The sequence below is a fragment of the Thamnophis elegans genome, chromosome 1 (genome assembly GCF_009769535.1).
Source record: "Thamnophis elegans isolate rThaEle1 chromosome 1, rThaEle1.pri, whole genome shotgun sequence".
NCBI lineage: Eukaryota > Metazoa > Chordata > Lepidosauria > Squamata > Colubridae > Thamnophis > Thamnophis elegans.
The window spans coordinates 155099154-155243332 of NC_045541.1; the positions used below are offsets into that span (position 1 = coordinate 155099154).

Genomic DNA, 144179 nt, shown 5'->3' on the forward strand with positions numbered 1-144179 from the left:
AGTAATTATTTAAACGCAAGAAAGGAAAACATGCTTATAACTGATTGAATTCCACGGTTTTTTTCAATAAAAATATTAAAAGGCCCCCTTCTCCAGTATTGAAAACGCCTCCGATTCCCCCTCCCCCCCAAAAAGCGTGTTGCAGTTTTTCGGTTGCAAATTAAGGGAAGGGAGTAAAAAAATAATAATTGAAACACAAAGAGCATTTTTTTTTAATCCGCCCGCGTCATTTTTTTTCTCGGCGGCTTTGGAACAGCAACACGCGAGCGTCTCGCGAGGGACGCGCAGGGCAGCCGTTTGCGGTTGTCATAGTAACCGCCCGCGCCGTCTGGCTCGGGGTGGGGATGATGGCGCCTCCTCCTCCTCACTCGTCCCGCTGTTCCGAGTCTGCGGCGGCGGCGCTGAAGCATCTGCATGGCGTGGGTGAGCTCTCTCCGCGGTTGTTTTGGCAGAGCTGTGAGGCTCCCGTGTTTGGATTGGAAGCTTGCGCGTGGAGAGTGGCTCGTGGCCATTTTGAAAGTGGGAATGAGAGGGACTCCAACGTGGGAAGGGAGTTGGTGGTGCTCCCGCGGGGAGCGAGCGAGAGAAAGAAAGAATCGCTGCTTCCTCGGACTGGGAGAAGGGAATGATTCGCCAGCTCACCTTTTCAGCATGTCTTAATGTTGCCCCCCCCTCCCCTTCTCCTGCCTTCCTGTGAAATATAAACGCACAGCAATAAGGCACATTACGTTCTCTCTATTATCTCTGTCCCCACCCCCTTCCAAGGATTAAACCTGGATCAGTTATAGCCTTGGACTGCGTCCTCTTACACATATCTTCCATGAATTTAACTTGCCCCTCACTCCTGGGATGGGCATTTTATACGGAAACACGAGGTATTCTTGATTGCAGGGCTTGCCAATGTTGGGTGAGAAAATATACTGAGATATTTGCAGTAAAAAAAATCTGCAGATTGTGCATGTGATTTATTTTTCAAAAAGATGTGTGGAATTTTAACATATTCATGTAGCATGGAGTCTTGTGTATGTTGTCAGTTTCTTTTGAATAATTTTACTCCCTGAAAATAAGCAATATCCTGTAGGAAGTTAAAACCTACTCCCATCCTAGAAAAATGAAATATCCTGGGAAATATTGAAAAAGGTAGAATATTATATTTCCCTGGATCAGAACTGGAGAAACATGTTTTTAGGCAGGAAAGAGATTCACTCTTAATAGCCCCCACCTTTGTCAGTGGGTCATTCTACATAACAAAGGTAGGATTAGCCTTCCACAGAAACTCCACAAGGCACGTGTGAAAATTACATCAGCCAGCAAGGCAACCAAACTTGGACTGCATGGCCCCATTGGAGTCTGACAACTAATCAGAATACAAGAGTCATGTTGCTCAGTGGTCCAAAGTTCTCTTTTCTGATGAGAGAAACTTTTGCATCTCATTTGGAAACCAAGGACCCAGAGTATGGAGGAAGAATGGAGAGGCCAAACAAGCACAGTAATCCCATGGTCATTGAACCAGTTTTCGATGCTTTTGGCAAAAGTTGATCTCATCAGAAAAGAGGACTTTGGACCACTGAGCAACAGGACTTTGGACCACTGTGCTTCATTAAGTCCAGGGTCAACGCAGCCGTCTACCAGGAGATTTTGGAGCATTTCATGCTTCCTTCCGCAGATGAGCTTTATGGGTATTCTCACTTCATTTTCCAGCTGCCCACACTGCCAAAAACACCAAAACCTGGTTCAATGACTGGGATTACTGATTGGCCAGCAAACTCGTCTGACCTGAACCCCATAGAGAATCTATGGGGCATTGCCAAGAGAAAGATGAGAGACATGAGACCGAACAATGCAGAAGAGCTGAGGGCCACTATTGAAGCATCCTGGTCTTCCATAACACCTCAGAGCCAAGGTGGCGAGCCAAGGTGGCGCAGTGGTTAAATGCAGCACTGCAGGCTACTGCTAGATCAGCAGTTCAGCGGTTCAAATCTCACCGGCTCAGGGTTGACTCAGCCTTCCATCCTTCCGAGGTGGGTAAAATGAGGACCTAGATTGTTGGGGGCAATATGCTGACTCTCTGTAAACCGCTTAGAGAGGCCTGAAAGGCCTATGAAGCGGTATATAAGTCTACTGCTATTGCTATTGCTATTGCTCAGCAGTGCCACAGGCTGATAGCTTCCATGCCACGCTGCATTGAGGCAGTAATTGCTGCAAAAGGGCCCCAAACCAAGTACTGAGTACATATGCATTCTTATACTTTTCAGAGATCCGATATTGCTCTAGGTACAATCCTTGTTTTATTGATTGCATGTAATATTCTAATTTTCTGAGATGGTGGATTTGGGGTTTTCATGAGCTGTATGTCATAATCATCACAATTATGACAAATCACAGCTTGAACTATCTTGCTTTGGATGTAGTGAGTCTTATCTCATATATTAGTTTCACCTTTTAAGTTGCATTACTGAAATAAATGAACTTTTACACAATATTCTAATTTTTCGAGTTTCACCTGTAGAATAATGGAAAAGAAAAATAAGAAACATAACTAATCACAGGTTTTCATGCATTAGAAACCATGTTATGGTAATAAGCAATAAAGCATCAGCATTTCTCTGCCCTCATGAGAAGAGTATCATCCAATGATTCTATTAAAGGTGAACTTTCTGAGAGGAATTGTTTGCATTTTGCTAAACAAATTGCAAATTTGTTTAAACAAATAGCAGTTCAAAACATATAAATGCGAATAGATTAATAGATACCACTTAAGTGGGAAGGTAATAGTACAGGACACTGTTACTTTTGGTGTATCGCCATTTTGGCCACGTGACCATGACCATGGATAATGTCTTGGGACAACTCTAGCTCCCTCATCCAAGAAATGGAGATGAGCACTGTTCCTTAGTGCTAATCTCTGTTGAGACACAACTTTACAGTGAAACCTTTATTTTTATCTTAAAGAAATTGGTCATAGTAGTTCAGTTCTTGACATCTAGGATGTTTTCAGCTTATAGACTTCTAATATTGTAGACAGGCTGCATGACTATTGCTACCTCATTTTTTTCAAGCAGTAAGGAGTGGGCATGAGTTGCTGTATTCAAAAGACAATTAGTGTCTCTTTGAAAGAGGGAGTGGTGTCTGCTGTCTTGACAATAATAGTGGTATTCCCCCCTCTCAATCCAAAAGTAATAAGCAAATTGAACAAATCTCCATCTTTATTTTTTTAGGGAAAGATTGGGAAAAAGAGGCTGGATTTAGGCTGCAGATGATAGCAATAGCCCTTATTTATATACTGCTTCACAGTGCTTTCCAGCCTTCTCTAAGCAGTTTACAGAGCACACTGCCCCCAACCATCTGGGTCCTCATTTTACCAACCTCGTAAGGATGAAAGGCTGAGTCAACTTTCAGCCTGGTGAGATTCCAACTGCCAAATTGCTGGTGATCAGCAGACTTAGCCTGCAGTACTGCACTCTAACCACTGCACCACCTTGTGGCTCTTATGATTCAAACTTGAAGAAATAGAATATCCCTGGCAGATAGGATTCAGAACCAGATATGAAACTTGAAACTTAGCAAAGCATTTTGGATAAAAATATGGTGGATTATGCAAAATATCTTTAAAAGGAGGATAAAGTTTACTCCCCAGTTATTCTTGTTAGGTATAACTACTGATTGTACATTATAGAGACTAATTTGATTCTGAACTTAACAACGGCAGCAAGACTGTTGGTGGCGCAGTACTGGAAGAAGGAAGATTTGCCTACTATTCAAGAATGGACGTTAAAAGTAACAAACTTAGCAGAGATGGTTAAAGTATCAGCATATCTCAAGGATTATTCAGACAAGAAATATAAACTGGAATGGAGAAGATGGATTGATTATATTCAAAATAAATATGGGACTAAGAAACTCCAGATAGCTTATGACCGAATGAGCAAGGAATGATACAACTTGTTTAAAGTTAGCTTTACAAAGGGGAGTTAAAGCACGAGTGAGGGATGATACTAAAGTCTGTTAGTTTATTTTAGAATATGGTTGTTAAATGTTTATACCTTGTATTTGCTCTGGGAGGTTGGGGGGGGGAGGTGGGTTCGGGTGGGGGAGGGGAGGTATATATTTGTAAAAGTTTTTAAAAAACTTTTAATTAAAAAAAAAAGAAACTTGAAATTTACTTCAGAACAAATGGAGGGAATGTGGTCCTGGTCCTTTCAGTTCTCTTTCAGCAACACCCTATACAACTGACCAAGGCATCCTTCTGAATGATTCACAAGAGCCCTTCCTGAATCAGATACTTAAAAGGGGAAATTGGTTAAGTCCTTGGCCATACCAGTGTCAAGCGCTGCATGACTCGGCCCTCTCTCCCATGTGCGAAAGTTGTATTTCATGGTTTCTCAATATGTCAGTAAAAACTCTGTGAGAAGTGTATTCCAGGGTGATGGTGATGGTGGTGGTGGTGGTGGTTGTGTGTTAATGGTTTACTACATAGTTGGGAAAGAAAGAAGATTAGAAACTTGTTTCTATAAATAGGACTAGTTCTCGAATCACTAAAATTCTTCAGTATTACATATTCAGAATTCCTTTTTTCTTATCGATTTATCAAAATATATTTGAAAGTATAAAATTTGACAATATTATTTAACATATATATAGCACCATTTGTAATAATTGAATTACTTGCCCCATGCACTTATGAGTGCGCTGGCTTGGTCTCCTCTGTCCTTACACAGTAGGTCCCATCAATGATTATTTGGCTGAGAACTCCCAAAATTTGCTCTGCAACTAAAACGTGAAACTAATAACAGGGAAGTTGAGTTCTAAGTTGCAAAGCATTATTTTACTTAATGTGATTTGAAAACTGAAAAGTGTTTTGAAGTCAAATTTCCTTGTTTTTCCCTTTTGTTTAGAAAAACAGCTTCAGAATACAAGACTCCTATTCAACAAAGAAACTGTCCAGCACCTTGAAGATGCTGTCAAAGCCATTAAAAAATTGGTAATATCAAAATCTTTTAAAAGTATTGTTTTTAGATATTTAAAAAGTACATGTGATTACAAAATTTGGGTTAGACTAAATTGTCTTGCGTTGAATCTGTGGATGAATATTTATGTACTGGATGTACTGTTATTAGAGTACAGTGTTGCTGTAAAGAGAAGATCTGTGCTAGGATAATGATGGGCTTAAAAAAAACCTTGTACACAATGTACCTTACAACTCATTCTCTCTCCTATGCCCTCTGTTCAACTTGCTTTTCCAGGCGGTGCTGGATTCAAATCTGATTTCAAAATCTTAACATTTTATTAAGGTTGCTGAGAATATTTAGTCATGCCATTATCTCCCACAGTTGGGGGGGTGGGGGGGGAGGAAAGAATACAGGTAATCCTTGATGTTTGACCATAATTGAGCCCAGAATATTATACTCATCACTCAATGGTAGTCATTAAACAGGTCACCATGTGGCCGGACCTGATTTTATGACCTTTTATGTGGCAATCATTAAGCAAATGCTGTGGTCATTAATCGAATGGCATGGTCATTAAGCACATGCATTTTAGCCAGTGGACCTTTTTTTAAAATGGAAACTGGAAATAAATGCCAGTTTCTGAGGAAAAAAGCCAAAAATCATGGTAATATGACTGTAGGATACTAGATAGTTGTAAGTGTGGACCAGTTGCCAAGTGCTCAAAATGTGATAATGTGACCTTGGGGAGGGGCAGCCATTGGAATTTCAAAACTGGGTCATAAATCGTTCTGGAGAAATCCACTGTAACTTCAAATTGCCTTGCCCATTTACTGAAATTTATTACAGATCTAAGCAATGATTTTTTTATACAAACTTTATCACTAAGGAAAGAAAAGTCAGATACAGCCATCAGATTTTTTTCCTTTGTCATATATCTGTCAATTTTTAGGAAAAGGAAAGAAAAGATACAATTGAATTGTTGGAAGAAGAGACCATAAAAAACTGTAATCTCCGTATCAAAGTCAAGACTTTCCCAGCAATTGTTATGAAAGAATTTGAAGGTATTTTTAAGATAATCCATTTTTTTCTTAAAATAGTGAAGTATAGTATAGAATGCAACATATGGTTAATACGATTTGCTAATTATGATAATTTATTTTAAGAACTATGCAGTTTGACAGACAGCTTTACCCTACTTGTTTTGATTAATATTTGGATTTGGATCATAGAAATTGAGCTATAAGAGGAAACTAAGAAAGAATATATAAATAGTTTTACCAATATTATTTATACCTGATTTAGAAAAAAATGTGAAACCAATACATATCTGGGGTTTACATACTATTTAATCCCAGATTCCCACTAACATTATCTCCAAACTGATCTGAAAAAAAAAGGATTTAAATTTTAATAACCTACTGTTCAAGGCATTCTATAGGATGAGTCCTGTAGAAGACCAGAGAAAGTTTGTGATGGAGAGCCAAGAGTGAATTATGTTTGGCCTTAATGCATTTAAATATTACCAAGATTTTCCAAGTATTCAAAGTATAGGAATAAATCTATGGATCCTTTGCTTTGCTTCAATCATTGGCCAAAGAGGTATTAGAATAAGTGAAGTGAATATGGAAAAATAACTTTGCTTTACAAGAGCATCAAGAAATTCATGGAACACGAAACTTTGTTCATCATACTGCATATATTGCATATATTGAAGCTCCATATGTGGAATTAATAGATCATTCAATATTATCTGGCAAATAATAAAAACAGCCATGCTTTTATATTTCAGCTTTCAAGACATCAGTATTTTGAAGGACTTGTTTCTGTGGAAACAGATCTATGCAGTATAACCGAAATATCTAGATAGAATGAAGACTCAATCCAAGTATCACTTCAGTGTGGCTAGCCTTTAGCTTTATCTAGGCCTTGTTTCCTTTTGTTTACTATAATTTCTAGATGATTCATTTGGCACTTCAGGTTATCACAGATCTGGTAATTTATAGAAAATTGAAAATGGATTTAATATTTTATTTCTTTCTGTTTTAAAATCCCTTATTTTAGAACTTGTGGCTGCTGCCCAACGATTTCATGTTAACAAGTTAAGAGAAGTAGAAGCTTCTATGAATGAAACTATTGCTGCAGTACAAGAGGTGTACACAAAGCAAATGTTCTCTGAAGAACAAAATGAAACACTGTGGTAGGCACTATGTGGTAAAAATGAACAACTGTAATATTCAATTCCTTGTCCTAAGGCCCATATATTTTCTACTGTTATTTTACTTATCTAAAAGAATCTGTACAAAATAACAAAACATCTAACTGAAAGCTTCAACAATTGGTTTCAGTGTTTATGAAATATCTGCATTTGAGAGACTACTCTTATTTCTGCTAAATTTAATAAGGAAGTATCTGTAATCCACTGTTGGGAAAAGTTACTTTTAATATTTTTGGTGTCTCATTTGCATAGCAAAATTGTGCGAGCGCGCACAATTTTGGCATGCCTTTAGAAAAAGGTTAGTCATCACTGACCTAGAAACTACCATACATTGATCACACTTGTTGATGACCTTTATAGATAGGCCAGGATCAGAGGGGTGCAATCTTCAAGTCCTTGATTTCTCAATAGTTTTAATACTATTTACCATGGTATCCTTCTGGAATGCCTTGGCGAGATTGTAGTAGTGGGCGCTGTTTTGTAGTGGTGCTACTTCTTCCAGAGGGCATGGTTTTCAGTACGTGGTATTATCAGGGTACCAGATGATGATAACCCAGCAAAGAAGTGATTCAGTAGAAAGCTGAACCAGTACTCTGAGGCTTTTAGGATCTGGATGAGAAAGAACAGACTCAAAATGAATCCCTGCAAGAAAAGTGGCTTTGGGTTTATGATTCCAAGAAATACGATCTTTGACTATGAATGGATTGGTATTTCTATGTTCAGAGTTGATTTGCACTTGACGTGGTGGGTATCCTACTCAATCAAACAGAGTGATCTGTTTGCAGTCAATCAGATCTTAAACATCTCTTACTTGGATTTTTATAATGTGTTCCACATAGGGCTCTCCTTAGAAAGCATTTGGAAGGTACAATTGGTACAAAGTGTGATAGTCAAACAATAGTGAGTATCCCAGTTCAGTATAAACAGATGAATTCACAATTTTGGGAATGTATTGATTACTATTTGGCTTCCAGATCGTTGTCACCTTGAAGGCCTTTCTTGGTTCAGGACTAGATTATCCAAGGGTGTGCTTTCTCCAAATTAATTTTCCCATTGAATCAGATCAAATAAAGTCAGTACTGTCTAAAATTGTTACCCCCACCCCCCTATTTTGTAATTCTGTCTGATCTCCTTCCGTACTGAGTTCAGAAGAATAATTGAGCCTTGGTTGTTTTATCTAGCACACCAGAAGGGCACGTTGTGAATGAAGGTTGAAACTGAAGGACACTTCAGTTTATATGTTTTCTGTACATTATTTTGATATTGCCAATGTTATTTATATACTAAGGTTTATATTTTGATGGTTGCAATTTTGTTTATATTATGGGCGACTTTATTATTTTTAAGGGGGAAGTTTTTTATTTTGTGCTAATCTTGATTGTTAGCTATCCAGAGCCTTTGGTAATGGCTGACATACTAACTAGGTAACTAGTTAGTTAATTGGATGGACGAATGGATGAATGTTGGCTTATGTTGTTCACTGTCATTTTTAAGATTTCTTCATAATTTTCTTTTGGCAGTAAAGAGCAAGATCAAACATGGGCCAAATATAATGAAATTGTGCAATTATTAAACCAACAAATGGCTAGAAAGCATTCCATGAACATTAAAATAAATGAACTTCGTAATATGACAAAAAAAGAGGAAGATGAAATGGCCATGGAAAGGATTGCCATTGAAAACCTAAAGCAAGTAATGGCTACAGAAGCCCTTCAGTTTAAAGAAAAGAAAGCCATGTTACAGCTAGAGGTACAGTTTTAGGAATTGAACCTTAGCACTGCATTAATGAAAGTATCAGTCTTGGAGCCATCCATCCAGTGGGTTTTCAGAAAAATTCTCCATGGTTTAAAATTAAACTAAAATTAAAATTATCTATATAGTGCAATACATTGGAATTGAGTGTGAAGCCTTATACATGAAAAACATGTGCTCAATCATGTAAATGTAAAACATTTCTGTTCATTATAATTTAGAGATTTTCCTATCTTAAATCTAGGCTGCCTCTATATAATTTGCTAAAATATATCCATGAACATAAATCCCAACATTTCTGAAACCATTCTTATCTGTTTTAATATCTAACAATGCTGGAGGGTTCCATAGAAAGTGTTAAATAATGTACAACAGTTTTAATTATATGAAAGTTGGTTTTGACTGTAGATTGAAGAACTTAAGGAAAAACTTCAGATGAGAAAAAATGAGGCTGCGGAAAAAAAGAAAGAATTTGATGAGTTGCTTAAAATACTATGTCGTTTACAAAAGAAAGTTTCAGATCTTAATCGGGTAAGTTGAATTGTGCCTTTGGTAATGTGCCATTTCAAAGTCATATCCACTGAGCGTTGTCTTTTTCCGATATAAAATGAATTGAAACTATATAAATACAGGGATTGAACATTTTATTTACATACATATTTATTAAATTTGTAAGGTTACCCATCTATCAAAGAAACACTACAAAGAAATCAGTAATGGCCAGTGGTAGGATTCAAATAATTTAACAATCGGTTCTCTGCCCTAATGACCAGCTGGGTAGGCATGGCTCGGTGGTCATGTGACTGAATGCGCGTGGCAACTTGACGTCACTCACATCAATGGGCAGTTCGCCTTAGCTGTTGCAATGTAATAAGGGTTAACCGGAGAGGCAGTTTTTGTAAGCAGGGCAATAAAGATTAGGCTAGAAACAACACCAGAATGCTCCTTCCTGCCTTCCTTACAGGATTAGCCCTGTAAAATGGAAAAAACCAAAATGAGATTTCTTCCAACAACCGGTTCTCTGAACTGCTTGGAAAGTTACTAACCGGTTCTCCCGAATAGATGCGAACTGGCTGAATCCCACCACTGGTAATGGCTAACCTTTTTGTTCTCACGTGTTGAAATCATGTGTGTGTGTGCGTGCCCACACCTACAATGCAATGCGCCCACCCTCTGTGCATGCACACGTGAACTACTCAGCCTCCTGCGCGGCCTCCTCAGCCTCCTGCACCATGCCGTGGGGGCGGGGGACAGGACAGTTTCACCCTGCCCAGGCTCCAAAGGTTTTCCTCAAGCCACCGGGAGGGCGAATGGCCTCTGGAGGCCCTCCTGAAGTCAGAATCAGACCCATTTCCAGACTTCTGGAACTTCTTGAAATCTTGTTTTTCGCCCTCCCTGGGCTCCAGAGGCTTTCCTCAAGCCTCTGGGAAGGCGAAAACATTTTCCCCTGGGCTCCAGAGGCCGACAACAGGCCCGTTTCTGGACTTCCAGAACTTCAAGGAGGCTCGATTTTCGCCCTCCCCAGGCTACAGAGACTTTCCTTGAGCCTCTGGGAGGGCAAAAACAGTCTCCCCCGGGTTCCAGGGGCCCTCCCTGAAGCCTCCTGGCACAAAAAACAGAGTTTGAAAGGTGCGCCACACACTCCTGTGCCTCCCCTCCATGCATGTGTGCACGACACCCCCTCAGAGATCCGAAAATCAGCTGGCCAGCAGGAGGTCTGTGCCCACAGTGGAACTGACCTGGGCGACCACTTGAGAGGGCTCCAAGTGCCACTTGTGGCACACGTGCCATAGGTTTGCCACCACGGCACTAGACATTGATCAAAAGTAAGACACAATAACCATAAAACACTTCTCCAAAAAAACAGATCAATTAAACCAGATTGCCAATTAAAAAATCTCAAAAAAAATGTCTCATACTATACATCCATGCCAGAGCTTTAGAAATTAGTAGTAGCCTTCTACAAAGCTGGTAGCATTGGAGTCATCTGTATCTCATATCATTGTGGAGAAAAAGTTGCTACTTTGCAATGCCCACAGTTAGGAGCAAAATAAAATAAAAGAATACAATAAAATAATTAACAATTTATATAACACCTACCACATAAATGTGACTCAGGGTAGCTTACAATGATTAAAAATATATATTTTTTGGACATTAACACAAAGTGGGGCCTGAAAACAGTATTTGCAGTCACATGAATTTAAGGGTTTCTAGAAGTTGAGCAAAGTCAGGGCCATCCATACCTCAAATGGTATAGTGTCCCAGAGGGCAGGTGCAGATATGGAAAAGTCATGCTTCCTGGACCCTACTAGATGAGAGTCTGATTGACAGGATAAAAACCTGCCTCTTCTTCTACCCAACCTAATAGGAATTGTTAGGTAAGCTCCCCGTTGGGAGAGCGAATGCGTTCAGAGAAGCGTTGTGAGAGAGATGTTGGAGAACACACAAACCAGCATACAGAGACACTGCAGTTTAAAAAGGCTTTTACTTTCATGCAAATAGTGGTATCAGAGTCCATCAAACAGTCCAAGTCATACATGGTTAAGACTGTCAGTCATCAACGTCTTTCAGTTAAGGGATAAGCCAAATAACATAGTCCATAATCATACAAACAGTCCAGTAAGTTTGCTAGCAGTTGCAAAACTTACAATAGCTCACACTGATCATTATACCGCACTTCTAACAGCCAGCTTCCAAACACTCAGATCAGATCAGCATCTAACAGTGATTCTGGCTCCATATTATGGCCGATTGAGCAGTCGGAGCAGTGGAGTTGTGATCTTGGTTTGAGGGGTAGTGAGATCTTGCCCCTGTCATGGTCAGACCACTTCCCACTGAGGCTTGACTTTCGGAGACTAATCCCCCGCTGTAGGGAGGAGGAACTGATTAGGTGGTTCCACCCCAGGCGTCTTATGGATCCTCAGGGTTTCCAGACGGCGCTTGGCGTTATGCCTGATACTCTCGCCCACAGTCCGGTGGAGACCTTAGTTGCTACTTGGAACTCGGTAGCGTCTGAGGCTCTCCACCGGATTGCGCCTTTACGGCCGATCCGCAGCAGTGGATCCAGGAGGGCTCCTTGGTTTACCGAGGACCTCCGGGAGATGAAGCGCCAAAAGAGACGCCTAGAGCGCCGGACTGGACTGACTTTCAACCTGTTGCTCCTGATAAAGTGGACAAGGCCATGGGAGCGGTGAGTACTGCCACTTGTGTACTGGACCCGTGTCCCTCCTGGCTGGTCGCGAACAGCAAGGAGGTGACGCGGAGCTGGATCCAGGCGATGGTGAGTGCTTCTCTTCGGGAGGGCTTCTTCCCACCAGCATTGAAGATAGCGGTGGTGAGACCCCTCCTGAAGAAGCCATCGTTGGACCCAGCTAGTTTGAACAACTACCGGCCAGTCTCCAACTTCCCTTTCATTGGGAAGGTTGTTGAGAAAGTGGTAGCCTCTCAACTCCGACGGTCCTTGGAGGAAGCCGATTATCTGGACGCCTTTCAGTCGGGATTCAGGCCTGGCTACAGCATGGAAACTGCTTTGGTCGCACTGACTGATGATCTCTGGAGAGCCAGGGATGGAGGTCGCTCCTCCATCCTAGTGCTCCTTGACCTCTCAGCGGCCTTCGATACCATCGACCATGGTATCCTTCTGCGACGGTTACGAGAGGTGGGAGTGGGCGGCACCGTTTTTCGGTGGTTCTCCTCCTACCTCGGACAGGTCGCAGTCGGTGTTAGTTGGGGGAGAGAGGTCGACCCCTAGGCCCCTGAAATATGGGGTTCCTCAGGGTTCGGTCCTACCCCCCTTCTGTTCAATATCTACATGAAGCCACTGGGTGAGATCATTTGACGGCACGGGATAAAATACCATCAATATGCGGACGATACTCAGTTGTATCTGTCCACCCCGTTCCAACTCAGTGAAGCGGTTGACATGATGTGCCGGTGCCTGGAGGCTGTCAGGGTCTGGATGGGAGTTAACAAACTTGTACTCAATCCAGACAAGACCGAGTGGCTGTTGTGTTTCCCTCCCAAGAATTTGGCCAGTATTCCATCACTCAGGCTGGGGGGTGAAAATTTACGCCCCTCAGGGGCGCGCAACTTGGGAGTCCTCCTGGACCCACAGCTGACCTTAGAACATCACCTGTCGGCTGTGACCAGGGGGGCATTTGCCCAGGTTCGCCTGGTGCACCAGTTGCGCCCCTACCTGAACCGGGAGGCACTCGCGACAGTCACTCACGCCCTCGTGACCTCAAGACTGGACTACTGCAATGCGCTCTACATGGGGCAGCCTTTGAAGAGTATTCGGAGACTACAACTCGTCCAGAATCCAGCCGCACGAGTGATTGTGGGTGCACCTCGGTACACCCACGTTACACCTATTCTCCGCGAGCTGCACTGGCTACCGATCGGTCTCCGGATACGCTTCAAAGTGCTAGTCGTAACTTATAAAGCCCTTCATGGTATTGGACCTGGGTACTTGAGAGACCGCCTGCTGCCAATTACCTCCCATAGACCCGTTAGATCGCACAGGGTCGGCCTCCTCCGGGTTCCGTCTACCAGCCAATGCCATCTGGCTACCACCCGGGGGAGGGCCTTCTCTGTAGCAGCTCTGGCCCTTTGGAACGAGCTCCCCATGGAGATTTCGACCCTCACCTCTCTCCAGGCCTTCCGGAAAGCCGTCAAAACCTGGCTGTGCCGGCAGGCCTGGGGTTGATGAGTTCCCCTCCCCTCTCGACTTGTATGGCTGTATGACTCTTGTGTATTTTAATTACGTGTATTGTGTTTGTATCCCCTTTTCCCCTTTTGAGTTGTTTGCCGCGCTGAGTCCCTCCCGGAGAAGGGCGGCATACAAATAAACTAAATGTTAATCTTAATCAATCACATTTACAGCATGATTTTAAAGAAACAGGTACAGCATTGTTATATGATTTATATATTGCCAACCCAACCGTTAGATTATATTCCTAACAGGAATGTTAGAAATGCTGTGAACAAGGCAGTCCTTCAAATAACCTGGCCCAATGCCACGTAGGACTTTATAGGTAATAACTAGCAACTTGAATTGTAGCTGGCAGCAAACTGAGTCCCAGTGCAGCTTGCAAAACAAATGTGTAACATGAGGATAATGAGACAAATCCATAACTTCTGGACCAAACGAAGATTCTGGATATTATTGAAGATCAATCTCATATAGAGTGCATTGCAGTAATCTATTCAGGGGTATCAAAAACTGATTAACTATAGTCACTACCCCAATCTAAGAAGGGGTGGAATTGGTGTACTATATGGAGTTGTGCAAAAGCCCCTTTTCCATAGCTACCACCTGCTCTTTATGTGATTTGACGAGACCCTCAAAATTTTATGCTGGTTTAGGCTGGGATATTGGAATGGGATGGAGAATTACCGGATTCAAGAGGCCCTAACACCCAAAGCCACTTAGTCTTGGAAGGGGTAAGAGGAAATCTGTTTATCCCAATCCAAATTCCCAAACTTTCAGGCCCTGAGATAGAATCTCCATAGCGGCAGTGTTCTTGCAGTGTCCCCCACAGCACCTGCACACCTGCCCAAACTCCATAGTAACTGACCCTGGCAACTTCCTGTGACAGCCATGTACTTTCCAGCTCCTTGCTTGAAACCCCTCCCCCCATTAAATAACCTGGAAGTCCTGGAATCATGACAGCAACTGGGATTGCCATACTTACTGTTGCTAATTGATGCAGTCACATGAAAAAATATACACTGCTTAGCAATGGAAATTCTAACCAATTGTAACCAACGACTCTCTGGACTTCAGTGCTTTAATACGTTAATAGGAGCAATATGAACTTTTACTAATTAGCAGTATCAGTATAAAATGAGTTTTTTATATAGTTACCATTCATACTATTGTTTTATTTGTATTTTTCATAGATTTTTACTAATTTGAAAAAGGAGTTAGAAGAACTATTAAAAACCATCAAAAATCTAATACAAGAGCATGAGAGGAAAAAGCTTGAGAAAGAGGAGCTTATTAAAAAAAGGTAAGCCAGATGTATTTTTCTGTTGCCATTGCACTTGAGTCTTTTATCTCTTGTCGCTAATATATATATACTGATATATAAATATATCTTGTTGAAAGCAGGCCTTCATATCTTCTAGAAGATATAAAATATTATAGCAAATAGTAATTAGAATATGATTTACATTCAAATTAATTTATTAGCTTAATTTGAAAAATGTTGACTCAGAAGTTGTGTTTTATGAAGCATTACTTATCATATATGAACTGGGATGCAATAACTTCTTCAACAAACCAAATTTTAAGGCAAATCATGATTTAGTACAATGCAACACATGTTGCTGAAAAAGCTTTTCAACATTTTCTTACTTAATCCTTTTATACAGCACATGCCAGCATAAGTTCTCCTTCCATACAATTGGATTTTGCTATTCACATATTACGTATTAACATGTACCCTCTTTCTCCAAAAATAAGACTTCCCCAGATAATAAGCCCAACTGGGATTTTGAGTGCATGCGCTAAAATAAGCCTTCCCCTGAAAATAAGTCCTTCCTGAAAATAATGCAACACAGTAGCAGCCATGAGGTGACCACACTCGCCACCTCCTGCACCTCAAAAATAATAAGACTTCCCAGAAAATAAGGCCAAACGCTTATTTTGGGGGGTCAAACACAGTAATGATTAACATCAAAATGAGTTTAGTAATCCTAGACACATGAGTGCACTTTACCTTCGATTGATTTTGGAAAGTTATCTAATACACATGTATTGCTTGCCAGCTTCCCCATTAACAAAAAAGAAAAATCAATAATGGTACTTATGGAAAAGATCTTGGAATAATAGTTGATTGCAAAGTTAATATTAACCAGCAGAGAGAGATGGGTGCAAGAAAGACAAATTTTAGGCAGCACCAGAGGGGTTCCTCCCGGTTCAGTCCGGTATGCCAGAAGAGGCAGTGAAAATCTGGCGGACTGGATCGGACCAGTAGTAATGTTCTCCTGTCAGAAGTTTCGTCAGAAGCCTTTTTTTAAAGCCTTTTTTTCCTGCTCGTTCAGGCAGGGTTCTATGTTTTTGAAGTTTTGGGGTTTGTGCAATATGGGCTTTGTGTTTGGATGATTTCCTGCTTGCGTGGATGGAGCCAAACTTTTTTGTTATTATTTTTATTAACAAACATGTAAAATACACAAACACAAAACTTAGACGTACGCCACATTTACACAATACAATATGAACAGGAGCTTCCTGTTCTTTCTAATAGCAATTATCAATTGATACCGCTCACCTTATATTATTTCCACTTCTATTGTATTTCATTTGGATTTCACCATTCTTAACCGTCTTATTTTACTCATAACTATTATTTGTTATATTCCTTCATTGATTATTATTTCTTTTCTCCATCCACCTATACAATTTATCCCACATCTAGTAGAATTCTGATTCTTCTTTACCCTGGATTTCTTTAGTTAGTTTGTCCATTTCAGCACAATCCATAACCTTTCTTACTATTTCATCTTCGTTTGGAATTAATTTGTTTTTCCATTTCTGGGCAAAGGCAATCCTTGCCGCCATAATTATACGTAGTATTAAATACTGGATTTCATCATTTTTGCATCTTAAACCTTTTATTCCCTGGTCCTTCCGAATTTCATTTAATAAAATTTCCAAAGTTAATATAAACAGCAAAGGAGAGAGGGGGCATCCCTGTTTGACTCCTTTTTTTTTCAATCTTCTCTGTTAGAACTCCATTCATCAGAACTTTGGCTTTCTGAGTGTTATAAAATCCTTGTATCATTTTTATAATTTTTTTCTTCGAAATTCATCTCGTCCAATAGTGTTATTATAAATTTCCAGATTACGTTGTCAAACGCTTTTTGTGCATCAAGGAAAACCAGGACCATTTGTTTTTCTGGATGCGCCTCGTAATAATCTATTATGTCTAGGATGACCCTTGTATTATTTTTATGTGTCTGTGAGGTAAAAATCCGTTTTGGTCCAGGTGTATTCGTTCATTTAAAACCTGTTTAATTCTTCCTGCCATAATTGCTGCAAATATTTTATAAACAGAGTTTAGTAATGAAATTGGCCTGTAATTTTGAATTTCTTTTAGGTTGGTTTCTTCTTTTGGGATTAGCGATATTATTGCTTCTGTCCATGATTCAGGTATCTTGGCTTTTCCTAAAACTTGGTTAAACATTTCCAGTCCTAGCTCTTCCAATATTATTTTATTATATTTGTATAGCTCCACTGGTATTCTGTCTGGTCCTGGGGTTTTATTATTTTTCTGGTTTTTCAGGACTAATTCCACTTCGGCTAACGTTATTGGCCTGTTTATCGCCTCCCTTTGTTCTTTTGAGCTGGGTGTTATCTTTTCTGTGTTTAAATAATGTTTTATTTTGATTTCCTCCTTACGCTCTTGCGCATATAGTTTTGCAAAATATTTATGAATAATATGCTTCTTCCGCTTTTTATTGAATTCTTCCGTCATCATCTTTTAATTGATATATCATCCTTTTTTCTCTTTCATTCTTCAATCTGTATGCCAGCCATCATCCAGGTTTGTTGGCTTGTTCAATGTAATTTTGTCTGGCTGGTTTAATTTTCTGTGCTAATTCCTTTTGAGTTATTAAGTTGATCTTATGTTTTATCATCTCTCTTTTTTCTTTTTTAATTTTATTCTTTGGGTCTTTCTGTAGTTCGTCTTCGACTTCCATAAGTTCTTTTTGCATACATTCTTGTTGCTCTTTTTGTTTTCTAGTTCTTCTCACCATGTAGGCAATCGTAAGGCCTCTTGTGTATGCTTTCATAGTGTCCCAGAGATTTTGAATTGAGGTGTCTTCTTTTTTATTTATTCTAAAAAATAGTTTTAATTCTTTCTCCAGCATTTGAGTGTATTCTATTTCATTTACAATATTTGAATTCATCATCCATCTTTTTCTTCTTCTTTGACCTTTCCATCTTAATTTTATTGGATTATGATCTGCCCACTCATTTGCTTCTATTTCAATTTTGTCTAATTGATTACATAGACCAGATGAAATCCAAGCCATGTCAATTCTTGATAGGGACTGGTGGGGGCTCAAATAAAAGGTATATTGCTTTCTTGTTTTGTGCCTTTCTCTCCAAATATCATGTAGTTTATATTCCATTGCCATCTCAAAAAAGGATTTATTTTATTTTTCTTTTTGCTTTCATCGTCCATTTTTTATCCACTATTGCATTATAATCCCCAATTAAGCAAATATTTTCATATTCTAATTAGTTTATTTTGTTGTGTAATTTCCTATAGAATTCCTCTTGTTTCTGATTTGGTGCATATATGACTATTAATAATATCAGTTTTTCTGTTGTCTCTAATTCAATAATTAGCATCCTGCCTCCTTCATCAGAGTAGACTTCTTTGGAGTTTATTTTTTCCTTTATATAGGTTGCTGTCTCTCTTTTTTTTTAATCTGCCAGTGATGTATATAATTTCCCTAGTTTTTTGTTTTCCAATTCCTATGTTCCCTTTTAATATGCACTTCCTGTATACAGGTTATATCTACCTTCAGTTTCTTAAGTTTCTTAAACATCTGCGCTCTTTTTTGGTGCGTTCAGTCCATTCAAGTTTATCAAAATAATTATTATTTCCTAGTCCATCTTTAGATGGCGTGTTTTTTGTGGCTTCTGGTTTGTATCTTGCTTTTCCCTCTCGTGCCTTCCTTTTCTGCTCTCTTTCTTGCCTCTGTTCTTCTTTCCTGTTTCTTTACTTGTCTTCTGATGTTTCTTCCTCTTGACTTCTACTTTCTAGGTCCTCTTTATTTCCTTGTTCTTCTTCCTCTGTGCAGTATTTTTCATAAAATTCCTGCGCTTCTTCTATATTCTCTATCTTATATCTTTTTCCTTGCCAAGATACCAGTACCCCCTCTGGTACCAACCATCTGTACGTTATTCTGTTTTTATTTAACTGATTTGTTAAAAATTGGTAGTATCTAGGTTGTTCACGAATTCTCCGTGGAATCTGTTTAAGTGTGGTCAACTCTTTTCCCTGAAATGTAATCGTCCCTTCTCTGGGTTTTTTGTACACTTCATCTCTAGTTGTTTTTTTGGCAAATTTTACATGCACTTCCCTCGGGAGCCTATGTCTTCTGGCATAATTAGTATGCACACGGTAAGCTTCATCGATGTCCCCTCTCAACTCTTGTTCTTTTCTCTGTAGAATTTCGGTGAAGATTTCGATCATTTTTCCTTGCAGGTCTTCCTCCTTCTCTTCCGGTATGTTTTGGAATCTTAGATAGAATGCAGCTCTTTCATTTTCAAGTCGGATTATTGATAACTCTAATTCTTTATTAACTTGTCTATATTCCAGGTCCATTTTTTCCATCTTCTGATCTGTTTGTTCTATTTTTGTTTCCATGTTCTGGATTTTCTGTTCATTGATTGTTAAGGCATTCTGTATTTTTTCAATTTTGTCATCCACGTTTTCGATATTTCATTTCAATTCTCCCATTTCATTTTTCATTTCTTCATGATTCCTCCTTGTCTCTTTATGATTTGTAGCCGTCACTTCTTGGCTTTTTGTCAATGTCTCGTGTATCATCTGGAGCATCAATTGCATACTCTGCATTGTTAGTGCTGGTCCCGTTGTTCCTGCCATCATTCCACCTTTCTCCAGTCCCAATGTGCTCTCAATTGATCTTTGATTTGAGGAGGGGAGTGTTGCAGAAATCATATTGGGTGTAGTTTTTTTCACTAACTTTACTGAATTGCCATTTTTATCCCCTTATTTATCCTTGCCCACAATTGCATATAAATTTTACTTCTACTTTATCAGCAATATCAATGGTATCAATAATTATACATCTCAATATTTAACAATAATTAACCTTCCTTAATATCACGTTTCAATATCTAAACATTCCTATGTATTATTCTATTCTGTTTTTGATCCTTAATTATTATATATCATAGAGTTATATATCATACTGTTATACAAATAGATGTCTCTCAATTGTATCAGTTATGCAGGTATTTAATTCTAGTAATTAGTTTCTCTCTATGTATATATATCAGCTTATGTCACCGTTGGTTTTCTTGCATCAGACTTCATGGTTCAAATTTATAATCCACTAGATGTCACCCTCTCCTCAGTATCACTGTTAGTGTCAATCAGTTAATACAACAAGTCCAACGGCAAAGGAAAATAAAGGGGGGTGGGTAAAGACGCCCTTTAATCGTTCCAAAACAGTTCTCTCTCTACTGTCTCTGGTACCGTTACAAGTTCCGAGGAGAATAAATACCATATACTTGTAAGTTCAACTATTCTTTGGGAAAAACAAAACAGTAGAAGGAAGAGCAAGAAGGAGAAAGTCAACAACCAACTCGACTGTTAAACAATCCTTTCTGTGCTTTCCAAGTCTTCTCAGTAGTTACTATGTTCTACTCCTGTTGTCCATGCCGGGTTTTCGTTCTCACTGTGACCACTTTCCTTCAAGTTATTCAGGCTGTCAATTCCAACTCAGTGTCTATGCTCTCACTGCTTTTCAGCAAAAATCTGAACTGCAAAAACAGAATCCTTCCCAGAGCCTCTTTCTTTCCAGCTCACCCTCTCTGCCAATTTTGCGTTATCCTCCTCTTCTTTGGGTTGTCAATAATAGTAACAGATGTCTCAATTTCAACTGCTTTCTCCCTCTGCTTCCTTCTTATGCAGTCGCCATCGCTCCGGTCCTGACCAAGTGGCAGGATAAATCCTCGTCCATTTAGTGGGTTTCTCCTACCCGCTGGGGGATTTGCCTTGTCACTCCAGCGTCTTCAGAGTTTCCCCCTTAAACTGCTGGTCCCTTCAGGATCCACAGCGCTCAGAAATGAGCCCAAACGAAGAAGTTAGAGTTAGAGGTTAGGAGAACTCCCGTTCCTCAGCTCCAAGCATGATGACATCACCACAGGAAGTGGAGCTTTCTATAGGCTCATTATCTCTATCTGGTAGGAATGTTGAATGAGCCTCTGGCAGGTTTCTTTGTTAGCAGCTTGATTTTTTCTTTTCTGGGAGCCTTATGAGCTTTTATTTGGGGGGGGGATTGCTTCCCACAGTGGGAAGGGAGAAAGAAGGAACGAAAGAAAGATAGTACAGCAATTTAGGGCTAGAAGGCTACTCTAAGGTCATCTAGGCCAACCCCCTGCTGCAACAGGGGTCTGGATTATTTTGGTGCCTCTAACAGAGAGGAAAATTGCCGGAAAGGAGAAGGAGTTCACTAGGACAAAGCTGCCCTGCAGAGGAAGGCAGAGACATTTCTTGACTTATGACTACAATTGAGCCCAAAATTTTGGTTGCTAAGCAAGAGCATTGTTAAGTGGGCTTCACTACATTCTACAAGTTGGCTACCCAGTCACATGTCCACCAAGCCACGCCCACAAAATAGGTCACTCCCATAGAATAGGTAGTAAAAAATTTGAAACCCATCCCTGGGCAACACCATGTATAATTTTCAACTAATGGGAAGTCATTGATCCTTTTCATTCAGCTTTGGTCAGACGGACACCATTTCAAATTATATATTTAGCACAACACTTATAGTATTCAGAGATTTTTAGATTTTTTTTAGATTTTATTGGAAATTTATATGCCGCCCTTTTCCCTGAGGGGACTCAGGGCGGCTTACAACAATGAAGGGAAGGGAGTGCAAGACAAGACTTAAAAAGAAAAGAATCGTGATTAAAAGAAAATTAACCATAAAAACTCAACATTCACTCAACATTCGGGCGGGGTGAGAGTAATCCTATCCCCAGGCCTGACGGGATAGCCAGTTCTTAAGGGCTGTGCGGAAGGCCTGGACTGTGGTGAGGGTACGGATCTCCACGGGGAGGTTGTTCCATAATGTCGGAGCTGCAACTGAGAAGGCTCTCCTCCGCGTAGTCGCCAGTCGGCACTGACTGGCGGATGGAATTCGGAGGAGGCCTACTCTGTGCGATCTGATGGGACGCAGGGAGGTAATTGGCAGGAGGCGGTCTCTCAAATAGTCAGATCCACTACCATGGAGCGCTTTATAGGTGGTAAGTAAGACCTTGAAGTGCACCCGACGATCAACAGGTAGCCAGCGCAGCTCACGGAGGATTGGTGTTATATGGGCGAACCGTGGTGCGCCCATGATCACTCGCGCGGCCGCGTTCTGGACTAGCTGAAGTCGCCGGATGTTCTTCAAGGGCAGCCCCATGTAGAGCACATTGCAGTATTCCAGCCTAGAGATCACAAGGGCTCGAGTGACTGTTGTGAGAGCCTCCCGGTTCAGGTAGGGCCGCAACTTGGAGAATTTGGAACATGCCTAAAGAATAATCATGAGTATGATTAACAGTTTAGAAACATATGTCCTATGAAGAAAGATGTAAAGTACTGCAGTGGTGGGTTTCAATTTATTTTATTACCAGTTCGCTTGTGCACACGCTTGCGCAACACTTCTGCTCATGTACAGAAGCATTCAGGTGGGTGGCAGAACCTCCCGCCACTGCCACTACTGGTTCGCCCGATCCGGGGAGAACCGGCAGAAACACATCTCTGAAGTACTGGATATATGAGTCTTTGATAAGAGATGACTGGTAGGGAGACATGCTAATACTTTTATCTGCTTTAGAGATTATCATATCACATAAGAGTAGTTAATCAATTAATTAATTTGGATTTCTGCGCTGAGCATGAAGTAGAACTCAACTGTTTAAATGTTACATTTTCTGTTTTTTATAAAAGCCTTCAAGGTACTTCTGGTTAATGGCAAATCCAGGATGAATGTAATGTCTAGTATTTCCCTAATATCATATGAGTTTATTTAATTTGAAGATGTTGCATATTTCCATTTGTCACTTTAGGCTGCAAAAGATGTAAGGGGGCTTGTGTTTTGACCCTGTTTTTTTCCAGAAGCCAAAGGATTTGTTTACAGTCAACCTGTTGTTAGATTTACATTTTTATGAATTTGTACAGTAATGCTGTGAGAAGCATATAAACAGGATATGGGGGTAATAAATTTCCCTCAGTTTCCCACCAGCAGGTATTCAGAAGCTGCTGCCTTTGATTCTTCAGTAGTATCCTGCGATCATAACTAACTATCACTGCTAGATTCATCCAGAGTGAATTTGTCAGCTTTCCCCCCTAAAATTCCTATAATTACATCTTGCAACAAGATTTAGCTCATCTATAATATTAAGAAGGCGATCAAACCCATCAGTCCTAGAGGAGATCAACCCTGACTGCTCTTTAGGAGGCCAGGTCCTGAAGATGAAACTAATGAGAAGCAAGGACTCACTGGAGAAGAGCCTAATGCTGGGAACGATTAAGGGCAAAAGAAGAAGGGGATGACAGAGAATGAGGTGGCTGGATGGAGTCACTGAAGTGGGAGGCGTGAGCTTAAATGGACTCCAGATGATGGTAGAGGACAGAAAGGCCTGGAGGAATGTTGTCCATGGGGTCACGATGGGTTGGACACAACTTCACAACTAACAACAATATAATATTAAGAAAACGCATTATTGTGCTACGTATAGGAATATATAGCATCAAAAGCAAATGGTGTGAGTGCTTGTATTTTTAGGCAGTGGTTCTCTGTAGGAATTACTTGTGATTTTTTTTTTAATAGAATCTCTCTGTTAGATCGTGGGAACAGATGAGGCAGACTCAGGCTTCAGTAACAACTGCTCTTTATTAATGACTCAGAATCCAGCAAAGACCCTGTCTGGCAACAGCCCTTTTATATGGCTCAGACAGGGCCACTGACCAATCAGGTTTGAATGAGTTCCTGCTGGTAACAGTGGACCTGAGTGAAAACTACTTACAAGGCTATTTACATGTAGATTACTCCAAGTACTTAACACTCTCTGTTGACATTTTTATACAACTGCGGTAACTTGATTTTTCTAAAAAAGAAAAATGTTGGTGCAAAGTATGTAAAGTGACACAAGATAAACTGTGCTTGATGGCTTTTTTCTCTGTATAGAACAAGGTGGTTTTATTTGATTACTGTTTTTCAGGCTTTGTCTTCGGGGCAGTCTAGTTTCATTAGATGCAGACTTTGATGAAGAAAAAGAAAATTTGCTACAGCAGCTAGAGGAGGTAAAAGAACAGTTCATGCTACTGAGTATGGAAATGATGGATAATGGAAATAAGGAATACTGGTCATGGCCCTCAGTGCCTATTTCTTAAAGCCCTATTTTTGTACTGATTAACTATTTCGTGGGTAGAGGCCAGGGTAGTTCTGCCCCATCCTTTCATTGAAGTGAGCAGTATAGGAGCTTCTTTTATATGTAACTATGTGCACATAACTGGTTGCTAACAGAAACTTTTGCTTAATGAAAGCTTCTTCAATATCAATCCATTGCATGCAATAATGTGTATTTCTTAACATTATCTTCCAACTTCATTCTTGAAATATAGACATATAGGTGAATAATTGTCATGGTTTCTGCAACCAAAAATACTAATAGTGTTTAGAAAAATCAGTGGGGAAATAATATCCATACTATTGCTGCTAATGTATGAATTGACTCTAATTTCATTTACCTGAGTAGAACTAAATTAATTTAAGAGTAATATTTGGTGAAATTAAGCAGACGTTAAGTCCTCCCTGTGCCTGATTTCATTTTTTTACACTTAATCTAAGTAAATAAATAACTGCTATATCTTGGTCCTTATATACACCAGGTGCACTTTTAGAAAATAAAGAAAGGTTAAAGCAACAACCTAAAACTTTGTTTTGATCTATATAAAATGTGTGTGTGTGTGTGTGTGTGTGTGTGTGTGTGTCTGTCTGTCTGCCTGCCTGTCTGTCTGTCTGTCTGTCTGTGTGTCTGTCTGTGTTCCAGCATAACTCTGGAACACCTTGAGCAATTTCAACCAAACTTGGTACACAGATGACTTACTTTCTGGAAACAAATCCTGTGGGGGTAGCATACCCCTAACATCTCTCAGGGTGTGTGTTCTGTTAAGATACACCTTGTTGTGCTTTAAAATGGCTTCTACTGTACAGCCATAAAATGGCTTCTATGTACAGTGCAGTGGAGTTGCCATGGTAACGGCTTCACGGTACTCCATAAAGGAGCTCCCTCTAGTAAATGGGAAAATCCAACATTAGAAATTACGTTTGGTCTGGACATTTTCCCCCTATAAATAAATATCCGAGCAACGCCGGGTTATCAGCTAGTTAGGGATAAAGAACAACTCAGTTTGCATTTTCTTTTGTGATTGGCCTACCCATCAATGCAACCATTTTGAAAGAGTTAGGGTTAGGATTATGGATAGGAACAAAACTATCTGTAAAATTTCCAATATACTCCAAACCCTAATCCTAAGCCTTGCTCCATCAGTTTGAATCTTTTGCATTAGATGCTTTGCTACATTGCTGTTGCTATTTTGGCTTTTTGTAGTGAGATTGATTCTCAATACCCTTCAAGAAAACCAAAAAGTGACTGATTTCAGCCAAGAAAATTAATTCTATAATCAAATTATTTTTTCCCATGAAAATCAATATTTTTCTTGCTCCTTTCAAATTAAAATATGTATTGATACTTTCACTCCCATATCAACTACATAATGAGATATTTATTTTTAGTGACTTTACAAACATGGATAGTCAAACTATGTCAAATAAAATGACGGGAATAAAATTAATAATGAAATTATCTGCTAATAATGTCATGCTAACAATTATTCAACATATCAAAATGAAACTGATTTTAAATTTATTTTTACTGAATTTTATTAAACCATATATCCTTTCAAAGTCTACAAAATTAGTTTCATATATCTTAACTGTGACAAGATTTGATATGCTTCTTAGTGGTAAGGCTGTTTGATTCCTCCCTTAGAAGGATGGCTAAACAAATTGTGGGAGTATTCTTTGATGTCCAGAATAATTACATAATTTAAAAATAAAACTGATATAGAATTCAATTTTAACTGGAAACTATTCTGTATTATGACTTAATACATGGATTTGTACCTCATTCAAAATTAGGTTTTTTCTATGTAAGGAATCTATATTTTAACTTCAAGGGATGTTCCAATTAAAATAGATTCTCAGTATTGATTTGGTTTATTACAGCTTATAATTTTAGTCAGTTATTTGTACTGTATTAACCATGGTTCTTAATGTGTATTCTTAGCTTAAAATTTGATAGTGTTTTTACCTTTTAAAATTAGTACAAGCATTCTTTGTAATTCCTAAATTTAACAGAATAGCAGAATTAGAAAGGATCGTGGAAATTGATAGTCCAACCCCTTACAGGAGATCCTATACCATTTCAAACAAATGGTTGTCCAATCTCTCCTTAAAAACTTACATTGTTGGAGCACCCATAAAGTCTGGAGACAAGCTATTTCATAATTAATTATTCTGTCAGGAAAATTCTAGGTTGGTTCTCTACTTGATTAGTTTCCATCCATTGCTTCTTGTCCTGCTTTCAGGTGCTATGGAGAATAGGCCGACCCCTCCTTAAATATTGGAACACTGTTTTTTTTTATTGGCTGATTTCTTCAGTGTACAACTGTCCAAAACAGTAAAATTAGGAAAATAGGTAATATTACGTCTAATGTATGAAAATGTGTACTACCCAGAGTCATCAAAGAAATTGGACAAACTTAAAACTTTCAGTTGAAAAACGTTTTTAAACAACTAAGTTTAAAAATCTATTTCTTAATTGAATGTTTCTAAAACATTCTGACGTGTGGCTGTGATGTTGAGTTAAAATTACTTGATTGATTGAATTTTTGATTGATTGATAGAGAAAGCTTGATGTTGCTGAATTAGAAATGGGAGGCTGTGAGTTCTAGTCTGCCCATAATGGCGTGTTAAATCACTCTTACCTAGTCAAATTTACGTCATAGGTTTGAGGTTGTGGGGCGTTTTACTCCCTTTTAATCATCTATGTTACATCAGATGCAGATACCTTTGTAAAGAAATACGGTATTTTTAATGTATTGATGTTTAATTTGTACATATATAAAAGTGGATTAATTTAAAACTTAAATGGTTTATTGACCAATATCTTTTTCAGTGGGTAAGACCTGCTTTAATTATATTTTATAATCCTTTGAAAGTCATAAGAATATCATGATGTTTTTAGAACCATTAAGCTTTTTAATTAAATAAATCATTCTGGGATTTTTTGTAGATTGACCGGAAACTGAAAGAACTTCAGGAAGTCTATCAAAAAGTCAAAGAGGAAAATGATACTCTTACTACACAATACCAAATGTTAATAAGTGAAGAAAATGCTTTTCGTTCAGAAAGAGACAAACTAGCAGCAGAGTACGTTAATCCATCAACTTGTTTTTAATTCCATAATACTTAAAATTATAATCCAAACAGCCCACATCTCAATCGCATGATAACCTAAGTAGGATCTCACCAAAGTACAAGGAGTGTTATTTTAAAAAAACCCTGTATGTCTGAAGTTATCAAAAATATTTTAGCATAATTATTTTAGAACACTTCATATATCCAACTTGTTCAAGGAAAAAAAAAAACTTTGTTCAAATTATCCAGGGTTAGCCATTCTATGCCTTATATTAAGTGAGTCAGTAATTCAATCTAAGCAAACACTCCTACTTTCTATTACGAAACATATATATCCTATAATTACCCTGTTTCCCCAAAAATAAGACATCCCAGGATAATAAGCCCAATTGGGCTTTTGAGAGCATGCGCTAAAATAAGCCCTCCCCCTAAAATAAGCTCTCCCTGAAAATATTTAAATGCCTATGCAGCTGGTCCCTGCCATTTCCTAGGGGAGGGGGGAACATGCCCCATGCGCCCCACATGCACCTGCCATCCATGTGGAATGGTGTCACAGAGGCTGCTCCTGCAAACCCTAGGTACTGTGCCCCTTCTCTTAGTGGTGGCCATAATAAAGCGGCAGACCCAGTGATGCTAGGGCTGGCAAGAGTGCCAAAAATAAGGCCAAGCGCTTATTTAGGGGGTCAAAAGAAAATAAGACCCTGTCTTATTTTGAGGGAAACACAGTATAATCTTATTGTTATATTTTGATAATTTTTATAATTTTAAAATGTTTTAATGTTAAATTAATTATGATTTTAATGTTAATTTTAGAGAATTAATTAATATAGAACATTTCTGTCCATAGCAATCAAACATCAATAGGGTTATCAGTGCATGTAACATAGATGTTTCTGCGGGTAAGATTATCAACTTTGCTGTCAAGCAAAACCAAGCATGTAATAGTGAGTGCCATACCATGTGCACTAATCAAACGGAGCAAGGAAGTAGGTGCAGTCAGGCACAACATGTAGACAGTAAACATAGGGTCCATCAAAATGGACTCAAATGTTTATACACCAATCCACAAAGTATGAGGAATAAACGGTGAATTAGAAATTCAAGTAAATGAGGGCAGATATGATATTACTGCAATTATGGAAACCTGGTGGGATGAATCCACAAATGGAACATTCAGCTAGAGGGATTTAAATTATTTAAAAGAAATAGACCCAATAAGAGGAGGTGGAGTGCACTATATGTAAGAAATAACTACATCTCTACAGAAATAGAGCACAAAAATGATGAAAATTATCTTGAATGAATTTGGGTCAATATTAAAGGGGGAGAAAATGACATTACCATAGTGTATACTACAGGCCACCCAACCAAACAGAGGAAATAGCTGATTTTTTTGCTAATCAGCTAAGGTATGTAGGAAGCACATCACAGTAGTAATGGGGTATTTTAACTACCCTGACATCCAACAGGTTTCTAACAAACCTAGCAGACAACTTTGTTTCCCAAAAAGGAGAGAAGGGAACAAGGGGATCAGCCATATTGGACTTAATTCTTACTAACAGAGATGAAATGATAGAAGGTGTTGAAGCTACAGGAACGTTGGAGGGAAGTGATCATGCAGTATTGGAATTCAACATTATGCACTCACAAGCAATAGAACAAAGTCAAACTAGAGTATTAGACTTTAAGAGAACTAATTTCAATAAACTTAGAGAGAGCTTGGGAAGGATTCCATGGATGAGAATCCTCAAGGGGAAAATAACTCAAGAAGCTTGGGAAAAGTTGAAAAGTGTGCTTTTAAAAAATCCCAGTCTAGCACAATACCAATGAAGAAGAAAAATAACAGCTGTCAAAAGAAACCAGCATGGCTGCATAAAGAACTCTCTGACAAATAGAAAGACAAAAAGGACAAGTATAAAAAGTGGAAAGGGGGGCATATAACTAAGGCAGAATATCAGCAAATAGCCCAAGCCTGCAAAAATGAAGTGAGGAAAGCTAAGGGTCCCAATGAACACAGGCTTGTGACAAAAGTAAAAAATAACAAAAAAGCTTCTTCCAACATGTTAAAAACAAGAAAAAAATCAAGGAAACAATTGGTCCATTGCTGGGAGAAAGTGACCAGAAGGTGACAAGCAATAGGGAGAAAGCAGAACAACTTAACTCTTTTTTTGCATCCGTCTTTACACAAAGAGAAAAAATAGTCTAACCTATCAAAAACAGCACAACAAAAAACAGATTAGGAACACAAGTTATAATAAGGAAGAAAATGGTAAGTGAGCACCTGTCTACCCCAGGCAAGTTCAAATCACCAAGGATTACACCCCAAGGTTCTGAAGGAACTGGCAGATGAGATCTCAGAATCACTGAATTATATATCTTTCAAATATCCTGGAGCACCGGGAAACTGCCAGAGGACTGGAAAAGAGCTGATATAGTTTCCATCTTCAAAAAAGGGGAAAAAAATAGATCCAGGAAACGACAGACCCATCAGCCAGACCTCAATACCAGGGAAGATTCTGGAAAAGATAATCAAGCAATGAATCAGTGAACATCTAGAAGCAAAGAAAGTAATAACCAAAAGCCAACATAGGTTTGTCAAAAACAGATCATGCCAGACTAATCTTATTGCATTCTTTGACAAAGTGACAAAATTAGTGGACCAGAGGAATGCTGTTGATATAATTTACTTGGACTTCAGTAAAGCATTTGATAAAGTAGACCATGATCTACTACTTGATAAAATAGAAAAAAATGTGGGTTAGACAGCATCACCACCAGATGGATTCATAACTGGCTGACCAACCATACTCAAAGTGTAATCTTCAATGGAACTGCATCTACATGGACGGAAGTATGCAGTGGGGTATCCCAAGGCTCTGTTTAGACCCAGTTCTCTTCAACATCTTCCTCAATGATTTGGACAAGGGGATAGATGGGGAACTCATCAAATTTGCAGATGGCACCAAGATGGCAGGAATAGCCAACACTCCAGAAGATAGGCTTACGATACAGAAGGACCTTGACAGACTTACACATTAGGCGCTATCTAACAAAATGAAATTTAATGGTGCAAAAGGTAAGGTTCTACATTTAGGCAAGAAAAACCAAATGGACAGGTACAGTATATGTGGTATCTTGCTCAATAGTGGTAACTGTAAGAGGAATCCTAGTGGACAACCATTTAAATATGTGCCAGCAGTGTTCACAGCTGCCAGAAAAGCCAATACGGTTCTAGGCTGCATAAACAGAGAGATAGAATCAAGATCACATGAAGTGTTAATATCACTTTATAATGCCTTGGTAAGGCCGCACTTGGAATACTGCATCCAAGTTTGGTTGCCACAATGTAAAGAAGATGTGGAGACTCTAGAAAGAGTGCAGAGAAGAGCAACAAAATGGTTAGGGGACTGGAGGCTAAAATATGAAGAACAGTTGCAGGAACTAGGTATGTCTAGTTTAAAGAAAAGAAGGACTATGGGAGACATAATAAAAGTGTTCCAATATCTCAGGGATTGCCACAAAGAAGAGGGAGTCAAGCTATTCTCCAAAGCACCTGAGGGTAGGACAAGAAGCAATGGGTGGAAACGAATCAAGGAGAGAAGCAACTTAGAACTGAGGAGAAATTTCCTGACAGTTAGAACAATCAATCAGTGGAACAACTTGCCTGCAGAAATTTTGAATGCTCCAACATTGGAAGTTTTTAAGAAGATATTGGATAACCATTTGTTTGAAGTGGTGTAGGATTTCCTGCCTAAGCAGGGGTTGGACTATAAGACCTCCAAGGTCCCTTCTAACTGTTATTCTGATTATATTGTACACCACACAGAGCCCCTCTCTTAAGAAATAAGAAATATAAACGTTTATTATAGAAAATATAAATAAATAAATAAACAAGTAAACCAAGGAATTGGTTAGAATGCAGTATCCACAGCTAGGAATTCAGTGCTGACCATTGGATTTGGATTTGGATTTTATTCAATTTGTAGGCCGCCCTATTTCCCGGAGGGACTCAGGGCGGCTGAACAAAGCCAAGGGAGGGGAAATTACAAAAAGTGAGACAAAGACAAACAGACAATACAAACAGTTTAAAAGCACAACAGACACAGCAAATTCGAGTAGGGGGGGGGAACTCAACCCCAGGCTTGCTGGGACAGCTAGGTCTTCACAGCCGTCTGGAAGGCCTGAATTTGATTTGATTTGATTTTATTAATATTTGTAGGCCGCCCTTTTCCCTGAGGGGACTCAGGGTGGCTCACATAAAATCAGGGAGGGGGAATAACAAAACAATGACAAAGACACATATAATAAAAGTAATAAGCAACATACATTCATCATTCGGGAGGGGCGGCTATCCTTGTCCCCAGGCCTGACGGGCTAGCCAGTTCTTAAGGGCTGTGCGGAAGGCCTGGACGGTGGCGAGGGTACGAATCTCCACGGGGAGTTCGTTCCAAAGGGTCGGGGCTACTACTGAGAAGGCCCTCCTCCTTGTGGTTGCCAGCCGGCACTGGCTGGCCGATGGAATACGGAGGAGGCCCAACCTGTGAGATCTAATTGGTCGCAGGGAGGTAATTGGCAGAAGGCGGTCTCTCAAGTATCCGGATCCACTACCATGTAGGGCTTTATGGGTGACTAATAGCACCTTGAAGCGCATCCGGAGATCCACAGGTAGCCAACGCAGCTCGCGGAGGATAGGTGTTATGTGGGTGAACCGAGGTGCACCCACAATCACTCGCGCGGCCGCGTTCTGTACTAGCTGAAGTCGCCGGATGCTCCTCAAGGGCAGCCCCATGTAGAGCACATTGCAGTATTCCAGCCTAGAGGTCACAAGGGCCAGAGTGACTGTTGTGAGTGCCTCCCGATTCAGGTAGGGTCGCAACTGGCGCACCAGGCGAACCTGGGCGAATGCCCCCCTGGTCACAGCCGTCAGGTGGTGGTCAAACGATAGCTGTGGATCCAGGAGGACTCCCAAGTTGCGAACCCTCTCTGAGGGGTGTAAAATTTGACCCCCCAGCCTGAGTGATGGAATGTTTGTCGAATCTTTGGGAGGAAAACACAACAGCCACTCGGTCTTTTCTGGGTTGAGCACAAGCTTGTTAACCCTCATCCAGTCCATAACGGCTTCAAGGCCTCGGTTCATCACGTCTGCCGCTTCATTGAGTTGGCACGGGGCGGACAGATACAACTGGGTATCGTCCGCATATTGATGGTATCTGATCCCGTGCCTACGGATGATCTCTCCCAGCGGTTTCATGTAGATGTTGAATAGTAGGGGGGATAAGACCGAGCCCTGAGGCACCCCATATGTTAGGGGCCTAGGGGACGATCTCTGCCCCCCCACCAACACCGACCGCGACCTGTCCGAGAGGTAGGAGGAGAACCACCGCAACACGGTGCCTCCCACTCCCACCTCCCGCAGTCGTCGCAGAAGGATACCATGGTCGATGGTATCGAAAGCCGCTGAGAGGTCAAGGAGGACCAGGATGGAGGAATGTCCTCCATCTCTGGCTCTCCAGAGATCATCGGTCAATGCGACCAAAGTGGTTTCTGTGCTGTAACCGGGTCTGAAGCCTGACTGGAAGGGGTCGAGATAGTTTGCTTCCTCCAAGGACCGTTGGAGCTGGAAGGCCACCACCTTCTCAACAACCTTCCCAAGGAAGGGAAGGTTGGAGACTGGGCGATAGTTATTAAGAACAGCTGGATCCAGAGATGGCTTCTTTAGGAGGGGTCTCACCACCGCCGCTTTCAGTGCGGCGGGGAAGTTCCCCTCCCGAAGAGAGGCGGTAACAACCGCCTGGATCCAGCCTCGTGTCACCTCACTGCTGTTAGCAACCAGCCATGAGGGACACGGGTCCAGTACGCAGGTGGAGGCACTTACAGCCCTCATGGCCTTGTCCACATCCCCGGGGGTAACATCCTGAAACTCAACCCAGAGATGTTCTACTTGATCCTCTTGTGCCTCGGCTGGAACTGCGGGGGTGGAGTCCAAGTCCGACCGAAACCGAGCAATTTTGTCCGCTAGGAATTGGGCATAATCCTCAGCTCTGCCCTGCAAGGGTTCCCCCGCTTCCCTTTTATTTAATAGGGAGCGGGTTATCCTAAACAGGGCGGCTGGGCGGGACTCAGCGGACGCAACCAAGGTGGCTATGTGAGATCTTTTCGCTGCCCTAAGAGCCCTGGTGTATTCCTTGGTGCAGGTGGTTACCATTGCTCGGTTCGATTCGGACTTATCGGACCTCCATCGGTGCTCTAGGCATCTCCTCCGGCGCTTCATCTCCCGGAGTTCCTCGGTGAACCAAGGAGGTCTCCGGGATCCGCCGCCTCGGAGGGGCCGTAGTGGCGCAATCCGGTCGAGGGCCTCCGATGCTGCCGAGTGCCAAGCAGCAACCAGAGTCTCTACCGGACTGTGGGCGAAAGTATCAGGAATAACCCCAAGCTCCGTCTGGAACCTTAATGGTTCCATAAGTCGCCTGGGGCGGAACCACCTGGTCGGTTCCTCCTCCCTACAGTGGGGGTTTGGCCTCCGGAAGTCGAGCCTCAGTAGGCAGTGGTCTGACCACGACAGGGGTATGATATCGTTACCCCTCAGACCAAGGTCACAGATCCACTGCTCCGAGAGGAATACGAGGTCGAGCATGTGACCCGCCGAATGGGTTGGGCCCCGAATTACTTGGGTCAAGCCCATGGCTGTCATGGAAGCCATGAACTCCTGCGCCCCATCAGAGTTTTCACCGAGCGACGGCAAATTAAAGTCCCCCAGGATCATCAACCTAGGGAACTCAATTGCCAGCTCGGCTACCGACTCGAGGAGCGAGGGGAGGGCTGCTGCAACGCTGTTGGGAGGCAGGTACGTTAACAGCAAACCCACTTGACCCTTGAGGTCCAACTTTATCAGCAGAGACTCACACCCGACAAGCTCCGGAGCAGGGACCCTACGAGGAACTAACGACTCCCGGATAACGACGGCCACACCCCCACCCCTTCCCTGGGCTCTCGGCTGGTGCAGCACCTGAAATCCTTCTGGGCACAGCTCTACAAGGGGGACTCCTCCCTCTGGGCCCAGCCAGGTTTCAGTAATACATGCCAGGTCTGCCCTCTCGTCTAAAATTAAGTCCCGGACGAGAGGAGCTTTATGTACCACAGACCTGGCATTTAGCGACAACAGGGTGGAGAGGGTCCGAATCTCCACGGGGGAGCTCGTTCCAAAGGGCCGGGGCAGCCACAGAGAAGGCCCTCCTCCGACCAGCTCAAAGTTGACTCAGCATTCCTTCCTATCAAGGTCAGTAAAATGAGACCCAGATTGTTGGGAGCGATATGCTGACATGAACCACCCAGAGAATGCTGTAAAGTACTTTGGAACTGTATATACCATATTTTTCGGAGTATAAGACACACTTCCATGAGTTCCATTTTTGGGCTCTGCCCATCCCATTTTCAGCCCATTCCAGGCAGCGGGGATAGGCACCGGCGATCTCCCAGCCTGGAACAGCTGATAGGAGATATTCCAAGAGGCTGATCCAACCGCCAATCAGCTGCTCATGTTAAATTAGGCTGTGCTGAAGATGACCACACTGTTTGCTGTTTGCTGCAAGGAGGCAAAGTGCTGGGAGGCAGAGGCAGATTTTTTTTCTTGTTTCTTCCCCAAAATCTAGGTGTGTCTTATACTTCAGAGCGTCTTATAGTCTGAAAAATATGGTAAGTTCTGTTCTCATTGCTAACTATACTTAACATTCAACCAGCGACAGTATCTTGTTAATGTTGGCTGATTCCAAAAAGCTAAGAATCAAACCTGGTTAATATTTGATAGGATATTCAAGAAATTCCAGGTCTGTAAGCTAAATTGGAATGCCAAAGGACATCCTGGAGGAAGCCAGTGGCAAGCTACTTTCATATAGTAATTTAGAAGCTACTTGGATTATCCCATGTGATTATGGGCAATCTTTACCGTTTAAATAGTTTTTACATGGAAATTGATTCCCAGAAGAAAACTCTGTTCTCCATAATATTTTTTTTCAAAATGGGCTACTGGTAATTCCAAGTTAATGTGTTCTAACTGTTGAATTTTGTTAATCAAACTGTTAGTTAAAGATGGCCCTGAAGGCAGAGTTGTTGAGTCCGAACAACAATAACTGTCTCCAGTAGGAACTGGTAGTACAACTGCTAAATGATTTCATCTGAGTCCTTCCATGTAATAATACCGTATTTTTCGGAGTATAAGACACACCTTTTCCCCTCAAAAAAGAGGTTGAAAATCTGGGTGCGTCTTATACACTGAATACAGCATTTGTTGCCTCCCGAAACCCCAGCCCCTTCACCAAAATGACCATGCATAGCCTTACGAAGGCTTTCAGAAAGCTCCTGGGGCTAAGGAGGACAGAAATGAGCAAAAATGGTTTATTTTTTTGCTCAGTTTTGCACCCCCAGGCCCCCAGGAGCACTTACAAACCTCCTAAAGGCTATCCATGCCCTTTTAAAAAAAGTCCTGTTTTTGTGAAAAACGGCCCATTTTTGGGAGGGTTACAGAGTGCAAAAAAAAATTTTTTTTTTATTTGCCTCTTCAAAACCTTGGTGCGTCTTATACTCCTGTGCGTCTTATATTCAAAAAAAAATACGGTATGTACTTGAAAACATTCTATGAATTGGAAAAAGGATCCTTCATGGAAATCTATGCTAGGCTACCTGAACAAGTATAATAGAAAATCATGATTTTGACATTCTGTACCCTGTGGCCTTGTCATTTTGTAATTAGTTAATAAAAAAATGAGAAAAACCCTTCCTTTTACCTGTTCCTATTATATGAACAAATTAGCCTCTGTTCTCTCAGATTTTAAATATTTTTATTGGAATAATTATTTTCTTAATCTCAGTTTTTATCTATACATCAGAAAGCTACCCTAGAAAAGTACATTTTCATGATTGGCTAGCCATTTGTTTAATAAAATGTAAACATTTAAAAAATTATATATGTGTTTTTGTGTTATATAAATATTTAATTGTCTCACTTTTTCAAACAGATTTGAAAAGTTATCCAATTGGCTCACAGAAAAGCTTGACTATGTGGCAAAGCGTGTGATAGAAACAAAAAGTGCACAGGAGGAGATGGATGACATGCAGGATATATATGAGTAAGTTATTTCATATTTACAAAATATCTTGCTGAAAAGTGATTTTGTAACACTGTAACAAGAACTGATATACTGTAACTAAGGGTAAAGATTTGCAAACCAAGTTGTTATAAAACTAGATGAAAGTTCAGGCAAAAGTATAATTTAGTTTCATGTAGGTGAAATAAATGTTCAGTTTACAAGATTGTGTGCAAGGGGTTCCAGATAAAATATACATTCTTCTTTTACTTGAAATCAGGAAATATACATTTGATTCTTAATTGCTTTAAAAAAAAAAATTGCTGGTTGGTTGTAAGTATGAAAAATGCAAAACAACACTGTATTATATCACACATATTGCATCATTATATATTGCTGCAGATAAAATGAGATTTCAACATTTTTATTGAAAAAGAAAGATATTCTACATTCTATCTAAGAGCCGAGGTGGCGCAGTGGTTAAATGCAGCACTGCAGGCTACTGCTAGATCAGCAGTTCAGCGGTTCAAATCTCACCGGCTCAGGGTTGACTCAGCCTTCCATCCTTCCGAGGTGGGTAAAATGAGGACCCGGATTGTTGGGGGCAATATGCTGACTCTCTGTAAACCGCTTAGAGAGGGCTGAAAGCCCTATGAAGCAGTATATAAGTCTACTGCTATTGCTATTGCTATTGCTATCCATCTATCTAAGGATCCAACTTTGGATATCTCATTGCTACCAGTTAATGAACAGTTGCATTTACCATGAAGGACTTTAGTCAGATAGCTGACAAATTAGGCAGACAGTATATGTATATGAAGAATAAAACGTATATTTCCTGATTATTCTAAATCAGAGGTGGGCTATCTATTGCTCCTATGTCTCTCAAGCAGCTCTTCAGCACTTTTCTTAGTAACACCTACTATATTTTTTGGAGTATAAGATGCACCAAGGTTTTGAAGAGGCAATTTTAAAAAAAAAAGGTTTTGCACTCTGCAAACCTCCCAAAAACGGCCCTGGTTCCCCCCGAAAAAAGGCATTAATAGCCTTTAAGAGGCTTGCAAAGTGATCCTAGGGAATGCCCCCCCCCAAAAAACGAGCAAAAAATGGTCCATTTTTCACAAAAACAGAACCATTTCATAGGTCTGCGACTAAAAAGCTGTTTGATTATTTTCATCTAATTTCCATGTATTTTGGTGTGCTGAAAACAAATAAAATATTGAAAAAACTCCTAAACGTCATGATTTGCCACAGCGTGCAAAAGTGTCTTCAAATTTATCATTTTTTTTATTTTTGGTATTTCTTTTATATTATGGGTTTTTAACCAAATTTAAAGTCCAGATTACTATTAATTAATACACATAAGTGCATTTAAGATATAAAATGCCAAAAAACCTTAAAGGGTTTGTCTGAGTTATGTAGAAAAAATATAGCACTGTAAATCTGATGGTCAGCAATATATACATAAGCTAAGCAAGTTTTAAGTCTGTGCTTCTAATGGTAGAAGGGATTAATCTTTCCTGAAGAATCCAGTGGGAGGGAGATACAGGGCAGATAACAGCATCTCTGGTCAGTGCAGGGGGCATGGCCAGCACTGTGATGCCTCGTGTACAGACACAGAGCTGATCTCTCCTGCATGCCACACTTGTGCACGAATCATCATCAGGTTCTTGGTTCCAAGCTGTTCACACTTTTTCATCGCAATTCATGTTAGCTCGTCATTCTTTAACCTTATGTTATGGCTCTGCAAAAGTGTATTAATTCGCTAGACAGTTTCTGTTTCATCTGTGGTGAATATACAGTGTTGAAGCAACAGCAGAATATTTGTGAAAAAGATATACTTTGCATACTTTGGACTTAAAATTGGAGATCAAGATAAAGTTTGGGCATCTCATAAAGTGTGCAAATGGTGTGTTGAGGACCTCCGAAACTGGTTCAAGGGTAAGAAAAAATCTTAACATTATGGGATTCCTATGGTATGGCGAGAGCAAAAGAACCATAGTGATGACTGTTACTTTTGTTAATGCGATATGAAAAGGTTTAATTCCAAATGGAAGCATTCCATTTCATACCCCAATCTTCACTCAGCAATTCGTCCCATCCCCCATGGCACAGATATACCAGTACCCAAGCCCCCTGCTACCTTGGAAGAGATACCTAGCTCCGATGAAGGTGAAGTCATACCTGAACCAGATGATGAAACAAGTTCTGACTTTGAAGATGATACAAGACCAAAATTGTTTTCTCAGGAGGAGATGAATGATTTGGTAAGAGACTTGAATCTTCCCAAAGATACCGCTGAGTTACTCGGATCAAGGCTGAAAAGCAGGAATTTATTGTTGCCAGGATTGTCATCTTCATGGTTTAGACATTGTGAAAAGGAGTTCGTTCCTTACTTCGCCCAGGAAGACAAGTTGGTTTATTGCATCGATGTCGAAGGTCTGATGGGTCAATTTAAAATCCAATATGATTCAGAACAATGGCGTCTTTTTATAGATTCTTCAAAAAGAAGTCTCACAGCAGTTTTACTCCACAATGGTTTTTACGCTTCCATACCTGTTGGTCATTCCGTACACTTGAAGGAAACCTACGAGAACTTGGAATTGGTTCTTCGTAAACTTAAATATGAAGACCATGGTTGGCAAGTGTGTAGGGACTTGAAGGTCTTGTGCATGCTGCTTGGGCAACAAGCTGGGTATACCAAATACCCTTGTTTTCTGTGTCTATGGGACAGTCGAAACCGACAAAATCACTGGATCAAAAAGAGTTGGCAGCCGAAGGTGCTAACAGTCGATGAAAAAAATGTCCTCCAAAAAACTTTGGTACCTTCCCATAAATTTCTTCTACCACCTTTCCACATAAAATTGGGATTGATGAAGCAATTCGTAAAATCACTTCCAAGAGATGGAGAATGCTTCAAATACTTGATCACCAAGTTTCCATGCCTGTCGGAGGCAAAATTGAAGGAAGGTGTGTTCGTCAGACCAGACATTAGAAGGCTTATAGTTGATCAAGAGTTTGTCAATACCATGACGGATCCTCAAAAAGAAGGGTGGATTGCATTTAAAGAAGTCGTACAGAAATTTTTAGGCAATAACAAAGATCCTCACTACAAAAAGATTGTCGGAAGAATGCTGAAAGTATTTCAAGCTTTAGGTTGCCTGATGAGTTTGAAAGTGCATTTCCTCCAGTCCCACCTTGACTACTTTCCTGAAAATTTGGGAGCTGTGAGTGAGGAACAAGGTGAATGATTCCACCAAGACATTAAAGAGATGGAAAGGAGATACCAGGGAAAATGGCGCATTACAATGATGGCAGACTACTGTTGGATGCTTCAGAGAGACATTCCAGATGCTACTCACAAGCGTAAATGCATCAAGAGGAGCCTCACAAGGAAGAAGAATCAAGGTTAGTGTGTGTAGGTGAGCTCATTTCAGTTCAAAAAAGGATTTTCATGAAAATATTGTAATAAAACTTTAATTTTATAAGTCTATTTCCATTTATTTTGAGGTATTGCCTTATTTAACATAGTTACCTAAATTGTCAGGAAACGTGATGTCCTATGAAAAAATGGAGGTCATTTTCGGCCTGTTTTTCACTTATTTCTACCCTCCCTAGCCCCAGGAGCTCTCTGAAAGCCTCCTACAGTCTCTGCACGGCCATTTTGGTGAAGGGGGGGTTGGGAGGCAAAAAATGCTGTATTCAGTGTATAAGAAGTACCCAGATTTTCAGCCTCTTTTTTGAGGGAAAAAGGTCCGTCTTATACTCCACAAAATACGATAGGTCCTAGGATTTAAATGCTAAGTTAAAGATATGGTGGTTATGAGAAGAATTTGAAAAATATTCTGACTAAACTGACTCACTGTAAGTTTGTCTCGGAAGTTAAAGTTTTTAAAATTATGTTTTTAATCCCTGACTAGCATTGGATGCCTTTCACAATTATGCATGGTTCTTGCTTCTTTGGTTTGCTAGGTACAGGGCTTAACAGATATTTTTGATCTTTCTACCTCTTAAATATGCGAAAACATAAAGTTGGAATTGAGGTACATTTTTCAAAAACAAAAACATAGTTAACCTTCACTTCCTAAATTAACTCTATGCTTATTTTTCAAATTATTCTCATAACCACCATATCTGGCTGGGTTGCTTCTTCTCATATAAATTGAGTTCCTCCCCCATCCTCCTTCCCACAGTCTCTCAGGATCAAGGAGAACTTCCTTAACATGCTCATTGGAAAAAAATGGGCTAAATGTCCAGTTCCTAAGATTTTGTAACCTAAGCCTTTTTTCACCTCCTAAACCTGAGCTACAAAGATTTGTGAGAATCTAGCTTTCTTTGTTACAATTAGAGAGATTGATATGAACAGGAGATGAGCTATACCATAGTGACATAGTCTGTCTGAATCAAGTCACGTGAAGTGTTAATACCACTTTATAATGCCTTGGATCACGCTATATTGTAAAACTTAAAAAATATACTTCTTGTTTCAGCTCCACACATAAAGCTTATGCAAGAGAACTGGCAATTTTAGAAGAAACATTGAAAAAAGAAAGTGATAAAAGGTACAATATTGTGTGAAAATCGTTATGAATTAACAAGTAAAATTGGGGTCAATTGCTAGTATGGTAAAAAAAAAGCATACATTTGCAATTCCCCACATATTGCCAAATAAATGCTATTTATATATGTATATATGTACTTACCTACTTACTTTATTTGTATGCTCTCTGTCTTCTGAAAGCTTTGGGCAGCTAAGGATCAGAAAAATCACTAAGCAACCTTCCTTGTTAAAAAATAATGAACTGCCAAGTAGAACATGAAGTAAATTGAGCCTGTTTTGTTTCCAATTGTGCACTTCAAAAATGGCTTCTGCAAAACTGAGTTTATCCAAACAATAATATGAGAGACAGAGTTTATCAAAAACAGAAACGGATCTATATTTAAATGGAGGGAATCCTGAGCCATGTCAGCACAATGCCTACACATCCAAGTGTGGCAGAATGTAGGCAAGATAATTTGCAAGATAGCTCTGAACTAGAGATCCTGGCTTGCCTGCAGCAGCATGAGCCTATTTGGGGCAAATGTCTTGATTGACTGAAGTCATAATACATGGTGGAGACTAATATTGTGGGTCTGTCTGTTGATGACCATGACATATGAAAATAGTGACTTGGTGTGTTAGAGGAGTATAGTGTAAAGAGAATGAAAGAAAATACAAATAAAGTTTGTAAAACTAAGAGAAGCAGGTAAAGTGCATAGAACTCAGTGAAAATGGTCAGATCATGTAGAATAGAGTTGATGAATGGAAGTGAAGGTGTAGATTTAGTTATGAACATACAATTAATTTTACATTGTTAAACACCACTTTGTTTACAGTGTACAGTGAAAGTGTAGGTAGTTCTCCAGTGCACTGCTCGGAGAGTCCAATGCTGGGTTAACACAGCCTATCTGCCCTTGGACTGAGTGACGTTTTTTAGTTGACCACGCCTCCCTTTGCCTCTGCATGCTCAGTTCAAAAACTCAGTCTGCCCGTTGGGACTGTTTTGGGAGAGCTCCAGTCTAAGGTCAGATAGGCTGGAAAGTTTCCCACTTTGCACCACGTTTGGCTTCTCATATTAGAGAAAATTATATCTGTTGCAAGAATTGGCTAAATTGATGCCTTTGAGGTTTGTGTCGCTTTAAGATGGCACCCGGGCTTCCCTGAAGCTGCTGGTCGCAAGCGCTTCAGGGGAACTGTAACCCCTCGCCCAGCGGAGGCTGGCGAGTGGCAGGAGCAGCAGGGGAGGTGGCAGACCTGCCCCAACTGAGCACCAGAGGAAAATTCCCTCAAACGGAGGTTTGGGAGCCTGCAGGCCTTCTAGCTAGGTGCCATTCGGCTGCTCGATTCTGCCCGGCAACAGCAGCGACGGTTGGAACCTTCGCGTGCTTTTCAGGCTGTCAGGCAAAAAGGAGCGGGAGGAGGCTGCGTGCGCAGCCGCCGCCATTTTGGATCGCTTCAGAGCGCGTTGAGGAGAAGAGAACGTGTGGCTCGTGTGGAGAACTGATTCCCTCCAGCCTTACCTTTGGTGAAAGAAGGAGAAGCGGAGAGCCCAGACAGCCTCAGCGGAGCCTCAGCCAGCCCTCAGCGACCGCAGAACGCCGCAGGGAGGCTGGAGATTAGCCTGGGGAGCCAGCTAGTCTCTCCCTCCTGATTACAAAGCTAAGTCTCGGGGAACCGAGGGCGGTGGGAGGAAGGAATCCGACCCCCAGGCGGCCCTTCCCTCCTGAAGATTCTGCGCGCGCATTTGAGCCTCCTCGGCCAGCGCGTGCCTATCCCAGCTCCGGCTATCTTCCAGGCCCCGTGGGTGACCTGAAATGGCAGAGGAATGCAAGGAGGCCTTAGGGGAACAGGCAGGGCCCTCCAGCTAGCCCAGCAAGCTGGATCCCTCTGTGAAAAAAGGCAAAGGGCACAAGGGCTCCAACGAAAGGTCTTCACCAGGAGCCACAGTGGATCCCAGGGAGGTTTCTAGGCCCCATCAGCCAGAACCTAGCCCGAACCATCGCAGCAGGGAGTCAGCTTCCCCTGATCGTGAAGCCCAATCCCCTGGGGACAGTGAATTCTTGTCTGGGGATGATTACAGGTCCAGGGATCCGTCTCCAGAAGCTTCTTGGGGGTACCCCGACTCCCCTAGCTCCTCCATTGGAGAGGAACGTGATTCTATTCAGGATTCCCAGTGTGAAAAGGGTGAATCCAGCTCAGGCAGGTCTAGCCATCGCAGGCCCAGCAAGCAGAAACTGAAGAGGGCTAAAGGCCCTGCTCTTTCTGATGAGATGAGGGAGGTAATTTCCTTAGCCTTTTCCCAAGGGATAGCTGAGGGCATTAAACGCAGGGGCTCCCGCAAGAGCAAGGCCCCAAAAGAAAAGCGTAGGCCTAAGGCCTCCACCTCCAAAGAGCTTGTATCCTCCTCTGCATCTTCCAGCCCATCTCACTCTGGGCTTTCAAGTTCTGAACAGGAGGAAGGGGAAAATTTCGTGCTTTCTGAAGACGAAAACATTACCCCTGACAAACCAGCCTTCACTGGCCTGTTTAAGCCGTCCTTATTCAAATCAATCTTACACAAAGCCATGACGGCTACAGAGTTAGGCCCACTTCCAGGCCTGAGGCTGCTCAGGTTTCTACATCCAAGGATCACAAGCTTGGCCTATTCAAAGAGACAGTAGAAACACCTGAGGTTATCCCTGTGCCTGACCTCTTTATGGACGCCGTGCAGCGCCAGTGGCTACAGCCAGGCACGCTGACCAACCCCAGTGGGGGGAGGGACAGGACACTGTATGCCCTGGAAGGGAGAATGGAGGATATCCTGAATTTCCCTGAAGTAGACGCCCCAGTTGTGTCTCTAACTTCCAACTCAAACCTGCCAGCTGAGCTCCTAGAGGGACTAAGGCAGAAGATAAAAGGTCAGAAAAGGCGGGTCAGAAAACACACATGGCGTCTGCCTGGGCCATTAAGGCATCCACCTCTGCCTCTTTCTTTATCAGGGCCACCTTATTCTGGCTACGCCAGCTCAGGTCTAGGCCACCACCCAGGAAGTCTAGATGGCGCCATGAGTTAACCAAAATTATTACCGTTGTCGAGTACTCGGCGGATGCCACCTTGACAGCAGCTAAATTCTTATTCAGGGCCCTCGCCTCCAATATCACTTCACGCCGCCTCCCATGGCTTAGAAATGAAAGCCGAATGGAAGCTGGCTTCGGCCCCATTTAAGGGAGGCCTTCTGTTTGGAGAGGCCCTGGACAAGTTTGTCACCGAAACCAAAGACAAACGCAAGATCCTTCCTGCAACCCTTAAAAGGGGTGACCGGAAAGGGGCGGGGTCCTTTCGTAAGAGACCTTACAGGAGTCAGGAAACAGGGCAATCCTCTCACCCTTCTTCCTACCAGAGACCCTTTCAGGCAGGGGGGGGATAGGCACCAAGACAGATCCTTCGGTGCCCGTGCCAACCAACCCCAGTCTTCCTTTCGGAGACCATTCCGAGGAGGCGGAGACAACAGTGGTAGCTCCCGTCTCTCTCGTAAAGGAAAGTGACGGTCACAGGGATCCCCCCATCGGGGGTCGACTACAGCTGTACGCCGACAGGTGGGAGGAGATAACATCAGACAAATGGGTCCTCAACACCATTTGAAGGGGCCTTGTCCTGGACTTTCTAACCTTTCCCCAGAGAAAGTCTCTTCGCTGTCCTACCCCCAGGAACCCAGAGAAGAGGGAGCGCATGAGAGCAGAAATCCGCCATCTCCTAGAGATAGAGGCGATAGAGCCAGTCCCCAGGGATCAGCAGGGGAAGGGCTTCTATTCTATCCTCTTCCTTGTGCCCAAGAGTTCAGGGGGGTGGAGAGCCATCTTGGACCTCAAAGTCTAAATCAGCATTTGGCTTACAAGAGGTTCAAGATGCAATCACTTCACTCCATCCTGGACTGTGAGGGAGGGGGACTTATTGACATCAATAGATCTCAAAGAGGCCTACCTGCATGTCCCCATCCAGGTGGCCCACAGGTGGTTCCTGAGGTTCTGCTCGGAAGGGAAGCTTTTCCAATACAGGGCACTTCCCTTTGGGCTATCATCTGTGCCCAGAACATTTACCAAGATTCTGGCAGTGCTAGCGGCCCATCTCCGCAGTCATCTGGTTCGTCTGGAATGTTATTTGGACGACATATATTCATTCTCTCACCACCAAGCAGGCACACCGCGATGTTTCTCTAACTGTGCAGACCCTGCAGCACCATGGCTTCTCTGTCAACATGGAGAAGAGCCAGTTCCGGCCGTCCACCTGTATACAGCACCTGGGTGCAGTCACCAACTCCACCTCCTGCCAGGTATTTCTTTCTCCAGACCAGCTGTCCAACCTGAGACGCAGAGTGAAACACTGCAGCCTTGCCAGGTCGGTACCAATCATCCAGCTGTCCCAGCTCCTGGGGATAAGGATATCGTGCCTGAGGGTGGTTCCCTGGGCTCGTCTCCACGCCAGGGAGCTGCAGTGGTTCCTCTTACCCATGCAGAGGGCCAAGGCCAGCAACTCACACAGGCGGGTTCAGCTCCCGCGAAAGGTGATCCGGTCTCTGGCATGGTGGAGGTCCAAGGCAGTCAAGAAGGGCTGCTTGTTCAAGGAGCCGGGAAGACTAGTTGTCACCACGGACGCCAGTCTCCTGGGGTGGGGCGCCCACTGGCAGGGTCACCTAGCCCAAGGCCGATGGACTCAGAGGGAGGCTGCCCACAGCATCAATTGGCTGGAACTGAGGGCAGCTCGCTTCGCACTGAGAAGGTTCTCCGCTCTAGTAAAAGGGGCTCATGTACTGTTAATGACAGACAATGTGGCGGCCAAAGCACATATAAACCGACAAGGGGGCACTCGATCAAAGGCCCTCATGCTCGAGGCGGAAGCTCTGGGCAGGTGGGCGGAACGTCATCTGGCTTCTCTCAGTGCAGATCACATCTCCGGCGTAAGCAACCAGGAAGCAGACTGGCTAAGTCGCCAATGCATCAACCACTCGGAGTGGCGCCTGCACCCGGACCTGTTCCAGCAGATTGTGAGGAGATTCAGCAAACCGCAAGTAGACCTGTTTGCCACACACAACAACACACATCTCCCACGCCTCTTCAGTCGCTACCACTCGCCCCAGGTGGAGGGAACAAATGTGACCTCAGGGACTACTGTATGCCTTCCCTCCACTTCCGCTCATTCCTCAGGTGGTGAACAAACTCCTGGCCGAAAGGGCAGACCTCATCCTGGTGGCTCCCTGCTGGCCCAGAAGGCCCTGGTACGCAGACCTGGTCAGTCTCTCAGTTCAGAGACTGTGGAGAATCCCTCGGGACCAAATCTCCCTCAGCCTACCTGCATGCATCCCACAGCATCAATTGGCTGGAACTGAGGGCAGCTCGCTTCGCACTGAGAAGGTTCTCCGCTCTAGTAAAAGGGGCTCATGTACTGTTAATGACAGACAATGTGGCGGCCAAAGCACATATAAACCGACAAGGGGGCACTCGATCAAAGGCCCTCATGCTCGAGGCGGAAGCTCTGGGCAGGTGGGCGTCATCCATCCGGAGCCCCAGTGGCTACAGCTAGCCGTTTGGCACTTGAGGGGAAGCTCCTGAGGAAGCAGAAGTTCTCTGACCAGGTAATTCGAACAATCCAAGCGTCCAGGAGGCCTTCTACTACTAGAATCTACGATGCCACCTGGGCCGCATTCTCACAGTGGTGCAAGACTAAAGACATAGAGGCCTCATCAGCCTCGATCCCTCAGACCCTAGACCTTTTGCAGGAGGGTCTAGATAAAGGACTTGCGGTCAGCACCCTTGGACGTCAGGTTGCGGCGCTGTCCACTATCCTGGCTAGGGGCTCCTCTCGCTCTCTGAGTCAGCATCCTCAGATCAAGAGCTTTCTCAAGGGAGCTGCGAACATCAGCCCCCCAGCTGTTCACAGGTATCCATCATGGGACCTTCCATTTGTGCTTAAGGCTCTGGCAAAAGCCCCATTTGAGCTTTTGAGAAAGACCAGTCTGCGCCACCTCACCATCAAAACGGCCTTCCTGGTGGCCATTACATCCGCTCGCAGGGTATCCGAGCTGGCAGCCCTTTCTGTCAGGAAGAATATGGGCGTAGTTCATCCGGACAGAGTAATTCTGAGGCTTTACTCCAAAAATTAACTCTCTGTTTCACAGGACTCAAGAGATTATTTTGCCCAATTTCTGTCCCCATCCTTCTCGCCCTAAGGAGCGTGAGTGGCACAAGTTGGACGTGAGACGAGCCGTGCGCACGTATGTAAAGAGGAAAAAAGACTTCCGCCGTTCAGAGGCGTTCTTTGTCTCCTTCCTCCCTGCGTCCCTTGGCCACAAGGCCTCTTCTCACACAGTGGGTCGTTGGCTGCGCGCTTGCATTAAGCTGGCATATGAACACCAGGGCAAGACGGCTCCGAGGCGGATCACCGCACACTCCACTAGGAGCGCAGCAGCGTCTGTGGCCTGGGCAACCCAGGCTTCTATCCTTGACATTTGTAGAGCGGCCACATGGGCTTCCCCCACGGCCTTCATCAAAAACTCTAAGATTGACACCTTTGCCTCAGCCGAAGCCTCTTTTGGCAGAAGAGTATTACAAAGAGTGGCTGAAATGCCAGAGGCTCCGGCGCTTCCCCACCCTGGGACTCAATAGCTTGGGCATGTCCCAGCATTGGACTCTCCGAGCAGTGCACTGGAGACAGACTGTTGGCTTACCTGAACGGTCGTTCTCAGGGCACTGCAAGGAGAGTCCAAACCCGCCCGGGGTGTTTATTTCTTGTAAACGATGTGACTGTATTGACTGTAACTGATTACAGGACGGTATCCTTTGTTTTCGAACTGAGCATGCAGAGGCAAAGGGAGGCGTGGTCAACTAAAAAATGTCACTCAGTCCAAGGGCAGATAGGCTGTGTTAACCCAGCATTGGACTCTCCTCGCAGTGCTCCGAGAACGACCGTTCAGGTAACCAACGGTCTTTCTTGACTTACAATCACAGTTGAGCTCAAAATTTATGTTGTTAAGTGAGACATTTGTTAAGTGAGTTTTGCCCCATTTTACGACATTTGTTGCCAAAGTTGTTAAATGAATCGCTGCAGTTGTTAAGCTAATAACACCGTTAAGTGAATCTGGCTCCCCCATTGATTTTATTGTCAAAAAGTCGCAAAAGGGGGACACAGCAACGGTCATAAGTATGAGTCAGTTGCCAAGCATCTGGATTTTGATCACATGATCATGATGATGCTACACAAGTTGTAAGTGTGAAAAAGGGTCATAAGTCACTTTGTCAGCGCTGTTGTAACTTTGAATGGTCACTAAATGAACTGTTGTAAATCGAGGACTACCTGTACTACTATTATTCAAGACATACACTGCAAAAATCATATAAAATCCCATACATGGGCGAATGGCATAATACAACATCTGAATTTCTGCTCCATGAGCTTAAGGCAAGGTGGAGTGTGTGTACCATTCTGATAGCATTTCTAATACACTTCTTTCTTCCCTGCGAAAAGAATAATGAAAACGTTTTGCTCACTATTGACCTATTGTTAACATGATGTCACTGTCTCTTTTCATTTATTCAGTAATTATGAATTTTTTTCCCCTTTGCTACTAGAGAAATGCTTCAGATTGAACTTGAAAAAATTACTGCCTTATATGAAAATTTACTGGAAGCCAATGAACTATTTCTGAGCGAGTCAAGGCAAACCCTTGAAACTATGAAAAAATCCTATAACAAGTTAAAAAAGGAGGTATAATACCTATTAGGGTACTGACACCAAATCACACTGTAATATATATAGATTTTCTACAGATGTGGCATTTTGGAGCTCTTTCATTCATAAAATGGAGTCTTGTATCCTCTCTCATTTCAGTGTTGCTCACTGAATGGTACTAGGAAATCCCCACCCCCACCCCTTTGTCTGTAGAGAGTACCTTGTGTTTATGCAGGGTTGAAAAAAACCTGTGGATGAAAGGTTAGAATCACATTTATCAGTGTAACACACAAGAAAGGATTTCAGGGAAGGGTCAGGATTGATTTTGGATCCTGTGGAGAGTAATCAAAGGACTTAATGTATAAGCCAATGAACAGGGGAAAAAATAGATCCTAACATTTAAAAAACATTTGGAACAAAGGGAGAGGTAGACAAGATTATAGCTGTATCCCCCTCTGTACTTTATCTGTAATGCTAGTTTGCAGCATTTGGTATGTTTGATTTCTGATATAAAAAAACCTAAAATTTGATTTAGAGTTGCTTGCAACTGCATGTAAGGGTCACCTCATACCTACACTGTGAATGAGTTGATGAGTAAGCATAGGTTGCAGATGGCCGCAGATGGCCTGATGCGCACACCACCCAACCCCCAAAGTGTGGAGGTGCATGTCCTGTGAGCTGATTGGTTGATCCACTCACTTCCTGTTCTGTGTTTTGCTATTTGAATGTCTCCTAGCCAGAATATTACATTTGCAGTAATATAAATGAAACCATCCCTAATTGACAGACATATACATTCCTTGGCATGCAGTGCAAGTCTGCTCGACCCTTAAGTTGAATGAAAATAGTTTAGGGAATGAAGAGACAAAATTATCTTCCATTTGAATCAGTGAAGAGCTCTACTTTCTCAGGAATAGCCATATGAGAAGTACGCTTTGCTCCCCTTCTGATGCCTGTCTTCATTTCAAATTGTTTGCTAGGCTCCTGAATATGCCTGAACAAAAACTTAATCCCATTGTAAGGTCTTGCCTCTCCAATCTTCCCAAGAAAGCAGGACTCTTGAAACTGCAGAAGTTCTAAAAGGAGCTTTTATTGGAAGGTTTGTGATAACGAGATCTAGGCAAGAACTAAAACTTCTCACTTAAAACCAGCCATTTAAAGCAATGCTAACCAAACCCCTTCCACACTACATCATTGCAGGGAAACAGAAACAGAGACATCATATGGAGATTAATACAGTAATACAAGAAAAAGAACCTTCATATAGAGATTAGCACAATGCTGCAGGGAACAGAAACTTCATATACAGACAACTCCATTCCTCCCCCCAAAATGCCAGCATCCCTCTAGAAATATCTGGTACCGGACAGCCATGATGACACAAACAAAGTACTTCAGTTTGTACATTAGAACTAGAGTATATTCTTTCTCAATATTTGATAATTGAAATGAAAACTGAAACACAGAACAGAATTCATAGCAGAAAAATCTTTCTTATTAAATATTGTTTCCATAAATGCCAAACCGAGCTGAAATCTCAACATCTGCACATTCATGTACACTTGCAAGTAATTAGAACAAATTTATGTTGCCTCTTTCTCATATTTTCTACAAATAGAATGACCATCTCGATAAAGAAATAAAGAAGTATACTGAGCGTCTGAAACATCTCACTTCCAAGCTGCAAAAAAAAACAGCCTATTATAAGAAACATGAAGCTAACTTAACAACAGAAATCGGAGAAATCGAGGCAAGCAACCTCTATTTTAACACATTTTTGTAGCTGTCTTATGTTATGAAATACATTTGACTATAAATACATAAGTATCCAGCCCATTTAGAATCAAAAGGGAATAGAAGTAGTTTTTAAAAAGTCAGACTGCTAAAAAAGGTGGTGGGAGAATACACTTGTGAATCAAGAGTTTGCATTGATTCTAAGTTACTGAAGTGACTTGAGTTGGTTGCTGTGGACTGCTAGGAGAAGACAAATTCAGTTTTCTGATGCACTTTGATGTGAGGCTTCCTTTAGATAAAAACTTTAAAGTAAAAGCCATGCATTTCTTGAATGCCAAAGTTGACGCTAAACTCAAAATAACTGGAGAGAGAACTAGAGAAAAGAAGGTATAAAGTTAGATAGAAATCAGAATAACAAATAGCTGTAATTTATTTACTTTAATCAGTTTGCTTTATTCAGATATAAGCACAAATGGTACAAATGGATTTTGAATGACTTTAGTTTTTTTCTGTTTCATTTCAAATCCAGATTATTTCTCTAACATATAAGTCAGAAACAACTGCTTGTTTTCTGTTTCATTTCCCAGTACACCAGTCAAGCATAATAACTGACTCGGATTTGTAGCCAGCAAGGAATGGAATGGAGAGACAGTGGGGTCAATGAGGGGGAAAAAATCAAATTGGTGTTAAGATAGCAGGAGAAATTTGACTGGTCAAGTAAGAGATTTTTAGAAGACAAGGATTTGCTTGTGGATAGGGGAATGTTAAACCTGGTGACAGGTGAGGAAGCTACTAGTGCTTCTAGGTAGAGAAGTGAAGAAGTGCCTTGTTGGGGTTGTATCCAAGACATTTTCTGGAAGAAGAAACAGTAATGAAATCTAGGTAATCATATTGAGCATTCCAAGGATTCTGAATCTAGCACTGTTCTGCAGGCTGGAATTCACCTCACAGGTGATTGCATTGCACACCAATAGGCTTCCAGCTGCATTTCAAAGTGCTGCTTATCAATTACATCAGAGAGCCAGGTTATCTGAAGGGAGTGCCTGTTTCCTATGGTCTCTGCCCGTCTAGTAAAATCAAAATTGGTGGATTTTTTAGTCTTGTTTTCCTGTTTTAAATCATTTGTAAACTGCTCAGAGTTTCTGGGAGTCAACATATACTGAGCCGAGGTGGCGCAGTGGTTAAATGCAGCACTGCAGGCTACTGCTAGATCAGCAGTTCAGCGGTTCAAATCTCACCGGCTCAGGGTTGACTCAGCCTTCCATCCTTCCGAGGTGGGTAAAATGAGGACCCGGATTGTTGGGGGCAATATGCTGACTCTCTGTAAACCGCTTAGAGAGGGCTGAAAGCCCTATGAAGCGGTATATAAGTCTATTGCTATTGCTATTACTGTATAAATTAATATATTTATTAATTTATTTATTAATTAACATATACTGTAATTAATAAATATTAATAATAGAATTTTTGTTGGATTCCCTCAAAGGCATGCCTTTTCTGTTGCGATGTCTATCCTTAGAAATAATATACCCAGCAATCTGTATATCCCATCCTCATGACGTTCCTCAAGTTTTCAAAAACTTGATTATGTTCCTTTTAGGATAAAGTATATATGGAGTCCTAAGGTGGTTGGCTTTTTGTTATTGTCCAGATGCCTAGGTTCTTTTTATTGTTTTCCTATTTCAAGCATAAGCCACCCAGAATCAACCTGCCGTTGGGTAGTTTCTAAATCTAATCAGTCAATCAGTTGATAGACAGAGTAAATATTAATCAGTTGTTGTATTATGTTAGAATACTAGGATGCTCATTACAGTACCACACTATGTATAAATTGTTCATTACGTTTTCTTTCCTAAAAGGAAGAATATGACTCTAAAACAAAACGTGTGGAAGAAATTGAAGAAAAACTACAAAAGAATGTTCCCCTTGCAGAAGAATTACAAAAAGAATTAGAAGAATTAAGCACCAATTATGCAAAACAAAAGGAAGTGTATAATGGTATATATAGGAAGTCTTATCTATGTAATTCATCAAAGTGCAAAAAGAAAAGCATCCAACTTTAAAATAGTTTTCTTCTTCCAACTGTTAATCTTATTTTCCAGACTGTTGAAGTTTATGTTGTGCCTATCCCAGAGTCAATACATTGCCATCTCTCAATGATAAACCTAGATTTTGCATAGTGGACAAGTTAGTTTTAAGAGTTGTAATTTTATTATTTTTATGACACATAGGTTTCATTGAATATTTTCTTTCTTTACATCAGAGAGAAAAGTGAAACTGTAGACCCATGTCAGTCCTGGCTAGTCAGGGCTTCCCAGGGTCATCAGCCACTTCTACAAGATTCTGTTACTGTGACTTAATCAGAAAAACAGTGTGTCTTTAGTACCAGGTTTGATCTACCTTAGAGGGCTACTATGCAAGTCTCAATGCACTTCCGCACTCCCTCCCTTCAGGAGAACTAGAGAGAGTCATGTCCCAGACATTTTTGCTAATTACATTTCTGTTCTCTGGACTCAAGATTTATTTTATCTGATCATTGTATTGCTGTAGCTTTTTCTCCTGTTCCTTAAATTTCTTATTTCTGCCCATTACATTATGGAACTGTCTTTCTCCTTCGATTTTTTCTAACTGATAAGATATGGAGGAATTGTTGAGGTCTAGGTCCCAGCTTTAAACTGATGCCATTTTGTAGGACCTAGGAGACATGCCTAGGAGACAAGGCATGTGTGCCTACCCTATAGAATTGTCATCCCTGAAATCCATATGACTCCAACCTTGTTGATCTTGTAAAGCCTAACCTACCGCATTTTTTGGAGTATAAGTCGCTCCAAGGTTTTGAAGAGGCAAATTAAAAAAAAGTTTTTGCACTCTGCAGATCTCCCAAAACAAGCCGGTTTTCGCTAAAATGGGCACATTCCACCTCCCAAGGCAGGAATAGCCTTTAGGGGGCTTGCAGAGTGATCCTGGGGGGATCCCCCCCAAACCAGCCAAAAATGGCCCTTTTTTGCCAAAAGAATTGCATGCATAGCCTGTAGGAGGCTTATAGAGTGCTCCTGGGGACTGGGAGAGCAAAATTCAGCAAAAAATGGTCCGTTTTTCACTAATTTCTGCCCTCCCTAGCCCCCAGGGGCTCTCTGAAAGCCTCCTACAGGCCATTCATGCCTATTCAAAAATGCTGTATTCAGTATATGAGATGCACCCAGATTTTCAGCCTCTTTTTTAAAGGGAAAAAAGTGTGTCTTATACTCCGAAAAATACGATATCTCCAGGCACTGAGAGACAAGGAAGGGCTTATTCCCTGATAGTTATCAAGTACAAAATATGTCTGTGTTATTATCTCCTGATGCTCATCATATATTCTATGGAAGATTGCTATTTGATTTTGTTGGCATTTTACTTGAGATTTTAAGCCTATTACATGCATGCATGCATACAAACAATGTTAATACCACTTTATAATGCCTTGGTGTAAAGCCGCACTTGGAATACTGCATCCAGTTTTGGTCGCCATGATGTAAAAAAGATGTGGAGACTCAAGAAAGAGTGCAGAGAAGAGCAACAAAGATGATTAGGGGACTGGAAGCTAAAACATATAAAAACAGTTGCTAGAATTGGTTATATCTAGTTTGATGAAAAAAAGGACTAGGGATGACATGATAGCAGCATTCCAATATCTCAGGGGTTACCATAAAGAAGAGGGAGTTTAAGCTATTCTCCAAACAACCTGAGGGCAGGACCAGAAGCAATGGGTGGAAACTAATCAAGGAGAGAAGCAATTTAGAACTAAGGAAAAATTTCCTGACAGTTAGAACAATTAATCAGTGGAACACTGTGGCTGTATTACCATGTTTCCACTATATTGCCTCCAGAAGTTGTGAATGCTCCAACACTGGAAGCTTTAAAGAAGAGATTGGATAACCATTTGTCTGAAATGATGTAGTGTTTCCTTCCTAAGCAGAAGGTTGGACTAGAAGATCTTCAGGGTCCCTTCCAACTCTGTTATTCTATTCCATTCTATATGTAAGTTACTGAGAGACATTTTATGATGGAGATGATATACAAGTCAACAAATAAATAACCCAAATATTAACGGCATCAAAATGCATTTTCTGAGTGCTTCCTTTCTGAATCAAGTTGGGTAGTTTTCAGTGAGAAGACTTAGGTTGTGTCTGATATCTATTTACTTTTATTTGGTGCCAAATGAACATCTTTCCTCCTTTGCTTTTAGTAGAACTTATCACATTTAGAACTTGCGAGACTTATGATAGTGCTAAAAGAGATAGCTACTAAGGAGAAGTGGCTGTATTACCATGTTTCCACTATATTTATTTTAGATGTTGCAGCAAGTTCTATATTTAGGTTAGATATTGTGGGCACAAGTATTTTATTGTTTAGTAGTTCGGTCAATAATTTTCACTAATAAGTAATTTATAAGTATTCTAAGTGATTTCCTTCTAATCTTGTGGGTCGTTTCCTGAACACTTCTAATAAGCTGTGCTACTATAGCTTATATAATTTATTTTTTTCTCCTCTGCTAATTTATAGGCTTACAAGATGAAGAAAACGCACTTAAAGTAGGCATAGAGTATTCATTAAGGGAAATTAAGAGACTTGAAAGGCAAAAGGTAAGCAGGCATAATGTTTTTCTTACATTATGTTACTTTCTATTTCTGTGTGACCAACTTTTGATGGTTAATGGTTCCACTTAAACCTTTTGTTTTTTAAAATAATTTTCATTAGAGATTTTAAAATTAGTCAAAGTATTACAAATTGAAATAAAAAAATTAAAAATTAAAAATACAGACAGAAAAAGAAAATGAGACAATTAAATAGAAAAAAGAATATTTAAAGAAGTGCATTCCTATCTTCTGTTCAATAAGCATAAGCATAATTAGTATTTATTTACCTCCTTTGATGTTGTATTACATAAATCACTTCTGTCCATATTCTAACCCTTATCCAACCACAAATTCAAAAAATCATTAAATGTTTTGGTTCAGGATCAGCAAACAGTCCATAAACGGTTCTCAGAACGTTATAAAAATATTTATTTTAACCCTGATCAAATAGGTTAATTCTACATTCTTTTACATTAAAATGCTAGGATTTTACCTCCACCCAAATTTTCATTCTCTCATCTAAGTATTTTTATGTGTCTTTAACAACCCTCTTTTGCAAATCCAATAATCGGCCATTACCGATGATTGTAACCTCTTGGGTTATCATTTATATTTCCATTTTTGTCTTACAGTCTATAACTTCTTAATTTTCTGATATTTCTGCTTCATAGGTTGGGATTTATCAGTCATCCTGTCAGCCTATACATTTTTACAAATTATTCTCCTTCATGTCTTCTTTAACTTTTTTTTTGAATAATGCATTTGCATAACCAGATATTATTGCTATCATTTAACTATGTGCTTCTTTCCCATATGTTCACAAGTCCTTTGAAGTGACTCCAATGTAGTATCACAGTTATTTTTGCAAATGTAATTGCTAGTCATCAAATTCAAAAATAAAAAAATAGACTTTTCTTTCTCACCCCTCCGTCCTGAGGTTTTTAGTCCCCACTAGTAGACTCATTTTTGTATCATATAGTTTGCCTCAATTTGTTTGGTCTTGGTTAAAAATAACAGCCTACCATCCCTTTTGTGAAGGACTATAACAATTGCTGTTCACACAGTTATTTTTGTTTTAATTATTTAAAAAGTTTTATAGCAAAAGTCACAATATTTCAAATATTAAATATTTCCAGTTTGTCTTTTTGCAATTATATTTTTCCCTTCTTTCTGGAATGAAGGATCACTCACCTGATATTTTTTCACATTTACTGCTAGGAAGATCATTTTGAATGTTAAAAAAGTTATATTCAAAACATAAGAAAGTGAAGCTTAATGAATATAGGATCCATACATTCTATTCTGTGTTTGAAAGCTTGATTATTTTCGTTGATTGGCATTCAAACCCACAAATTGACTCCTAAGGTCTCCTCATAAGAACAACCATATGGAGCACAGGTGGGCGATTTCTCATCCTCTCCTTATTCAGAAAGTCTCTACTGGACCAGATTTGTTACTATTGTTGGCCACAGTGTTATTTTTGTTCCTTTAGATAATTTTTATCTTGCCATTCTCTCACTTGGAAGTTGGCTCCACTAACACTTTTTGAAAATCAGGGGACCACCGAAGATGGAATAATGATGCAAATTAGGTGAGGCTATTCCCCCTTTTACTGCATGTGTGGCAGAGGTGGGTTTTTGCCAGTTCGCCCCAGATCAGGCAAACCGCTAGTGGCGGCAGGAGGAGGCTCCACCACCCGCCCGGATGCTTCTGCACATGCATGTAGTAAAATAAATTGAAACCCACCACTGATGTGTGGTTTATTTAAGTTAAATTTACTATAGAACAATTTTTATGCATAGCATGCCTGCAAAATATCAAAAATTCTGCCTCCAATTTTCAACAAGAGTGGATCAGTAACTGTTCTAAGAGACCCCAAAGAGGCCTCAGGGCACACGAGTAGACAGTATACATTCTTTCTGGTAACCTACACTCAGGTAAAGTAAGGATTAACATAAGGCAAAAATCAGGCAGAAAAAAGTAGCCTAATCAAGGAACTACCAAAGAGAAAACTACATTCCCATCAAAACTGGCACGGCAAACTGCTGCATATAAATAGGAAACAAATTCCACTCTTCCTTGCATTGGTGATATTACTAAGTTTGGGTAATGAAACATTTGCAAAAAATTCAGAGAGCGCCAAGGATTCTAAAAACTAAGTACAACAAAATGAGTTCAAGGTAGCATCCTTCTGTAAATAACTTTTTTTGCTGATTGTAAGCTACAGCTTGGCAAAATATTGGAGAGGATATTCATCCTTATTCTTTGTCACTTGCTATTAAGCTGACATGGATCGGTATTGGGAAATTGTATCAGTGGTGATTAAAACTAAGTACTGTGTTAATTATTACATTAATCAGGGATACGGTGGTGCAGCGGCTTAAAGATGTTGGATTTGCTAGCCAGGGATAGCACTCCAGTGGTTCAAGCCCATGGCACCGCATGGTGGAGTGAGGTCACATCATTTGTCTCTAGCTTCTATCCACCTAGCAATTCGAAAGCATATAAAAATTTAAGTAGATAAATAGGTGCCACTCTGGTGGGAAAAGATCGCAGCATTCCAAGTGGAAGCAGGAGCTGGTGCTGAACCTGCTCAGATGCAAGGTGAGGTCGGCAGAAGAAAACCCGAAGGAACTGATGTCTCCCAAATGCTGCTAGCCAACTGGTGCAAAGCCCCTGTGGTGCACCGTGGATAGCACGCATGCGTGAACAAATGAACTAGTAATCTTTAGCTTCCCAAACTACTCTGTGGTAAAAAGCATTGTAGACTTCCCTGGCTATGTATGCCATACGCTATTTTTTCTTTTACCTTAATCATTTAATTATTTAGATTAATTCATAATTCAAGTAATTAACGATTCAGTAAAAGAATTACAAGCATGAATCCATAGTCAAGAGTTCTTGCATGCAATAGTTACAAAAACATACATTAATACTAAACTGCTGCTGATATCACCTTTCTGTTCAGTGGATATTTTTATTGTTTGTTTTATTCTTCAATATTCTATTTGGTGTGCTTTCTGGCTTTTGAAAATGAAACTTTCAAAAAAAATTATCTAGTAATATTTCAATTTTTTCTTCCTTCTCCCAAGCATTCATCCAATCAGCAAGAGTTTTTAAAAGATTTATGATACAAATATTTTTGTAAATGTTATGAAATCTTAGTGCCGGAATTTGTCCAATTTTTATTCTTAGCATTCTTTCCTTGGTATCATGTTCCTAAGATTATAACTACATAAGATGCATCAATATTTGCCAACAGGAAATTGCAAAGGATGAACTCCAGACGAACAGAGATACAGCATTTGATCAAATGACAAGTTTGACATGTTCTATTAAGTTTATTGAGAGAGACAACTATGAAATAGATAGAATGATCTTCATTTTGAATGGAGAGAATGCCCGGTTAAGAGCTGTGAGTATTTCGAAAAAGGAATAGTTTTGCATGTCAACTTTTGGCAATGCCATTTTGTGCCCATTGCTACTTTTCAGTGTTTTGAATTATATAAGAAAAAATGTATTTTGCATGGGGTTGCTAAACTAGAATTATTGGCTAAAATGACATTATAATTTATGCATGTTATGACACTTGATTATCTATGCCAGTGGTTCTCAACCTTTCCAATGCTGTGACCCTTTACTACATGACCCCCAACCATAAAATTGGTGCCTCGGTTCCTAAGACCATCAAAAATAAATGTTTTCCGATGGTCTTAGGCGACTCCTGTGAAAGGGTCATTCGACCCCCAAAGGGGTCCCGACCCACAGGTTGAGAACCACTGATCTATGCTCTATGCTCTTTGTTTCCTAGTAAATTAATTCTACAATATTTGAAGTTTTTTTTTAAATGTCAGGGGATCTTAATTATTTGCTTAGTATTTCATAGCACGATGTTTACTTTTAGGAATCTTTTGAATCAGATTTCTAAAAATTACTGATGTGTAAATCTTGGAATTCTGCAGGGACTGCTTGTTAGATGGGATGGAAGGAGCAGTTTCTATATCAGAAGAGAGGGGCATGGATTGCATATGATTTGCAGCCTATTTTTCCCAAGAGGTATATAGACAGATAAGGATTATATGGAAGCAGGGGTGAAATTATCCTGGTCCGGCTGAACTGGTAGAGACAATTGTCATTGGTTCTGCGAGCCAATCGTAAAAAAAAAAGCTTCCGAGAATTGCACTGCTCAGCTGTGAGCCGCATGATGATTGGAAGCTCCCCCCCTCCCTTTTTTGAAGCATTTTTCTTGCTGGTTCAGGCAAATAGGCAGGGAAAAATGCTTTAAAAAGTGTGTGTGTGGGGAAGCTTCCGACAATCGCGCAGCTCATAGCTGATCCATGTGATCATCACAAGCCCCCCCCCCCTTTTAAAGTATTTTTTCTTTTTTTCTGGCAGGAAAAAATGCTTTAAAAAGTGAAACAAAATTGGCCACACCCACCCAGTCGCATGATAACCCCTCCCCAAGCCATGCCCACAGAACCGGTGGCAAAAAAGTTTCGATTTCACACTGTATGGAAGATATTGATATTGCTATCAATTCCACTCCAACTTTCTTCTGTAATTCACTGGCTTTGTTTGAATAATCCATTAAAAGCTGTGCCCATCTTCCATGCAGAAATAAAGCATATTCTTTGGTTATAATTATTTAATAATCTGGTTTGAAGATTATAGGAAGTGTCTGGCAAAACAGAAAATGCAAACATCCACCTGAGATGTGTTTAGATTGATAAAAGTAAAATGGGACTATATTTTGTAATAATGGAATGAAAGCATAGGATAATTGGGAGGTTTTAATATTAAAGAAAAAAAAGATGATTGGTAGGCAGTCCTTGGGAACATGGGAAGCAGTGTGAAAGTAACTCAAGAGAGAGTAATAGAGTGTGAAGGGCCCCTCCAGCAGTTATTTTGATGATCAAATGATGTTTTAAGAAGTTGTAATCCATCTAGGAATGGGTGGCATATAAATGTAATAATAATAAAATTATAGCTTTAAGAACAGATGTTAGATTTGTTGCTGCAGAATATATGTTCAGTTTTGGATTTTAGAAAATATAGTGACATCTCCAGCTAGAGTGGGGGAGGAGTGAAGAGACTGGCAAGCTTAGAGACCTTGCATAGCAGGAAGTGACACAAAGCTGACCAGAATCCTTGAAACCCTTATCTGACTGTTCCCAAGAGAATGCAGTCAGTCTGGCAAGTTTAATGTCAGTGCAAGGAACCAGAGCCGTTCTGTGAACTGACCAGAATACATTTTTAAAAAATTGTTGCTTGCCTGTTTACAAGAATCTCACCAGGCTGACTGCATCAATAGCTTCTACATTAATGTTTTATTTCTTTGGCTGTATCCTTATAGGGCATTGAATATCTCAAAGAAGATATATCCGCAATAGATGTGGAGGCAAAGACCTATCAGTTAAAGAGACAACAAATCCAGCAATGTACAAAAGTTCTTTATGGTGAGTATTATGTGGCAGGAATTTCTACTCCAGCTGAATTTTTTTGTGTAAAAATGAATTAAAAATGATCCACAACAAGACCTATGTGTGGCTTTCCTCAGAAAATTCTAGGATATGGCTTCATGACTATTTTTCCTAAATTTAATAGAGGTTTAGCTCTTGTACCCATAGAACTTTAGCCCAAAGGGAAATGGATACACTGCATACATGACTGGTGGCAGATGTTTGCCAGTGCTGTGGCATCCCCTTTTCTTTTTGAGGTATAGCAATAGCACTTAGCACTTAGACTTATATACTGCTTCATAGTGCTTTTACAGCCCTCTCTAAGCGGTTTCCAGAATCAGCATATTGGCCCCAACAATCTGGGCCCTCATTTTACCCACCTCGGAAGGATGGAAGGCTGAGTCAAACCTTGAGCCGGTGAGATTTGAACTGCTGAACAGCAGCTAGCAGTCAGCTGAAGTGCTGTATTTCTTGGAGTGTAAGACGCACCTTTTTCCCTCAAAAAAGAGGGTGAAAATCTGGGTGTGACTTATACACTGAATACAGCATTTTTGGCCTCCCGAAATCTCTCCCCCTTTGAAAAAAATGCCATGCATAGCCTTTAGGAAGCTTCCAGAGTGCTCCTGGGGGCTGGGGAGGGCAAAAAATGGCCCATTTTTTGCTCATTTTACCCCCCAGACCCCAGGAGCACTTTGGAAGCCTCAATTTGTGGTAAATAAGAAACCGCTGTAGTGTTTCCACGAGTAAATTACACTAACAGTCTATTAATAGAGGGCCATGAACTTTAACTTTGCTGTTGCTTACTTAACCTGTTAACTATTTTTTTCTTTCATATATGTAAAGTATGACAGGTCAATTGGATTGCAAATACATGTAGAATCTTATAAATTTTGGACCTGCTTTACAAGGGGAAAAGCTATTATTGCTGCCGTAGATTTGTCAGTGTTCAACTAGGGGGGATAATATGTGTTTTGTTATTTCTCTTTTTTAATTTACATTTTTAATGTTTTGTTTAGTTTTCTTTTGTCTCTGTTAATTTTTTTTCTTTTGTATATTAATCTTTTGAATAAAATAAAATTAAAATTAAAAATATAATTACTTTTATTATCATGACTGTTAGATGCTAGTTTTCAAATAATGATTGAATCTGAACACCATCATGGAATCTTAAGGGAAAAAAAGACATCACTGAGAAGTTTTTTCCCTGCAGGAAGGAGTAAAAGATGTTAAAAAGGAACTGAAGTTGAGGGTCCTCATGGTACCATCAGTCTCTCAAAACAACCCCTTCTTTAACTGCACTTTAAGCAATTAGATGTCTCCCTGTAGACTCTGATATCATTTAAGAAACACATCTTATGTTAATTTGCTTTTTAGAAATTCTGGCTGTCCTACAGTTAATAAATGTTTTAAAATGTCATATAATATGTTATTGCATATTTAAACATGCTATTTTTTTCTTTAAAATATATATTGTCATCTATTTTTATTTATACTATCAAATTCTTGTTTTAGAACTGTTTATCAAGAAATGGAAAAAGGAAGAATATCTGCAAGAGGTATATTATGATATTACCTGGAGGTGGTGGAAGTTTGGATAGGGGACAATTTATGGTTAACATCCTAAACATCCATTGATTAATGTCTGATTTTATGGATGGCAACCAGGAGGATGTGATGTATAATCCCAGTTACATTAAAATGCATAATCCCATTTCTATGGTACTTCATGTATTTTGTATCAAGGATGCAAAAGAACTATATATTAAAAAAGAAAAATAAGAGCCATAGTTCCTTTCAAATGGCAACCTTTCACACGATTAAAAATAAACTATTAGTTTAGCATAAACTAGGGCTAAATTAGGGCTAGAATACCATTTGAATTGAGAAAAAAAAACAGTAAAATTTAATTCTGCTAATTTGGTAGCCCGTGATGCTTCAGTGATTAAATGCAATCCTCAGATGAAAAGCTGACAGCTCAGAATCAGGACTTGAGTACCGCAGCATGGGGTGAGCTCCCGTTAACTTGCTTCAGCTCCTCCTCACCTAGCAGTTTGAAAGCATGCAAAGAAAGTGGATAAATAGGTACCAGATTGGTGGGAAGGTAACAGTGTTGTGTGCCTGGACATACAGTCATGCTGCCCACATGACCACAGGTGTGTTCTTCAGACAATGCTGGCTCTCTTGGTTAAGAAACAAATATGAGCACTGCCCCCTAGAGACAGACATGACTGAACAGTAAAATCCTTTACTTTTACTTAGCTTGTTACATATTGCTCTTCATGATAGCAAGAAAAAAAATGGCTCCCTCCCCACCAGTGTAGCTTTGCTGAGACTTAAAGTACAGCTACTGTTTAAGAAAAAGCCATTTATGACAGCTGCTTTCTCTTTTTAACAGCTTTATCTGATTAATCCAATTAAATAGAAAGCTCTTTTAACTATTCTAAGACTTGGGATCTCATATAATTTTAAATTTAAGGAATCATTATGCTATACCTCTCCCACTATTTTTATATCAAACTTATTTACTTTCTGTACTTCCCCCAACCCCCATATAATTCATGCTAAATATTTTAGAACAGTCCAAGTATGTTTTTAAAAACTGAAGAAAATCCAGATTGTCTTTCTGCAACAGAACATCTATTTTCTCATTGTTGTCATCCTATTGCAGTTATTTCTTAAGTACCGCCATGAGCTCTTGATTATTTTGGAAGAGTATGTCAGAAGAAGTAGAAAGAGAAATATTAAGGTTGATTACGTTCATGAAGGGCTACAGCTAAACTATGAAGAGATGGATTCTCTGTTAAGAAGCAAATATTTGGAGGAGGCTGACAAAGTAAGCATTTTGGGGAAGTGCCAAATGTTTGTTAAAAGTACCGTATTTTTCAGAGTATAAGAAGCACTTCCCCCCACCCACCCCTAAAAGAGGCTGAAAATTTGGGTGCATCTTATACTCCAAATGTAGTTTTTTCGAAGCTTTTTTTCAGCCCTAATGAGGGGCTAACGAATGACGCATCTGTGCTTTGCCTGCTTTTCTCATTGCTTCTCTCTCTGATGATCAGCTGTGCATTAGAAGCTGTTTTTTATCCCCAGCTAGGGGATAAAAAGCTTGTGCGCTCAAAACCAGCAAACTTACGTGCTGAAGCTGACCAGACTAAGGATGCTAGCCACATGAACACTTGATAGGCAGAATCCCCTCTCCCCCCCCCTATTTTCCTCCCTAAAAACTAAGATGTGTTTTATACTGCGGTGTGTCTTATATTCTGAAAAATATTGTATGTGTTGGAAAAGCAAAAATTACCTTCTTCAAAACAGATTCTTCAGTTTCTATAGGTCACAAAATGCTAGAAAAAAGTGTCTTACTCTGTCAAGTTTAGAATGGCAGATGCTAGTTTCTCAGCACTATTTTTTTATTTGGGTGTTAGGACAAAATACCATATCCTTTAATAGCACATTTAGAAAGGAACACAAAGTATGCAAGTTGGTTGCTACTAAGTGTTTTAAAAAATTATCTACCTGACCAATAAAACTATACTTTTTCCTCTCTAGGAGGAAGGGGGAAAAAAGGTAAAATCCAATCATGAGCAAAAATTAAGTTGCTTTTAACACGGTTTCTCTAATACAAACTCTGGAAATCCCAAGAACTTCATAAATGGTTGTTTGTGGCTTTGCAGAGTTTCTTTTGATTCTGAAGAAATTTTGAAGAAAGAAATGCAATAAAAAAGTAGAATATAATTTTTTAAATAAATCCTTTTATATACTGTATATGAAAAAGCTGTGTTCTATTTAATAACTAAGTGCTTCAGCTATTGCAATTCTTAAATATAACAATTGCCTTCAACTTCTGGCAATTTTATCCATGCAGTTTTCTGAACAGCACTGTGGAAATTATTTTCCTTGGATTTTTTACATTTCCTAATTTATTCAATAGCTCTGGGATTTTCTGATGTCTTCAATACAAATACTATTTAGGTTGAACTCTGCTTAGTTTTTGTTTTTCAAATAAAAGGTGGCTCACAAAAACCTTGCTTAATTCCACCTTAGAGCAATATAACTTAAAATCAGTACTAGATACTCAATTGAATTTCTAAAATATGTATCTTAAAGTAACACCTTACAGGAAGCCAATCATATTCTGAGCTATAGCTTATTTAAAAAAGGAAAAACAGATGAGACAAACTGCTTTAACCATTAGACAACCTAAAATCAGTAAATTGTCATTTCCACATATATACCTAGAATTTGCATGGACTTCCAAGATCTATTAATCTTTTAAAAAACATTTTCTGTGGCTGAAAACAATCCTCACATTTGTTTCAGTAGTGGCAGACAATCATTTCTTTCCTGTTTATTATACTTGAGAGGTATTTTTTTAAAAAAAATCTGAGTAAAACTGCTTGTGGATTTAAATGTGAGAACAATGTGCTGAGTATGAGATGAAGAAGCCTACAACCCATGACAAATTTTTAACAGATGCTTTATTTATTTTTTCATTTGTCAAATTTATAGGCTCCCCAACTTCAGAACTCTTAGCAGCTTCACAAAATTAAAAATAAATTGTTACACATAAAACAACACACAACATAATATAAAACATAACTGGCATATCTGGTTATTCACTACTAGAAGTGGAACCGCATAAACTATCTAGCCGCCGAACTGGAGACAGAAAATATTTTTTAAAGATCACCTAAAAGGGTGATCTTTAAAATTTATTTATTTATTTATTTATTTGCAGTACATAACTGAATCCTGGTGTTCCTTTTTAAATGGAAATTCTGTCAATGTGTTTGTTGTAAAAGAGGGACAGGTGTTTCATAAGCTCTTTCAAACTTGAAATATTTCACAAACAAATTCTTAATGCAGAGCAAATATTGCTACTACATAATTTCTATCTCATATAAATGCTTGGTCAGATAAAAGTGTTTGTATAATATGTTATGTCATTTTGTTTTTTCTCTCTAGGATAAAACAGACTTGAATAAACTGAAATTAGAATACTGAATCTTTTATTCTTCTATGAATGCAGATTCAAACATGTAAGAAAATACTGTGCTGTGAAATCAATAAATTACACTATTTTCAAGTATGCTGTACAAATTATTTACACATAACAGACAAATGTAAAACAGATATACAGAACAAGACTAGAGACTTAACTGCTAAAATCAAGGGCTTCTGTAGCTGATAAAGAGTCTTAAGGCATTACACACACTGGGTATCCACACTGTTTAGAAAATTTGCTTTCTGGTTGGTACAGAGTTGTCCAGTTTTGATCCTCAAAAAAAGAAAAGTTTTATTTGAAAGCTGATCCATAACAAGCTAACAACTAAGGTAAGGACAGTTGGATCCAAGAAAACTGACTCTCTTTTATACATTACTTACCCAGACTATTATTAGTTACAATTAACGTCCATTTGCTCCCTCAGATAATATCCGGGATGGCTCGGTGTATTTTGCAGTTAGCAAATAAAAAAGGGCTGGTGCGGGCACCAAGGCCAGCAAAGGCAAGTCCTGATAAATGTTGCTCAGCTTGGAAATGGAGATAATTCCATAGGCATGCAGCAGCCAATGGCTAAACAGAACGATAAGCCTTTTCTTCCTGACAAGCAGATCTTTGAAAGTCTTGAAAATAGAAGACAAGATATTTCCATTAGTTTTTATTTGTATAGTAATCTACTTACAGGTACAACTGGAATGTGAGATTCAGGGATTCTGTTGGAATAACTTTTCCATCCTGATAATAAACTGTCTCAGCAAATACTCCCAAAGCAATAACTGATTAGCTTCAGGGATCAATTAGAATCATTAAAGGAGAAAAGTCAAATTATTTTAACCTTTTATTCATTTAGGAATTTTGATGAAAGATTGGGTTTGAGTGCACAATCTTCCTCGGCACAACAGGCTGAGAGATCACATTCTTGAAAACTGAATACATTTTAAAGGCTTCTTTAAAATGTTCGTAGATTTTTTTCCTAGTCAGTGTTGGCAGGGCAAGGTATCCAGCAACTTTATGAAAATCCTAACTGCTGGAGAGAGAGAGTTTCTGTTCAATAGATCCAACAGATTCAGTAATTCATTTTTTCTCAGATGGTGCCTATAGGATACTAAACCAATCAGCTCCCAGAACCTCACAGCCTATTGACAGTTAATAATTTTGCTAGTTGCAGTGATTTACTTACTTCTACTTCAGAAGCTGATAGATAGACAACCAGGGTAACAAGAGATAACACTATGATGATATAGGGGAAAGCATAGTCTGGAAGAAAAAAAGAAAGATGTTATACACACTTTTATCATCTTGGTTAAACAGAATAGATAGGTAAGCAATTTGTTTTCAAAATACTATATTCAAGAGGAAATCCCATTGGATTTAGTGAAACTGCCCCCAGTAAAATATATCAGACATCATATTCTGTTATAGTTCTCATGTGATGCATTGCTTTCCTATCCTCTGATTTAAGAATAAAAACTCTAATCTCAGTATTTAAAGATTTTCTCCATGATTTTAGGATGCAGTGAAGCTCAGAATCTACCTACCAGTAACACATTTACATTCATGTTTACTATACATTTTATAAGTATCACCTGGTTTACATATAATGGTAAATATGTGTACATTCCATGATTTGTTTGGTTTTTATTTAATTTGTGGTGGAAACCGAGACCATGGTAGCTTAGTATTTGGGAACTGAAGTCTATTCTTTTAATATAACAAGATGTTTCTTTCCTGCCACTTCCAAGCTGGGCTGTGTGTTTCGTACAAGAGGGAATAGAAAATAACTTACAGAGCAAACCACCTCCAACAGCCTGAAGCACAGTCAGAATTGGGAAGAAGTAAAGAGCTGCGTAAATGCTCTTAAATCTATCTGACTTTCCCAGCCCACAAGCAATCTTCTTTACCAGCAGAGGACGAAGCATCATCATCAATACTAAACAGAATGCATAGTATATGAATACAATGGTGTAGCTGAAAGAGAAGGTTGTTAAAATTAGCACACTGTGACCTCAAATTCCTAGAACTAACAGTTGGATAATAAAATCACTGACAATTTCTTTTCAAATTGTGGAAATAAGACAACCTGCCTATCCTAAAAGCTCACTTCCTCTTTCCTTTCAGCAGCGTTTTAGATCTTCCCTATAGCATTATATCAATATTCTACTTTCATACTAGAGCCAGGCTTTGGCCTATAGACAGATCAGAGTTCTTGATAAGGTCACTTCTTGTCCCCTTCCATGGGAAAGGGATATCTATTGTATTCCAACAGATTTGTTTTTTAATCCTATTCCCATTTTCCTTAACTGACAACCCCAAACAGATGAGGAACGGCCGCAAATTTGTTAAACAAAAGTACTGCAATAAAGTTACATCGTATATTGCTCATAACTCAAGTTTTTAAAAAATAGACAAAAAGAGTCTCATGTTTGTTCCTCGGCCATCAGTTATTACACTGAAAATCAACTGCAGTAGTGACAATAATTAAACTTACAAACCAATGCCATTTTACTTAGAAATAAACCACCCTCAATCTAATTTTTTTTGTGTCTGATAGAAACCATTAAAATTGAAATAACGTGACTGTTACAATGAAAACGTCTTGCCTTTTGTTCAAAGTATTAGGAGATCAGTACAGAAGTTAGAAGTATATACTCACAGAGGATAGACAGCTTCGTGGGTACAGTGAATGGTGGTAACATAATCAGGACTTGGATTGTAAAGCATGGTATACCAGTCAGAAAGCATCATCACTCTGCATGAGCGGATGTGCAGGGAGCCCATGGGATCACTTACAAGCAGGGTAACAATTGCTGCCACACTGCATTCAATTAAAGCAGTGATGTGCTGGAAAAGAGCACTGGAACTGTTGAGAAAAGATAAAAACAAAAGTGCCATAAAACATTAATTATCTTATTCTTAGGGAGTGTTGCAAAACCTTCAAGATGAGATCTCTCTCATAAGTAGCAGGCAGGATCTAAGAGCTTTTTTCTCCACGTGAAGGAGGTGTCTTGGCTTTCCAGATTTATTTGTTTTATTATAGATAACTTTGGCGATTGAGTTAACTTTTGACAAATCGCTCAATATTTTCAAAAATTGATTCAAAAATCAAAAATGCCCAGAGTTTGAGAAAAGATAAATGTTTTAAATAGTAAATGTGACACTGCATTATATAAATTAATGTAAAGGTTCCCCTTGCACATATGTGCTAGTCGTTCCCAACTCTAGGGGGCTGTGCTCATCTCCATTTCAAAGCCGAAGAGCTAGTGCTATCCGAAGATGTCTCTGTGGTCATGTAGCCGGCATGACTAAATGCCAAAGGTGCATGGAACGCTGTTACCTTCCCACCAAAGGTGGTTCCTATTTTTTCTACTTGCATTTTACATGCTTTCGAACTGCTAGGTTGGCAGAAGCTGGGACAAGTAACGGGAGCTCACTCTGTTACATGGTGCTAGGGATTTGAACCATTGACCTGATTGACAAGCTCAGCATCTTAGCCACTGAGCCACTGTGTCCCCATCATATAAATATATGCATATGAAAATACAGATAGAACATCACAGCTTTAAGTAATAACAGTGGTAAATCACTCATACGACCAACCCAATTTTACAAACTTTGTGCAGCAGTTAAGCAAGCACTGAGGTCATTAAGCAAACCAATGGTTCCGTATGGGGCCAGGTTTGCAAAAAACTGAAAATAAACCGTTTTCAGCAAAACCGTCATGAAACATGATCATGTGACCACGGTACATTGCAAATGGCTATAAATATGGGCTTATTGCTGAGCACCAACAGGTGAAAGGGAGGGGCAGCCATCAAATCTTCATAACTAAGTTATAGGGAGGTCCGCTGTAACTGAATGGTCACTAAGCAACCAGTTATAAATCTAGTTCATGCATTAAAATAATAGTACCAGCAGGTGGCAGCACAAGGGACACCTGGTGGGGCTTGGAAACTAAGCTGAATTAGGCCATACTAGAATTTGTATGGGAAATTTATAGACTCAGGATTGTAGGCTAGAGTGAAAAACTGAAAAAAAAACTTGAAAAAAAGCCAATGCATATTATTTCTGCACTGTTGCAAAATACTTCTGAAAACTACTACTGCACTGTTACCAAGAAAACTGCAACTGTATTTTTATAGCAAGTGAGCTGAACTAAAAATGTCTTTATATTTTTTATGATAGTATTGAATTTCCCAATGTGGTGGGTTATATTTATTTATTATTTGATTTATATACCACCCATCTCACTGTCTAATAAACTGGGCAGTTTACATTATAATAAAAGTATAAATATAAAAATGATTAAAATGAACAAGAATTAAATAGAGGCTAAAATCCAAGAGGACAAACATAGATACATATGTAAACATCTCTTTATAAATAACTGATTTTTTACATATTTAGTTGAGAAGTTAGTGCATTTTAAAGTTAAATATTATTAAGCTAACACCTTATTTTGTTTTAATATTTACCTCTTTTTCCCTGAATACCATTCAATGAAGAACCAATGCAGAATGAGAGGTAGCATTGCCATAAAGCCAAGATAAAGCCAATCATAGCGTTCTGGGGAGCCCGTACATTCGCGGCAGATTTTATAGGGATCACTTCTTTGTCCTCTGGGACATACCTGTAAAGTTTTATCACAATCTATTTTATAAAGCCTTTACTTCATTTATTTAAAATGTTTTATCTAGTTTTCCTATCTATTTGATTATTTACATAAAAACAATTCATGGAAACATTCAGCCCAACCTTTTACCAAGTCATGTCCAATAACAACATACCCTTGTTTTAAATATTTAGAAAAATTGCCAAACGTACAACTCACCCCACAATCACCATGAATTTCAGTTCCATTTATAATTTCCAATGTTCTTCCACAATAGAGTCCAAGGCAGTCTGGCTGAATTTCTACAACTTGCACCAAAAAATAGTGAATAATTCTTGAATCTTTCTATGACACTTTTTATCTGTAAAATCTCACCTGATTTTATGCAATTTTTCTTATACCATAATTATTAAATAGCTCCATAGAAATTGCACTCAATCAGCCATCCTAGTGCTGGTCTTTGCAAGGCTTTCATATACAGTAATGATTTTAATAAATTAGAGAAAGCAAGACTAGGTTAACATATTTAGTTGACCCTGTGCTATGTGTTGCATTCTCTGCTAACAAGGACAATACAGCATTTGTAGATTTTGGCCAGAATGCAATAAGTTCAATCGAACACAATTACCTCACATTAAACTTCTATGAATACCCTGATCTCAATTCTTGTGGGGGGGGGGGGAGAGAGCCGGGTCTTTACAGTCTTCTAGAAAGAAAGCAGAGGTGGAGCTGTCTATATCTCAGGAGAAGGTTGAGACAAAAAATACAACAAAGAAATCAATATTCCTATTGCCTATCAAATGACACTGCTTCATGGACCAGAAGTATGCCCATTCTGCTTCATCGGATGGGAGAGGCAGAAACCACGCGGGAACTTGGCCTCATGAAGGGGGACAATCAGCACCTTGAACTGCAGCAGAAATTTATTGGGAGCCACTGCAATGAGATATTAAAATTAATATTTCAAAGACAAGATAGTGAAGACATGTATACATGTAAATGGGGAAAAAACTAGAAACATGTATTTCTTATCATGATGAAATTTTATCAAAGATTAAAGAATGAATAGAGAATTTTTAAGACATGCAAATTCTTGCAGAAAAGTACTGGGTAGCATATGAAGTTGTTTAAAGAACAAAAAAAGAATGCACAAAGCAATTCTGGCTGTGGTGGAGCAAGGATGGTTTGGGAAGCCAGACTGGTATTTGGGACCTAAATTTATATTATCTCTGAAATAATAGAAAATATATTATCTTTCTTTAATTCCTACTTTATAACCTTTTTTGGCTTATTTCTTACCCTTTGTCTAGATTTTGCTTGATGTTGCGCAAAGGGAGTGCCATGATGGCATCTATGTATTTCCTTATTTTACTGGATTTATGTTTACCTTGCCTTTAAGTCACACAATGTCCAGGTTTACACAGTACCTGATAAACAGAATCCCATTCTAATCATAAAGATCAGAAAGAGAAACCAAATCTACAAAAAGCCCCCATATAATGACAAAATTTAAGGAGAGAGAAGGAGTAGCATCAGTAAATTACGCAAAGCACCACTTTTCGCTCGGTGGTGAAGCAATCGACCCTTTTCTGTAAAGCGATCTTCTCCGGGGATATTGGGAGGATGGTCCTCTTTCAAATGAGGAAGTGAGTGGCATTCAAGCCACGCGTATAAGCTACAAACAAACCCGCTGCTATTGTTCCTAATAAACTAGTCGGCCTGGCCTGTGGGACTTCAGGCGACATTAATGCTGGCCACAACCATAGCAAGACCGTCTCCACAGCTCAAACTCACCCATCTTGCTCCAGTCCGGCCACGACGGAAGTACAACAAAGACTCGGGATTTTGACAGCACACAAATATCCAGCCAATCAGCTGCCGACTCAGATGCCGCAACCCCTTGCTGATTCGATTAACTGCTTGCCCTTAAGTAGGCGGAGAAGCTAAACCCACAAGCTGTTATTTGTGTTCCATCTCCCAGGTCATGTGACGATATTCATTTCCTGCGCCGGAGGAAACTTAATGGTGAATGGCGGAAATGCCCGAGTAAAAACGCCGTACTCTTTTTGCCCGTAGAGTTAGAAATAATGAAGAGCTACTCCCTTAAATATATGAAATAGCTGGAAAAATCAACCTCAGCCAATTTTTCCACTAGATCTGTAAAATTTAATCTGGTGAAGTTAGAATATTTGAGCGTTTTTAAACTATCTAGTATTCTATTTTATCTATCTTGTCTATCTATTCAAGTGTAGTCTATCTAACAAATTTATGTCGCCCAATAATCTATGCCAGCAACTAGGAATTATGGGTGGATAATTATGTAGCGTTGTTTCAATATCTTGTCATATTAGTCAGGTCTTATGTTATAATATTATAAACGAATTCCTATTTATATGATTTAATAAAGGACTTTTTTATTAAATGTGCAACAAGAATTAGAAGGATATTTAAATATAAATGAACATTCTGAAAGTGTATTGCTCTTTTGGGACACTTAGATACACTGGCTTTTTATGGTTTATGCTTCATGAAAAAAATAGTTTTTAGGCCAATTATAATTTTTTTAGCATGCAGGATGACCTACATTACACACAGAATTGCATAACATCTTTATGATTGCTAAATAGGAACCTAATTCCCCTTATTGGCTTGGCACACAATAATAGTATTGTATAAAACAAAATTACTGGGAACTATTTGAATCAATTTCAACAATGTGATATTATCCACAGAATTAAGGAATCAGACTTTACCCGGCCAAATGAGTGCCCATTGGAGATGTAGGAGGCGAATGCATAAGTCTCTACAGCTGATAGTTTATTAACTTGTTAGATTAACTACATGATTATAAAAATAAAGCATCAACTCCCAACCAGCGGACAACATAGCAGCCCAGCAGGAAAGGTCTGGCTGGGACAGCAACCTTTTGGAATTTCCTGAACACTGCAGCAAATCAGAGTTGGGACTGCTGCTAGAATGAAAGAAAATTATAGAGACCATCTACTCTGGGGGTATGGAAAATATACATCCAAGGCGCATTTGCAATGGGTTAAAGTCCAAAGAGAAGGATGTTATCTGTTCCTGTACCAGGAAACAGTGAGTGACAATACTGGCAACAGGTCAAGCCACAACCGTTTAACTGTTTATTAAACTTGCACACCTGCCTTAAGTTATGGGCTTGTTTCTCCATTATCTTGCTTTGGTGCAATATCCATAAACCTGGATGATTAAGATCAATGCAATTCTAAAGAAAATGTGAATGTATTTTTGAATTATAGAGTTAACATTAGGATTATAACTATATAAAGAACTATGGCCTGACAGAGGCTAGGGCTGAGCAAAAATTGTTACAGTCGTTTTTGGTGTTGGAAAGGGAGATTTATAATCTTGGATCTCAACAACCTTATTAAAATGCGTGGAAATCAACTCTGCAACTGCGCAGAGGCTTTGCCTTTCCTTGGACAGTCATTTGTCTGAAATAATAATAGCCTCCTGCTTGAGCTGGGGGCTGGACTGGAAGACCTCTAAGGTCCCTTCCAGCTCTATTCTGATTGATTGAAAATAAAAATTCTCATTCCGATGACGGCCGCCCCATTCGTGACGCGTTTAGCGGGCGGGCCTCGGGGAGGGGAGCGGCGCTGGCCTGAACCGAAGAAAAGCCGTTGAAAATGTCCGCGGGCGATCGCGGTGGTTGGCTGCCCCCGCGCGCGCTAGACAGCCCGGCCATCCGTACGGTGGAGATGCACGCGGGAGGGGAGCCGCTCCGGGTGGTGGTGCCTGGCGGTTTGGGACTGTTGGAGCCCGGGCCTGAGGGGCCTCTCCTGAGTCGCCGGCGTCGCTTGCTGGAGTCCCCGGACCTGGACGCTGTGAGGCGACTGTTGATGCACGAACCCCGCGGACACCGCGACATGTACGGCGCCCTGGTGGTGCCCAGCGAGCTGCCCGAAGCCGCCCTGGGAGCCCTCTTCATGCACAACGAGGGCGCGAGCCCCATGTGCGGCCACGCCGTCCTTTGCCTGGGCCGCTTCGCCCTCGACTACGGCCTCTGCCAGCCCTCGCCTCCCCCCGGCGAGACCGCCGTCACCATTCACTGCCCCTGCGGGCCGGTCAAGGCTTTTGCGTCCTGGGACGGGCAGCGCAGTGGAAGCCGCGTCCGTTTCCACAGCGTGCCTGCCTTCGCCGCGGCTACCGGTAGGGATACGGTGGCGCTACTCTGACCCGCTCTTGGACCGTCTCCCCACTTAAGGCATCATGGACTTCTGCTCCCAGCATTCTTGCCAATAGCCGAGTTGGCTCGGGGATTCCTGGGAGTTGGAGTCCACGGGTGTGGAAGATGCCTGAGAGACGTCGATTTTTTCCCTTAAATGTCTATGGAGTTTCTTGGTCATCCAGGTCATGGTTGTCCCAAAAGTGCTTTTTCAAGAGGCAACTGCACTTTCTCTTTTTTTCTTTGAAGACATTTTGCTTCCTTATCCAAGAAGCTTCTTCAGCTCTGAAGCAGCTTCTTGGATAAGAAGTGAAACCTCTTAAAAGAAAAACCAGAAAGTTTTTACTGTTAATTGACATTTTAAGAGCATGATGTATTTAAGATTATATAGCTGCTCATCTCACATGACTCTAGGCAGCTCACAACTTAAAACGACGAAGATACACTTGCAATAGTGGCAAATATCTGTAGCTGGAGTGTGGGATGATACATTGGTATAAATTAAAATATAAAATCCTAGGAAAGTGTCGGTTTACAGTTTAGCAATACAATGCAACCATCTTGCAAGCTTCCTGTGTCCCTAGGATGCTTTTCAGGCTTCCAAAGATCAACAAGACTGGGACCAACGCAACTTTGTGGGGGATACAGTTCCAGAAGGCAGGACAACAGAAAAGGCTCTCCTGGGTTCTGTTGAATGGAAGATGCAGCCTCTAACCAGGGGTGAAATCCAGCAGATTCTGACAGGTTCTGGAGAACCGGTAGTGGAAATTTTGAGTAGTTCGGAGAACCGATAAATACCACCTCTGGCTGACCCCAGAATGAGGAGGGAATGGGGATTTTGCAGTATCCTTCCCCTGCCACACCCACTGGAAGTAAAAAAAAAATGAATTTCACCACAGCTTGCAACATGCCCCTTCTGATGGGGACAGATAGATGTAACAGGCTTTATAGGTAATAACCAGCGTCTCGCAACCAGAAGCAAATTGGCAACTAATGCAGTTTGCAAAACTGAGGTGCAATGTACACTGATCTTGAAGTACACATAACTTCCTGCACCATCACATTTTGTACTAGCTGCAGATTTTGGATGCTTTTCAAGGGCAGCCCCATCTAGAATGGGTTACAACATTTTATCTGGGAAATGACCAGGATTTGAGTTTGAGTTTGCTATCTTAGTCAAGGCCGCCAACAGAAATCCACTGTTTTTCCTTTTTGTGAAGAAAATAAGCATTAAATTCAAATGGAAAGAAGGTGGTGTTTAAAATCTGTAGTGTTTAAAATGGCTAGAGAAAGAACTTGATTGTTCCAAATGTTAGTAATCTTTCCCAATTTACTAGCTGTATATATTGCCATTATTAGAACTGAGCTAATTTGTCAACTTCAGTTTCTTGGTTTTTATTCAGTGTTTCTAAAATTGTGGTCCTCCTAGGACCTCAGAAGTTTCCCCCAAGATCCTCTTGGGGATCTGTGGTTAAAATTGTTTGCCATCATTTGTTGAAAAATAATACAATATGATAGTATCAGATATGTCAGCTTTAATTTTTTTTAAGATAAATATCAATAAATGTAACACATACTAACAAAAGTCTTTTGGGGGTCCTCCATTATTTATAAAAGTCCTGAGAGAAAATGGTTTAAGAAACAGGTATAAATGCCTCTATAAGTTATTCTTATACATAGCTCTCACACTCCTCCCTAAAGGACCATAGGAGCTAAATACTGAGAGTACAGTAAGGAATCTTATTTCAAATATTGGCATCATTAATAATAAATCAAATTATTATTTGGTCACAGATATAAATTTTAACTGATATAAAATGGTGTAGCTCAATTGGAAAATTGAAAGCTTGCTTTCTGACTTGCATGTTTTTTGTGATTGATAATGTAAATCTACTGTAATTAACCTCTTTTCTGCTATTCCTTAGGCTTTAACTTTGATTCATGGAAGGAATGCTTCTCTGTACTACACTGCTTCTCATGATTACCTTAGTGAACCTGTACGTTTTGTTTTTCAAATGCATGTAGATCCCTGTATTAATCAAATCACTCACAGTTACCCCCATATATGTTGTGTCATTGTGATTATAGTTATGCCATTTGATTATAGTTCCTATAATCACCACGGTAATTTTTATTTACTTTCTGCTCTTGAAGTTCTCTGTGAAGATGAAATACCTTGTACCTCAGTAATAATTTAGAAGTAGTATATAGTATCCTTTCACCAATGTAATTTCCTCTAAAAATAAGGTTTAATAATGGCACTAATAAGATTGAAACTGGAAAAAGATGACAAAGACACAAGAAGGAAATATCACTATATTTGGGGAATCTTCATATATTAGTTGTAAGGAAAGATGGGAATCTAGATTATAGATTTTTAATGTCCTTTTTTGGGTGTGGTTGCCTTAAGAATAAACTATTGAACAAAATAAATGTAAAAATAATAACACTGATGATATTTAAATAGCCTTTATCTCTTCTCTCTTCCTTCCCTTCTTTTTTTTTCTTACTTGATTATCAGATATAACCATTGATGTTCCTGGCTATGGAAAAGTCGTCCTTGATGTTGGCTATGGGGGTGCTTTCTATGCATTTCTCAGTGCTGAACAATTAGGCCTTGATGTATGTTCCTCAAAAATTAGGGATCTTGTAGCCGCAGCATCTGCAGTAACAGAAGCTGTAAAGGCTCAGGTACATTTGACATGGCTTTGTATTGTATTTTCTAGCTAAATGCATCATTTTGTAAATCAGTGAGTTGTTATTTGAAATGAAAGAAAAATGTAATTAACTTTTTCAAAATACTGGCAGCAGATGAGAAATACTTTTTCCAGAATAATAATATATCAAATAACTTTGCTTTAGAAACAGATTCCTGTACTCTGGCCATTTTGAATGATTACAGTGGGAGAAATAGGAACAAATGTAAATTGGGGAATTAGATGCCTGAATCATAAGCTTATTTAACTACTAACTCTTGGGGAATGTTAGAAGATTGCTATTGGTACAGTAGCTACAGTTCTTTGATTTTTTAAATCTATTGATCAGTCACCCTTGACTTGATGGCTTTGTATTTAATCTTTCAGAGCTCTTCTTATATAGAACAATAGATCAAAATTTAAAAATTCCATAGTTCCAACAAAAGCTGAACTATGGTATATTCAGTTATAATTCAGACTTTGACTAGAAGGTTGCTATATTAATATTCTGATATCTGATTTCTTTTTTTAATACAAATACAAAACCTTGCTCACAATATTTCCAACTAGTTTTTCATGGAAGAAATTTCAGTGAAGTACTCAAATCTTTCCTGAGTAGGGACATTGATACTATGTGAAGGTCTAATTAAGCAGTTAGAGTTAGATCCTTTCTCTGTTACATTTAACAAATGTCTCTAAAACATTTTGTTTCTTCTAGTTCAAAGTTCACCATCCTCTTATTGAAGATATGGCTTTCATTTATGGAACTATACTGACAGATGGCAAAGATGAATTTAGTGATGAACCTACAAGTAATATATGTATATTTGCAGATGCACAGGTAATAAAGCATGCATGAGGAAAGACTCTGAGCTTTATCCTAAGATCACAAAAAGTAGCCCTTAATTGAGTAGCCCTCAACTGGATCCCTGTCCACCAGAGTCCTAGAATAGCAAGGGGGGGGAGATATAAGTACCCATCATGACTTTTGCTAGAGATGGGGAATATGTATCTGCAATGTGAAAGGCAGGAGAGCCAGACTTGAATGTCTGCTTTTATACATTAAAAATTCTATTTGTCCTAGAATAAAATCAATACAGAATGTAATTTGACTGTGGTTGAACAGTAATGTGGTTGAACCTAATCATAAGAATTTATCTCCCAACAATTCTATGCTCGAGTTTTCTATTCTGCCAAGAAAAAAAACTTGTATTGGCACTGTCATTAAAGAAGAATGGCAAATTTGGTTTTAATTAGTCAAGTATTGCCGGAGCCTGTTTGGTCTATTAGTTAAGGCACCAGGCTAGACACCAGAAAGCTAAATAGACATTGGCCGGGTACTCTCTCAGCTCAAGATGTGAGGCTAAGACAACAAGTCAGTTGGTCAAGTTTCCCCCCACAAACAATGGATAAATATTTGGTTGATCTAAAAAAAAAGGCTTGCAGGAAAATCCCAGGAAGAAAAAAAATATATTGCAAGAAAATAACAATTCCTGAAAATTTACTCAATTTCAGATTGCTCTTAAAAGAAAGGCCAGGAAAGTGACAGCACTAATAATGTGCTGGGATTCCCAGCCAACTGTAACTCCCACTTGATAAGTTCAAAAAGCAGTGAAGGGAATGTTGTGGGGAAATTCAATGCTAAACAGCAGAAAATGGTTGGAAAAAGTTGCAGAAGGGGCTTGCAATGGTCCTTTGAGACAGAGGTAGGTGTGTAGCTTCTTTAGTTTCTGTCTATAGCAAGCCTCTCTTTAGCTAAACAAAGGAGCTATAATATCTGTTCAAACCAGCCAGTGGTTTCCCTCATTCTGGCTGGACAGGATTATCTGGAGGGCTAAGGACTTTGAGTATGATTCCCCAGCTTTAAATACTGAACTACAACTTGTAAAACCCACCCAGCATGATGGTTGGTATTGAACTTCAATATCTACAGTGTCATTGATATCTCCCTTCTGCACAGACTTTATAAAGACAGAATTCCAATTGTATGGGCACCAACACTCTCCATATTAGTACTGAATAATAAGATGAAGTCAATATTATTTTAGGGGGGGATTATTGTTATCGTGCAGACATTTCATTACCCACCTAGATAACAACTTCAGTACTAGAGGGAGAGAAATTTGCTCTGTTTATTTACAGGAGATTGCCTGTCACTGTATTCTTACCCAGTCAGCCTTATTCTAGGATGTTTTAATCCTAAACATAATTTTTCCCAGCATATTTTAATTGGAATGATGAACTCCAAAGGGAAAGTAGACAGTATAGATATGAATACCTGTAAAGATGAGTGAATAGGCATAGATAGGAATATAATTGTTGATTTGCATAATAAAACAATGAACAAAAATACAATAGGTCATATATTTCTAAAATAGGTTGATCGAAGTCCTACAGGATCAGGTGTGACTGCTCGCATTGCCTTACAATACCATAAAGGATTAATTCAACTGAACCAGACCAGGACCTTCAGAAGCAGTTCAACTGGTTCCTTGTTCACTGGAAAAGCAATAAAGGCAAATACCAAACTTTTATTTATTTGGGGGGGGGGGGGAGAGTAGTTTGTACAGGTTATTTTTTTTAAGAAAATATGGAATTAGCTGACTGAAAGGGTTGCTTTTCCTGATACCATTAAAGTGAATTCAAAATCTACCTCAGTTGGGATTAAATTGAGTCGATTCTTCCTCAGAGTTGTGGGAGTCGAGAGCCACTTGCAAAACAGAACTTTGTCTTTCTCTGAACCCCCATCCGTTTTGGGTAGCCTTTCCTGAAGATGAAGGAAAGGCCTACGAAGCATTCCGAAAAATTTGCCATGGGTTGCAGCAGGATCTAGTATTAAGAGGAATAGTTTTGTAGGAACAATGTAAGAATCCCAACTTGGATTTTTTCCAGCTGCAGCCCAATGCAATTTTTAACATTCAGAGAATAGGAAGCAATAGGCAGTGAAGGAAAAATATTACGGCATGAGTTTACTTTAATTTCTGGTTGCATAATATTGGGGATTGTCCAGTGTTGAAAAAGACATTTTAATTATTACTTAATATTTCATTCTGGGTATATAGGTCTCCTCACAAAACCTATTTGCTATTGCAAAAACCTATAGACTGTATTACTGAATTAATGAGCAGGCTTATTTTTTTAACCTAAAGTGCTTGTTTTTCCAATCCAGGAAACAAAATGTGGTGAACACAATGCTGTTATAGTAGAAGTCTCAGGAGAATCTTTTTATACCGGAACATCAATTTTCACTCTTGAAGAAAATGATCCATTGAAATATGGTTTCTTTCTCAAGTAATTGCTTCCTTAATAACTCTGATGAAAAAGATGCATCTTTGTTTAGTTATCTATTATAAAATCTTTTCTTGGCCAATAGGAACATGATGGCAGGGTAGTAAGTCATAAATATTTTTTCTTGGCATCAGAAAAGACTTTTAGGGGACAAATGCAGTAGGAAATTAGAATAATTTATGATGATTGTTAATAAACTTGTGACAGCAAAATGCTGTAAGTAACAATAAATTAGAATTGCATTAGTAGTTAGGTGTTTAATAACAACTTACAAAGAAGTTATTCAAAGATTTCAGAGAATAACTTCTTTTTTTGAAATGTGGGAATTTTCTTGCTAGACTTTGTGTGTATGTAGGGGGAAGGATATCTATTTGAATGCAGCATGGATATTAATTACAAAAGGTTATTTTTTTTAAAAAAATGAAAATCTTAAAGGCCTTTATTGGGATTATCTCATTAAATTCACTGATTCAATGCTGAATAACTGCAAATTTGTTTCCCCCCCCAGTTGATAATGAAACAAGTTTTTAAAATCTATAACTGAGTATACTGTTAAGACTGATGGCCAGCACATGGATTTATTAAATGAAATGCAAATAAAAAGATCATTTTTGTTACATTTTAAGTACATACTACTGCTAACCCACCCACTTATACCTTAAAAATCTGCAACTCCTGATAAGAGCTGTGCCATGCATTGCAATGGAAGTAGGGAACCTGCCTTACGCCAAATGTGGCTGAACATCTATTTCCACACCTCTCCGTGTTGGCCATCCTCGCTGAGTTCCTGGGAGGTTGTAATTCATCTGGAGAGCCAGAATCTCTCTGCCTGAACCAGAGAGTATCAGATTAGGCAAGGATGATAGGAGGATGGACCACTCCATTGCTACAATGTAGTGGATGAGGAAACCCAACCAAGGAGAATTTGAGATGTGATTCTGTGGTTTTTCCCCATGATTTTTTAAAAATGGTCATTGAGAAACATAATGCAGAGACCCACAGTTTCAGATCCTGCAAAGTTAGAAGACTGAAATCCTGTTTTCTCTGCATTTGTTCAGTCACTCCAACAAGAAGGGGTTGGTACTTCTGTTCCAAAAGATCCTTGTTCATGTTCTGACAAACTGAACTGGGCTAATATGGTGGGAATAAATAATTTTGCCATAATTTTGCCAACTGTTGGGGTCAGCAGAGATGGTGTCAATGACTTTTTTTGACTGGTGGATTGTAAAACATTTAAAGGGGCCACTTGCAGCCCTGCCAGGTCGCCAGTCAGACCTCGGGATGAAGTGGGAAAGATGCAAAGTGGGGGTGGGAACTGCAGCGGTGCTTTCTGCCCTGAGCAGCCGTCGGATGGGAATAACATGGTTTCCCCGGGCAACCATCTGTAGAAACGTCAGCGGCCCTGAACGTCTCTTGCTCCGAAGAGGAGCCAGCCAATTCAGCGCACCACACGGCTGGTTTCCATATGGCGCCCGCCGAGTCCGGGTTGGCTGAGCAGCTCGGCAAAGGAATCAGCGAAAGCTAAGCATCCCCAAACGCTGCCGCCGGTTCCACCCCTCCCCGCCTCAGTCTGCCCGGGAAGGAGCTCGCATCCCCGGGTGAAGGAAAATCAGGCAGCGACCCAAAACATCCCCGTAGAGTTCCGCTTGCCTTCCAGGTTGCCGCGAGACGTGTGCAGGGCCGAAGCGTGGTCCGCGAGGCGCTTTTCCCAACTGCTTCGCAGACGCCACTTCTCCGTCCCCCAAATGCAGCGGGAGCGCAGCCTTCCAGGGCTCAACGGGGCCGGAGCCACGTAACCGCGCCGAAACCCAACACGACGCTCATCCCGGGCGCCTGAAGCGGCTGTTGCTTCCCACCGTTCCCCCTTGGTTCTCGCCTTGCTCGGGCTGGGGATGCGCCTTCCTGCGCCAGCTGCCCATGGAGGAGGTGACCTCGGTGAGCAACGCTTCTGCCGCACCCGGCAATGGAAGCGCGGGGAGCGGGCAGGGAACGGCGCCTTCGGACCTCGTGGAGGAGGCGCGGTGGGGCTGGTTGGGGGCGGCGCTGATCTCGCAGGGCCTGTTGCTTCTCACCATCTTCGCGCTTTCTACGCTGGGCAACGGCGCCGTGGTGGTCATCATCGCCCGGCACCGGCAGCTCCGGACAGTCACCAACGCCTTCGTACTGTCGCTGTCGCTCGCCGAACTGCTGGACACCCTTCTGTGCCTGCCCTTGGCCTTCGTCGGCCTTCTCAATGGGCGCCCACACGGGAGCTGGATCTTCGGGCGCCGCCTCTGCTTGGCCAGCGCCACCCTCCACGCTGGCTTGGGCATCGCTGCCACCCTGACCATGGCCCTACTCTCCTTTGACCGCTACTGTGCCATCGTACGCCAGCCGCTGCATAAAATGGGCCGCCGGAGAGCCACGCAGCTCCTGGTTGCTGTGTGGTTGGCCGCTCTGGGCTTCTCAGGGCCTTGGTACCTGCTGGCCCAGGAGGAGGAGGAAGAGGAGGAGCAGCCTGTTGGGCCAGGCCCCGCTGCTTCCTACCATTGCATGTATGTGTTGCCTTGGGGCTCTTCCCATTTGGGTCCCCCTTATAGTGCCACTTTGATTGTCCTCTGTTATCTGCTGCCCTTTGCCCTCATGTGCTTCTGCCACTACAACATCTGCCGGGCGGTGCGACTGACCGAGAGCAGGGTGCGCCCACTCACCACTTACGGGCACCTCCTGCGTTTCTATGGTGAGATGCGCACGGCCACCACCGTTCTGATTATGATCGTCTCCATCATCTGCTGCTGGGGCCCTTATTGCATATTAGGCTTGGCTGCTGCCATGGGACATTTCTCCTTTTCCCCAGCCATAGACACTGTGGCAAGCTGGATGGCCTGGGCCAATGGTGCCATCAACCCCCTCATCTATGCCACCCGCAACCCTAACATTTCTCTTCTTCTTGGACGCAATCGGGAAGGAGGCTATCGGGCTCAAAAACCTGTGGCTGCCTATTTGGCAGCTGCTCAGAGTCATCGGCTGGAGAGCAAGAACCGGGCAGCATGCTATGCCAGCTATGGGCATGGCAGTGGGGGCAATGTAAGGAATAATCTAACCTGCTCCAGTCCAGGCACTGGTAGAGAAGTGGCTATGTGGGCTTTTAGGAACCCAGCAGTACTTTTCTGCCGTGATGCGCAACCTGGTTCAGCATCTGAAGTGGGCTTGACACACAAATCAGGCAATGTTGATACTTCCCTGTGAATCAAAATGGCTACATGAATTGGAATTAATTTGGTGACAAAACCTATATTAATCAAATGTATGTTACCTGATGGGGAGAATAATAGATCTTGGAAAATGGGCATGTGAAGCAAAGGGATCAAATTAACTCCTGGTCTTCTGAAAAACTTCTGCTTTTTAATGGCTTATTATGGCAATTTGATTTCTGCTATGTATGGTCTCCTTGAGAGCAAGAGTTAAAAGCTATAGGCAAAGCATGAAATAAAATGGGTAACATTTACTAGGTGATGATTTAACAATGCTATATGGCTGTATCCATAAGACTACTGACTTGCACACTAGCCAAGCACATGTTAAACTAGTGTGTTGTGTGAACTACAAAACTGGATTGAAAAAATCAGGGCTTAATATGTGGGGTAAACATAATCTGTGGGAACTAGCCAACTAGCACTGAGCTAAAGGATAAATCAAGAATGGACATTCTGGAGAAATTAGAGATGTCTCATTCGCAGAATAACAAAAAAAGAGGTGAATCACTTGGGAAAGATGAGCATTGTAAGATCACAGTACTAGACTAGGTATGTGAAAGAAAATATTACTCATCATTAAGCCTGCTGTCACAAACACCGTTGAGTAAGCTGGTCTGTTGATGATGAAGTAGCATTTTCGTAGTAATGAAATATCACAGAAAAAATGCACTTCTAAAATTTACCCATTTGTAGTGTGCTTTTTTTGACAGTTTATTGCTAATGTACCTTCAGAAAATATTTTGTGTAGTTGAAAATAAATATAACAATATCCAGCAAAAATTTGAACCCACTGATTAAGCTTCCAGAGATTTCAATGGAGACATTTGCAGCACAATTCTATGCCTGTTTTCTCAAAATCCATATGTGTATTAATTCTCATTGAAATCAATGGTACCTGAAAATTGCTTAGGTGGATGATGCCATTTTTAGAGTATTTTCTTTGAACTCTTGTACTGGCTAATATCAAGTCAGAGTCAGTTGTAGTCTGGTGTCATCTAAATCAGAATGAATGAATGAATGAATGAATGAATGTTGGACTAACCTCTAAGAGTACATCTAGACCTGTAATGCTATGATTTTTAAGAACTCAAATTCCTATTTGCGACATTTTTGGATTTACTGCACTGCAATTAGTTTGGAGTGAACCAGGGGTGGGTTTCAGGCGGTTCGCGGCAGTCCCCACGAGCCGGTTGGTCGGCGAACCCGGAAGTAAGTAACTTCCGGGCACGCCGAAGAGTCCACCTGCCCGCCCACGTTTCTTACCCTGTTTTGACGAGTTCTGCGCTTCCACGCATGCGCAGGACGCATACAGCGCCTGCGCGATTCTCCAGGAGCAGCTGGAGCATCGCACAGACGCTAGTACGCATGCGTGCACTGCGCACGTGCACGAGGACGCCGCCGGCCCCGTTCCAACCGAACCGGTTGGAACGGGGCGAGAAACCCACGCCTGGAGTGAACCATGGATTTTTCCACAGAAGCATTTTTTAGCCTTAGTTTTACATAACACAGTGTTCATTATATTGAGAACTTCATTGAATGGATGGACATGATTATGAGTATTCTTCTTCTAAACTGTCTTCATCTTTTATCCCACTTCATTTGCACTGTACTTGATGAAGCTTGACTAGGCTGATCTGAGCAAGCTACAGCCTATAGATACAGGTAGTCTGTGACTTACAACCATTTGTTTAGTAACTGTTTGAAGTTTACCACTGCGCTGAAAAAAGTGACTTTTGACCATTTTTCACACTTAAAAAGGTTCCCGCATCTCCATGGTTACATGATCGAAATTTGGATGCTTAGCAACTGGTACTTATTTATTGCAGTATCCCAGTGTGTTTGTCTGTGTGTGTGTGTGTGTGTGTGTGTGTGTGATGAGACCACTTTTTACAACCTCCTGACAACCAAAGTCAATGGGGAAGCCAGATTCACTTCGCAACCTTGTTACTAACTTAACAACTACAGTGCTTCACTTAACAAATGTGGCAATAAAAAAAAGTCAAAACTCACTTAATAACTCTTTTGCTTAGCAACAGAAATTTTGGGCAAAATTGTGGTTGTAGGTCGAGGGCTATCTATAGCTGCCTATTTTTTTTATGAATTACAGTAAATGCCATAAAATAAACACTGATCAGGAAAAAAAAAACCTCTGCCTACTTATTGAGCAAAAGGATCTTGCACATTTTGACACATTTGTGGAACGGTGTTGAAGAGAGCTCCACAGTTCAGCATATGGTTCACCAATCTGCTTCTTCCATTGAGATAAATTAGACAGCTGCTTAAAAAGGTGGCTTGCCAAATGCACGGAAAAGATTCTATGTCTGCAACATTGGAGACAGACTTTGAGTGGCTGTAGAACCCAATGTACAAATAAATCTGCAAATGGGTTGTATTTGATCAGTTGTGGATAGAACACTGCAACTCTGCTTTTCCCACTGTGTTAAGAGCCTTGTCTTTTGTTGGGTAGTTTGTCTGGAAATCGATTTTTCTAACTAGATTGTTTGGAAAAAGAAAACCACTGAAACGAGGTTTAATGTGACACTGAGGTTTTCCTATACCTTATTGCTTGAGAGTCCTATTTCGGGTTTTTCCTTGAAATGTATTTGAACTTCATTCAAGAAAAATAGCTTAGTTTTGGTATTTTCTGTTACACATCTTTCTGCTACGTTCTTCAGTTTCCATGGCTGCCTGACGTTCTTGATCTGAAAGACTGGGAGGAGTTATTTTGGGTTACATTAGAAGTAAGGGAGGCTTGCAAACCAGTGGTAAAATTCAATTTTTTTTTACTACCGGTTCTGTGGGCATGGCTTGGTGGGCGTGGCAGGGGAAGGATACTGCAAAATCCCTATTCCCTCCTCATTCTGGGGCTAGCCAGAGGTGGTATTTGCCGGTTTTCCAAACTACTCAAAATTTCTGCTACCGGTTCTCCAGAACCTGTGAGGACCTGCTGATTTTCACCCCTGCTGCAAACCTTTGATGGATAATTGTAAAATGAAAGACAGGCTATTCACATATACCCTTCACCACACCAAACTCCTCTTATGCCAGTAACCAGGGTGCTGGCTTGTCCTTTAACAAAGAAATTTCAAAAGTAAATCCTCCTTCATCAAATTGAATTAAAATGTGGAAAAATGCATCTTTTCTACAATTCGTGTTCAGTTTGACAGCATATGCACACAATGGCAGTTGTGGCACCAACTGCAACTTGGTGTTGCAGTTTTAAATATAATGTCTGGATGTTGTGGGAAGATTTTATTGCCAATGTAATTGTTCTCAAAAGAGGGCCAACATGGATAAGCTGAAATATGTAGCTACAGGTTTTGTGAATATTAGCTCTTGCCTTTTTCCTTTTACATTTTTTTTCTTTTCATGAAGACAGTGGTAAGGCTCTGCCTCCCCTACCTCCCCTGACTGCACGTCACTGGGTTCAAACAACCATTATTTTGATAATGGTGGATGAGGAATGAGAGAAAGAAGCTGTGATGAATTGATCTTGCTCAACAAACACTTTGAATCTCTTGCTATCCTCATTTTCCTGCTGCAACCTTTTACATTAATCAACAAAGGTTTTTCTTTTCCCTTCCTTCAGCAGGAACAGGATGCACATTTTCCACACAAGACTAATCCACAAGATTCTTTAGATGGGCTAGACAGAATCCAACATATCTGAAGGAATTTGAGGCATAAAATGGTTGCAGCAATTATTTGGGATACATATTGCATGGTGATTGAGACCATAAGCTACATCATTTTTACTCAAGTGCTTACCTTTTATATAAATGTGTCTTGAGAGTTGCCATAAGTTCCTTGAATGGAAAGAATTGGGATGGAAAGAGAAGAGAGCCCTAGTCCTTCCATTGTTCTATTCCATTATTCCAGGGGCAGTCACTGCAAATGTTTGGCTTGAGGGTGTGTGAGGGACAGCAATCTATTACAAGCAGAATTTTAATCATCCTTCATATACTTTAGAGATTCACTACATTGATTATGCGATAATACTATCAAACATCCACATCTGCTTATCCCAGGTCCTTGGGAAGGACTCAATAGATGGATAAAAATGCTAAATCCACGGTGAATATTTGGCTGACTGTGACAAATCATAATAGCATATCTTCCCAAAGGTGCTTTTTCAAGAGGCAACTGGACTTTCTGGTTTTTCTTTGGAAATGTTTTGCTTCCCTCTAAGAAGCTTCTTCAGTTCCGACTGGATGGTGGTGGGGAATGGAATAAATCCAGTCAGAGCTGAAGAAGCTTCTTGGATGAGAAGCGAAACGTCTTCAAAGTAAAACCAGAAAGTCCAGTTGCCTCTTGAAAAAAAAAGCATCTTGACCTGGATGACTGAGAATCTCCATAGACATAATAGCCGGCACCTTATGATGTCCTAGGTTTTGGGGAAGAACTTGATGGGTATGAAAGCCAATCACCAGCTAAAGAACTGGCAGGGGGACTTCAGATTGTTGTGAAGAGATAATAACAACTTAGCAATTTATAAATATGTATGCCATCCGACTCTCACTGACTCTGGGCATCTGACAACAATCAAAGAAATTACAATGAAAATCAATAAAAGGTGGCAAGTGTGACAGGCCAGATGATATCAAGGGATCTCTCCTTTCCAAAAGGCCTGGGTGAAGAGCCAAGGCTTCATTGCTCTTCTGGGAAAATGTTCCAGTGAATGTTACAGCATCTATTTCCAGGGAGACATACATGTTGAATTGCTGCCTGCTACAGCAATAAGATTAGTGACATTTCATTGTCATGCAATCAATTGTTGTTTCCTCTTTTGTTACTTCATCAAATGCTGGGTTGTAAACACCAGGAGGGCAAAGACACTTGAATCAACCCAGGGGTGGTATTCAGCCGGTTCGGACCGGTTCGAGTGAACCGGATATTAATTTTAATCTGGTTCGCGGAACTGGTAGTTGCAAGGATTAGCTGACTCGACCTTCCCCACCCCACCTCTCCCAGGAGTTTCCACGCAGACTTTTCGATTCAAGGTAAGTGCAGGGCCTGTGCAGAGTCTCTGGGAGGGTGAAAAACGGGCCTACTGAAAGTACCGGATGTCCGGAAACACATCTGTTTTGGTCCTCCGGAGCCTGGAGGAGGCTGTTTTTGCTCTCGCCGGAGGCTTGAGGAAAGCCTCTGGAGCCCGGGGAAGGTAAAAACATCCCTCCCCACCATGGTGCAGGAAGCCGACTAACCCATGCCCCCATGGCCACGCCCACACAGCAACCGGGAGAGAGCCATTTGCTAAAATTTTCAATCCCACCCCTGCATCAACCCTATTGATGAGTGTTGTTATTAGTATAGATAATTGATTATTAAAAGGCCCAAATGAACTACAGGTAGTTCTCCACTTACAACAATTTGTTTAGTGACCGAAGTTACAACAGCACTGAAAAAAAAGTGACTTACGGCTATTTCACACTTATAACCATAGCAGCATTCCCGTGGTCATGTGATTTATATTCGGATGCTTGACAAGTGGTTAATATTTATGACTGTCGCAGTGGGCCCGGAGTCAGCTGACAAGCAAACTCAATGGGGAAGCCGGATTCTCTTCCCAACGGTGTTACTAATTTAACAACTGCAGTGATTCACTTAACTAAACGTGGTGAGAAAAGTCATAAAATGGAGCACTTAACAAATTTCTCACTTAACAACATAAATTTTAGGCTCAATTATTGTAGTAAACTCAAGGACTACCTATATTTTCCAAAAGATCATCAGGGCTGAGAGATTGTTGCATTCTCCAGTAGATGGCAGTGCTGTGTTTTGTTTTGTTTTTAAATAGAAGTGGTATAAACCAAGCCTATATAACCTTGTTTCAATTAATTTTCTTCTCTCCATTGGGGTACACAATCTTCCAAGTCTTCCTTCAGCCAGCCCAGAGGATTCTCCTGAGAAAGTAAAGGAAGTTATGGAGGAAATCAGCTCATTTTTTACATGCACCTTTCTCCTCAGCATGGGCTGAAAGGAAAACCTCAAGAACTTATGTGAAAAGCCCCAGGGATACATTAAGCAGGGCCCCTAGGTTAAATTTACAAACAGAGAGTTGGCAGCTGTTCTGTAAGCAAGCCAGAAAGAAGATTTGATCCCAGGTCTTGAGGGTGTCCACGGCCATATCAGCCTTTTCTTCACTCTTGAGATAAGATGTACCAGGTTTCACTCTGACAGTTCCACTCCTGGCCCCTTGGTCTTTAATCAGGGGAGTAGGATAAAGTCACTGGCTTCATACACTACATATTGTTTGCACTGCACATCTATCCGGTCAAGCTAGTGTTGGAAGAAATGTCCTTCTTGGTTCAGTTCCAAGTGGGGGAAAAGACACTGGAGACATGGAGGCTGCTTGGAAAGATGGTTTTAATGGTGGACAGGACCACGTGGCTTGAGGTCCTGGGGAAAAAGGTGATTCCATGCTTCAAGCTGTTGGGTGAAGAAGAAAAGAGGCAGAGATGCTGAAAGTACCTGGTTTTATGCCCTCTCTGGGCTTTGAACCTGAGCTTGTATTCTGATTGGTTGTCAGACTCCCATGGGGCCATACAGGGCAACTCTGTAGGCTGTATTTTGAGTCCAGGTTTGGTTGAGCATTGCTTCTTTCCAGGTGCCCTGTGGTGAGATGGGTAAAAGGCAAATACTATCATGCCTTAATCCCATCACCTTGGAGCTGAAGGAGAGAGGTCTTTGTTATGTAGAATAGATTGGTTCAGGCCTTTTAATGGCCCATTGACAAAGGTGGGGGCTATGAAGAATGAGTCTATTTCCTGCCTAAAAACATGTTTCTCCATTTCTTATCCAGGGAAATATAATATTCTGCCTTTTCAATATTTCCCAGGATATTTCATTCTTCTAGGAGAGTTTAAAAAAAAAACTTTCTACAATGGTTTAATGATGGACAGGACCACATGGTTTGAGATCCTGGGCAAAAGAAAAAAGGGAAGAGATGCTGAGAGTGCCTAGGTTTTATGCCCTCTGTTGGGCTTTGAATTTGAGCTAGTGTTCTGATTGGTTGTCAGACTCCCATGGGGCCATGCAGGGGTAACATTGTAGGTTGTCTGTGTCCCAGGCTTGGTTGAGCCTTGCTGGGTGATGTTGCAATGAAGGGGCTTTGAGCAATTCCTACTATGGCTTTGCCTGAAGGAGGTAGATCTTTGTTATGTAGAATAGACTGACATAGGCCTTAATGGCCCATTAACAAAGGTGGGTGGGTGGGGGCCAGGGGAGGGTTCCTGCCAGTTCTAACCTCTTCTATAGAAGAGGTTCCACAAATCTACCGTGCCGTTTAGAACCGGTTCCAGCTCCCTCCCCCCACCCATCTGCACATCATCAAGATGAAGAGTGAGAGGAGGAATTCTGGGAGTTGAAGACCACAAGTCTTAAAGCTGTCAAGTTTGAAAACCCCTGGTGGTTTTTTTGAAAGGATTAGGGGTGCAAGGGTCTTGTAACTTGACAGCTTTAAGACTTGTGTGCTTCAATGCCAGAGTTCCTGAGCCAACATTTTGGTTGCTAAGCAAGAGCATTGTTAAGTGAGTTTCACCACATTTTACATGTTGGCCATGCCCACCCAGTCACATGGCTGGCAAGCCACTCCCACCCAGTCACATGGCAGGCAAGCCACTCCTACCCAGTCACATGGCCAGCAAGCCACTCCCACAAAGCAGGCCACACCTACAGAAGAGTTTCTAAAAAAATTTGAAACCCGCCACTGGTGGGGGCTGAGTTTCTTCCTCCCTTTTAGGGGAAATATTCTGCCCTTTTAATATTTCCTAAAATCTCTCATTTTTCTAGGAGAGGGGTCAATGCTAACTTCCTACACTAACATTAGGCATCTCGCCCTACAAACATGGGCGAACATACTGTGAACATTGGATTTGTATTTATAGAGGATCCAATAACATCTGCAGCTTTCCTTGACTTACTACTCAAAGACAACTTTGAGTTGCCCTTTAGAATTTCTAGAAACAATCAGAATTGTGTAGCCTTTGCAATTGTTTTCACTTGGAACTCACCGGGAATGTGCATGGTTCAAAAAGGATTTGAAAGAAGTTCTTGGGGACATTGTGTGAGTACAAGCACACAGCATCCCTCTGTTAATGTAAGCAGCCTTTCTTTTTCATACTTTTTCATGAGCTGATGAAATATTGTTGCTACGAAGAATCCACTTAAATCAAAATGATTGGGCCCCTTTTTCTCAGGTTCATAAAATCATAGACTCGGATTGCAAAGTTATAGAGTTGAAAGGAGATACCAGGAGCATCCAATCCAACACCCCTGTGGAAATTTGGAAAAAAACCCACCAGTTTATTGCAGAGAGGAATTGCGCTCATGGGAGAGGCAAGGCGTATCTTCCAAAACATGTTGATTATGTGCACAGAAAGCTCTTCTTATTGCTTCTTATCTCCAGTTCAGAGAGACACTTGGCAGCAGAGAAAGTCTTCCAGAATTTAACAAGGGATCTGGAAGGCATCAACTGGACTTGCCAATGGGACATTGGTGTTCCTTGTGCCTTACAGAACATATGCTTTACTTACACGTTGCCAAGTAAATCAGGAAAAAGTTCTGCTTGCTTGGGATTCTGTATGACTAAAGCAAGACTGATGAGCTAGTAAAGGCAATGACCTATGTCTGTTCTTAAAACAGCTTTCCTTAACTCAGCATTTGCTGATGTATGGGAATTCCCAGAATTCTCATAAAATATGGGCTACAATAGTTGTGACTTCTGGGGAAATTTACATATTTTAATCCCAATGTGTCTCAAGAACAAGAGTTAAGAAACGTTGATTTAAAGCAAATAATGGATGGAAAGGACGTTTTCTCATTGGTAGGTAGTGATTTTTCTAAACAAAAATTATAATAGATGTTACCAATCACATTATTATTTGCCCAGTGAAAGCAACAGTGGGTTGGATCTTTCATATAGTTGCCTCTGCCAATCCAGCCATGGGGGGTGGGGGAGGGAGGAATGAAAATAATTTTAGCTTTTCTTTGTTCTTAAGAACTTGATAGTCTTTGAACGTAGAGCCATTTGAAATCAATGTGAGGCCATTATCTAAAGTTTATAAAGTTTATCAATAGATAGATGAAAGATTATGATAATAGATAGGTAGGTAGGTAGCTAAAGAGAAGAAAAAAATTAGGAAAACTGATAATAATATGTAGGAATTATACACCTCAAAAGACAATATAGGTAGTTATGCTTTATTTAGTGTGATGCTGGATTTTAATGAATGTGCAGTTTCTTCTCTGCATACCAAAAGGATCTTAAGAATTTCTAAATTCTTATAGGGCATTTGTGGAAAAGGAACCCATAATTGGTTATAAGAAAATAAACTTACCCAGAATCATAAGTCTGGGTGAACAAATACAGTTGATAAAATAATATGCATGGGGACATGAGATCAGGGAAAAGGATTCCAGACCCTAAAGTCATCATTCAGTGATATTGATAGACTCTAAATAATGTAGTACAGTTTGGAATGATGAATAAAATTTCATTTTGATCCAACTGTTTTGGAAACACAACCAGAAATTTGCATAGAGGCCATTTCTATGATCTAAATAGATCTGAGCTCACACTAAGAAGAAGGAACAAAGCTACATTAGGTCATATGGTTTATTGTAAAAGTTTATTGAAAATCTGTTGGTTGGTTGATTGATTGATTAGATTTGTAAGGTCTCCCAATTAAGAAACAAACTGTAAGAAGCAAGGATTTTGTTTTCTCAGCAATAAGTCCAAATGCTTATGTCATAGATAGAATATCTGTAGTTTCAGCCACAAAATATGTCTGGCTGTCACAACTGTTGTGCTAGTTGGGTTCCTGCTGTCATTAGTGGCAGGAAGTTAAACAACTGGATCCCACCCAGTGTCTTGATCCAGATCTCTTTGTTGATGGGACACAGTCATACTGCTATATTCCCACTGCTAATGGAAGAGATATATGTAGCAATAACATGTAATTGATTATAGGCAGTCCTCAACTTACAGCTATTTGTTCATTCAAAGTTACAAAGGCACTGATGGTGACTTATGACTGTTTTTCATACTTATGACTGTTGAAGCATGCTTTGTCAGATTCCAAGTAATGCATCTATCACAAATTGAACTCCGAGGCATTTCGTTTCTCAAAGTAAAAATTTATTTAGATACACCATATTGGCACTAACTGGTGGAAAGCCAGTATTGAATTTCCCGGGCTTTTCACCACAATATAAGTTTCAGATTCTCAAGTTTCCAAAATGAACTGTCAGATTGTCCAACCAAGATGGGAGCAGGTTGCTTGGTGACTTCTCCTGTCACCCAGCCATTGGAATGTCCTTGACTCATTGGCTAGGTATGATGTTATGACTGAAGGGTCTATCTCAGTGGTGGGACTCAATTTTTTTTACTAAAGGTTCTGTGGGCATGGCTTGGCTTGGTGGGCATGGCAGGGGAAGGATACTGTAAAATCTCCATTCCCTCCCCACTCCAGGAGAAAGTTACTGCAAAATCCCCATTCCCTCCCAATCACCTGGGACTTGGCAGGCAGAGGATAGATGGAGGTGGGGTCAGTCAGAGGTGGTATCTACCAGTTCTCTGAACTACTCAAAATTTCTGCTACTGGTTCTCCAGAACCGGTCAGAATCTGCTGAATACCACCTTTGGTCTATCCTCCTTCAGCTCAACTATGTCAAACTGAATTCCTATTAGAATACCCAAAGATGCAAACAATCCCACATCCAAACCTTGTGGTCTTGTAACTAAAATTTAGACGTGTGGCACCCAGAGGTGGGTTCCTACCAGTTTGCACCTATTCGGTAGAACCGGTTCGTCAAATCTACCGAACCGGTTAGAAGAGGCTCCACCAGTGGACCCGGAAAGCAGGCTACACCTACAGAAGAGGTTCCAAAATTTTTTGAAACCCACCACTGGTCCTTGGATATGATTATTCTACACTATCATGCTCATATTTATAAAACTCAGTGCCTCTGTGAAAGGTAAGGATGACTACTGCGTTTGTGGTGCAATCAGAACATTGCTTGTGTTGAAGTTGTTTTAACGCAAACCAAAGATGCCTTTTAAAAAACAAGTTTACATCATATTCTTATGCATGCCAGTGCTGTGTGTGAGGTAATTTAAAGTGGTTCTGACAGGTGTCATCGGCATCTTCATATCCGGTCACATGGGCAGCAAGCCACTCCCACAAAGGAGGCCACACCCACAGTAGGTTCGAACAATTTTTGAAACCCACCACTGGTGGCACCTGATATATATTTATGATGGGTTGCAGTATCCTGGGGTCATATGATCACTTTTTATGGCCTTCTGAGAAGCAAAGTCAGTGAGGAAGTCAGATTCACTTAACAACAGTTACTAACTTAACAATTGCAGTGATTCACTTAATAACTGTGGCAAGGAAGGTCGTAAAATAGGCAAAATTCACTTAAGAATTGTTAAAGCAACAGGAATCTTGGGCTCAGTTGTGGTCATAAATCTTTATGAAAGAGAGACAAAGTGTAGGAAAACATGCTATCTATGCCCATCAATGGATATATGAGTATGGTGTTCTGACCTAGGCTTCCCAAGAACATGAAACAAACTCCTTGTCCTGACAAAAATCCCTTTTATTAATTTACTGTGAATTCTTCTAATTCACATCCAACAAAGTCTTTCAAGGGAGGATTTGCAGTCACAGACCTTATCTGGTTTGGAGAGCTGCCAAGCTGATATCTTCAGAACCTGGCAAAGAGTCTCGGAGAGTCACGAACCAATTAAGTTAACTAATTGTCTCCTGCAAACTCCACTCCTCTTTTGCTCCTCTTCTATTTCCTCTGGGTGGGTCCATTCATCGTCTACCTGTGGCCTTACTCCCAAGTCAACCCCTATTTTTTAGCTGTTCCCTTCATGTGGCAACTCTGCGCATGCGCACAATGAAAACAGGCTCCAGCTGTTCATCTGCCTCACTGATATCTGACTCTGAAGGCAGCTGATAACTGGCATACGGCTCTGGCCCTCTCTCTGCCTCTGACACAGAGCCCTCATCAGAGCCTTCCGCAGACTGCAGGACTGACCCATGTTCCTCCCCAACCTCCTCACTGTCCGAATCTGCTGCCAGTTCTGCTGGTGGGCCAAAACATATGGGCATGAGAGCAGCTGCATGCAAGCCTCCTTTCAAATCCCCTCCAGCTTCTTTTGCAGCTTTGAGGGCCAAAGAGAGCACTTGATAATTTCACTGGTTTACATCCAAATATAAAGGTTCACCATGTCCTAGTCTACTAGATCTCCACTGGGAAGTCTCTGGCATGCTCTCTTTCACCTCCCTCCACCAGAGTGCTGGGCAAATAACCCAGCAATGTTGTTTGGCAGCAATGGGTGTTCCTTCCATTTTCTCTTCTCTTTTAATTAACATCCGAGATCTGATCTACTTGCTCTATAGAAGCTTTTCTAGAAGAGCGGTTCCACCCAATGAGATACACCTCTCCTTTGCAAAAGAGCCAGAACTGCTTCGAGAACCACACACGGTGATGCCACTCAAGCTTCCATTCCAAAAGGTGTGGTGCTCCCAGTTAACTCATCTGAGTTGACTGAACTTTTTTTTTTGGCAAGGCCTTTGAAACACCCAAAAGGCAAATGAAGCCTTAGTTAGCCAGACACCTGCTCGCTCTAGGCTAGCAATTAAAGAACACTGCAGGAATGCTTCCAAAAGCCAAGGAAATCAGGGTGGAAAGGCTAGACTGCAGAAGGCAGTGTGCCTAGCCAGGAATAGCCAAGAAGAAATCTAAAATAGGTTAGCTTTGTAATAAAGTCTGGCACCCCATCAGTCTGCAGCTAATATGCAGATACCACAACTTGTGGCAGATTGAGTACACTGAAATCGTTCCCATGATATGCAAGCTTGTTCTCCTGTTTTGCTCCCAAATTACAGCTGTGCTCAGCTCTCACTCTTGTAAGAGCTCCTCAGCTGGCCTTCTGCAATCATACATGTGATACTTTAAAAAATATGGATTTTATTTCCCGTTTTACTTTGCTTTTCCTTTTAGCTGCTTCAAATCCCCTGTGGATAGAAAGTCAGCCTCAAGTGAAATGTTAAAATAACCAAGCAAGTAGACAAACATTTGTGCCTGGTGTAACCATTTGTGGATCTCCCAATACATCCAGAGAAATTAAATAACAATAGCACTTAGACTTATCTACCACTTCATAGTGCTTTTACAGCCCTCTCTAAGCGGTTTACAGAGTCAGCATATTGCCCCCAACAATCATGGTCCTCATTTTACCCACCTCGGAAGAATGGAAGGCTGAGTCAACCTGAGCCGGTTAGATTTGAACTGCTGAACTGCAACTATCAGTCAGCTGAAGTAGCCTGCAGTACTGCATTCTAACCACTGCGCCACCTCAGCTCTAAAAACAAAAATAAATAAGTAGCAATAGCAATCCTAAAGGAAACCAACCCTGATTTTTCTTTGGAACGACATACTGAAGCTGAAGCTCCAATACTTTGGCTACCTAATAAAAAGAGAGGACTCATTGGAAAAAAAAAACTCCTGATGTTGGGAAATGTTGAAGGCAAGATGAAAAAGGGGATGACAGAGCCTGAGATGGATAGGCAGTGCCACTGATACAATGAACATGATTTGTGCAAACTCCAAGAGACAGTGGTGGGCAGGGGCCCTGGCATGCTATGGGCCATGGGGGTCACCAAAAAACAGACACAGCTTAGCAACTGAATAACTAAAAATAGCAATGCAGCCCATAGTTCCAGGACTTTATTATTGGTATTCAAACCGCCCAGTCAATGATTTGCAAATCAAAACAGCTGTCGACTTCTGCAGAGCTTCCTAATGCAGGGGTCTCCAACCTTGGCAACTTTAAGATTTGTGGACTTCCACTCCCCGAATTGTGGGAGTTGAAGTCCACAAGTCTAAAGTTGCCAAGGTTGGAGATCCATGTCCTAGTGCATGGTGATTGTTGAATTGCTATATAATCTTATCAGGGAAAGATGATACATTTTTTATAAATAAAGTCTCCGTTTGTCCACCGCACAACCCATCCAGCAAAGTTACCCAGATAATTTCCAATCATTTATTTCAGGCCTTTTAAGGTGTCAGGACTGTGTATTAAATCTGGAATACTTGGAGAAATGTCTCCCCCTCCCGCGCCCTATATGTTCCCAACGTCAAAACAGTGGCTTTGTTCTAGATTGGTAGAACTTTTCAATACAGCTGACACCATCATCATATGATGGTGGCACAATTTTCTCCACTGCTGCGTGGTGTGCCATGAAGAATTTGTCGGGGGCGGGGGGGAGGAGAAATGACAGTGATCTCATACCTCATCACCTTAGTTCTTACAACAATGCTGAGCATTGTCATTTTCAGCCTTGGACTAAACAAACCAGACTATCCCTATCAGTTCATCATTCAGTTCCCACAGAATTTTTTAAAAAAAGTTCTTCTTGCGTGTTTTCTACTACTGCTACCAAAGAGGCTAAAATAGAAATAAGAGTATTTTCCCAGAGATGCTCTTATGTCTAATCGCCTTTCTATATACTGCGGTAGATGATAACCTATTAGATATTCTCATTGCTAACTTTTGTTTTGTCTTTGAGGTTTCCTGATCAATACTTGAAAAAGAGGCCTTTGGGAACTCTGCCTAAGCTGGCCTGAGCTTTTAAAGAGTTTTTGTCCTCCCCAGGCTTCAGGAAAGTCTCTGGAGGCTGGGGAGGGCAAAAAACGGTCCCAACAGCCCAACCTGGGTCGTTGGGGCCGTTTTTCATCCTCCCCAGCCTCTGGAGGCTTTCCTGGAGCCTGGAGAGGGCAAAAATGGCCTCCCCTAGCCCTCTGGAAGGGCGAAAAATCAGTGGCCGACGTGTGCATGCACACAGGAGTTGACGGCTGCCACCAAATATGGCTCTGCGTGTCACATAGGTTCGCCATCACGGACCTAGGAGAAACAAATGCACAAAAACTTCCACACTAGCACATTCCAAGATTAAAGAGACATATGAATTATATTTAAATAGTATTTCAGTGCCAGTGCATAAATGTCGAAATATCTTTTTAGAGTTTCTGGTTCTATGATAACGCAACACTGGATTTGTGCAATAAGAGCATTCAAGGCTTTGGGTGGGGAGGTATGTATGGTTTGAAAAGCATTTTTCTATAACAGAATAAATGGTGCTTTTCTCAGGACAAGTCCAAATGCTATTTCCCGAAATGTATTTATTGGGATAGAGCAAGAGTGTCAAACTCAATTTTATTGAGGGCTGCATCAGGGTCGTGTTTGACCTGGGGGGGTGGGGAGGTCAGGGTGAACGTGGCCAGAATGGGCATGGCCAGCTTGACATCATGTCAAAGGTGCCAGTGGTAGCCTGAGGGCTCTGCCAGTGAAAACGTGCTCCCGAGCTCCATTTTTGGCTGCGACAGTTTCCTGCAACCCTCTGCCAGCAAAAATGGAGCTCAGGTGGTCCTCCCATGCTCCCTTTTTGCTGGCAGAGGCACCATGGGCCAATCCTTTGCTGTTTTGAGGCTGACCCTGTGGGCCAGATATAAACACCCAGTGGGCCGGATCCGACCCGAGCCTTGAGTTTGACACCCCTGGGATAGAGGGTCAACAGTATACCTGGGAAAGATATAGCTATCAAATCTTTGTTTAAAAAGTGTGTTGTTTGCATGTTAAATGTCATAAATCCATCAATTTGTTTTAAAATTTACTCAAGTATAAATGATACTGAATATCCTTAAATTTTATGTATACTCTTTATTGCATATTGTTGTTTTTCTTTAAAAAATGTACAGTCTTGCAACATACACATCGTTTCCTGCTAGCTAAAAACATCTGTGTATCTAAGATCCACTACATGGTTTGCTACTCCTAATCTACTTAGTATATTTCAGTTTACAAACTATCACTTTTTTTTCCTCTCTCTTTTTTGGCATTATTTTGTTTTAATTACACACCCAGGAGCAATGCAAAGAGGAAAATTATAATGAAAATAGAGTGGCTACTTCCACCAGCACCAGTCAAAAAATGTAATTTACAACAAATGGCACATGGGATTAACCTGTACATTTATTTAAGAAAACAAACAAGAACAAAAAAAAAACCCTCTCTCACACAAGCACAAAGAATTTGCAAATGCAGCCTTCCAAATAAGGCTTGTTGCAGATCAAGTTTAATTTGGAAGCACAAGGAATGGTTTTCACTGGATCCTTGCTTCCTTTGCTTTGTAATCCGTGCAGTAGAGATTGCGAGAAATCCAGGGAGATCCAGTAATCCAACCTACAAAACAGAAAACAACTTCCCCTTGAAGATATTTCTGACAGCACAACACAAATCAGTCAGCTGTCTCAATTTGATACTTGATGTACTAAATGCCAAAGAAGGTTTTTGGGTTGGTGTGGAGTGGGCAGGGGCAAAATCCTACAAGTGATGTGCTTGACTAATGAGCCCAGATTTATTCTGGATCCAAATAAAACATTGTCTTTCTTTTGACTGGCTTTGAACAGATCAGCATTGAGTATTACAGAGTTTTCAAGCCAGAACCAAAATTGCTGTTTCTTTAAAGAAGTATTTCTTAACTATTTTAAATCTAATTTTAAGGGCTTCTAATTTTAAGATTTAAGGGCTTCGACTCACAGAATTCATCCGCCAGCTGTAGGAGTTGAAGTCCACATATCTTAAAGTTGCCAAGGCTGGGAACTTTAAGGGCTTCCACTTTAATTTGCACTGCCTTTCACTTTCACCTTCTGACTAATCCCATCCAATTTACAGTAGGATGATTAAACAAGGTAAGCTGATAGGGATCCTCCCAAAATGAATGTGTGCCTATCTTACAGATGCACACAAATAACCTTGCTGAAAAAAATGGACAATAAGTAATTGTCCAGCTTGTTGTGTATTTCTGGATAACTCCACTGGAAAATCCAAACACTGCCTCAGCTGTGTCTACTCCATGTAAAAGGCTTCCTAATGGGAATGTGAATCAGTCCTGGGGGGTGGGGTGGAAGTGGGGGCTGGAAATAAAGGTACTCACTTTTCAGCAAGACACTTTCTATGGTCGTAGAAAGCGTGCCGAATTCTTAAATGCCTATTGGATTGCAGGGCTGGTCTTCACGAGGAGACTGAACGCTACAGCACTTTTCTGCTCGTTTTATATTCAAAATAATGCTGGCTTTGTCTTTATTCACGTTTCATTTCAATGCACCCTCTGATCTATCTGAGCTCTTTCTCATCCTCAACGCCCTAAAAATTGTATCTAACCCAATTTTCTTCCATCTATAAATACAATATATACATATAAAAGAGAGGCACTTTAGTTTTAAGTAACAGTTATGACCAACTTGGATGCTTTCTGCTGGAGCAAAGCTTTTGCTCAGCTGCTCTCTTCAAGGACTCAGATAATCAGCATTCTCACTCTGACTGTTTTGCAAGGTATTTGACGAGCCATCCAGGTGTACAGTTTATTGAAAAAGGCTGCAGTTTAAGAAAAATGACAGTTCAAAAAATAATAATACATGCACGTGCCTACATACCCACACGCACAAACAAACAGATCTCTCTGACAGCTCTCTGTGGTGTGATCTTCACAGCTTTCAGACTGCAAAAGGATCTGGGGATCCCGGCAACAAGAACTGTATTTTGTACAAACTAGTTTTTTTTTTAATACAAAACCGCACATTTCTTTTACAGTTCACATGAGGAAAAGTGCTATTCCAATTCCCCAATTCCCCACTTTTACTAGTTCCCTCCCACCCCCACAAAAAAAGTTTCAAACAGCATTAACTATCTAGTGCAAGGACAAAAAAAAATTAAAATAAAATAAACAAAATCCCTGTTCAATTTCAGATAACAATATGAGGATGGTTAAAAAAAAAAAGCCACGCAAGAGAAATCCCACAAATAAATAAAAGAGGGAAAAAAAGAGCAAAAAGTAACAGTCTTCAATATTCTCTATAAGATTAAGCCACGCTATAAAAAATTGGCATTTTAAAAACATCTTTCCAATTTCTTTGTATTACTATTGTTTTTAAATTATTAATTACTCCCTGAGCAATCTGATGTTTTTTTTTTGTTTTTGTTTTTTTGTGATTTTTTTTTAAAGATTTTGGATCAACATTTTTTATAGGTAGCTCTGCTTAACACTTCTGCAAGAAAAACATGAATAGCAATATAATTTTGAGGGAGGGGGGCGTTCCTGCTGCTCTGCATGACACATTTGGTCCTTAAATCTCTCTCCTCAGCTCTGGAGTTCATCAAAGCCTTTGACCAAAGCTGTTTCCTTTGGGACAAAGGGCAAACTTTGAAATAAGTTTTACCTATGCTTGTTCTGCAAACAAAGGCCTCTGTGTGCTGCCAATCAACCCAAGGCCATAGGATCATCAGGAGAGGACATGAACCTCACTGCTTACTTAGTAAGAGCCACCTTTATTTTTCATGGCAGCAATTCTCAGCTAAACTCTTAAAAAACTCGAGGCACTACATTCACTTGGTCCGCTCCTGGTACTGCTTGACTAAAAACTTAGCTCTTTAAACTTTCGTGGGCACCTATGGAGGATTACATATAGTGCCCAATATCTGCAGGTATGCCCCCAATCCCCCCCTCCCCAAGGCTCTTCTGGAATCACTGCTGATTAGACAACTGTTACAAAACGGAACTGGCCCAGAGTAATTTCTGACCTACATTTACAGAGAATATAGTTTGTCTTGCTGGACAGGGAATCAAAACAAAACAGAATGAACACATAGATTCTTGGATCCATTTTTCCCCCCAAAAGAGAGAGCCCTCCCCTCCCCAATTCCCCATTGGTCTTCAATAAGAAAACAAATTAATTCTATAGGTGCATTATTACAGTAATGAAAATCTCCTCAAGGAGTCCAAAAGTGCTGGGAAAGAATGAAAAAGAGAGATTAGGGAACAAAAGGAGCCAGCACAAGAATTACAAGGGATGTTCAAGTTTTAGGTAATAATAGACACAGAAGATAGTATTTTTCTTTTCTGAGCGATGCAGTTCAGGCTGAATAAGAAGAGTTTCTAATGGACTTTTTGCCACTGTATTCCCAGCAGTGATGAGTCACTCAAGGTAGGTCCATCCAGGTCAAGATGATCTTGGGTCACCCTGCACCTATTTCCCCCTCAGTATCGGCCTCAAAGACCCCAATAAGCCGAGCTGAATGTTATTATTCAGCCTCCCTCATCCCCCGCCCCCCCCCCGTTTCTGCCTCTTATCAGCCTCCCTCTCCAACGTTTGTGCTTTTGAAATGGAGAAGCTGCTTGTGGAATACCACTATAATCGGTAGAAAAGGGAACATTCGTTCAAGCAGTAGCAACCGTGCGTGCTTACAAGCGTCTCCACACACACCCTTTTGGTCTCCATCCACCCAAAGAGACTTGTATCTACAGCACATATACACCCACATATGCTTCCTTTAACACCCGCTCACGCAGACATGCGGGGTTGGGGAGGAAAGATGCCACTGTGTGACCACCAAGGCAGAAGGCAAAAAAAAAAGGGACCAGGTTTTACCAGATTATTGGTCAGGTTTCTTTTCTCCCCCTAACACTCTTTAAAAAGACGATGTTCAAAAGTTGAGTTTTGTGATGGGTCTCTCGCGACTCCCGTCTGCCAGCTGATTAGTGATGCGTTTGCGATTGCGCTTCAATTTAGAAAGGTCTTTGTCAAAGACTTCCCCGGACCTCAAAGCGGAGACCAGGTCATCAAACTCTCCACCTTCTTCACTGTTTTCTTTTGCCTTCCTAGCCTTGCGCTCCCTTTCTCGCTGTTCCTTGAGCTGAAAGAGAGGGAGGGGGGGGAAACAATTTTAGTTTCCACGTTGCAGCTATTGAAAATCCCAAGAAAGGCTGCACGTGATCTCACGTGTGTATGCGGGAAACAGTTCAGCTAGTGAAAGGCTGCACGTGATCTCACGTGTGTATGCGGGAAACAGTTCAGCTAGTGAAAGGCTGCATGTTCCAATGCGGTGAAGTCCGTTCTATCTGGAAATATAAATGCATTATCAGAAATCTAGAATGAGTGGTCCTTCTCTTGGGCCTGTAGAGAAAAAGGGCCACAGTACTTTTCACATGTTGAATTGTGACTGAAAACAAGTGTTGTGGGAGAATGGTGATGTTGGAAGGAAGGTACTTGGGTTACAGATTTACAGACCAGGACCCACACTAGCGGAAGCTAAACTCAGTGAAAGATTTCACATGAACTGCATGCAGAAGGGCCTAAGCCAGGGGTCGGCAATGTTAAAACATTCAAAGAGCCCAAAGGTCCTAACCGGAAGCCCTCCATTCAATTCTGGAGCTGACTGGAAGTCCAGTTTCCCCACCATAGAGTCTCCACCTAGCGTGGCGTCCTTTTTCCTCTACCTGTCCTAACCAAAAGCCCTATCAATTGTGGAGCTGACCATAAAACCAACCTCTTGCCACAGAGTCTCCTTCTGGGGCGCCCTGCTCTCCCGCCCCCCCAACCGGAAGATCTTCTCAAAAGTGTGGTGCCAACTGGCGACAGGGAGCCGCAGCAGAGGGATGAAAGAGCCACATGCAGTTCCAGAGCCGTGGGTTGCTGACTCCTGGCCTAAGCGAAGGCCTCATGACTCCCAATTAAAAGTGGCAAAGATCACTTTTTGCTGAAAGCTTTGTGAGCTCCCGCTAGTCGGAACAGGCTGATGTCTATAATGCTCTGACTCTACAGGAGGCAGGTTCTGAAGTTCATATAGGAAATAAATTAAAATATGCCCTAGAGCAGGGGTCTCCAACCTTGGCAACTTTAACACTTGTGGACTTCAACTCCCAGAGTTTCTCAGCCAGCAAAGCAAAGCTGGATGAAGAATTATAGTAGTTGAAGTCCACGAGTCTTAAAGTTGCCAAGGTTGGAGACCCCTGCTCTAGAGAACAACAGATTGACTATCCTTGCTACTCTTGCTGTGTTAATACAGATGTTTTCTGTAATGTAATGCTGTCTGGATGCCATGCAATGCATCTTCTGTTGGCAATGAAAGTTCAACACTTTTGGAAGATGCCAACTTGGGTAAGACTATGCCATTGGATGTAGAAGTGCCTTTTTGTAGTACCTGAGCTTCCATGCGTGCCCGTCGCTCTTCTTCTTCTTTCCTCTTCCTCATGTTTTCATTCTCTTGTTTAGCCTCATTTACAGCTTGAAGGAACTGGTCAAAGATTCCAAAGAACTCATCTGGTTGTGTTTTGCCAGAATCTTCTCCAAAATGCTTCACTGCCTTGATAAACTAAAGGAAGAAACTAGTAAGCTTTTTGAAAATTCTCCCAGATTTATCCTTTTTCAGTCTAAGAAAACATAGTTTAAGATCAGAATCGTAGTTCCAAGCCTAATTCTCTTCCATCTCTTCCTTTAGACAAGGCCATAAATAATAGGAACTGTGAGAAACTAATCCATTATGACAAGTCTGGGAAGTCTTTTGGAAGTCAATGAATATATGTGACATTTTGTTATCAGGTTCCGAGCTGGGATTGTCCTAAGTATAGATAATAGATAATAATGAAACAACAGCTTAGCAAACGAAAAATTACTACTCTATCTAGTCTCTGGTCCCACCAAAACCACTCTGATCTTTCAACATTTTGGAGGCTAGGAGGAGATACATATAAAAAAGAAGTGAATTGCCTCCTCCTCATTTTTTTTATTTTGTAAGTGTATCTATTGGCCATAGGCAGAATTTAAGATCCTCCTGGAAATAAAGATGATCCTGGATCTAATTATTTTGGAAGAAAAAAATTTGTAAATAAAATTCCCATGGTTTGAGTATGGTGTTCTTGCACCTATTTAGGCCGGAAGGGGCCAAGGACTACATCTGAATGTTGATCTTTCACTGTACAATCTGTATAAGCTTCTGTGGTCTGCAGCCTCCTATCTTTCTATTAAACACTATTTGCAGTGGTGCTACTAGTACAATCTAGGAGAGAATCCTGCCCTTAAGGAAGTTTTGGACAAGCTCAAAAAAACCACTCTCTGAAGTCACACATTCATAATAGGGCAAGGTTTGCGTTATGGTACAAGTCACCATCTCCTCCCCTCCTTTCAAACTCTGGCATCTTCATGTACTTGAACCCACCTTGTCCTTACCAGGTCAAAGTCTGGTAATATCTTTCTTCTCTAATGAACTATTCATACCATTTTGGAGTTGCTAACAAGCTGCACCTCTGTTTTTGTTTTATGTCCTTTATTATCAGGGTTCCTCCCCTCCCTCTTTTATTAACTCAGGGGCAATAAAACCAGAATTTGATATCAAAAATATAAATCTCAAACAGACGGAAAGAGAGAGTGAAAACTTGGGACTTTCAACTTTGCTTTGAAGATTCATTCCTGTATGCTATTTATTATTGCCACATGCTTCAGTATTGGAACCAAATGTGCTAGGAAAGTTTTGGAAAAGACATTTACCCTCCCCCACCTGTCTTCTTTTGGAAGTAAACTGAATTTGCTTAACCAGAAACTTTTCACCCACATCTACGGGTTTACCTGAAAATGGTGAGTACCAGTGGTGGGTTCCGGATCCCGTTCCAACTGGTACGGTTGGAACGGGCCCGGCGTCACCCACGTGGATGCGCACAGCACGTGCATGCGTTGTACCTGCCTGCGATGCCTCCGCAAGCCTCCATGACACTCCATTTGCTCGGCGGAGTGTCGCACAGGCGTTGTATGTGCCATGTGCGTATGCGGAAGAACCAAAGGCTTAAAGGACAGGTAAGGAGCTTGGGCGGGCAGGTGGGCCCTCTGGAGCATTGTACCGGAACGGTACCCGGTGCTCTGGGCAGGCTCCAGTACACCCGTACCGGGGTGTACCGCCTGCAACCCACCACTGGTGAGTATTGCATTGATTACCAATAGGCTTGTGAGTACAATTTGAAATGCTGGTTGTAACCTATGAGATTATTTGGAGTTTGGTAACTACTGTATTTTTTGGAGTATAAGATGCAACTTTTTCCCTCAAAAAAGAGGGTGAAAATCTGGGTGCGTCTTATACATTGAATACAGCATTTTTTGCCTCCTGAAACCCCGCCCCCTTCAGCAAAATGGCTGTGCATAGCTTTTAGGCGGCTTTCAGAGAGGTCCTGGGGGCTGGGGAGGGCAGAAATGAGCAAAAAATGACCCATTTTTTTGCTTGTTTTTGGCTCCCCCACCCCCCCAAGAACACTCTACAAGCCTCCTAAAGGCTATTCATGCCGTTTTTTGAAAAAAAAAAAACGGGCCCGTTTTTGGGAGGTTTGCATAGTGCAAAACCTGTTTTTTTTTTAATTTGCCTCTTCAAAACTTTGGTGTGTCTTATACTCCAAAAAATACGGTAGGTATCTATAGATCATATATGCCAAGTAAACCGTATCCATCTGGTCCACTGCTCCACATGAACAGAACAGGGAGCCCATTATAGTAACAAGATTATCCTGCCACGGTCCTACTCCATGGAACCGGGCATCCAAGTTACATCCTTCTTTATAGTTTTCTGAAAGAGAATCAAGATGGAAGTCTGTTGCAGTTGCTCTACCTTGTTTGGAAGGGGGTTGCTTGGAATGGGGTGATTTGATTTGATATGATTGTACAATGCTACAAAGACAGTAATAAAGAAATAGAAATAGCACTTAGACTTATATACTGCTTCATAATGCTTTTACAGCCCTCTCTAAGTGTTTATAGAGCTGTTTATATATTTCCCCCAACAAACTGGGTCATTTTACCAAGCTCAGAAGGATGGAAGGCTGAGTCAACCTGGAGCTGTTCAGAATTGAACTTCTGGAGTGAGTAGTGAGTTAGCCTATGGTACTGCATTCTAACTAAGCACTGCGCCCCAAATACTGAATATATATGTTGGATATGAATAATGAAGGACACCTGCCTTTCAAACATTTGCTATTTTAGAAACAAAATGCTGAATTAAAGAGAAGTGACTTTGAACAAGCAAAATTTGGACAGGATTTCCACTGGGCAGTTAGCATCAGGGGCTCCGTTCAGCTATTCCACACAACTGGTAGATAGAATAAAGCTAATGCTCTATTCGCCATTTTACCAAGGAAAAACTGAGGGTCAGAAAGAGGGTGAGATATGAATCTCTGGATGTTCATTGCCTGACAGCAAACCCTGTACCATTTTGGACAAGTGGTTGTCCAATTTCTTCTTAAAAACTTCTAGTGTTGGAGCACCCACAACCTCCGGAGACAAGTCATTGATTGATTGACAGATTCTTCTCTTTCTCTCTCTAATCAATCATATTCTTTAATTGACTCGGCTGCAATTAGAATTTGATTCTGATAAACCAATCATAGAGTGTCTCACTGCAGGTTTCCTTAATTGGAACGCATCTTTGTGCATTAGCAACCACTGAGCCACAGGGGCAGACCAGACAGAGAACCCTAAAAAACAGACTTACAGGATAGGCAAAACCTAACTCCCCAATGGCAGAGTTATGACCGCTCTCTAAAAATTTTACAGTTTAATATGACAGAAAATAATTAAACGCATGAGAAGTACGTAGTTTAACTGCAATTTCTGGGTTGGCTTTGCCCATCTTGGCTTCAGACCATTCATACCTTCTCAACTTCAGTTAAACTAATTGTATAAAAGATAAAACATTGAGCCATGGTCAAAATTCAAGGCCACCATCAAAAATCCCATCAAATTCTGGATTAGTGGAGATCTATAATAAGTATGTGCAATATTTGGATCTGAAGGAGACGAGAGAGTGCTTTGGATCCAGTGTGAGTATCATCACTGTATCTGTCAGCTGCAGTCTGCATCAGATCAGATGCTGCATACCTCTGACTTGCAATAATTATTTCTTACCAGTTCTTTGGCTTCTGCTAGAAGATCTTCTACGTCTGAGAAGCTGAAGCTGGCCAAAGTGATGAATTGGCTAACCACAGAAACAAACTTGTCCTCTGGATTGGAAGGCTGGGATTTTTGGTATTCCAGTTCCTTTAGAGAAACAATTTCATGTTACTCCAAACAGATAATGATTGAAATTTAGAAATCCCCAAACAATTCCTGTCCAAGACCCCCCAGTGTACACTCCAAGAGAATTATTTCTGGTACTGTAATATGAAAAATGCATAAACACTGTACTCATTTGGGAAACAGGCTGTTCAGCTGGGTTAGCCAGCTAAATAAATTATCCATCTTCCCAGTAGCTTTTAGTTGAACAAATCTCAGCTGACATGAACTATGGATAAGATTGGCCAAATACCCTGGCTCTGGATAAGTGTTAAGGAACTGAATGCAAGGAGCTATGCAGGGAGAACTCTTCTGTTTCAGCCCTTCATTTTTATTAACCACATTTCATATTTCTGTTAAATAAAAAGCAACAAAGCAAGAAATATATAACATATCCAACACACCTTCTTCCTCCTTTTCCCCCACAACAGCAACCCTGTGAGATATGTTGGGCTGAGAGTGATTTTGGCGGTCCAAAGTCACCCAATGGGCTTTCATGGCTAAGGCAGACATGAACTCTTGTTCTGCTGCTTTCTAGCTTGATACCTTAACCATTAGATCAACTGGCCAAGCATTTCCTCTACGGCCAGTTTACATCATAGCACAAAGATCAATTGACTCTATAGAAATAAACCTGGATAATAAAAAGCTGTCTGAGAAATCCCCAAATCATGGAATGATGGGACCCTTTCAAAGGAAGATATTCCATAGAATTGATGCCACTATGAAGAAGTCTCTCATATTGGTGGATGGGCACTGACAGAAGCTGACAAAGCCTTGGAGGTTGTGCAGTTACCCTGTTTCCCTGAAAATAAGTCCTCCCCGGATAATAAGCCCAATCGGGCTTTTCAGTGCATGCACTAAAATAAGCCCTTCCCGAAAAACTTGCAACACAACAGCAGCCATGAGGTGATCACGCTCACTGCCTCCTTCATCTCAAAAATAATAAGAACTCCCTGAAAATAAGGCCAAGCGTTTATTTCGGGGGTCAAAAGGAAATAAGACCCTTTCTTATTTTCAGGGAAACACGGTATATTGGTATTATAATATATAAGAAGAGTAATGTTATTTTGAGAAGAATGGCAGCATCTTCTAGCTTGGAATTTCTTATTTACCAATGTGTTAAAGCCTTTGTGCAATTGAATATCCATTTTGCCATAAACACAACTATGTATACACAACCATCTCTTATCAAGTAGAGGGATAAGAGCTTCAAAAAACATTGTCCCACCATCAGGCTCTCATTACAAGTGGGGGCCAATCTAAACTCTTATCAGGAAATAAAGTCAAAGCCTAAACTGTCCATCAGTTGAGCCAATCAGAGGGTGAAAGGTCTTTAAAAGAAAATCTTTATGGCATATTAATTATCATCATTATTCTATGAATTTCTGTTTTTCCATATGAAATGTCGGCTTTTTTGTTTCATCCGTGAGCCTATCATTCAATGGTGTGTTAATAAATGTATAATAACAGCCAGCTCTGCCAGGTCCATTGCACTGTGCTGTTAGCTGCCAAACCTCTGGCTGGTGTGCAAGGTGTTGCAGTTCAGCTTTGCTCTCAACTGGAGCTCATAACATTCTTGAAAATTTAACAATTGGTTCTAGCATGCTGGTGTGAGCAGCCTCCAGCACACCAATCTAACCTATCGTTCTAAACCCAGTCTTCCCTGAGTTTTTCAAAATCATTCAAGCATTTTTTTAAGAACACTTCCACCCCTTTAAAAGCTCTTATGGTTCAATCCTAGAAGACAAATTCTGCTTCTACTTACATACTGAATACCATGCAATGTTCTCCTTCTATAGCAGCCATCCAAATATTTCAGGCACTGTCTTTGTCTATCAAAGGATTGCCTATCTCTGTCTACATTTTCATGTGTGCCTTATAGATGACCCATTCCATGCTATTGAAAGTTCTGTTGTCCTGATGCAGATAGACCTTCAAATAACTCTTGCTATCTCCTCAGCTTTCTTCCTCAATCTAACAGGGGAATATAGCTCCCTGCAACATAGTTTTAATTTTTTTAAAAAAATATTGATAAGGATCATTTGCTCAACAGTAGTAGTGCAGGGTTAGAATGACATATTAACTCATCCTTATTTTTGCACACATTTATGGTAACATAAAACGGATTCACTTTAAGAGGAACCTCGGCCTACTGATCTCAACTCAATTCTCTTCAGCCCAATTTCTGGAGGCAGAATTTGCCTAATCTACCATATACACACTACTCCTTTTCAAAATGTCCAAATGTTTCTGAGGTGGGGGAGGTATATATGTGTGAAGGATATACTGGAAAAAAGGTTTGTAGTTGGCTTTGCTGATTAAAGTTGATTGAAAGCAGCTGTAGACCTGACTGCCACATGGGCTTCCAAACATTTCAAAACTATCTCTGTGATGTTAGGACTATGAAGGCCAAAGCTTTAAAAAAAATCACTCATGATGAAAGCAAGTAAGCAAAAAAGCTACCGAGGTCATTAACAGAGCTATAAAACTGTAATAAGGACAGGAAAGAGAAACCATTGTTAGGCAAGAGATAAAAACAGCTTCACCTGTTTTGTTCCCTCTCCCTCCAAGAATGAATGCTGACACAAGCTCAGATGCTCACCCACATGGACTGTCTTGAAATAAAAGTAGGGAACCATTAATTGGATAAGCGACACTTACTGTCTCCACAGCTCTGAGCCCACTCCTCAAGTTGCCAATATCCTTCTCCAGTTCAGTCATACTGCCAGAAATAAAGGAAAAGACATTGAAATGTTCAAGCTACTCCTAGCAATATTTTGTAATGTAAGCTCTGACATCCTCCATACTTCTCTGACTGGAGGGGGGAAAAGACTCTTATTTTTAGATTAGCATCTTATCTGTAGCAATTTAGTTAACCCTGGCACATGTTGATGAAGACAGCCTTGAGGTTAAAACACTTTTTTGCTATATGTAAGTTCATACAAAGAAATTAGCAATAATAACAATTTCCTAAATACATACTTACTTTACTTTGGCGGCTCCAGGGACATCTTTTAATTCTTCATGTAAGCTGAATACTTTGGGATATTTTTTTTCTATGATTGTGATGAGATAGTGCAACAAGGTAATGTTCCTGGGATAAAGACAGACGATTAATAACCATTACTTTTCCACAAGGAGAAAGTAAGTGACATTTAATTTACCCCAAGGAAAATAGCTATACCTTTCCAGAGTTCAGGTGAAGACTTCAATACTTGATAGCACACAATGATCAACCAGGTCCATTTTGGACTACAAAATACTTGCTTGTTAATAGTTTTATCTGAGATATGCTATCTGTGATTCAGAGGGTAGCACACAGTTGTTAAAAATAGTAATTACTGATAGTTCTGTCCTCCATGAGAATTTTTCTAATTCTCTTTTAAAACTAACAAGAGCCTTGGTGGCCCAGTGGTTAGAGTGCAGTACTGCAGTCTACTTCTGCTACCTGCCAGCTGCCTGCAATTTGGCAGTTCAAACATCATCAGGCTCAAGGCTGACTCAGCCTTCCATCCTTCCAAGGTGGGTAAAATGAGGACCCAAATTGTTGGGGGCAATTTGCTGACTCTGTAAACCGCTTAGAGAGGGCTGTAAAGCACTGTGAAGTGGTATATAAGTCTAAGTGATAGTGCTATTCAGCGGCAAGAGAATTTGACTACATCAATTTCTACAGACATTCAAAATGTGGGTTCAAACATCATATGGCACAGAAGCATTTATGCTTCAGCTCTTTCTAGTTCTGTCTAAGCAATAAGCTGCCTTTCTCATACAATTCTTTGCCTCTCAGGAATGTTAAAAATGTCTCTGTCTATAGAGTATTAGGGTTGTTATCCAACTGTCCTCATTAAGCTTCCTCAGTGCCTACTGGGGAGGAAGGAACAGGAGGTTCTACTGCCTGGTCACTATAATATCTGTACAATTTCTTATGTTGTGGTGAAGAGGGAAATTTTACTGCTATCTGAGGCTCATTCTGTTTTGTGGACAAGTTAAGACAATGTTATCCAACATAAAATTGTCCATCCTGAATGCTCTATGTCAGGGCTGTCAAACTCCACACTGGATGCATCACATGCTGGCCACGCCCATGCCCAATTTAGCAAAGTGGGGGGAGTTGCGATATGTGAGGCCACTGTGACGACGCAAGTTTGACTCCCCTGCTCTATGTGGTTGAGTGTGCGTGCCAGAACTAAGAGGTTGTTAGTACTTCTTTAGGAAGGGATTATTCTGGCTGCTTTAAAGGAGCCCCTGTGCTCCCCCTTCTGAGGCGACTTTTTAAAAATCCATCTTTATTAGATAATAATAATCTTCTCTCCAATCTCCTTTTTGGGGGAAAGTTCTTGACAACGTAGTGCAGCTTCAGCTGCAGACTGCTCTAGAAGAAGCAGATTATCTAGATCAGGGATGTCAAACTCGATTTAATTGAGGCCGCATCAGGGTGGGATTTGACCTTTGGAGGCCGGGGTGGGTGTGTCCAGGGTGGGCATGGCCAGCTCGATGTCACTGTCGGGGAGCACCTGTGGTGGCCTGAGTGCTCTGCCAGTGAAAATGGGGTGCTGAGCACACGGTCCTCCCTATCTCTGTTTTCAATGTCAGAGGGCTGTAGGAGGCCGTGGCAGCCAAAAACGGAGCTTGGGACCCCGTTTTCACAGGCAGAAGCACCACAGGCCAGTCCTTCGCTGTTTCCAGGGCACCCTCACTGGCCATATCTAAGTAACCATGGGCCGGAACTGCCCCGCGGGCCTTGAGTTTGACATCCCTGATCTAGATTCTTTAATGACACAGTTCAAAAGGAAGCTAGTCTTCCAACCCCCCCCCCCCCAAATGAGCATATGCTTGAAGCTGCTTACTTGTCAATGCTAGATTTGGTATCTGCAATCTTGTTCAGGCTAGAAATTTTAAAGCCATAAGCATTCCCTCTCTGGCCCTTGTTCATGTAGTTGCCAAAAGCCAAAACCACTTCAAGCAGCTGCTTCAGGCTTTTGCTCTGGAATACTTGGATGGAAGCAGTTTGAATTGCTAGAAAGGACCAAGTGGGAGAAGATCTGGTCAGACAATACGATGTTGACTAGAGAGCATTAATATGTGTTTAATGGAATGATTTACAAAGCAGCCAGAATTTCACAAACAGAAAGGAAGTTACCCAAGAAATGATCATGGAGTTGGCAAAAAAGGAAAAAAAAAAAGCAATAAAAAGATGAAAATTACAGGTGCCATTCAAACAACATATTACAAAACAACCAAGTTAGAAAAGAAGGTAAAAAGAGATAGGTTTGCTAATAAAAATGGCCCTTCAATTTTTTTTGGGCATGTGTGTTTTTAGATCCTGGAACAGAATAACAGAGTTGGAAGGGATCTTGGGGTTCTTCTAGTCCAACCCTCCTTCTCAAGAAGGAACCCCATACCATTTTAGACAAATGGTTGTCCAAACACTTCTTTTTACTCCAGTGTTGGAGCACCCACAATTTCAGGAGGCAAGTTGTTCCACTGATTGATTGTTCTCACTGTCAGAGAATTTCTCCTTAGTTCTAAATTGCTTCTCTCCTGGATTAGTTTCCACCCATTGCTTCTTATTCTACCCTCAGATGCTTTGGAGAATAGCTTGACTCCCTCTTCTTTGTGGCAACCCCTAAGATATTGGAAGACTGCTATCATGTCTTCTATTAAGGCTATTAAGTCACCCTTAGTCCTTCTTTTCATTAAACTAGACCTACCCAATACCTGTTCTATGAACAATTCATAGAACATTTCAACTATTAAGTGTTCTCATTACCATTAATCCTTTAATAATTAATCAAAATTAAAATATTTATGATTTAAGGTCACAGTCTATTCTCATTAACGTGATATCCCATTCCTCTCCCTTGCTACCACTGTTTTGTACAAAATTTAAATTAACTTTAAAAGATTTTCCTTGTTTCAAATACCATATTTTCCAGAGTATAAAATGCACCCCCCCTAAAAGTAGCTGATAATTTGGGTGCATCTTATACTCCAAATGTAGCTTTTTCGAAGCTTTTTTTCAGCCCTAATGAGGCGCTAACGAATGAAGCAACTTCTGTGCTTTGCCTGCTTTTCTCATTGCTTCTCTCTCAGACGATCAGCTGTGCTTTAGAAGCTGTTTTTCAGCCCTAATGAGGCGCTAGCAAGTGAAGCGATCTTCTGGGCTTCCCATGCTTTTCTCATTGCTTCTCTTTCCGATGATCAGCTGTGCTTTAGAAACTTTTTTTATTCCCAACCAGGGGATAAAAAGCATGCGTGCACGCTCAAAACCAGCAAACGTATGTGCTGAAGCTGACAGATTAAGGACCCTAGCCAGATGAATACTTGATAGGCAGAATTTCCCCCTTTGTTTTTCTCCTCAAAAACTAAGGTGCATCTTATACTCTGGTGCGTCTTATTCTAAAAAAAATACAGTATTTATTTCAAATATAATAGGAAGGTTCCTTGCAGTTTGAGTGAGTTTGAGAGAAGTTGGCTTCCTTGAGTGGTTTCATTTATGTTTCATCAAACATAACCATTTCCTTGAGCCATACTTTACCTTCAACTTTTGGTTTAACTTCAGCAACTCTCTCAGCAAACTTCTTCTTAAAATATAAGGACTGAAGCCTTTGCTGATAATGATTTATCCTGCAAGAAAAAGGAGTAAAACAGTATAAGAGCTACATTTCTCAAGGTTAGTAAAAGTTGGAAGAAAAATGACACATTTCAGGTTAAACTGTACTTCTGGAAAGTCAGAGCAATCATCTGCAAAGATAACTATCAAATACTTATTCTGTGACTTTCAAGCTCCATAAAATCTGATGTCCTTCAATTCAACTTACAGTTCCTAAAATAACATGATCAAAGCTTGGAATGTTACTTGAAGCCATCAGACTACAGAAGGTGGTCCTGTATTCTGTATTCCCACTGCATACAGCAAAGGCAAAAGTGGCTTACAAATCAACTTGATTTAATAAGAAAGCACAACTGAAATTAAATAGAAATGGAAACAATAGAAGATCTTTAGCCTGTAAGCTCTTTAAAGACCTCTATCCCAAGCGTCCTGTGGCCCTTTTCTCAAATCCTTAATACAACTGAGCCATGCCTTTCCATAGTGTTCATTTTCTGTATCTATCTCTTTCCTCCTCCACAGCAATAATTACATCAGCCAAATCAATCTAGAATACCAATTTCAGCAGCATGAAATTTTGTACTTCAGATTTTCCTTCAATACATAGTCTACATCAGGAATGTCAAACTGGCGGCCCCCGTGGGTCATGCCTATTCCAGCTCCACAAAGGCAAAAAAATGTTACTTCTCATCACGATACGCCACATGAAGCGATTAAGTTTGACACCTGTGGTCTACATGGCTCAGAAAAAAACCCTCCTTTCTACACATCCCCCTAATTATTGAGTCCCTGTTTTTGGTGTAGAAAGCAACAATAGAAGGGAAGCAGCTGGCAAAATCACCTGCTCATTTCAAAGAGAAATCTGTCAGCTTTGGCCATCCGATCCAACTCATGCTTGTGTTCTTCCAGAAGGTCAATGTCAGCTTTTTCAGGAACAAATTTTAAAAGCTAAAAAGGAAAAAAAAGGTATTTTAGATGAACAATCTTCTCTCGGGAATTCAGTTTGAGTTTTGAGTTTGAGTTTTATTATTATTTATAGGCCGCCCTTTTCCCTGAGGGGACTCAGGGCGGCTTACAAAATATAGGGGAGGGGATACAAAACAGTAAACATGAAACAATACATGAGTAAAAATAATACACAACATTCATTCATCATTCGGGTGGGGACAGATTACGATCTTTATCCCTAGGCCTGACGGGATAGCCAGGACTTGAGGGCTGTGCGGAAGGTCTGGACGGTGGTGAGGGTATGAATCTCCACGGGGAGGTCGTTCCAAAGGGTCGGAGCTACTACTGAAAAGGCTCTCCTCCGTATGGTTGCCAGTCGACACTGACTGGCAGATGGAACTCGGAGGAGGCCTAATCTATGCGATCTAATAGGTCGCAGGGAGGTAATTGGCAGGAGGCGGTCTCTCAAGTACGCAGATCCACTACCATGAAGGGCTTTACAGCACAAGAAAAAGAACAGATATGTAGGCTTCAAGATTTTCTACTGAGGAGGTGGGTAAGAAATATTTTTTTCTGGGTAAGAAATACTTTTCTGGGAAGACAGATGGATAAGTTTACAATGTATGGGGTTCTTAAGATACCTGTTCCGTTTTTAAGAATAACCAGGGAGAGCAATATGTGTATGTGTATCAGAGGTGGGTTGCTGCCGGTTCGGCTGAACCGGTAGTGGAATTCAGGCCTGGATCGAAGAACTGGCAGCGACCCAGGCCTGCCACACCCCCGAACCGGTTCCTTCGCTGTTGCTTGGCCGCTGCCATTTTGGATTTTAGTGACTGCGCATGCGCAGTTCACTGTAAATTGTTTTGCGCATGTGCGCAGAACAATTTACATTGAACAGTGCACGCAGTGCATGGGTTGCAAACAGGCAGTAACCCACCACTGATGTGTATCTATATCTATTTATATAAATTTACATAAATTTCTTAACTGCCTATCTCCTCACAGGCAGCCTCTAGGCGGTATTATTACCAATAGTACATGTAGTTCTTGACTTATGACCACAACTGAGCCCAGAATTTTGGACATAAGTCATTGCAGTCATTAAGCAGGTCATTATGTGACCTGACTCAATTTTACAATCCTCATGAAGTGAGTCACCATGATTGTTAAATGAATCACATGGTCGTTATAGCATATCCAAAGGGCATATTTTGCCATTTTCTGCTGCTGCAATCACCATGGTATGCTGTGACCAGTGAGCCAGCAGCCAATCACCCAAAATGTGATCAAGTGAGGATTACGTGAATTTTGAGGAGCCGTGGTGGTGTAGCGGTTAGAATGCAGTATTGCAGGCTAATCCTGCTGACTCCTGATTGCCAGCAGTTTGAATCTCACCGGCTCAAGGTTGACTCAACCTTTCATCCTTCTGAGTTTGATAAAATGAGGAGCCAGATTGTTGCAGGCAATATACTGACTCTGTAAACTGCTTAGAGAGCGCTATAAAGCACTGTAAAGTGGTATATAAGTCTAAGTGATATTGCTATTGAGTATGAATGATGGAGTAGGGTTCCATCATGAAGAGTCCCATTGCTCTTTCCATGATACAAGTAATATTCTTACATGCCACCTGCCTCCCTACCGGCCAGCTAATAGCTAATCAGGCAGGCAATCGGATTCAGTGATTAGGTGCCATAGGCTACAGAGAAAGGCTGAGTAGATTGTGGACTGCATGAGTCAAGAGGTAACTCACATTTAAAGGATGACAGTTACACTTGGCCTTGAATTATTTTTTCTAATTTATATAGCCACCCATCTCACAAAAGCAACTGATTCAGGACAGTATACAACAAAACTGAAAGGTTGTTTTGAAGAGTATGTTGATGCAGGTCAAGTTCCCATCTCCTTTTTTCAAATTAAAAAGAATTAATTGTTTCCCTAAAATATTTTTCTTCTCCTAGAGAAAGGCAGTGAAATCTCAATACAGAATGAACTGATTTCATTCCAGGTGGATCAGATTAGTCACCCGCTTTGGTGTGGTGATCTTTCTTCACCCAATTTGACTCCTCAGCTGGGATAGAATTTATCAGCTGCATCTCTGCCTATCCGCAGTCTATGAATAGTGTGTGGTGTGTGTGTGTGTGTGTGTGTGTGTCACGAAGGATCATTCACTGATAGCATCGAAGTAGACTTCTTTCCTACACTTTCTAATTTTTCTTCAAAAGACATGCTTCTTGAAAGCTGCTAAATAACACAACAAGTTATTGGTGGGGCTGTCTCTTTCTCACATTTTCTGCTTTCTTAAGGCAACCATTTCACATCTCCTAGTTCCTCCTTTAGCTCAGAGCTAAACTCTTTTACTTGCATAGATCAGGACGAACAAAACAAAAACAACGCTAATGGCCCTGGAACGGTGGGAGCAGAGATCCTACCTAGAAGGTGAATTTGAAACTTACATTTTTAGCATTTCTGTCAAGAACTGAACACCTTCTGTACTCACCTGTTCAAGCATATCCTTTGGCAGGTCCTCCTGTTCATCCATTGTTAAAATTGCACGTTTAATTTCATCATTTGATAGTTTAAGTCTGGAAAGGCAAGACAACAGAACGTTGTTACATAAGCAGGGAGGTCCGCCTGCCTACCTCATTACTGTAAAATCTGCTAACTTTCTAAACATTACCTTCATGCTGCTTTCAACTGGATTGATTTTCATTTTGGGGTTAGTTAATAAATGAGCATGAACAAACCTAATGATCTAAGTGTATGTGTGACAGAATGGAGGGAGAGGGGGAAATTGGGAACCTGCCCTTGGTGGTGAAATGAATAATGAATTAGGGAAATGAATATTTTGCAAGAGGCTCTGTATTTCTCTCCAAGGAATGGACTCTGGAGCTTGCCTGCTCTATGGACCCACAAAGAATCTTTGCTGTGGTCAGCAGGACTGTCTTGGGGGGTTTTATGTATGGGAGGGTGTTTGGTCTTCACACTTTAGGCCTGGAAAAACAAACCCACACAAACCCTGCATGAAGATGCCCCTAGAGACTATTTATAGGAGGGGATGGGGAGGGAGATAAGAAAAGCTCTTCTCTGACAATGCAGGGGGAAGGCGGCCAGCAAAAGCAGTAAGCCTGTCCAGAAAACCACAATAATTATCTTAGTTGGCAGCAGCTGCTAAGCACAGACTATCTAAGATGGAAGGTAGTTTACAGCATTGGCTGTCACAAGGATTTAAATGATGAAACTTGTTGACAGGGTGTGACAGCTTGCAAGAGATGTTGAATGGGTGTGCTGAGCTTTGATGAGACAAACAGCTAGCCTCATGAGAGGAGGGTTAAAACAGGAGGGAGCGTGCATAACTTTTAACAGGCTCAGAATACACTTTTGGGGTGGGGTTGGGGAAACTTTTGCAACCCAGAGAACAAGCCACCGCAGAAAGACTTTTGACCGATATATAAAAGGAAAGTAATATTTTCCTAGGGTAGTAACTTATTAGGAAATCGGATAAATCAGTGTTGCAGAGCAATTTGAAAACAGTGATCAGCTATTTGGGGCCTGGAAGGAATTCTATCTGGAAGAAAGGGAAGGCACCAGATGCTGACTAGTTACGCTTCAATATGAAAAGCAGACGCCTGTGCCAGGAAAAAGGCTTAGGTGTAGCCAGTGGTGTGCTGATAAAGGCATAACAACTGTCTCTGCTGTCTCTATTGCCACTGCTGCATTGCATGGATAGCTGCCAAACAGCTGAGGGGGTAGGGCTAGATACCGTGTCTCAGCTGAGAATTTCAGAATATTTAACAATCAGCTCTCATGATTGCTGGCTGCAGTATATCCAATATGGGCATGGCAAATCTAAGTCCTCCCCTACCAACTCTGACTTTCCAATACCCTTTTCGGTGGTAAAAATGTTGTCTTTATCTGTATGGAAAGCAGTACTCCCATCACCTGAGAGAAGCGGAGGGCGGGGAGTGAATCCAGGAAGTTTCATATGTGTGTGAAGAAAGTGGAAGTCATAAGATGCTCCGTTTCTGTGAGGGAACCAGAATGGTAAAATGGCTCAGAGAGAATTTCTAATCTTTGGGTGGGAGATGGCTTGAAAACTGACTGAAATGAAAGCCTAGGTAGTTTGAGCTTCCTCCGAGAAAACATCAGTGGAACAATCAATATTGCCACTCTGAAATGGATTGATCTGAGATGCAAGGCCTGGAATCTAAGCTGCCCAGGTTCAGGAATGTTATTTTATCTTCTGGAATATTGGAAGCACACGAAACAAATGAAGACTTGAAAACTGGATCTGGAAATTAAGGAAGATGCAATGAATTGAAGAGCATTGCTAAACTTGACCACCACCATTTCCATTAGAAGAACCGTGCTGGCTCAAACTATCTTTATCTAATCCAGCTGTCAGGCCTGTAGTTATGTTCCTTTAAGGATCTTTGGCCTGCCACACTTTCTAATATTTCATTATGCTGTTTCATTAGTGTAGTAGTTGGGAGGGGGGAATACAAAAGGAGTAGAATTGTGGAATGTGTTGTTGTAATTCTTTTCTAGAAGCCCAAGGTCATCTTTTGTCTCTGCACCTCTGCACCTGACCAGAACCAGCTAGATGGAGATTACAGCTCCAAGAAACTCACCACTACTGAAAGGAGGTGGGCCATTTGGGAGAAAGAGGCATTTGTGATAAGGTTGAGACTGCTCATGTGGAGACATCTCTTGGAGGGGGGGGATATGCCATTCGAGGTCTGGACTGATCATAAAAACCTTGAAGCTATCCACGCCCATTGAAGATTATCTCCCAAACAAGTTTGCTGGGCACAATACTTCTAAAGGTTCAAATTCAACATTAAACACATCCCTGCAGGGAAGAACTTGTTGGCGGATGCTTTGTCAAGAAAACTGCAGTACGACAGTACGCAGTACGACAGTAAGAAGGAACTATCAACCCATCATTTCTTCCTCCCACCAACAGGTGGCCCAGATCACCAGCCGACACCAAGATAAGCTGATGACAGAGTTCAAAGCAGCACTCCCGGCAGACCTGTGGTTCAACAATAACAAGGACATGCTAACGATGAGAGGTGGTTTAGCCTGGAAGGGGTCCAAACTGTACGTGCCCACGGGTTTGAGGCTGTAAGTCCTACAGCGAAGCCATGATGCAAAATTAGGCGGCCACTTTGGATTCCTAAAAACGCTCCACCTTGCCAAGCATCAATTTTGGTGGCCAAGTATGAAATTGGAGGTGGAAGATTATGTAAAAAGCTGTGCTACTTGCGCAACAATGAAAACACGACCGGGGAAGCCCCCTGGAGTACTACAACGAGTGGCCAGCCCTAGCCGACTATGGGAAAAGATCGGAATGGACTTCATCGTCGAACTCCCAGGCAGCAGTGGAAATAGAGTAATCTGGACAGTTATTGATTTGTTTTCCAAGCAGGAGCATTTCATTGCTTGCTCAGGGCTGCAGTCTGCAAAGAAATTAGCGAAAATGTTTGTGAAACACATTTATCGTCTGCACGGGGTGCCCAAGAGGATCATTTCAGACTGCGGAGTTCAGTTCACCACCAAGTTCTGGAGAGAATTCATGGGATCCATCAGGTCCACACAAGGACTCAGCTCAGCGTTTCATCCCAGCACGAATGGCGCAGCGGAGAGGGCCAATGCTATGGTGGAACAATACATCCGGTGTTATGTGGGCTCTCAGCAAGACAACTGGTCGGACTTGCTATCTTTTGCCGAAATGGCGTACAACAATGAGATCCATAGCAGCACTGGATTAACTCCTTTCCAGATTACCAGTGGCATGGAATTTGTTCCCATGCCTGAACTTCCTAGAGAACCTCCCTTCTTCATGCCTCTGAATGAATGGATGGACACACTAAAGAAAGGATGGGAAAATACGAAGAAGGGTCTAGCAGATGCAGCAGAAGCCTACAAGAAGCAAGCTGATAAACACTGCTTGCTCCAACCCCCCTTTCATGTAGGGGACAAAGTTTTTGTATCTACCAAATACATAAGATTAAGAATGCCTAGTAAGAAATTGGGCCCAAAATTTTTAGGTCCATTTCCAATAGAAAAGATAATTAACCCAGTTACAGTTCGACTCAGTCTACACAGAATTCTAGGGAAAATTTACTCAGTATTTCATTGTAGCTTGTTGAAACCAGTAATTGAGTCCAGCATAAGACTGTCCACCCAAGCTCCCCCCTCCTCCTGTTGTGGTAGAAGGGGAAACACATTATGAGGTGAAAAAAATCTTAGACTCGAGGCTATATAGGGGTGGCTTACAGTATTTCATGCATTGGAAGGGGTACCCTTTGTCCGAAGCCACTTGGGTGAAAAGTTGGGACCTAAAGGCAGATAGGTTAATAAAACAGTTCCATGAGAAGTTTCCCGATAAGCCAAAGGGTCCCCCTGGGGAAGGGGGGAAAGAGGTGGTTAATTTTGTTATTGCTAACTTTGATGTTATTCTCTTTTCAGGAAACGTCTTTCTTCTGAGGAGAGGCCGCCTGTCAGGCCTGTAGTTATGTTCCTTTTAGGATCTTTGACCTGCTACACTTCCTAATATTTCATTATGCTGTTTCATTAGTATAGTAGTTGAGAGGGGGGAATAGAAAGGAGTAGAATTGTGGAATGTGTTGTTGTCATTCTTTTCTAGAAGCCCAAGATCATCTTTTGTCTCTGCACCTCTGCACCTGACCGGAACCAGCTGGATGGAGATGCCAACGTGGCCGAAGAAGATTGGATCATGTGATGAATTTATGGGTGTGGGGATAAGATCATAAACTTTCAACTGGGTGGAATCCCAGGAAGTTTTCAAAATTGGGATTTCCAAAGATGTGCCAACCTGTCTGTCTTATTAAATTGGGGCCAAAGAGATCCTTTGGGGGAAGTTTATAAACCAAGGTATTAGCACTCAGAGGTGGTATTCAGAGGATGCTGCCAATGACCCTCAATAGGATTTATGGAGCCAGCGAACGATGAGAGCTAACAAGAGCACATCTAACTCAGGTGCAAAGAACAATGCCTAAGTTTGTTCCATACAGTTTAAGAATCAACCCCCAAATGCAACACCATATATGGTCCTATTACATTCATAGGAAAGAAGTTGGGAGGGGATGGAAAACCAAAAATATTTCTTAGCTTGAGAAGAAATCTAACATGACCTCACTGTCCAACCATTTTTCCCAGAGCTAGAGATCAAGGCAGAAAGAGATAAAATATCTAGCAAGGCTGAACTTTTCAGAGATGCATGCCAACAATATCTGGTTTGCTTTATAAATGTGTAGGATAAATAAAGAGCTGGCCTGATGATCATGTGTAGAAATCTTTTCTTAATTCAACACTGTAAAAAGAAAAATAGTGTATTTCAACCAGTGGTGGGTTTCGGATCCTGTTCCAACTGGTACAACTGGTACAGTTGGAACAGGCCCGGCGGCATCCTCATGGACATGTGCAGCACGTGCATGTGTCTTAGTGCCTCTACAACGCTCCAGCTGTTCCACAGAGCGTCGCACAGGTGCTGTATGCACAATGCGGATGCACGGAAGTGTGGAAGCCTTAAAAGATAGATAAGGAGCTCGGGTGGGTGGGTGGGCCCTCCGGAGCACCGTACCGGAATGGTATCCGGTGCTCCGCGCAGGCTCCGGTACACCTGTACCGGGGTGTACTGCCTGCAACCCACCACTGGTTTCAACTGTAATTCTCTAGATATTTGACATGGTCCTCCCAGATGAAAATATGTAGAATTGGCTTATTTACAATATATGAATATCAAACTCAAATTTATCCTCACAGCCTGTCAGGTAGGCTAGCCTGGAAGAAACACAATGGCAAATAATTCCTGATCTCCTTTGCCACATTTGAAAGCAGTATAGTGTATGCAAGTCAACCCATTTTTAACAGGCAGAGAGGGATAACATTTATGCACAGTGATGGTGGCTGGAATAGTGCATTTCCATTAAGCTCTAATCAGGCTGTCTTCAATCTTGGGTGCTGCACTGGATTGTGCATTAAATCAATTCTGGGTGCAAGGATGGCAGTCCTCACTTAAAGTAATTAAAATGTTTAAACACTCATGATACTGAGAATACAATTAGGCACCTTCGCATGTGAACAGCTGGAGGATTATTGGGTAAGGTGAAAGACAAAACATTTACACAGTGCTCATTCAAACATACATTGTTGCTGCCCTTTCTGCAATTCAGAAGCATGATTTTTTGAATTGGGTGGCACCATATTTAGAATTATAAATTGAAGCCTAAAGATCTGTGCAGCAGCCCAAATTTGGTCTGCATATTACGCCTCTACGTTTTTTAATGCTAAAAAAACCCCTGACTTTGCAGTTGTACAGACTCTCCTCAATGCATGCTATTTTTTCTACATACAATACTTATAGTCCTTGAGTTACAACTGTTCATTTAATGATGGTTTAAAGTTATGACCCCTCCCCTTAAATAGTTATGACACAATCCCAGAGTTATGAACGTTGCATCCCCATGACATTTGTTTACCCTTACGACCAATCGCAGAGACACTGCAAAATTTCCCCTGCCTATTCATGTCTCACCCCCATCCCCCGCCCCAGGTCCTAACAGGCACTGGCCCTTCTATGCTAGCGCATCGACTCCTCCCCATCCCATTACCAATGGCTCATTTTCCTTTTGAAGATCTGCAGAATCAGGGCCACGTGGCAGAAAAACAGCTTCTTACACACTCTTCTGTCCCCTTTGCAAAAGGCTCTTGGCACGGACAATGGTGGCCTGCAGGGGCGTGAGATTCTGCTCCCAAAGACTTCTGTTCTCCATGCCAAAAGCTTTTGCAAAGGGGATGGAGGCATGAAGGAGTGCAAGATCATGCTCCTTCAGACTCATTGAGGCTGTTCGGCACTCCAAAAGTGGATTGGGTGCCTTGCGAAGGCAGCCTCATTGAGTCTACCAAGCTGAGTAAGGCACGCTTGTCCTGCTCTGCCTCTGTTCTCACTGCTTCTCTTTTGGAGTACCGGGAGCAGGCAAAGAGACCATGGTAGAGAGGCTGGAGAAGAGATAGCTCACTTGATCATGGAGATCTTTGAAAGGTAAGTGAGCCTCCACAGGCCCAGAGCCTGTGCAGATCCGGTGGGGCAAGATGGAGGTGGTAGCATGAAATATCTCAGTGGGTCAGGGGAGACCTTGGGTGGCTAGAAGCAGGTGGCCTATTGCATGGTCTTCTCAAACCTGAGATGCCTCATGTGCACTTAACGACTTGCATATTCGATTAGCAAATGCATTGGGTAAAGCAGGAGTTATTCATTTAGCGTGATCCAGTTAAGGAATCCTCCAGTTATGAATGTAACTGGCACGTTCTATTACGTTCATAACTCGAGGATTGCCCGCACAATCTTTTTAGGGATAAAAGCCACAATACAATTTTTGGAGCCACTTTTTGAGCAGATTGCAATGGATGCCAGAAGACATCCCTTCTTGCAGCCACAATGGAGTTCCTTTTTGGGTTGATTCCACTTTAGACTCTCTAGTAATTCATTGCTTTTCATTTCTTATTTGTGGTCACTGGGAGTTGCAACCTCCATGAAGCTATCTAATCTTGCTACAGGCAAATGTATAAGGTATAGAATGCTGTTTGTCTCTGTAAAAGAAAATGAACCCCAAAGAGACTTTCAATCTGTCAGAGGATGTCTCCCATAGAAAGACTCAGGAGAATTTCTTCTTACATAAGAAGGGCAATGCATTTAGTGATACCTTGAGAGCAGAATATTGCAGTTCTGAGCCCTCCGACCATCTATTACTGAAAGCTCCTTGACTTTATGCCTGGAACTCAGTGTCTCATCAATCGAGTCTTCTTTCTACAAAAGGCATGGAAAGAATCCATTAACAAGTAGATGTGCACTGATAATTTAGAAGTTCTGGCACATGCTCAAACATCAAACAAGAAGCTTTATTAAGGCCATCGATTAAACTGTAACTGAAACACAATAACTATTTCATAAATTGGAAGGCTATCCAGAAGGAAAAAAATAGGCTATTAGTTACAAGTGGACAAATATTTATCCAGCTACAAAGATTTAAGAATCCACAAACAAAAGAAAGTGAGGAGCACAGATAGTCCGTTCTTGGATATGTTGTGACATTTTGTTTAGAGTTGGTTGCTATCAGCTGGGATATTGCAAAGGAAATTTTTCATGATGCTTTAAATGGAAGGACCCTTGTTCAATGGCATAATACCTTCTCAAATGTAAAAGATCCCAAGTTTAGTCTCTAAGATTTCCATTTGACATGTGTAACAATCTGAGATGTGTAATAGCCTGGGTGTGATAGGCTTTAGCTTGCCAAGGCAGATGTTACTGGGATGGACAAAAAGTTATTCCAATTCCAGATAAAGCTTTTCACCTTCAACATTGAACAAAGAGGTGGAAAATTATCTGCCAAATCAGATTTTTGATCCATCCATTTTTCTAACATCCTTTCTGACGGGCAGAAACTCTCCAAAATTTTCAACTAGAATTTTTCCAAGTTTGATATCAAAAATCTTGAGCCTGAGACTCTCTGGATGCAAAGCAGATGCTCTGTGGATCTGTTCTTCAACAATTGTAACTTAAGAAAAGGTGGTAGGATCGTGATTCAGTTACATGAGAGGTAACATGGGTAAGTACAAATCCAAGAATGGACAAGCATAAATGGATTCATTGGGACAGCAGTCTTTTCCAATCTCTTGCCCTGTCAAACACAGCCAGACTGTCATTCAAGTCACTGATAACAGATGAAGTAAAATGTATCTGAGGATTCTGAAGAAAAGCTGGTTCAACATAACTAAACAATTGTTTGATTGCAGCCACAGAAGGAATTTGAGATATTCATCCAAATCTTTTTGAAAATCTGAGATAATGCAACCCAAACTTCAAGTTGGTTCAGTCCACATATGTACATACATACATTCATATATATGTTTATACTTTCTTTGTAGCAACACAGAAGTTGTTTGACTTCCAGGATTTTTCTTCTACAGTCTAGCCCAGTGTTTTTCAAACCTAGCAACTTTAAGATGTATGGATTTCAATTCCCAGAATTCCCCAATTGGAACTGTGGGAGTTGAAGTCCACACAACTTAAAGTTGTAAAATTAAAAAAACACTGAGTTAACCTACTTGCATAGTTCTAGAATTTCCTAGAGATGTCTCTCCATGAACTAGCCACTGTAGACCCTGCTTAGCTCGAAAGGGTTAGACAGATGATGCCATCTGAGAAACACACACACACACACACACATGCACGCACCCACACATACACACACATATGCACACAGACAGAAATATGTATGTACAAAGCATTCTTTGATAGAGCCAGGTACAGGGCGGGGCATAACCTTTTCCTAGGGGGTCACAGCAACACTTGCAATAACAACACAAATAATTCATACACCATTCGAAAGCCCATCAAAAACTGAGTTTATTGACACGATTTAATAGTCAGTATGACCACCATTAGCCCTTCGAACAGCATTCAAACGAGGTGGATAAGAACACAACAAATCTTCAAACAGTTCCGTTCGATTTTCCAGATTTTTCAACACAGTTTCCAAATTCATTCTCAAAGTTTCAACCGAATATCGATTTTGACCTTGCTCCTGAATCATCAGAGCTTCCACTTCATCCTTAATTATGGCCCCAATGTTCTCTGCCGGATTGAGATCTGGCGAATTTCCCGGCCAGACGTCATTGCCCCAAAATTCGACATTGTTTTCCTTTAACAATTGCTGAGTCGCATTTGCACGCATGCAAGGAGCTTTGTCATGAAGAAAGACAGCCTCACCAACCACCAAGACATTGTCTGGATCACTGAGAAATGGAATGACATTCTCCAATAAAATTTTCTCACGGAAATAACTGCCATCCCAGGATTCCCCTTTATCCTTCAAAACCCAATGCAGTTTCTTGGCTGTGAAAATGACGAAAATCCCGATGCAAGTCGGATTGCGAACGATTTGTCGATATCGTTCATGTTTGGCGATGTCGTCGACGTCTTTAGCCCAAATTCGATCCTTCTGGAAATTCGGTTTTCGAATGGCATAAACGAAGAATTCGTCAGATGGCGCCAAATGAAGAAAATCTTCCTCGGTCCATTCAGACAACCAATCGCACAACCAAAGCCGATCTTGAACGTGTGTTTGAGTTTTCAATGGTTTGCAAATGACGTGGAATGGCTTCAAACCTTCTCGTTCTCGATATCGGCCGATTGTCCTTTGATCAACTCGTTTTCCCACGAATTTGAAGGATTTCTTGGGCCACTTTTCGGTTTCCTTTTCGTTGTTTGCGACTGCCAGTTGCAATGATGGCTTTGCTTTCTTGGGACAGTTGCAGAGGACGCCCTTCTCCAAATTTTGTGAAACATTCTTGGGCTGTTTTGTTCCAATTATCAGTAACCCAATCCGGATGACGTTTCAATTTGTTTGCAATCCATTTTCGATTGATAAACGTCGCTCCAGCATCGCGAGCCTCTCGAAAGGCAATGCATTTTATTCTGTCAATGATCCTTTGTTCTTCCGAATCGAATTTTCCAGCCATTCTTAAAGCAAATTTAACATTTAATAGCTCATTCAATTCAGTTTTTTATGGGCTTTAAAATGAGGTGTCGCGGAAGTTGTAAACTGCTGTCGATCTTGCTGTGACCCCCTAGGAAAAGGTTATGCCCCGCCCTGTACTTCAAGATAATTACCTTATATCCATTGGCTCTATACCCGGGATGGCGAACCTATGGCACGCGTGCCACAGGTGGCAAGCGGAGCCATTTGTCAGGGCACACGAGGCGTTGCCCTGTCAACTAGGAGCCTGGGGAGGGCGGAAAGAGCCCCCCGCCCCTCTGGAGGCTCTCTGGAAGGGCGGGGAATGCTGTTTTCGCCCTCCCCAGGCTCCTATAAAGCCTCTGGAGCCTGAGGAGGGCGAAAAAAGCATGGAAAAATGGGGGGGGGGGCGTCTCTCATGTGCACATGCGCACTGGGGGGTTGTGCATTGCATTATGGGTGCAGCACACCCACACACGCCCCCCCTGCGCTCCCCCCCTTATGGCACGTGAGCCAAAAAAGGTTTGCCATCATTGTTCTATACCTTAATATTCACCAGGTCTTTCAAAATTAAAGAAATTAGTTCCATTTCCCACTGACCACCCGAACCCTTCCTGAATGAACTGTCTAATAAAGCACTGGTCAATCAGAAAAGCAAATAAACAGTTTGTAAAAAAAAGAGATAAGAGTAAGTAAAGAAAATGTCAAAGCCACCCAAGAACATTAGACTGATTCTAAACTGTCACAGTTTTGTAAGAGACGTAAAACTTCAGTACTTTTATATCTCTGCTATAAATGATTTTATTTTTTTCTATATACATAAGGCTACATTAGCCCTGTCTTTAAGTCTAAACCACTAAATGATTTGTGAAATAATTCTGAACGGTAAAATAAATCCTACTAAACTCAGACCTCTTAAGCTTTTTAAAAACAACAGAAATGCATTTCATTATTCAGCTGATCCTATCAGCACAAACCACTTTGCTCTCCAGGTGAAGATTTGGGCAGAAGCAAACTTACCTGTCTTGAATTATTGTTCACAAAGAAGTCCTATAGCCAGAGCAGAAGCATGGGGATAGGCAGGAAAAAAGTGTGCAGTTCAGTGGACACAGCAAAAAAAAAAAAAAAAAAAAAAAAAAAAAAAAAAAAAGAACAACCACAAAACAAAAACAGAGAAAAGAGTCAAAGTACAGTTGGGAAGGATATATGTTGTGTAGTTTGCAAACAGGAAACTAAACAATCTCCGCAGCATTTCGGCTATATCAATTATGACCATTATAATGCATTCCGGGAAGCACATACAACAGAGGTTAGTGTAGGAATACAACAGAAGAGAGTCAGAGGCAAGCAACAGGCATTAGTTTAGGTGCGGTTTCATTCATCGGTCGTGCACATTTCAGTTGAAGGGGACATCAGGATGGCAACCACACTAATGAGGGGTTCAGCAAGTGTTGTCTCCCATAGGCCAATTCACACAATGCTGTTTTGAAGCCAACATTTCAGAATCTTAACGAGTTTTGGGCCGATACAGGTTCTTAAGCTACACGAGAGGCTGCTGCCCTTTCTCTTCCCATATATGAATATGAATATGCTTGTACATGAGCATCTCAGCAATAACATTAACAGAGTGGAGAACAACAACAAAGGATCAGCAAGATTGCAATTTGGCTACAAAAAAACCTATCCAGCTAGCTCAGTGCAATCTTGGATGAAAACAAGGGCTTTTGAAATGGGGGCATTGCAAGCCACCAAGAATGACGTTGGACAGTGAGATGGACGCCATACACATTTAATAACTAAAATAAAACAAAATTAAACAATACCCCTCCCCTTGCCTGGAGTGATCAATACTGGGAATTTCTACAATAGTGACTATGATAGGTTTCCTATGCGTTACAAAAGTCACTGGAGTGAAATCAGAACCATCAATTAACCAGGGCCTTTGACTATAGGAGGCTTAGGAGGACTAAAGCAGATAAAGATTGCAAAAGTTGCAGACTGAGCACCGAATATTATTAACAAGCCCATTTTCCAAACATGGTTGATAAAGAATGAATTGAATCCATGCACAATACTATTGATAATGACAACTTTGCCAAATAACTCTTGTGGATGACACATTTCTAAAAGCAAAGTGTTGGATATCCAACAACTGAAAAGGGAACAGGATGCTTAAAAGCATTTTGAATAGCTAAATATTAATATTTTAATGATGTGTGCAAATGATATTTAATGTTCTTTTTCTCACTAGGCACCTGGAGAGATAGAGCAGATATGCTCTCTAGATAGAACCAGGGTTGGGAAACAATCAAATTTTATTGCCTTATTTTCTGCATTCTCCACACAATACTTTAATTTTAATTCTGGCAGACTGGATAATGTGACCCAACCTCCCTAGGCTGCATTATTGCCCTACCTGTATAATCTATCACTGCAGTTAGTAATATGGTGTCTCTGGATGAATATGTGCTTGGTAGGCCCTGAACACAATGTATAATTGAATCAGGAGATCCCATCGTTTGGTCCAGGCATCCATTACATGTAAGCATGTTTGTTGCTTTTGGTGAGCAGATGGTGATAGCTGGGGCACAATTGGATATATATTTGTGTCCCTGGGGAAATGAGAAGGGGAGGGTTTGTATATGTAGTTTATACATTTATCTAATTATATAGGGATGATGTACATCCATCCTGTTCAAAGAGGATCTTGGCATCTAATTGGGGGGATGTCAAGACTTGCGCGTGAATTGGGTTGAACTGAGGGAGAGATGCGTATAGTCAGCCTCACTCTCTCTCTCCAGATTCCATCTTGCTCCAACAGCAGGACAAGAGTCAAGAAAGTTGGAGATGGGCTGGGCGCAGTGGCTGACCAGGGCGTCTTTTGTGTCTTGCTGTGCTCTTAGCGTACCACATCGCTTGCAGAGACCGCCTTCATGACCGTTGTCCTATTTTAGTAGATTTCATCTGCTCAATCCTCCAGAATCTGTCTTCACATGCTCGGGATAGACACGTCCCTATCTCACCGCAGGTCAATGACCCAACGGCTACTCTCAACCTAGTTTGGCCAGTCTGTCGAAGCTGTTGCCCGGGGTGTGGCCGCTACGCATGCTACAGCTACTAGGGGCCACTGGTGAGAGCCGAGTGACAGGTGGGGACCAAAGATGGACGAGCTGCCCCAAAATGAGCTGCCCCACGCCATGCTTTTGCTTTTTAACAATCTGAAAAACAAAAAATCATCCTTTCTCCTACTTGATGAAATACATATTTTAGTCTTTTTGCCAAAGCTGTGTTAAATACACACCCTGGAACAATAAAGTGTGAATTTGACATGAACGTGCAGCGAGTACTATAGTATTCACCGGCTAAATTCACACAGTGATAAGGCACAATGTAATGTGTCTGCATTTGATTTAGCATCTTGTATAAACCCAAATGTGTAGGTTACAAACTATGATTTATAGTTTAGTTGCTGTAGCAACCCAGCCAATTAAAGTTAATCATAGAATATAGAATAACAGACATGGAAGGGACTTTGGAGATTTACTAGTCCAAACCTCTGCTTAAGCAGCAGAGTCTATAGCCATGATGGCTAACCTATGGCATGCATGCCAAAGATGGCACACAGAGCCCTCTCTGTGGGCACATGCGTTGTCGGCAGCTGCTCCTCTGGTTTACTATGTGCGCATGTGTGCTGGCCAGCTGCTCTTCGTGTATGCTGGAGTGCTGGAAACCCAAAGACCAGCTGGCTGGTGGGTATGTTGGTCTTTGGGTTTCCGGTGGTCTGGCGGAAAAATTGATGTGGACCTTTTCTTCATCCCTTTATGAAAAAACAGCTTTTCTTTATACATCCAAGCATAATGCAGTGCTGTTATCACAGCTTTCTTTCCTTTTTAATGGAAGCTTTAACTAACACAAAATGCCTAAGCTGTTTTAAAGCTTTAAATGGGCTGATATGAAACTTATTTGCAGGGAAAACAAAACACAGAGTTCCTCACACCAAGATATGCACAATACAATAAGGTTGTAAAATACAAGGAAAAAGGACGCACATTCATAATGAGAATATTGCACGACATAATTAATATAGATTTTATTTTTCCCTGAACATTTGAAACTATGATCTATACTAGACTTTTTCAGCAAGGCACTTGGTTAACTGTTTGAATGACAACTTCCAGAATCTGCAGTAAACATGGCCTTATAATCCTAAAATTGTAAATGGTAGAGTTACTAAAGCCCTGGAATGACTCCTAGTGATTTTACCCATCAATTTCCTTGGCCATATTACAGAAATAATTCACCATCTTCTTTACCATCTTCTGGGAGTTTTTGTGTTTATTTCCTAATCTAGTCTACAACCTTGAATTTCCAGGTGGTTCACTATTAAAGTATTCACCAATGCTTCTTCTCTTGAATATCAGCCAAGGAAGAGTAGTTCAGACCATGTGGATACACACACTGCAAGGCCAAGCCCTTCTTACTGTAGATAGTATTGGGAATCAGTTAACCTCTGAGATTTTTCTTGGGACTTCTTTGGCAATTAAAAAGTGTACAAATATATCATGATTTCTTTTCTTTTGAGACTATGCTTCAACACCATGTTGAAAAGCAAAATAAAAATAATGTGCAAAAGGGATGTTCTACTATGCAGATTTAATTAGATGTGATTGAAGAGAGTCCTTAATTATCACCATAATTGCACAAAACTACCATATACTACATATTTGATAAAATTTGCTGCAAAACATACTGAACTGTATGGTTTTTGCTGTTGTTTTGCAAATTATTGAACTAAAATCTATCAGTCCAAATGGAGCCATTTTCAGCAATGGTGTTTAATTCTTTCCTAAACAAATTATATAAATAAATATTGAAAATTGTTTTAATTGGATTAATTTCCTTTCCTCCACCTCTTGTGGAAAATGCACCAAATACCATGCTGCACAGAATGGTATTTTCAGCAATTTAAGGTAAATCTGATCTATTTCTAACTGAAAAATTTACATGCTGCACTACTTACTGTGCAGTTCTAAATTTTAATTAATTTACTATTATAATATTGATTTTCTTCTGTTGAATTGTGTCAAGTTCTCAGAGACTGCCTTCTCAGAGTCCCCATAGTTTTCTTGGCAATATTTTTCAGACATTATTTGCCTTTGCCTCCTTCCTAGGGCTGAAAGAAAGTGACTGACCTAAGATCACCCAGCTGGCTTTGTGACCAAAACTCAACATCTCCTGGTTGGTTTCTAGCTCAAGGCCCTAACCACTACACCAAACTGGCTCACATACTATGTTTATATACTACATATGTGTAGAATTAAAGCAACCAAGTCAATAGCTGAAGGTTTTTTTTTTATTTATGCACTTATTTTATTTTAAAGGAAGCCCAAGCTGTTCTTTCTTTCCCTCATGTAGTTTGGAGAAGTGTTAGTAGACAATTGGCAGCACCAAGACTATTTTTAATGTCTTTTTTCCCACTTTTGCAAATAAGCATGCAAAAATTTGCTTCCCCAAAGTAAAACAATCCTTTTCCAAAATTCATGCCAATCTTTCCTGCACAAATATTTACAGATGAAGAAAAAGTGTTTAGCATACCTGAGTCTAGCTCGGAAAATCAAAACCATCCCAATCCAAGCTAATTAACATAGTGTGTTCAATCTGCTAGATGTTGCTCCAAAGGAGTCATACACTATTATTTAACATTAACATCATGCTTCAACAATTTTAGGGCTATTTGCAAAAGCTTGAAAAAAATCTGATTAAACAACAATATCAAAATAAATCTAGCAAGGTCTAGATGGAAATTAGGTTGCAGCCTTTGCTATTCAGCTGCCATCAAAACAACAATATAGAAATTCTGGCAATCCCCCAAACCTTGCAGAGCATGAGAACGTAAGAATTGCCTATTGAATCAGGCCAAAACAATTTAGTCTACCATTATGCATTTAGGAAAGACACTACACTGATTCCAAGAACAGAAGTTAATCCAGACCTCCAAAATTAGATTTTTAAAAACTCTGTTAATCATTGATAATCATCAAGTATGATTTTGGTTTAACAGTGAAAAACCTAGTGGCACACATCAATTCTAGGGAAAATGGAGAAATGAAAATTCCATTTCAACAACAGCTATCTATTTTCATAATATTGTTTCACAGAAAAAAACAGAAACTAAAGTGGGTTACAGTGGTACCTTGGTACCCATCAGTGGGTATTCTGGAACATGAAACAAATACTAATATCAACCCTGAAGCTGACCTGACTGAGGCCATTTTGAGGCTTCAGTGTTGCCACAGTGGAGCTGAGGGATAGGGAGGGGGGGGGATAGAAATAGCTGGGGTTTTCAGCCAAAACAAAATACTTTCTCCTGGGAACCAAGGACATTCTCACAGGTGGTTGGAAAAAGGAGGAATGAAGTTACCAGGCAACCAGGTGATACCTTTATTGGACCATGTGACTGATTGTTTGGAGAAGGGAGAAAACTTTTACTTTTAATTAGGTGGAAACCGCGGGAACATTCAGAGTTGGTTATCACCAGCCTGTGTCAATGTGATATACTCAATAAAACTGAATTTACCTGCCTCGGAATTCTGTTTTCTATGGGTGTATTACTTGGAACCCTGACAACTAAAACCAACGAGTACCAAGAAAACCATGTGATTTACCATGTGACCCATTTCAGCCAGAAGAAATAGCGAGTGACAAGGCAGTTGACACCAGCAAGTTCTTCCTTGCACTTCAACTACTGGAAGAAAGAAGCGTGCTGGGACAAGATTTTTGCTTCGAAACATGTCAAAATACCAAATTTGACAAAAGCAGTTGAATGCTGAGGTATGACTGTAATTAAAATCTTGCTCCTTTCAATAGTGTGTGCCTCAGCTATTCCTCACGGAATGGATTGGACCTCTTCTGACAAATGACTCTGAATATCTTCTGCAAGTGAAGTTGGCTCATCTGCTTCTGAGTTTTTTTACCATTGTTAAGAAATAATATAGTTTGCTTTGGTAGAATACCTAGTCTTGTTGATGGAATAAAAAAGCCAAATATTTCTCTAGCTCCAAGATTCTATTTACATTGTTATGCCAAAGCAAACATCAAACATTTTAACTAAAGGCAAGAGAGAAAAAAGTTTGTCTTCTTATTGGACAGTCCTTCACGTATCCATTTGTTACAGAAATCGTTGCCTTACAAGTATTTCAGTTTAAATTACTGGGGAATCTAAGTTTTCAAATCAAGCTAACATATTAGCTTTCAAATCAGTAACTGCAATGCTGACTAAATTCATTGGAGATTTCATAAAATTACTACTGTTCTTTGCCTGTGAAGAGCTGCTTCAGAAACAGGAACATGCCTATGTAGAAAGTTATCAGTTGTTTGATCATATATTTCCAGGTTTCTTGAATGGAAGTGAGCCCAATTCCTGGAAATACTTATTTGCCTTATTATACTTACTACTTATTATTACTTATTATTTATTAATACTTATTAGCTTATTAGGAGCCATTGGTGGTACAGTGTTTAGAATGCAGTACTGCAGGCTAACTCATTGCTCACTAGAGGAGTTCGATTCTAAATGGCTCAAGGTTGACTCAGTCTTCCCATCCTTCCAATCCAAGATCAGTAAAATGAGGACCCAGACTGTTGGGGGCAATATGGTGATTCTGTAAACAGCTTAGAGAGGGCTGTAAATCACTATGAAGCGGTATACAAGCCTACATACTACAACTATTGCTAGTAAGGATGAGCTTCCTGAATCTTCCTATTGCAGGTAGTCCTTGATTTACAATCATTCCTTTAGCGACCATTCAATGTTACAACAGCAAGTGACTTACATCCAATCTTCATGCTTTTGACCATAGCAGCACCCCCACAGTCAAACTACCAAAATTTAGACGTTTGCATTTATGACAGTTATAACATCCTGGAGTCATGCAATCTTCATTTTTGACCTTTGGCCTCTGACAAGCAAAGTCAGTAGGGGAAATCAGGTTCATTTAATGACTGTGATTAGCAACTGCCATGATTTACTTAGCAATCATGACAAAAAAGGTTGTAAAATTGGGTGCAATTTACTGAACTGCCTTGCTAAAGTAGAGTTTAGCCTTAGATAACTTTTGACAATTGACCTTGGTCTTAAACAGACATCATCACTCCTTGAATTAATAACAGGAAGAGATAAAATCTATAGTTTCTAAAGGTTTATGAGTCAATGCTCTGCTTCCCTGGTACTTGAATTTTCAACCTTCAGGAGACCAAGAAATTATTTCAGGAGTCTAGAAAAGACTAATTACCTTTAACATTGTGTATATATATATATCCTCAACAGATCTTGCTTTACTCTATTGTCTTTTGTTAAAACTAATTTTTGCTTTCTTTACTTGTTCGATTCTAGGGAAAAAATCTCTTCAGTTCATCAGGCCAATAAATAAAAAGAGTCAATTTACACAAACATGTGCTTTGAGGAAACAACCAAGCAGCATAGTAATGTTGAAGGCATTACTAGATCTGCATTTCATGAGGCAAACATGGACTGAAATAATACTTGAAATAAGTCCTGTCAAATTGGCCAGATGAGGTCCAATTCACATTATACAGGTAGTCCTCAACTTACAACTGGTTATTTAAAGACGGTTCAAAATTACTCCAGCCTTGGAAAGAATTACTTACAACTTCTCCTCAAAGTTACAATTGTCACACCACCCTTGCTGTCACATGATCACATTTTGGGCAGTTGGCAACTTGCTTGCATTTATGACTGGTTATAGCATCCCATGGTCACTTGATTGTGATTTGCAACAGGTTTTATCACTTTCTGGCAAAAACCACCCATTGGATAAACTGGATGTGGACTTATGTTTACATAATTTGTTTAATGACCATCATAAAAATGGTCATAAAATCAAGTCGGGTTATATGCTGACTCAACTTATGGTTGCAACAACTTATAACCAAAATTCTGATTCAATTGGAGTTGTAAATTAAGGACTACCTATATAGAAAATAAATCCTGGGGATAGGCCCCCATAAACACACTGCACAAACCCTGGTCAATTACAGACTCTTGATGCCATGCTCTTTTGTGCTTATTAGATTACCTTATTGATATATAAGCCTACGTTATGTAAAGCAGGTGTGAGCCCTGAATGTCCTTTTAAGGAGAATGTTAATAATTTTCTGGACTGTAAGAAGTAGCCTCCTATAGTAACATGAATCATGCTTAACTCTGACTATGTGAAAGTAAAAGGAAAAAATTGTTGACTGCCTACAACAACATTCAAAACATGCTCATATCTATCTATCTATCTATCTATCTATCTATCTATCTATCTATCTATCTATCTATCTATCTATCTATCTATCATCTGTCTGTCTGTCTGAAATTTAAAGTTGTGGTTTCTATGTCTGAATATATGAAGAGACTTGGAAACCTGCCAAAGAAAATAAAATGTGGAAGGCAAGGAAGAGGATTGGATTAGAAAAGCAAAACTGGGACATTGGATGAAGCAGGGTGGTTGGAATCAGTCATACTTTCATTAAAATGTAATTTGCTCAGCCACCACGTTGAAAAAATCAAACTACAAAAATGAACTATCACCTTTTTTTTGAAGGACAATATCGTTATTACTCTCTTCTATTTCATATATATTATCAACATGGTTTTAAAGTCACTAAATTAGAAGTGGCTGAAAAACAGTGATTTCTTAATTGGAAAAATAAAATTATCCCTGAAGAACAAAAACTTCTAATAATGGGGGAAAAAATTCACGTGCACATCAGTGTTAGTTTTTAGCCATTCCCAGCAATTTTGTCAACATTACTCAAGCATGCTTGAATATTAAGGTTAGGGCCAACTGTCACATACAATTGGCAACACCTACATCATCAGATTATGAACCACCAATGAAAACCACCAACGTAGAAACATGCTGAGATGCATTCAATCATGTTACTTATAAAAAAAGCATTAATAAAAAAAAAATGCATTCCAATTACTGTCTAATAGACAGGGTGTTGGGTTACCTGTAGATCTTGGAAACACACACATTACCTGTTGCCTTTGGTAAGCGGAGAATGTTCTTTCAAGGTCTTCAAGGTCTAGCACCTTAAATACCTTGGCATCATCAATGCTAGTCCACACAGTACCTTCCAACTTGTTCTAGGATGGTAGGAAGAAGATGGAAGAATCATCACTGTGACTTTTTCAACATACGGCACTACGTTTCACTACATTCAAATGAAACCATATGCTATAAATAGGGCCCATATACAAATTTCTTGTACTTATTAAAAATAAATGTGAAATCACTTTGAAGTACATGCCAGGCAAATGAAATCATTCTAAATTGTAGAAAAATGCCGCACTTCCAGGATAATTAAGGACACAAAAGCAGCTTAGTTGGATCAGTTGAAGAAGGACCCCTTCATCTAGCATTAAGTTTTGAATAGGAAAAGTCACTGGAACAATGTATACGATATAAAGGCAATTAAAGTGGATGATAGGGCGTGCTATGGTCCATGGGGCTGCAAAGGATCAGTCATGACTTAGCAACCAAACAACAATGACAAAATAAAGGCCATGCTTTTTCATGTTTACTCCAAGTATAGTCAGATGGGAATTGATAATGACAATTAATAATTGATAATGGAAATCCAAGGTCAAGATAATAGAAGTCCAGCTCCAACCATTTTTTTCACTTGCACTTTAATTTTTTTTTTAAAACATGGGAATCAATTTTGGTGTGAGGGAACAGCAATAACTATAACTTAAAGTGTTTGTATGTGGAGATTCTCAATCATCCAGGTCATGGTTGTCCCAAAGGTGCTTTTCCAGAAGGCAACTGGACTTTCTTGGTTTTTTTTTTCCCCCTTGAAAAAGTTTTCGTTCTCATCCAAGAAAAAGCTCTTAAGAAAAAAACTAAGAAAGGAAGTCCAGTTACCTTTTTGGAAAAACACCTTTGAGATATTAAAAGTAGTAACATCAGTGTTTATTTCTTCTGAATTTTTTTGTCCTGCCTACTCATATTTAAATCTCCCCCCCCCCCCCGGTCATATTCTATGTTGCAGTGTGGGCCATTTGAAGGTGAGTGGGGTTCCTGGCCTGAAGACTGTGTATCCCTGCTCTACAAGTAATTCTATTCATCGATCCTTAGGAGGAGAGGGAAACAGATTCCTTACCTCAGGCAATTTGGACCAGTTGAAGGATTTGAGGGCATGTGTGGGTTGAGGGATGTTTTTCCTCTTGAGTGCTGATCCCAAAGGAGCTCCTGGAGCTGGAGTCAGGCCTCCAATTGGTGGGGGCCCTGGAGGAGGAGGTGGACCCCCAGGAGGAGGGGGTGGAGGAGGAGGTGGCAGCATTGCCCCAGGAGGAGGGGGTGGAGGAGGAACTGGCAGGAGAGCTCCTAGAGACCCTGTAGGTAATGGCCCCCCGGGGGCACCGGGTGGCAGAGGGGGTCCTCCAGGGACTGGAGCACATATTGCTCTCTGAAATAGAAAGGATAAAACATAATTACTCTAGGAATTGCAGGCAAACTCAAAGATTAAGCCAAGTGAGATGGCGTTTAGGATACCCATGATGATAATATTGTTTACGCGATATAATGCAGCTATCTATACAATTGCAAACAAATAATAATATGGAAATATTACAGTCTCTACAATCTGTACTTGGCTTGCAGTACATTTCAGCAACAGGAAAAGTAAAAGGAAAGCAAAAAGGGATGTTCCAAGTCAGGGTTTGTGTTCCATGAACTCCTGGGGCTCTGCAAGAACCTGATGGGTTCCACGAAAAAATTAAAAGAGGGGAAGGGATTTTATTTGAATACTAGCCAGGGGTGTCATAGCAATTTTTCCTACATCCAGCAGAAAAGACAGAGCATGCCAATGGTTTGCAAAAGCTCTGCCTCTTGATTTAAAGGTTCTGGGAATTTTTGTAAAAAAACTAATGGATTCTGAGGCCTGACAATGTTTGAAGCCCCCGTTTTGGCCAATCAGAAAGGAGCTGTCTCTCTTGCCCCTCCTCCTGTCATGGCCTTCTCTTTTTTTTTGCAGAAAATGCTCTATAAGGTGTGCAGTGAGAAGGCTGTTTGGAGATTAAGTGGAGGGAAAATAAATAAGTAAGTAAAAATATTGCAGAGGATGTTATTCTGTATTAACGGTTCACATTTCCAGAGGGCTGCTGAATCTCCTTAACTGGTTCATGCATTTCATTTATGAAGCAGGTCTGGGATTCATAATGTGGAAAGACGAGATCAGATTTGAGAGACCGTGCCGAGAAGAAGCTTAGCTGGTAGAACTTCTTCTCTGCCAAATAGGAGATTATTCCTGCAGGAATTCAGCTCTCGACAGTAAAACTGTTTGCCTACTCTGGTTACAAAAGCTCTTATGCACCATGGGAAAACCTGTCTCTCTGAGCGGATGAAGAACTCTTGGCTTTTACCCCTAAAATATATGGCAGTTTCAATAATCTTTCCAGTAATCCTCTTTCTAATTTGCCCAAGCCTTTTGACTGACAGCATTACTTCTAACAGACACATAGTTACAGAGGTAGGATTGAAAAATGATAGCAACTGGTTCTCTGCCCAGTTGCTGGGTGGCCATGGCCATGGTGGGCATGGCCTACTCAGACTCCTGCACCATGACTGGAGTGGGGGGGGGGTGTTTTTGCCCTCCCCAGGCTCTGGAGACTTTCCTCGAGCCTTCCTCTGGAGGCGAAAATGACTTCCTCTGGGCTCTGAAGGCCCTCCTGAGAGCGGAAACAGGTTCACTTTCGGACTTCTGGTACTTCCGGTAGGCCTGTTTCCCCCCCTTCCAGAGTCTCCACACGGGCCCTACACTTACCTGGCATGATGAACAGGCCATGTGGAGACTCCTGGGAGGGGCAGGGTGGGGTGGGCGGGATCAGCCAGTCCTTGCAACAACCAGTTTGGTGAACCGGATGTAAAATTAACATCCGGTTTGTCCAAACCGATGTGAACCGACTGAATCCCACCCCTGAGTTGTAATGTAAACAAATGGCATATTTCCCTCCAACTGCAAAAGAGAGTCTGGGGCTTGACCTCACCCTACTAAGCTCATGGATCTGTGCCGTGAGGTCTGCCACTTGCTGTTTCACTTGTTTATGCTCCGAGAGTTCTTTTTCAAGCTTTTCCTTCATCTTGTTTAAGGTCTGCATCATCTCCTCTTTCTCTTGAGTCTTGACATCACACTCTCGCTCTTTCTTTTCCAACTTCTGCTGTAGCTCATGGTGTTCTTTTAAAAAGGGAGGGAAAGATTTAAACATTTACAATTAATGCTTTTGAACGTTTGCTTGGCATGCCATGAACAAGAAAACGGACGACGTTCCCCCTGCATTGCGAATCATGGCAACTGAAGGAATAATAAACCAAGAGTAAACAACCATACTGAAAAATGTCCCTGTCCCCATCACCTAAGTTCAATAAAGCTTATTTAGTAAATTATCCAAATTTGGATAGGGAGAGCATTAACAAACCAACTACACAAAACAGAATAGTCCCCTTAAGATGCTTCCAGTGGATTTATTTTTATTAAAAACTTGGAGAAAGGCTGAAAATAATTCTATTGGAAGGCAATTGCTCATGCTTAATCCAGACTTTTCATATTAAAAAAAATCAAGTAGCAAGGGACTGGAAAATCCTTTGGGAGGAAGAGATAAAAATTCAAGAGAACCATACTGTTCTAGGTAATAACATAGTCTTATCCAATATTCCTTGTTCTTAAAAGATTCTGAAAAAAGTACTTATTGTCCATTTCCTTTCTATCCCATTAAACACATAGATAGCTGAAAACACTGCATATCTTTAGCCTGGACAAAAGAGGGCTGCCGAAAGGTAGAGGATAATTGTCTTATTTATTTAGTTATATATCTACCACTTCAGTCATACAAGGTTGTCAGGTAAAAAAAAAACTTGACAGAATGGTTCAAGGACATATAGTAGGATAATAATCAGTGGATTTAATTTACAAATAAATGAATTTAAATTAGGTTTCAAGTAAATTTTACATGTATATTGGGAAAAACTGTCCTAATACCAAAAGTTATTCTGCAGTGGAATGGGTTGCCTCAGGAGGTAGCTGTTCAATTACAAATAAAAATTAAGTGAAGCAAATCAGCAATAATTAGATTTATATCTAATTATCAATTAGTCCAAACTGACCAAATGTATGTTATTTTTATAATTATAAAAATGGATGCAAATTACATAAGTTGATGTATATAACATTAATTTATGTAAATCAGCCAGACCCCTTTGGCTGCACTGCACTTGCTCACTATTTTGAAGGGCTATTTTGTTCACTGCTTCTAAAATCTAAGATAGTCCTGATAATTTGAACCTTCACTCTATTTCCTTTCTTCTATTAGACATGCAGATTTTACTGTCCTCCACGGAAAAGAACCGTTCACAGGAAAACACAAACACAAGTCTATAGTGAAATACTATACTATTGTTCCTAAAATGTAGTCCTGTTTATTAAAAAAACTAAACCAGATTGATTACTTCCATTTCCACTCCTACTCACATAAAATATGTTTCTTTGAAAGAAAATGTAAGTTGATAATTATATAACAAATTATCTGTTTAAAATTTATAAATTAATAAAGTCTGGAAAATCCTTTATCCCCCCCTTTTTTCCTGCAAGTTTAGATTTTGTACCATTTTCTTATAGTGTTTAAAGTTAATCAGCTAACCTCTGTATTCTTGGCCCACACTTCTAAACTGATTTCAGGCTATAACCTTTTCACTTCTATGATGTCACTTCCCTTTACAACCATGGCATTCCAGACATTGCTTTAACCCAGTGTTTCTCAACGTTGGCAACTTGAAGATGTCCGGACTTCAACTCCCAGAATTCCCCAGCCAGCAAAAGCTGGCAAAAGCTGGCTGGGGAATTCTGGGAGTTGAAGTCCAGACATCTTCAAGTTGCCAAGGTTGAGAAACACTGCTTTAACCTGAGTGAACTCATATTGCTGTCATCAATTGCCACTGAAACTACAAAACCTCCAGTAAAATTTTCTTACTAAAATACAATAGCAGAGTTGGAAGGGACCTTGGAGGTCTTCTAGTCCAACCCCCTGCCTAGGCAGGAAACCCTATACCATTTCAGAACATCTTCTTAAAGACTTCCTGTGTTGGGGGATTCACAACTTCCACTGGTTCTGTCAGGAAATTTCTCCCCAGTTCTAAGTTGCTTCTCTCCTTAATTAATTTCCACCCATTGCTTCTTGTTCTACCCTCAGGTGCCTTGGAGAATAGTTCCCTCTTCTTTGTGGCAACCCCTGAGATATTGGAACACTGCTATCATGTCTCCCCTAGTCCTTCTTTTCATGAGATTAGACATACCAGTTCCTGCAACCGTTCCTCATATGTTTTAGCCTCCAGTCCCCTAATCATCTTTGTTGCTCTTCTCTGCACTCTTTCTAGAGTCTCCACATCTTTTTTACATCGTGGCAACCAAAACTGAATGCAGTATTCCAAGTGTGGCCTTCTCAGTCCTAGCAAGCTAAAGTCCTCTTAAAGTGGGGCTCTCTATTATCATTTACCTTTTCTCATTTTTTCTGCTTGTTCTTTCCATTGTTTCACTTCATTTTCATTCACCAACCTAGGGGGAAAAAGAAATTAATTTCTAATAAATATAAGTAACACATGATTAGCAAGTCCAAGACACCAAGATGAATTCTATGGAAAACCTAGAAAATTGCATCTGTTCTGATTCAATTAGTATTTAAATTTATTCAGTTTTCTTACCACGAAACAGTTTACAGTAGCAAGTCATTACATATTG

At 40.7% G+C, this 144179-nt stretch overlaps 5 protein-coding genes across 6 annotated transcripts in view; 3 read left to right on the plus strand and 2 right to left on the minus strand.

Annotated features, from left to right (window-relative positions):
- Positions 1-305: 305 nt before the first annotated feature.
- On the plus strand, positions 306-50743 carry CCDC175 (coiled-coil domain containing 175). Its single transcript, XM_032224399.1, has 12 exons — positions 306-423; positions 4896-4981; positions 5899-6010; positions 7011-7146; positions 8685-8913; positions 9325-9447; positions 14821-14930; positions 23903-23984; positions 27041-27177; positions 36177-36287; positions 40736-40807; positions 50105-50743. Exons 1-12 carry the CDS (start codon positions 345-347, stop codon positions 50127-50129), a joined length of 1302 nt encoding a protein of 433 aa, XP_032080290.1. The 5' UTR covers positions 306-344; the 3' UTR covers positions 50130-50743.
- A 14011-nt stretch (positions 50744-64754) lies between these two features.
- On the minus strand, positions 64755-72314 carry JKAMP (JNK1/MAPK8 associated membrane protein). Its single transcript, XM_032235940.1, has 7 exons — positions 71701-72314; positions 70126-70214; positions 69770-69924; positions 67951-68157; positions 67084-67265; positions 66478-66554; positions 64755-65920 (listed from the first exon to the last, which is right to left on the minus strand). The coding sequence occupies exons 1-7, from the start codon at positions 71702-71704 to the stop codon at positions 65702-65704; spliced, it is 933 nt and encodes a 310-aa protein (XP_032091831.1). The 5' UTR covers positions 71705-72314; the 3' UTR covers positions 64755-65701.
- Positions 72315-73438: 1124 nt separating this feature from the next.
- On the plus strand, positions 73439-80510 carry L3HYPDH (trans-L-3-hydroxyproline dehydratase). Its single transcript, XM_032235929.1, has 5 exons — positions 73439-74097; positions 76635-76804; positions 77528-77650; positions 79188-79325; positions 79979-80510. Exons 1-5 carry the CDS (start codon positions 73575-73577, stop codon positions 80102-80104), a joined length of 1080 nt encoding a protein of 359 aa, XP_032091820.1. The 5' UTR covers positions 73439-73574; the 3' UTR covers positions 80105-80510.
- A 289-nt stretch (positions 80511-80799) lies between these two features.
- Positions 80800-84526, plus strand: GPR135 (G protein-coupled receptor 135). The gene has a single exon (XM_032235919.1). The coding sequence runs from the start codon at positions 82015-82017 to the stop codon at positions 83323-83325; it is 1311 nt and encodes a 436-aa protein (XP_032091810.1). The 5' UTR covers positions 80800-82014; the 3' UTR covers positions 83326-84526.
- Positions 84527-99052: 14526 nt separating this feature from the next.
- The window catches only part of DAAM1 (dishevelled associated activator of morphogenesis 1), a 159610-nt gene continuing 114483 nt past the window's right edge, over positions 99053-144179 (minus strand). Inside the window, exons 12-26 of one of the 2 annotated variants that reach the window (XM_032235975.1) lie at positions 143938-143996; positions 141439-141626; positions 139554-139859; positions 138427-138534; positions 129399-129428; positions 125565-125668; positions 118334-118418; positions 115730-115836; positions 114817-114905; positions 113126-113294; positions 111265-111372; positions 110940-111000; positions 108129-108260; positions 104392-104562; positions 99053-103104 (exon numbers count right to left, since the gene is read on the minus strand). In XM_032235975.1, coding sequence (XP_032091866.1) covers positions 102895-103104; positions 104392-104562; positions 108129-108260; positions 110940-111000; positions 111265-111372; positions 113126-113294; positions 114817-114905; positions 115730-115836; positions 118334-118418; positions 125565-125668; positions 129399-129428; positions 138427-138534; positions 139554-139859; positions 141439-141626; positions 143938-143996 — 1927 coding nt within the window. In that variant the 3' untranslated portion in view covers positions 99053-102894. The remainder of the gene's footprint in view (positions 103105-104391; positions 104563-108128; positions 108261-110939; positions 111001-111264; positions 111373-113125; positions 113295-114816; positions 114906-115729; positions 115837-118333; positions 118419-125564; positions 125669-129398; positions 129429-138426; positions 138535-139553; positions 139860-141438; positions 141627-143937; positions 143997-144179) is intronic. The other variant, XM_032235982.1, reaches the window with a different exon arrangement.

What these genes read in the sequence shown, in the direction of transcription:
- GPR135 (XM_032235919.1), top strand. Translation starts at nt 82,015, where the DNA reads ATGGAGGAGGTGACCTCGGTGAGCAACGCTTCTGCCGCACCCGGCAAT.
- JKAMP (XM_032235940.1), bottom strand. An exon ending in TGGTATTCAGGGAAAAAGAG is followed by an intron (nt 68,158 to 69,769) that starts GTAAATATTAAA and finishes TTTTCTCAACAG; the next exon opens with TTCCAGTGCTCTTTTCCAGC. An exon ending in TGTTGGAGGTGGTTTGCTCT is followed by an intron (nt 66,555 to 67,083) that starts GTAAGTTATTTT and finishes TTTTTCTTCCAG; the next exon opens with ACTATGCTTTCCCCTATATC.
- CCDC175 (XM_032224399.1), top strand. Translation starts at nt 345, where the DNA reads ATGATGGCGCCTCCTCCTCCTCACTCGTCCCGCTGTTCCGAGTCTGCG. An exon ending in TCAAAGCCATTAAAAAATTG is followed by an intron (nt 4,982 to 5,898) that starts GTAATATCAAAA and finishes GTCAATTTTTAG; the next exon opens with GAAAAGGAAAGAAAAGATAC. An exon ending in AAAAAAGAAAGTGATAAAAG is followed by an intron (nt 40,808 to 50,104) that starts GTACAATATTGT and finishes TTCTACAAATAG; the next exon opens with AATGACCATCTCGATAAAGA.
- L3HYPDH (XM_032235929.1), top strand. Translation starts at nt 73,575, where the DNA reads ATGTCCGCGGGCGATCGCGGTGGTTGGCTGCCCCCGCGCGCGCTAGAC. An exon ending in TGCCTTCGCCGCGGCTACCG is followed by an intron (nt 74,098 to 76,634) that starts GTAGGGATACGG and finishes CTTGATTATCAG; the next exon opens with ATATAACCATTGATGTTCCT. An exon ending in GTATATTTGCAGATGCACAG is followed by an intron (nt 77,651 to 79,187) that starts GTAATAAAGCAT and finishes TTTCTAAAATAG; the next exon opens with GTTGATCGAAGTCCTACAGG.